Below are 121,896 nucleotides of genomic sequence, written 5' to 3' on the forward strand. Positions count from 1 at the left end.
AAAATGAAGGGCTTAGTATTATCTGGACTGATTAGAACTGGCTCAGAGATGAGGGTCTGTTTTAGGGTATGGAAGGTATTCAGGAGAGGACTGTTGTAACTCAACTCCTGCTCAGTTTTAGTGGCTTTCTTGAGTAGATCTGTTAAGGGGGCTGCTATCTGGGAGAAACGTGAAACGAAACATCTGTAGTAACCAAAGAGCCCTAAAAAGACACAAAGAACCTTTTTGTTTCTGGGCAAGGGTTCTCTAGAAATGGCTGCCATTGTCTCAGCTTGGGGTTGAATATGACCTTCCCCCAGAAGAAACCCTTAAGAATTTTACTTTTCTAGCTGCATAGTGGCTTTTGGCAGGATTGATCTTTAACCTGCTTGTATAACAGCTTATACGTGCTCTAAGTGTTTATCCCCTAAAAAGCTATATATGATGATGTCATCTATATAGACAGCAAAATATCGTTCATGGAGTTTGAGTATGACGTTTATCATGCGTTGGAATGTTGCAGGGGCCCCATGAAGCCAAAACTGCAATAAGGTAAAGTGATACAAGCCCCCCCACACCACCCCTAGGGTGGAAAAGGCCGTCTTCTCCTTGTCCTGTTCCCTAAGGGGTACTTGCCAGTACCCCTTACAGAGATCCAGGGTACTGATGTATTTAGCTTCTCCCAGTCTCTCTACCATTGCATCCACTTTAGGGAGCGGATATGCGTCAAATTGAGATATGGTATTCACTTCTCTGAAGTCAATACAAAAACGTACCGACCCATAAGGCTTTGACACCAGTACAAGTGGAGAATTCCATTCACTGATGGAAGGTTCAAAGACACCCATTTGTAACATTTGCTTCACTTCTTTATCAATGGTGTCTCTCCTTGCTTCGGGTATATTGTATGGCCTTAATTGAACCTCCTTCCCCAGGAAAGTATTTATGAGGTGTACTAAAAGGGTGTTTTACCCGGCAGAGGGGAGAACACCCCTTGAAGGGTTTGGAGTCGGCGGGTTAGCACTTGCTTCAAGGTCACCAGGAGATCGCGATCTATACTCTGCATGTATAGAGTTTTTCTCTTTAAACGACCCTAACATAACTAGTACATGGCCTTTCCATTTTTTCAGGAGGTTTATGTAATAGATTTAGGTCGTTTTTTGTTGGAATCTAATTTGATACGGTAGGTAACAGGAGTTACTTTTTCTGTGATTACATAGGGGCCCTGCCATTTTCCGAAAAGTTTATGGTCCGAAGAGGCAATCATTAACAGAATGAGGTCCTCTACATTGAAGGATCTTTCTTTTGCTTTCTTATCATACTGGTTCTTTTGGGAGAGTTGGAACTGTTCCACATAGATTTTGACTATATTCCAGATCTGCCCTAAATGAGTCTTGAGATTAGTTACGTACTCAAGAAGGGGTTTGATCCCGTCTTTCTCTTGTTCTCACCCTTTCTTGGTCATATCCAATAGGGAACATGGCTTGCAGCCAAAGAGAAGCTTGAATGGTGAAAACCCAGTGCTTTTCTGTACCTTACATCTAATGGCAAACAAAGCAAGAGGCAACATATCTTCCCATTTCCTTGTTTCGAGGTCCAGCAGTTTTTTTAGGGTATTTTTCAGTGTTGAGTTATATCATTCGACAAGCCCATCCGTTTGCGGGTGATAAGCCGCACTACAGATTTGTTTGACCCTCAACTGATGGCATACCGATTGCATGAGCCTATCTACAAAAGGAGTCCCTTGGTCCATTAAGATCTCCTTCGGGAACCCCACCCTCGAGAATATGATGATCATTGACTACATGTGTGGTGTTAGGTTGTCGTAATGCCACAGCCTCGGGGCAAACAAGTGGCGTAGTCCACTAGAACCAGGACATATCGGCAACCACTACGTGAGGGGAGAAGGGGTCATATAATGTCCATGCCTATTCTCATGAATGGTTCTTCTGTTACTGGCATGGGCATCAGGGGGACTTTACTGGGATGGCACCAGCTGTTTCTCTGATATATGGGGCACTCTCTACGGCACCTTTTCATATGTCGGTAGACCCCTGGCCAATAAAACTTATCTGGAATGGACTTTTCGGTATTCTCAGAACTGAAGTGCCCCCCCCCCCCTCATAGCAAATGGCTATGAGTTCGGAACAAAACTTTTTCACGAAAAGGAGCGGATACTGACAACTCTCTGAGGTTGGGATTTACCTCCCTTTCTATACAACAACCTCTCCATTAGAAAAAACTGACGACCTACATGATCAGAGTCTTCTTGCTTCAAAGCAACATTCCAGGCTTCCCGAAACGTGGGGTTTTCTTGTTGGGCAGCCTGGAAGTTACGATCTGTATCCCAAATGGAATCATCAGCATTTATTGGCAATAAGTTCGGGTTGCCTTCTTTGTCTTCTGCTCCTTCAGGTTTTTGATGAAGGACACTCATGGTCTTCTGCCTGGGAAAAGGTAGCAGTTTCCCAACATGCGTCTTCCTCCTTCCAGGTTTCCTGAACCTGGGTTTCTAGATGGGGATAATCGTTTCCCACAATTAAGGGTTCTGGCTATTTTGGTAGAAGTCCCACTCGTACAGGAACCACAGGGTCGGTCTGATGCTATATTTGAACCTCGGTCATAGGATATCTTTTATTATCCCCATGTACACATTGGATGTTCACGGTCCCTGTGGTATCGGTTATTCCTCCTGGGAGGACCTGAGGGCACATCACACTCTGAAGACACCCCATATTGATGAGGATGGTGACAGGCGACAGTGATAGGGAGGCCTAGATTCTGATGCTGTACAGTACATAGGTCTGACCAATGCTATATCCATGTGTTCTTCCTTCTGAGGACAGAAACGGGAAATGTGACCAAAACCCCCACACTGGAAACATTGAGGACCCTTAGAGTCAGGCCTGGGTATAGGCCCTGGTATCAAGGTCACAATCTCTGGTTTCTTGGCCAGAGGAAGTCTATGGGGTCTTAAAGCATCGGCTCCGGGATGCCTCTAATTCGTGTCCTCCCATCCCTTCTGAAGCTCCTGAGCATGACTAAAAGCACTCACTATCTCTACAGCTCTTTCTAGGGTCAATTAAGCATGCTGACGGCTCCTCTTCTGTATGGGGTGGGGGGTGAAGGGAGGTGAGATATTGTTCCAAATATATTTTCTGGAGAATATCATCCTTTGAGGTTGTGAGGGGTTTGAGCCAATGATCCGTCATGTCTTTGATACGATAATACAGGGCTTGAATGAGTTTCCTTGGGCCCTCTTTGATTTGACTCAGTTTGACCCGGTAAGTCTCCTTGCCCACACCCATACATTCAAGTATACTCCTCTTGATGTTTCCGTACGGAGTGGTTCCCTGAGGGTTAGCGGCCTGATAAGGAGCCTGGATGTCGCCGGGCAACAAAGGACCTAAGTAGTGTCCCCACCTATCTGCGGGCCATGATGCGCCCTGTGCCATGCACTCGAAATTATTGAAAAAGAAATCCTGATGCTCTCCTCCAACATACACATACACATACATGGGTATGACTTCTCAGGGCTTTATGTAGCGTCTATCTTCCGCTGCTATATTAAAAACAAATTCCATGACTTTCTCCAGTTTTTCTTAGCTGTTCGCCATTTTGTAGACCACAGCCTCCATATCGCCAAATCCCACTTCTGACACTACCTGTGGGAGGGCCTGGCAGATGTATAAACGCGGAAGCAAGGCAGACTTCCCAATGTTGATGTTTATTTAGGTTATAGCACAGTTTGAAAATGGCATCTGAGAGATAACAAGGTTATCGGTCCATTGGCTATACTGATGGGTTGCTGGTCTCTTTTTTTCTACAGGTGTCTTCCTTCAGGATGGCCCGCCATGAATCTAAAAAAAAAGAAAGCAGCGGTAAGTATTTGGTTGTAGTGTAAATCCCTGTTGGTCTCTGTAACCACACTTGTGATTTGTGGGTTCAAGGCCGGGTGGGAGGGGAGAAAAGAAGGTGCACCCCCTTTAAGAAAAAAAAGCCTGTATCCAATTCTCTGGGGTTATTTTACCCATGTAGTGCCCTTTCTTAATAGGCTTCTGGTTTTTTCCCCGCTTTTATAAGGCACAGTGCTCAGGATCAAGCCTGGTTGTCGTCACCTGGGTTAGAGGACTCATTTCCAATTGAACTGTCCTTCTCAGTGCTCAAAATGAGTATTTGGATGTGCCAGTTAAAAATAAATACTCCAAATCCTCTGAACAGGAGCCGGCTAAACACAGCTAGTGTGCACCAAATAATCTTTCACTGTGACTACTCCTCCCTTCCCTTAAAGCAATCTCACACCCTTCCCTCCGACACTCACCCGCTAAGCTGCAATTCTCTTAAGCTGTGGTGCCTCTTCAGTAGCCTCTGGGTGCGTCCACCAATCCTCGCTCCAAGCTTCAGGAATCTCGTCCAGGCCGGCAACGCCTTCCGATGCGTCTGCTTCGCTGGATGGTTTTTCCCTCGCTTGTTCTGCATCTCCTCCTTCATCAGACCTTCAGGTTTCTCTGTCTCTCTCCTTCCATCCTGCGGCAGCATCCTTCTCTCCTCCTCCTCGCCAGGGGGATTGGCTTTTGCCTGTTTTAGTTCTGGCTTTTCGCGGTCGGTGAGGTGGAATCAGGGACATTCTTGTGGTAAGTAGGGGTGCTCGGAGCCTGCTTTCTTACAAAGAGCCGATAGCAAAAATCTGTAAACAGGTATCACATATACACCCATTAGGACACTCTTGACTGATGTTTAGGGTGTGGTCAATGGGTTACTCAGTCACAACAGATATCCTGACCGCCTTGCCATAGTACATAATGCATTTCTATTAAAAGGGATGGGATAGCCATCACATTAGACAGAGTAACCTGTCCACTAAACTCTAAATAAGGCTCTATGTCTCCATTGTACGCAACTGCAAATCTAGCACCTCTGCAGCCCTAGGTACCATCACCACAAGAGAAGCACTTGTAAGAGAATTCAATTTCATCTTAGGTGAAGTGTCCAAGTCATTTGTGTTTTGTAGGTAAAGATATGTCAGTATCAGTGGGGTGGGGGGGGGACCAAATTCTTTCTCATCGCCACTATCAGGCCCCATTCGGAGAGCCACAAGACACAGTGGCTACCTGACTGTCAGCTGTGAATGATGGAATAGAGCAGCTTCCACACCTCTTAAAGTGTCAGGGTTAGTTATCGCTCTCTCTCAGCCTACGTATAGGAAAACTGTTCCATGTTTTCTTTTTTTTATTTATACCACATTGCTAGTCAATATTTTTAGTCTACTGCACTTCATTGTCAATATTCCTTTTTACTGGACTATTAAAAACAACATAATAGGTCACCTATTTGCAGGTTTTCTTTTTTCATTTGATTTTAAACATGTAGATTTAAAAATGTGTTCTAAAATTCGCACATGCTTTGAGATATTCTATTGCTCATCAATTCAGACAAAATGCCTATGATGGAGGCCTAGCATTACAAGGAAGTAACATTTTCTTTTTCACAGCGATCGGGAGTATATCATTAATAACATGTATTGTAGAGGTATGCATGGCTATGAAGGGCACAAAAAAGGTGTGGGGCTCTGGCCCAGTATAATATGATCAAAATTAAAGTAGTCCTTTCTCTGGTTGGCCATAATGCTTAAACTTGCTTTAAATGAAGAGATTTGTTATGTCCACCAAGGAGGAATTATTGCACCATGCTAACATGTTTTGTTAACTCTGTTTGGATGCAGCTAAAGGTGACACTCTTGAAACAACAACTCGTGTCTTTCAACATGGATAGGACCCATTCCACTGTATTTCATAATGGTTTAACAAGGTGTTGGTACACTTTTACAAAGGGAATTCTACAACTAATACACTTTTACTTTCTGGGTGGAAGGCTGCACTGTGGCCTTACTGAGAAGGCTGGATAAATTATAGGCCTTTATGTTTTGTACACCAAGACAAAAGGTAACATAAATGTTAAAATGAGAAAAGAATTAGAGCCAATGGGTCTCTAAGAATCATTCCATGGTGTCTTGAAGTGTTAAGGATGTATGTGTGCAATCTGTCCAAGGGCCAATTAGTGTTGCTGTAACCTGTACATAATGTGGAATGCATCTAATAAAATCTAAAACACATTGATAAGGAGGTGCTAAAAAGTGGTGTGCTCAAAGTAACAAAGACTCTGCAGGCCATATTATATTAATCGCTTAGAGATACAGTCACCAGATAACAGATGAAACCTTGAATAGTTTTCAGCCTTACTGAGTTGTCATACTAGAATATCAAATACTAGTCATTCCTAATAGTTACTCGTGTTCAGTTGCATGCAAGTTTTACAGCTACAGAACTCTGTTAATATTCTTTTGGCGTACAAAGATACAGTAAACAATAGATGGGAACATGGAGTGTCACAACAAGCCATTAGCTAAATGACCCTCAACAAAGCCCTACATTATACAGTAATAATTTTTAGTCAATGCATATACATGTACATCCACTGGGTTTCTGGAGCACTGCAGTCACAGGCGCGCAACGCCCATTGGGCTCAAAGGGCTTCAGCCCTCCCCCCGTCATGTGTGGCAGCCTGGGTTGGCACAGCTTACCGGGCACCAACACAGCCGCACCAGAGTACTTCACAGGTCTTTAAAAGACCATTTACTTGTTAATGAGGATTTGTTGCTTTTTCACCCCTTCTAGAGCCCCTGCATCTCCACTCTATTGCTGGTAGAATTAGCCCTCCCACCAGAAATTTTTTCTTAGCCCCCAAAAATTTGGCGCTAGTTGCGCCTCTGTGCAGTCATAAGGTCTGCAGGGTGGCAAATAGTTGGTTTCATGGACAACCAGAGTATTCTGGTAAGATCTTTTAAGGGTGAGCTGTGAAGGGACAACAATTAGAACTACTAGGCAAATTATGCTTTATATCTTGGGGTGCATGTCAGGATGGACGACAACCTCCTTCATTTGCCATCTTATCACCAAATTATGTAAGCTTAACTCTGGGGTGCCCAGGACCTTCATGAAATGCAGTGTTGTTACAGAATAAAACACAATATAATGTATGATCTTTCTCAGAAAACACAGAGGTCAGAGTATTTTGAGAAATTAGACCAGACATATGGCACATCTAGATATTGTATGAGTTCTCGTATCGATTTAGGAACTATCTTTATACCACAGAATTAGCAAACCTAGGCCCAGATTTACAAAGGCTTTACTTTTTTAAGAGAGGCCAGACGAAAATTCTACTGGTGGGATTTATAATCCAGCGCAATTCGGGATTTGTATTGGATTGTGTTACTTTGCGTCAAGGAGATGTTCCATGGGTGGTGCATGTGCGTTCCCATGCAACCACCAATGGGTTTTATGCAAATTCCTAACATTCCATGAGTTTTGATATAAATTCCTTTCTTCAGGTCTCACTGAAAACGTAACTGGGTGAGTTGCTTTCAGTTTTTTTCTCAATGTGGCTCTTTGCAAAAACATGGAGCTTGTATTTTTGATTTTCTATGTGAAGAACAACCAGATGTCCTTTGTATAACTGAAACCTGGCTCACTAGTTTAGCCCTCCCTGTGGATGAAATGGTAATTCCTGGGAGTATAAAATCAGACTGACATAGCAGGAGGGGAGGGTGTATTGCTATAGTGTATAAACAAGTTTTGAGTGGGACGACCGACAATCTGGCAGGAGCAGAGACATTTGGGTTTTCTCTCTCCTAATCAGTCACTAGCTGGTGTCTTAATATGCAGACCTCCTGGGCCAGCAAGAAACTTTCTAAATTCCCTGGGTTTCATCGGGTGCTGAGGGTTTCACATTTTATAGTGTTAGGTGATTTTAATATTGATGTGGACTGTCCGACAGTAAAGGAGGTGGTCAATTTGCTGGACATAATGTCATCATGTGCCGACAAACTCGCACCCCTCCGACACCCCGCCAAACAACGCCCGCTGAAGGCCGCCTGGTGCACCACTGAACTACAGGAAGCCAAACGCTCTTGCAGGTGCCTAGTGAAAACCTGGCAAATCCAGAAATCGACAGAAGCACGGAACAACCACAGGAGCGCCCTGAAGGAATACCACCGACGCATAAGAAACACCAAATGGACTTTCATAAGAGACAAAGTCCAGACCAACACGACAAACGCCAAGGAACTGTTCACCATCATACAGCAGGTCACAAAACCCCCCAGCGAAGCCACGGACATCACACCTTCCCAGCAACTCTGCGACAAGCTTAGCTCATAATTCCACCTGGACATCAAAGCCCTCTACGACAATTTCAATGAAGCGACGCCAGACAACACCCCCCCCCCCCCCCCCAACGCTGCCGATAAGCCAACCATCATGACCTGGAATTCTGCTACCGTCGAACACATCACCACTACCATGCAGAAAACCCACTCAGGAGCCCCTACCGACCCCTGCCCACCGCACATATTCCACAGGGCCACTGCCGCCATCGTACCCGAACTGGGACAAATCATCAACTCCTCCTTCATGTCCGGCATCTTCCTAGACGACTGGAAGCGGGCGGAGGTAAAAGCCCTCATCAAGAAACCCACGGCCGACCCAACTGACCTGAAAAACTACCAGCCCATCTCTCTCCTCCCTTTCGCGGCCAAAGTTACAGAGAGACTCGTGAACGCTCAGCTGACCACCTTCATTGAAGAGAACTCCATCCAAGACACCTCCCAGTCTGGATTCCGCAGATCCACAGCACCCAGACCCCTCTCCTTGCCGCCACTGACGACATCCACCTGCTACTCGACCAGGGACACACCACGGCCCTCATCCTTCTACACCTCTCCACAGCCTTCGACACCGTCTCTCATCGCACCCTTGCAGACAGACTTCACGACGCAGGAATACAAGGATCTGCCCTCGACTGGATCCGATCCTTTCTCTCCGGCAAAACCCAGAGGATCAGACTCCCTCCCTTCCTCTTTGAACCCACCGATATCAGCTGCGGAGTACCCCAAGGCTCATCACTCGGCCCCACGCTCTTCAACATCTACATAGCCCCCCCTCGCCGCTATCGTCAGACTGCATGGGCTCAGCATTGTATCTTACGCCGACGACACCCAGCTCATCCTCTCACTCACGAAGAATCCCGAAGACACCAGACTCTGCTTCCAGGAAGGAAAGAAGAACGGGGCAGCCTGGATGAGAGACAGCTGCTTGAAGTTCAACTCAGAAAAGACCCAGATCCTCATCCTCGGATCCTGCAGCTCCGCCTGGGACAACACCTAGTGGCCCTCCGCCCTCGGGAATCCACCCACTCCTACTGACCACGCACGCAACCTCGGCATCATCCTCGACTCTTCCCTCTCCTGAACCGCCAGATCAATGCCGTCGCCTCCACTAGCTTCAACTGCCTGCGCATCAACCGCAAGACCTTCAAGTGGATCCCCCCCCAACTGCAGAAACACCGTCACCCACGCACTCATAACCAGCAGACTGGACTACGGCACCACCCTATACGCCGGAATCAACAGAACTCTACTACACAGACTCCAGACCATCCAGAACGCCGCTGCCAGACTCGTCCTCGGAACTCCGCGTCACGAACACATGACCCAAGACCTACGAGACCTCCACTGGCTCCCTGTTAAGAAAAGGGTCACTTTCAAACTCCTCACCCATGCCTGCAAATCCCTCTACAACATCGGACCCAAATACCTCAACGAGAGAGAATCCTTCCACGTACCCAAGAGGAACCTCTGCCGACCTCGCCCTGGCAGAGGTCCCCCGCATCCGCAGAAACAGGTGGAAGAGCCTTCTCCTACATCGCAGCCAAGACCTGGAACGAGCTCCCCGTGAACATCAGACGCTCCCCAACCCTGTACACCTTCAGGAAGGACCTAAACACCTGGCTCTTCGACTGATCCAGAGCTACCGCCCCCCCCCCCAGAGCCATGAGACTCTCACGGGTGAGTAGTGTGCTACATAAACCCGATTGATTGATTGATCATGTAATCTGACCCAATTTGTTTCAAAGTCTATCCAGCTGGCAGGACACGAGTGGCTTGTTTGTTTTCCAATGTTGGGCTGCATATGTCAGACCCCCTATACCTACATTAGACTGATCATTTTTTATTAAGGTTTAGGTGGCCCGTTACGCCTCGCACAGGAATACAGACTAGGGCGGCCCCATCTCATTTAGGTTATATAGGAAACTTAAGCTCTGTGAGCTCCTAGGCTCTCTGACGGAGGCTGTTCCTATGCTCTCTGGAAATGTTGAGGTAGATAGCAACTCATTCAATAGTTGGCTTCGCACTGCAGTAAAGAAGATAGGTCCTATCACTGTTCACAAACTGTGTAGAAGCATGCCCTCTGCACTTTGGTCTTCAGAAACTCTTACAGCTGAAAAAACTCTGTAAAAAGGCAAAGATAAGTTGGTGCAAATACTATAAGGATGATATCTATAGGGCAGTCTTAAGGAAATAACATGTTTCGGTGAAGACAACCAAGAAAGCCTTCTTTGAAGACAGAATTGAAGCTGCAGGCTACAAGTCATGAGAAGTGTTTTAGGTGCTAAAACATTTATGGCATTCGTTGCCTGTGTCAGAAGTCTGCCATCCTCTTCAGAATGGTGTTAAAAAAAAGGGTCCTTTTATTTTCAAAATAAGATTCTTAAAATTCAATCTAATTTGGCTACAACTTCTTTGACTGACTTGAGCTTAGCCCCCCTCGTAAGATGTTATAGAGGTTGGGGAGTGCTCTTTCTCTTCCTTTAACCCTATTACTTTGGAAGACACCATTGCAGCTATCCTGAGACGTAAATCTGGCTTGCAGATAGACACCCTACCCCACCGATTTGTTAATTGTGGGGGTAAAAGTGATTAAGCCATTGCTGAACAAATTGCTTCACGGTTCCCACACCACTGGTGTGGTTTCTTCGGCTTGGAAGTAGGCAAATATTCTCCCCCTGCTGAAAGCTGAAAGAACCTTCAGCAGACCCAAATTTCGTTGGCCAATAATATGTTTATTTTTCTGCTTCCTGCAATGTCGAAGCTAATAGAAAAATGTGTTAACCAACAGCTTTCGGGAGTCTAATGACCACCTGCATCCCAATCAGTCGGATTTCAGACCTAACTTGAGCACTGAAACTGCTCTTCTTGAGGAATCTGAGAATATTAAATGCACTCTATATATAGGTGCAAGGCTGTGCTGATGCTGTTAGATCTATCTTTGATACTGTTCCACAATCCCTGCTTCTTCGTAGTCTTCAGACCATTGGACTGGAGGGTGTAGCATTTAGATGGATGAATTTGTTTCTAGGAAACAGAGATTAAGAGGTCTGGACCTCTCCTTTTTCTTCAAGTACTAAAGCATTGACACTAGGGGTTCCACGAGGCTCTGCTTTAAGCCCTACATTGTTTAACCTCTACCTTACCACTCTTGCGCACCTGGTTGAATCCTTCAGAGCTGAAATAATCTTGTAAGCGGATGATACACAGCTGTTCTACTCCTTCAATAAAGGGCAGATACTTATCTGGAGTTAATCTATCCTTTTATGGCTGCACTTTTCTCCTGGCTGTGCCAGAACCAGCTGATGTGCAATGTGGATAAGAGAGAAGTACTCTTCTTTGTTCTGGACTCATGCCCCGACTGCTCGACCTGTGGGCCAGCAGGAGCCCCCCCCTCTGCTTCCTCAAATTGAATTTAAGTGTCAAGTTCAATAATCCGCTCTCGTTGCAGCTTTAAGTCAGGGCTGTGGTAGGGACCTGATTCGGTCTCCTCCGCATCTCTAAACCATTTTTGCATTTCCTTTCTGAAACAGCCAGGAAAACAGTTATTCAGGCCATTATTGCTTCAAGGTTGGAATACATGAATGTTTTGTACTTTGGCCTGCCTGATTACTTAATCAAAAGGCTCCAAGTGGTTCAAAATGCAGCAGCAAGGCTGTTTCTCAGTCTTCCTTTGAGAACTGAGGTTTTGCCGTACTTCCAAACTTTACATTGGTTCCCAGTAAGGAAACGTATTTTGTTCTAGACCCTAAATCTTACTTTTAGAGCCTAACATCACGGTAGGTCCTAGATAACTTGACACCAGAATTAACTTCTGCCCTCCCGCCAGGAAGCTTCGGTCCTCTTATATGGCCTTAGCTATGGTACAAAGGATCTATTGCTCTAGGATACGTGGTCATTCTTTTTCTTATCTGAGTCCCTCTGCTTGTAATAAACTTCCCCTTAATTTCTGTCTTGCAAGATCTTAACAGATCTTTAAGACAAAGCTAAAAACATGACTCTTTGTTCGGATGTAAGTGCTTACCTTTGAGGACTAGCGTCAGGACATTCCTTGGAGCAGCTGTGCCCTTTGTAAATCTCTGTTGATGTTCTTCATCATCTTCAAAGAACTGTAGACTGGGATTTACGCCAAAATCCTGTGCCTACCTAACGCAAGCATAATGAGAAGAAATGTATGTTTTCTTTTATCCTCGTTTTTGGTTTTTATCTTTGCCTGCCAAGTGTAATTTACAGCACACATACAAAGAGGAAAAGTCCTTCCTGCACAAAAACTATGCTGACACAATGCATACACTCTTGTTCTATGGTGAAAGGGTGTTTGCATTATCGCATAGCTGTCAAACGTGCATCAGTGCAGGGAGAGAGCAGAACAGCCTCACATCTTAGTAGCTATGGCACTGTTCTGCTCTCTCTAATCCACGCAATGCAGCAACTTTACTTACTGCCCTCGTTTGCGTGACCTCTTCGTAAATCTGTGACCAAATGCCTATAAAATATTCCTATACCACAAAGCAAATGAGGCTTTAAGTTTGTACCAGTGGGAATCAAAGGTTTTTAGGTCTGTAAGAATGACATGCCTAAATTAAAATGTCTTTAGTGGAATTTCTATCCACAGCTATGGTGCATCTAGGTTAACCCTCCATAGATTTGGTGTAACATCCATTGCAATTTGAGTGTGTACTGTGACAGGCATGTCTGGATTCTCTTTGTGGTGGGGGCAGGGGGAGTCTTTGGAAGAAACTCTGGCACAGACCCATTTAGAATGGTAACATTTCTACCATCTACTGTGGACAAGAGAAGTATACCCCCTATATTTGGGTATATTGTCAGAGCCCACATGCCCCCAAACTTAATAGAAATTCTATTCCCGCTTGTTAGGGCCCTCATAGTCATCTTTTCCTAAGGTCTGCCACCCTTAGCATGATAGTCTGTCGGTCTATGCCAAACATTGTAGCGGATCTGCCAGTGACATGGTGAACCTCCACGTCTGGCATTGACTACTGCAAAGATATGGCTCCTGTAACATTTACAGTACAGCATTAGGTAGGCACACAGCATGGCTAGAATCTTTCTTGTCTGCGGTTTCCCTGGCATTGCGTTACCTGTACCACTACATGTGTCAACTCTAGATATCGTGGGGGAGCTAGTACCTTACATCATGTATGCTTCAACTCCCCTACAAAAGATCGTTATTTGTACACCGGATGCCCAAACGGACATTGATACTTAACTGAAGATGAAGGCTTCATACGTTGGTAGTTCACCTTCACCTAGTTTCATATCAACTGTCTCATTCCTAACCGATTGTTCAGCATAATGTTGGTCAACTGTAGGTTTGAACTCCTTGATAAAGCCCTCATTATAATCCAAAATATATTGGATTGGATCTAATAGATCGATTTTGACAAGGTGCTTCTATTAAAGAATATTATTGCAGGTGTAAGCTTGGCTTTATCAGAAGTGTGCACTGTGTGTGCCTGTCCTGTGCACGAAAGCACTGGATTACCTTGGTAGCTTCCACATGGCAAGGGTTGATGTTGAGAAACCAAACTTTTGGAAGAGCATGGATGTGAAACGTTCCTGGATAAAGAACTGCTTCCTGACTTGGGGATGATTGCTAACCTGCCGAGTCTATCATTCACAAAAATGAAAAATGCCAACCTCACAGCTGATGGCAATGGCTTGGGAAATATTGCAAAATATTGCTAGATTGTGTAAAGCCCCAGTGCTATATGCTGCTTAGGTGCCTCTCTGGACCTTACCTCACTTTGCGCAGGCAATGACTGACGTGCAATACTTCAAGGGACTGATCATAAGGATCTACTGGGCACTTCATGCTGATGTCCTAAACAAGATCTCGGAGTGAAATAAAAATAGGACACACTCAGCAACGAATACTACGGAACAATACTGAAAGAAATCCCTGACACATATATAAGAAAAAATAATCACAGAATACAGCAAGGTTCTACATTATAAAATGTAATATTGTTCAGCGCACTTCAAATTCAAATTCAAATTTATTTATTATGTTTTGGCTCTCAAGAGGGCCACATAAACATATACAATACACAGCAACAAATACAGAGAAAATACAAGAATTTAAAAACAAAATTCAATCCGCAATAGCTATACATCAAAAAATCAATCTAACAAGGCCGGACAGACAAAATATCACCAGGGATATTAATAAATAGCTAAAAATCCTTTAAAAAAGTTAAAAATATAAGAACAGAACATTTCGTTCGGAGGACAATAAAGTGCATGAAGGAAATCCTTTAAAGTGACAATGCTAAGGCGGATACAAATTACTTTTAGCCATCGATTGCGCAAATTACGTAACATAGGACAAATCAATAATACATGCATACAGTCCTGGGTGTTCAGTTTACATAAATTGCACAAAGCAGAAGTGCCATGCCATTTAGATAACAGTAGATTAAGTGGAATTAAATCATAGCGTAACAAAAACCAAAACCTACGTATCCCATGCGGTAGATTCCATAGGGCATAGGGTTGTGGCTGGGAAATATTGCAAAATATTGCTAGATTGTGTAAAGCCCCAGTGCTATATGCTGCTTAGGTGCCTCTCTGGACCTTACCTCACTTTGCGCAGGCAATGACTGACGTGCAATACTTCAAGGGACTGATCATAAGGATCTACTGGGCACTTCATGCTGATGTCCTAAACAAGATCTCGGAGTGAAATAAAAATAGGACACACTCAGCAACGAATACTACGGAACAATACTGAAAGAAATACCTGACACATATATAAGAAAAAATAATCACAGAATACAGCAAGGTTCTACATTATAAAATGTAATATTGTTCAGCGCACTTATGTAAACACAGCCTTGTTACACAGAATACACCCAAAGAAATCAGACGAGTGCCTCAAATGTAAATTTGGAGGGGCTACGTTTATACATATGAATTGATCATGCCTAGAAATCCAAAGGTATTAGGAGAGAGTAGCAGATAGGTATGAAACTGCTTCTGGGCAACAGAATGCGTTCAAACCAACTACGTGCTGGCCGTGAAGATCCACATTCACAGTTAAAGGAAACTAGCTGAACAGCTTTTGCCATTGTTGGCCAGTCAAAGCCCACTATAAATGGATAAACAAGGAACGCCCTACAATAGGTGAATGTGTTAAAGATGTAGGGCGGTGGGAGGTTGCAAAGGAGACCCATATTAAACTAACAGAGAAGACAAATAGACACTGGAGGGTATACATACAGAATCTAATGTACTCACCATGCACTCAGTCACCCTAGTTTGGTACAGAAGTACAAAAAGCAGCGCAGGTTGAAAAAAAGCATCCCCTGTGCACGGCTGTAGGTGAACCGTGCCCAGAACATGCATGATGCATACAGGGTCTTCTCAAATATGGCTCAAAAGAGTCACAAGCAGATAAGCAGTGTATAGGGTCGCCTCTGCAGAACTGTGCCCATTTATGTTTATAATGTGCTGACTGTAACAATTTTATATATGATAAAATCCATTGATTAAAATCTTAGAGGAAGAAAACGATTGGATTGGGATTAGAGGCTAACTGTTTAGATCGTAGGATGGAATGTCAAATATTTGATTCACCGAATGGTTTTTGTTGACAGCATGGAAGCAACATATGGAAATTAAAACAATTAGGACATCAAAAGAATGTATTCCAGTACAAATGTGTATCAGACACACACTTGTAAATTGCGCTTGGTGCTACCATGCTGGCCTCACCTGCCATTGGGGTCATGCTACATTGTGCCTGATCCAAAAACTTCAGCAGGACTAGATTTTGCTGCACCGGAATAACCCTATTTGCAGTTGGGAGATGCCAGAGGATGCTTGAAAAAAAAGAGTGCAATCAAACTGCATTCCCTCATTGATGGATATTTCAGGACGTTTTTTCAGGGCCTGTGGTTTGTTGGATCCCTCTGTTCTCGTTCAAAGCCTTCATGTGAGGCATTGACATTTTAGAACAACTCATAGGTGCTACATTCACAATATTTGACTCTAAAACAAAAACAGTAATGACTTAATTCTCTAATGTGACATTATCGCTTAAGTGATACACCTACAACCTATAGCTATATTGAATAGATGGGGATTAATCATGGACATGTGTTTAAAAGCACAGAATTGCATATAAAGAAAGTGTGTTTTCTGGTTAGGAGACCGTGCTACAGGATTTAAGAATAATTACAACACAAGAAAAGTACGGTTTTCACTGATACACCTCTTGTTTGGGAATCTCTGATAGCATCAGCTCGGTTAAATATATTTGACAATTTTACACAAACCATGGTGTATATAATTATTTATTGATATATTCCATATAATATAGTTTACGCAGCAGTTGAAATGTAATGACATCACGTTTATTAAAAGGAAAGGTACTGACATCAAGTGTATAAAGCCGTGATATGCTTCTGGTTAAAAATGGCATTTAAAAACAATGTTGAAAATACTATAAAAGCGAACTGCCACTTTGTATAAGACCCAAGGCTAAGCATCTACAAATATTTTTTTAAATAACCTCAGATGAAAAAATAACTTTATATTAGCACATGTATGAACATGTTAATTATAAATGTATTTTTACAAATACCAGTCATGAAGCACAATGTTATTAAATGGTTTCACGAGTTCATGCAATTTATAGTCATTCAAAACCTGGAACTATTACACCAGTTTATAAGTAATACAAGGCTGGAAGAAAAGCCTGCCCACTTCACTCTTCACGAAAGGCAACTAAAGACTTTAAACAAATATTGGAAATTTAATTTAGAAATGACTATGTTTTCAACAATTACTGACAAAAATAAGAGAGTAAAAATGCATTTGCATTTGTATCCAAGATAAACTGTGCGTGCCATAATATTAAGAGTCACAAAATAAATGCAACTAATGCGTATTAGCTATGGAAAGCGGTCAAAAGGATTAAAGAACGTTCAAATTCTATCCATAATCGCCTTAATATATACTATGAATGTACACCTTGTCAAGAGAGCAGATTTGGCATATTTAGCAAATTAAGTTACTTTAAATAAAAACAATACTAATCCTGGTTCGGCGAAGCCCTTGCTCAAACAAAAATATTTTGGACAGAAAACACCTCGCATAAAAGATACCAGCTGCAACTGCCCAAAAACGCTAACAAAATATTGTTGGGGTATTTTGTCCTGTAAAGAGTAGAAGTTGTTAAATACTCCCAAGTAAAGTTGACCCTGGACCCAGTCGATCCAGGTAACTATAGTTCAATTTCGCAACTTCCTTTTTTAGCGAAAATGGTAGAACTACATGTCCAGACTATTCTGACGGAGTTCATTGAACTAAATGCTATCCTTGACCCGTCGCAGAACGGTTTTAGAGCCCGGCATGGCACTGAGTCTGCCTTGTTGACAGTGACGGAGGAAATCCGAGGGATACTGGATGTAGGGGACTCGGCGGCCTTAGTTCTTCTCGACCTAAGTGCCGCTTTTGACACGGTCTCCCATGAAATCCTACTAAGGCGGCTATCTGATATTGGAGTGAGGGATCTGGCTCTCGACTGGTGCCGAGCCTTTCTAACTGGAAGATCTTTTCAGATATGGATGCCACCATTTCAATCCCGGAGGTATGCCTTACAACGAGGAGTGCCTCAGGGGTCTATCCTGAGCCCCCTCTTTGTTTAATATCTACATGCAACCGCTGGCCCAGGTGGCTCGGAAGAGGGGTCTGTCAATAGTGTCATACGCTGACGACACCCAACTAGTGATTGCCTACTCCAAAAAGAACACCGCAAATCTAAGTAGATTCAGGGAAGATCTTGCTGAGGTGGCAGACTGGTTGGCCAGTAATTATCTCCAACTTAACGCCAGTAAATCTGAGGTGTTAGTATTTGGAAAAGATCGGGACCTATGGTCTGATCATTGTTGGCCTGACAACCTTAAGCCAGCCCCGGTGCCCAAAGAAGCGGTCAAAAACTTGGGTTTCTGGATCGATAGCGGTCTGACTTTTGACTTACAAGCCAAGGCCGTGGCTGGGTCGTGTTTTGGCCTACTGCGTAGTTTGAAGCCAGTACTGGGCTTTTTTCCCCCTAGAGATCGTCAGACCATCATCCAGGCGACTATACTATCGAGACTGGACTATGGGAATGGATTGTATCTTGGGGCGAATAAATCCTGTATCATGCGTTTACAGAGAGCTCAGAATGCCGCAGCACGTATGCTAGTGGCACTCCCGAGATCTGCATCGGTTGCACACATCCTTCCCAAGCTGCATTGGTTGCCTGTGGAGAAAAGAATTCAATTTAAAACCCTATGTGTTGCTCATAGAATTCTCTCTCAACAGGCTCCATTGGGTCTATCTAAGCTACTTCAACCGTATACACCTCAACGATCTCTTAGATCATCCAACCAGCTGCTGGCTATCGTACCCCGGACGGTGAGAGCAAAAGCTGGGGGGCGGTCTTTCCGCTGTCTTGCAGCGTTACTGTGGAATCGACTCCCTCTTTCCATCAGACAGATACAGACTCATATCTCCTTCCGCAAGGCGATCAAGACCTGGCTCTTCCCTGCCGTTGTATAATCGCCTTCTTGTCCCGCCACTCTCTCGTTTCTCTGATCGCGCTGGGACGCCCCATTGCTGGGGCAGCTATGCGCGCTATAAATCTGAAAAATAAAAAATAAAAAATGTACATACCCTGAAATTTGTTTGAAAAATCTGCTGTCATCACTTTTAGGGGCAAAGTAATAATGTAGAAAGCCAATAAACCAGTGTTAAAAAATGGTCGTCAGATACTAGTCTAAATAAGCCAGGATCCTGTTGGGCATCATCGTGGCTTATGTTCTAATGTAGCACAGGCATGTCTTGCAATTTATTCATTTCATTTTTTATTATACGATGTCCAAAGTTAAATGAAACTTATGTTTTGCTTGCCAACCTCCAAATGAAACACATTTAATGAAACACAGCAAGTACCTGTAAATATAGGCCTTCATTGTTTTGATGTTTATTACATGCTCTGCTTTCTGATAAAGGCGCGGGTGAGCTTCTTTGCCATGGCCACAGAATCTTCTTTTTTCTGACGACCTTACAGAATTTACAAACCTTTAAAAGTAATGTTCCAGAGAGGAAAAAGGCATCACTCTAGTTTCCGGTCAACACTTCCGCCCTGGAGCGCTACTACATTACCCGTTACTACCTGGAGTAATACCCTGAGGAGTCACAGTAATAATATGCACATTCAGCGAGTTACCTGAAAAGTCTTTGGCAGCCTTTTGCTGAGAGAGACCTTTTCTAATGAGCAACCGACGCAGTTTCTCGTTTTTTTATTTTCAAAATTACATGCACCCAATAAAATGCATATCTGCCAATAACATTAATACATGTGTAGCCTTTTCCTTAATGTTTTCCAGACATCTATACCAAAGCCCTAGCCAAGTCGCCTATTTTGTACATCGCCCTGACACTTTAGAAAATATTCAAAGGAACCAGTCACTGGCATGTAAGGCACACTTTAACGCAACAAACAACGTTCCCTTTCAAGGAGACAATGCTTGATAGTTTACATCTCGGTGGCAGGTTTTTCTTCTTCAAGGAGAAACATAACACAGGGATGATGACACCTGTCCCAACAGAGCAAGGGTGAGGTTGAACTGGTAAAGCTTGGTCCGTTTTCTATGTCCATTCTAGCTGAGTATTCCCATTGTCTCACAGAACCACACCGATGACAAATGCTGCTTGCCTGAGGTTAAACAACTACTTGGAAACTACACTTGGATACTGTAGACTTACCAGGACAGTTTTGTCTGCAACAGCTTGAGTAACCACTGCTAAGTAAATACCACCCTTGCAGAGCTGCATAGAATAATGAGATTAGACCTGCTGTAAATCCACTTATCGAATAGCCTTAAAAGACTTTTGTGTAAAAATAACACACCCGTATGAATGCTCCCTGTAGGCACATTAAATCTGCAATTCGAGCTTCGCCTTCCAACCAGTTTCACAAATACATTAGATAGAACACTACGATTCTTACGAAAATAAGTGCAAAATAATTCCCGAAGCCTCTTGCATTTCACACTAACGAACAGGTTTCTGATATTCAGTGCGCTTGCCCTCTTTTGGTACATCATATTTGCTCCTAAATTACGCAATATCGAAAATAACAAAATTTAGAATCATCAAGCTCTGGAAAGTGTGTCAATAAGTTACCCTGAAATATCGCAACGGGCAAGCGCCACATTAACGCTGTTTTAGACCCTCATTTTTTGGTGGCAGCGCAAGCATATATTGCTCATCGTTCTCGAATCCATTTTTTCTCAATTATGGGACAGATCTTCTGGTTTCCACAACCATGTTAACTCATTGAACAGCGCCACTTCATAAGGATTACCAGTACTGCCTCTTTTGATTAATGTAAAACAGGGTTTCATTTCCTGACACTCACTGTGGAACTACAGTAGCAAACTAACGTTTCCACTAGCAACGTGTACATTTCCAGGTGACAGCATAGACAAAACAGAGTCGGCATTTAAGAGACTGTTGTCCTAGAATTTGTTAAATGGAGCACAATGCTCGAGATTGATTTTATGGCACACGTAGACATCTTGTGACACACCCCAGCTTTGGCAATATAATTAGAGGCTATTCCACAAAGCCTTTCAGACCCAAATGTGCTGAAATGTCCAGGAAGAACTTTCTCCACCAGCTCCTTGTCCACCAATTCCTTGAGGCGCTCCAAGCTTCCAATATACTCATTTATCTGGCTGTATGGTAACCAGTCAATCAGCTGCCCGTCGTACACGGTATCGCCCGAGAATAGCATCTTTCGATCCCGGTCATGCAAGCAGATGCTACCTCTTGAATGACCTGGCATGTGCAGGACCATGAGCTGTCGATCTCCGAGGTTAATCATGTCACCTGTAAAACAAAACACACTTTCAGCACTCGTATTAGATATGTTATCGATTTTCTATGGCTGAATTATGCACTCACTGTGCAAACACACAGGTTTAAATACTAGGCTTGGTGTTCAAATACATCACAGGCTGTCTACAGCCTAAGTCATGCTAATGCCATTTCTGCACAAGACAGCAGTTCATAACCAACATTTAAGCAATAGAAACCATAAAAATTAGTAATGGACAACAGTATATTTTTTCTATTCTCGTTGAACAAGTTACTTACCTTCAGTACCGATATATCTGTAGGAAACATTAGTTAGTTATAGATTCCTTACCTTAGAATTACCCCCAGGCATCAGACTGAATCTGGAAAGTTTTTCGTCAGCAGTACCTCTACGCGTCGGAAGGTGGTGCCGGTAGGCTCTGCGTCCGTCGTTGGCGTCGTGTCGCCGGGATGACGTCGCACTGACATCAGTTCTGTACACGACTTTCAGCGCCAGATACGCAGAGCCAGGCAAGGCACTGACCACTGGTGCACAAAACTAGAGCCCTGAAAGGATATCTTAACCCTAAAAATCAGTTTGCAGAACGGGGAGGATGGGTGGGGCGGTAAGGAATCTTTAACTAACTAATGTTTCTTACAGAAGGAAAGTAACTTGTTCATCTGAAAGAAACACGTTAGTTATAGATTCCTTACCTTAGACTACAGCAATACCAACCCCGGAGGTGGGTCTGCGAACCAATATTACACCAGAAAGTCCTGGAGAACAGAATGGCCAAAGAAGCCGTCTCTCCGGACTGGACTGTCCAGGCAGTAGTGTTTCGTAAAGGTGTGCAACGATGCCCACGTAGCTGCCTGACAGATGTCATTCAGAGAAACTCCTCACCCTAAAGCAGTAGTGGCTGCCGTCGCCTGGGTGGAATGGGCACACAGCCCCACTGGAGGCTCCTTTTTCGTCAGAGAATAACAGGACTTGATACACAAAACGACCCACAGAGAGATAGTTCGTTTGTGTACCGCCCAACCTTTTTTGGCACCCACGTAGCCAACAAAGAGCTGGTCATCCACCAGAACTATTTTGTGCGGTCCAGATAAAAAGACAGCGCACCTTTTGGGCCAAGACGGTGGAGCCGCTCTTCCTCTTTGGAAGGATGCGGAGGCAGAAAGAAGATGGGCAAAATGATGGTCTGCCCAATGTGAAAGGCAGTGACAACCTTTGGCAGAAAGGATGGACGGGTTCGGAGGACAACTTTGTCCAGATGCACAGAGAGAAAAGGAGGCTTTGAAGAAAGAGCCTGGAGCTCACTCACTTGCCTGGCAGAGGTGATGGCCACCAGGAATGCAGTTTTGAGAGTTAAGAGCCTCAAAGGACAGTTGTGAAGCAGCTCAAAGGGAGGGCACATCAAATAAAGTTAAAACCAGATTCAAGTCCCACTGAGGTATAACAAACGGAATCAGAGGAAAGAGATGTTATGCCTTATAAGAATCGATTAACAACCGGGGACTTGAAAAGAGAAGGCTGATCTGGAAGCCGAAGGAAGGCAGAAATGGCCGAGAGATCGCCCTTGATAGTGCCCAGAGCAGAGCCCTGCTGGGCCAAAGAAAGGAGGAACAAGAGAACCTCAGAAAGAGGGGCAGAGAGAGGATCCACAAATTTGTTCCACCGACAGGCGTATACCGTTTTAGTGGAGGGATGCCTGGCTGCCAAGATTACATCGCAGACTTCAGAAGGCAGGTCAAACGACATCAACTGCCGCCCCTCAATCGCCACGAAAAGAGGCGGAGGCTAGACAGGTAGATCCTCTCAAAAAGGCAGTCTGGTCGGAGGATCGATGGCCATGTTGAGCAGCTCGGGATACCAGACTCTTCGTGCCCAATCCGGAGCCACAAGAATGACTTGGGCCCGGTCGCGCCTGATCTTCTTCAGCACTCTGGGCAGAAGTGGTATAGGCGGAAAAGCGTACAACAGACCGCAACTCCACTCTCGACGAAAAGCGTCATCTAGCGACTGCCGCCTTGGAAATTCCAATGTGCAGAATTGCTAACATTGCACGTTCCCTTCGGTGGCGAATAGATCTAACCAAGGCTCTCCCCACTGTCCAAAGAGACCTTGCACCACCTGCAAGTGAAGACGCCATTCGTGGTACATCATGCACCTGCGGGTGAGTTCGTCCGCCCTGTCGTTCAGGGTACCTGCCAGGTGTTGAACCACCAGGGAACTGCCCTTATGTTACAGCCATGTCCAGAGGCACAGAACATCCTGACATGGGGTCCACGACCCCACCCCGCCCTGTTTGTTGCAGTACCACATGGCGGTGGTGTTGTCCGTGAACACTTGCACTACTCTTCCCCAGACAGAAGGAAGACTCTGATCTCCGCCTCTCCCATGTGGCGGCCCCATCCCAGAAGGGACGCATCCGCCACCACTGTGTGGTCTGGTTGGGGAAGGGAGAAGGATCTGCCTTTGACCCAATCCTAGTTCGTGAGCCACCACTGCAATTGTCGTGCAGTGCCCTCCGAGATTTGGACGCAATCGGACAGATTCCCCTGATCATGCACCCACTGGAACTTCAGGTCCCACTGCAGATCCTGCATATGCCACCTGGCATGATCGACCAGCAGGATGCAGGAGGCAACGAGGCCCAGCAGCCTCAGGGTCATTTTGACCGAAACCCGGGATAGAGGCGGAAAGATCGGAATCATAGCCTGAATATCCCAAACTTGCTGTTCGGGAGGATAGTCCCAAAACCGCGTCGTGTCCAGAACCGCTTTGATGAAGAGGAGCTTTTGAGAAAGAATCAGGTGTGACATCGGCACGTTGATGGAAAATCCCAAAGAATACAGGTGGTCGGCCGTAGTCTGGAGGTGGGAGATGACTGCCTGGGGCTAGCCCGCCTTCAACAGCCAGTCGTCGAGATAGGGGAAGATTGACACCCCTTATCTGCGCAGATAAGCTGCGACCCCCGCCATCACTTTCGTAAACACCCAAGGGGTGTTGGTAAGGCCAAAGGGGAGCACAGTAAACTGAAAATGCTCGTGGCCTACCGTGAACCGCAGGTAACGCCGGTGGGCCGGCAGGACGGGGATGTGAAAATAAGCGTCCTGCCAGTCCAACGCTACCATCCAGTCTTCCGGGTCGAGGGCAGACAAGACCTGAGCAAGCGTCAATGTCAGGATGTGTCAGCAGCGCCAAAACAAGTAATGCCACTAACCTTTAGTACCACCAGTGGGGACGACGGAGTGTAGAGAAGTCCTCCTACTTCCCTGAGCACAACCACACACAGAGTAGATATACACTACTATGTAAGGAAGCACCCCGGGGAATAGGGAAAAGGGATAAAATAATAAACTCTGCTGCTGTGCTGGAGTCTTCTTACACCTTAAGTCTGGTCTATGGCTCGGTATAACTTCAGAAGTCACCCCACAAACATAAGCTGCAGATGAAAGAACAGAGGGATATGAGAAATAACTCAGGGATTCATTCATATCAAACAACAGGATGCTCCTATAGTCAGATACTCACAATATAACAAGCAGCAATACTCTTAGAGACGGTTCTGAGACTATCCAATCCCAGTGAGACCATACACTGAGAGACGATGAACTGGAATGCCAGGGAGTTTGAGCTCACTGAACCCAAGGATGATTTCAATCAACAAACAAAGTCACGGTAAATGGTGCCTTAAGAGGACTATGAATAGCACCATAAACAAGCATAAGAACTCTGTTAATAGCACAGCATAAGAGCGAAGGAATAAAGTTGTGCACGCAGTAGTCACAAGCTCAAGTTCAATACCACTGAGCAATTAGGCGCCAAACCACTGTTTGCAAGCACAGTGTAGATTGTAAGCACAGGCTCCAAAAGAGAAGACCAGCGTGGAAATAATTACAAAATTAAACTGTTTCAAAAAGCAGAAGGAGCACTCCAGCACTTCCTTTCCGAGTGAGGCTAAATACCTTGTGTTTAAGCGTTGGTAAAAAACAGAATCCTCTGACCTTGAAAGCAACCCTTCAAACACTTCGGAATGAAGAAATGTCAGCAACGGTGGTTAATGTGAACCAGCTGGAACACTCCTCAGAGAAAGCCCGGGCCTCCGAAAGCAATTGCCTTGCTTGATGAAAGTTTCATGTGAACCAACTGGAAAACTCCTCATAGCAAGTCCGGGCCTCGGAAAGCAATTGCCTTGCTTGTCGAAAGAGCTTCAGCAGGAAACAACAAATCCAAACCAGAAATCCAGTGGGGAATACCATCCACTTTCTCGAACTCAAAAACAGGTGAGATTGTCAATCCCCGACCCCAGGAAGGGAAGGGGCTTTATAGGAGCAGAAATCCAGGCACCTCCTTATCCAGCTACCAGCATTCCGTCCCAAGGGATTCTGGGACATGTAGTCCGCTGTGCGCCATTTGGCAATAGACCTGGTAACATGCATACAGGGGAAAAGAGCCTTGACTGTAGGTGCAGGGAAACCATTCTTTCCTGACCTACGCTGAAGAATCGCGACAGTCAACATCTTGAACTTCCCCTTCCGGAGGAAGTGATTGATGTCCCTGAGATCCAAGATAGGACGTAGGCCCTTGTCCTTCCTTGTGGACCAGAATGTAGTGGAAATAACAACCACGGCCTACTTCTGGGACAGGAACCTGCTCGATGGCTCCCTTGGCCAAGAGAGCCGTAACTTCCTGCTGGAAAAGGTCCAGATGATCCTCCGACAAGCAGTGGTTATCGCGGTGGCATGGCTGGAGGGGTAGTCTCTAAGGGGAGGGAGTAGCCCCTTCGGACTATTTGCAAAACCCACCTGTCCAACGTGATGGTGCGCCAGTGGGGGAAGTGATGGAGGATCCTGCCGCATACTGGCGTTTGATGGGCTGGAAAGGTCGGACAAGGAGGGTTTGGAGGCTGCGGCAGAGGGGGGATGGGTGGACTGGCCCGCCCGTTGGCCCCTGGAACCACAGCGGCTGTTCCCACGTCCCCGCCCACGCGAAGGTTGGGTAACTTGCTGGCCTGCGGCTCTGGGCGGAACTTAGCAGGGCACCCCTTCCGTAGCCACGAAAGGGGCGAAAAGCAGACTGCACAGGGTGGTTGGAGAGGGCCAAAGACTTGGCCGTAGCCAGTGAGTCCTTGAAACGCTCCAGAGCGTTGTCCGATTTGTCGCCAAAAAGGCGACGGCCATCAAGGTGTTCTGGACATACCCTGAAAGCCAGACGATCTCATCCAGGCGTAGCGAAGCAGCGCTACGGACGTTGAAATGGTCCTGCCCAGAGAGTCGGCAGTGTCCAGCCCACAACGGATGATAAACTTCGCCGCATCCCTCCCGGTGACGACAGCCTGGGAGAGCACTGCCCGGGCCTCCTCCGGACACTGAGGCAGCACCTGCGCAACCGTATACCACACAGAGTGGGAATAGTGGCCCAAGAGACATGCAGTGTTTACCGACCGCAGTCCTAAGCTGGAGGAAGAGAAAATCTTCTTACCAAGATGGTCCAGCTTCTTGGATTCTGTTGTAATCTCACTTTCTGTTATACTATTGGTATGTTCCGCACACCCCTCTGCCATTTCCATGTTGGTATGGTCCCCCGAGAGGTGACAGTAGAATGTTGACATGAGAAGATTCCAGTGTCAGGAGAGCGGATGACAGGGAATAAAGGATATCTTCTTACCTCGTCATAGTGCTTCAAGAATTCTTCTTTATATTACAACACTGGCGACGTCTCTGCGCAGGGGGCAGCCTGTCATCTCCCCTCTCGTTATTGTCTCTCCTGGTTAAGCTGTTGCTTACGTGTAGAAGCAGCATGACAGTTGGTTCTGTGCACTGACGCTTTCAGCCGTTTGGTGGTTCTCGCACAAGGAACTCTCAACAGCCTGCATCGTTCGCATAGTTCACGTGAACTCTTGTAACGGAGTGCTTGATGTGTCGTGGGGCGGAGAACCTTTGTGCAGAGCAGCGGATCAAGATCAGTCAGCTGGCAGTCCTGTCAGTTTTCGAAGGAATCGGGGGTGACCGTACCTCTGTACGTACTGTCTGGTCCGCGAGTCCCCACAGAACTTCGAATGTCATGGTCTGAGGAAGTTCCACTTCATAAAGATTGCTGTCTTCAAGCAGTTCTGAAAGAAATAAGGGAAGTGTGCGAACCCCTGTCGCTTGTCCCAGTCAGCAGGCAGGCTCCGTCAAATCAGCGGCGGAGTGTTTGACACGCCTCTTGCCAATTTCACCGGCGCACCAGTCTTCGAGAGCCGGCTAAACGTCAGGTCCGGCGAAGCTTCCCTGCCTCCGTTGTTGGTTTCAAAGGCACCGGTATGCTATCTGTTCCTGCGCAGCTATCTGTCAGCAACATCAGAAGTTGTCGTCCTGGCACAAGTAAGACTTTTCCATTTCCTTCGTTTGTGCTGCGCCACTGTGATAGGCACACATTCTACGTGCCTTCTTTAAGGATACCCCTGTGAGGCGCATCGTCCTGGCACAAGTAAGACTTTTCCATTTCCTTCGTTTGTGCTGCGCTACTGTGATAGGCACACATTCTACGTGCCTTCTTTAAGGATACCCCTGTGAGGCGCACACATTGTGCGTGCTGTTATTTCTGCCTCTGCTGTAGTGCGTTTCTTCTGTGATGCGCACACACTGTGCGTGACACCATTAATATTCCCCATAGTGTAGCTCAAGCAGGGACCCCCGCTGGGTTCGGGTATGTAATGTCAGTCAGCAAGGTGACGTATTTCTTTTGAACTCTGGCCTCAAGAGGTTGCTCTCTCCATATTTTTCCGTCACAGTGATATACCCTTTGTGCAAGCTTCTCTTTCGTATGTAAGCCCCTGTTGGAGTGGGTTCCCGCTCAGCTTTTGGTGGTTTTGCAGAGTAGTGCACCCTACTGCTTTCTCTGCCCTTCAAGGTCTATTGGTGTATTCTCACACTAAAGCAGGTCAGCTACACCAGCCTAGGTAATTCTCCTTCTTAGGCAAGATGGGTACGCCTGGAATGAGCCAACCGCCATCATTTTTAAATGACTGTGGTGATCCAGATATTCATTGGAAGGATTGGACAAAGTTGTTCGACTCGTATTTGATTGCGATGGGCGGAGAAAGGTTCTCTCTGTTGCGTAAACAGCATATACTATTGCATAATTTGGGCGTGCATGGTCGTAAAGTTTATGAAACTCTACCGGAGCCAGAATTGGAGGAAGAGGATGACGCAGATGTGTACGACATAACACTGATGAAATTGGAGATTCATTTTGGTGACAAAGTCAATGTGGTGCTTGAACGCCACAAATTCTTTAGCAGGGTGCAAGGGAAGAGCGAATCTATTAATAATTACATAGCGGCTCTTAGAGGACTTACGCAATTGTGTGATTTTGGCGAGCTTAATGATTCGTTAATAAGAGGCCAACTGGTAAGGTGTACTAACAGTGGGAAGGTGCAGGAAAAATTACTCGCTAAAAATCCGTCCTTGAAGGATGCTATTTCTATTGCCCAATCTATTGAGCACACAGCCAAGTGTGTAAGAGAGATGAAAGTAAAAGAAGAAGTGGTCGCTCCCATTCAGTGTGAAGGGTTTGAAGGGGAAGTGTTAAAAGTGCATAATAGGGAAGGCGTAAGGAATCTGCCCACCAACAAGGAAGGTCAAAATTTGAAATGTTACAGGTGTGGAAGCAGTAACCACTTGGCTAACAGTCCGCAGTGTTTTGTGTAAAAAATGCAATAGAAGAGGACATTTGGCCAGAGTATGCAGGGAGGGGTTAAGTAACACTTCTAGGGTCAGCAATCCCGTTGGAGAAACACTAGCAAGATTCATTTTCCAAGTCAAGGACAGCGACGAAACAACTAAGCCCAACTATCCTAAATGTGTTATACACATAGACAACAAAGCCATTGAATTGTTTGCTGACTCGTGTTCCCCGTATACGCTAATAAATGCAAAGGACTTTGAGGAAATTCTAGGTTGCAGTAAAAGCATGCTACATTCTCCCGACATTTCTTCTGAGGGGTACACCAGAGACCCCATTCCCCTGGTGGGGATGTTGAGTAGCCACATAGAGTTTAAAGGTAGATCCATGGTGGGTAAGGTGTATGTGGTCGAAAAGGGCGCGAACCTGTTAGGATGGCAGCACCAAAAAGTACTGGGCATTATCCTAGATCCTAATAACAAGGAACAAGTCATCTTGGTAGACACTCCCAAAAACAACGAATGCTGTCTTCTACAAAATGCTTTTTCTGACCTATTTACCGAAAAGTTAGGGAAATTAAAAGATTTCCAGCACAAAATCAGAGTGAAGAAAGGTGCTAAACCAGTGGTTCATAGGGCGCGCCCTGTGCCGTTGCGCCTGAGAGAAGTTCTAAAAGACGAACTGGACAAACTGTGTGACATGGGGGTTATACAACCCATAGACGCATCTGAATGGTTGGCCCCCCTGGTTCTAGCGTCAAAGGCCAATGGCAAGGGTATCCGTGTCTGTGTTGACTTACGCAGCCTAAATGACAACATCTGGGTGGAGAGGTTTCCTCTGCCCAATATAAATGAAATGATGAGCACGATGGGTAAAGGGTGTTTTTTCTCAGTCATCGATTTGTCCATGGCCTACCACCAGGTCGAGTTACACCCTGAGTCGAGACCACATACGGCGTTCTCCTCGCCGTTTGGGGCTTACATGTTTGTTAGGATGCCGTTTGGTCTAGCCTCGGCGGCATCTATTTTCCAGAAAGTGATGCAACAAGTGTTGGAGGGTATCAAAAACACCTTATGTTTCCAAGACGATATTTTGATGTATGGGGCTACGGAAGAAGAACATGATGCCATTTTTAACACGGTGTGTCAAAGGTTAACCAGGGTAGGATTAACCGTGAAACTGGAGAAATGTAAAATCAAGGTGGACTCAGTTGACTACTTGGGTCACACTATATCTAAAGATGGTTTCAAACCAAAATACAGTTTGATTCAAGCGGTTAAGGACGCCCATAACCCTACTAACAAAGAAGAACTTAAATCATTCCTAGGACTAGCTGAGTACATGTCTAAGTATGTACGGAATTTTGCAGATATGTGTGATGAGTTGCGTGAACTGTTAAAAAAGGAAAAGGAATTCGTGTGGGAGGAAAAACACAGCAGGGCGGTAAAGGCAATAAAGGTGAGCATCCTAGAGTCACCTGCGCTAGGTGCATTCGACCCACGCAAGAAAACTGTCCTGACCACGGATGCTTCCAACAAAGGGTTGGGAGCAATGCTTTCTCAACAAGACCAGGGGCAAGTTACCATTATTGCGTTTGCATCACGGTCACTCAACTCTGCGGAGAAGAACTATTCCGACATTGAGAGGGAGGCATTGGCGTGTTTCTGGGCAGTGAACCATTTTAAATTTTTCCTGTGGGGGATACAATTTGTAAGACACACTGACCACAAGCCTTTGACCTTCATGTTCTCACCAAAAAATGCACACAATAATTCCCCACGTATATCGAAATGGGTCCTGGGACTACAAAACTATTGTTTCAAAGTAGAGTATCTGCCAGGTCCAAAGAATGTAATCGCTGATTATTTGTCAAGGTCACCACTCTTGGAGTATGCCGGAGAGGAACATTTGGATGCCCCCATTTTTTCCTTGCACCTCTCTTCTTTGTCAAAGGAAGAATGGGATGCAGGAGTTAAGGGAGACAAGGGGATGAGCATCCTCAGACAGTTCATTCTCAATGGTTGGCCTGAAAACCGTTCTCAGGTTCCGGAAGAGGTAAAAGATTTTTGGGAAGTGAGATATGAACTGTCGTTAATGTCAGATATGATACATCGGGGAAACAGAGCTGTTCCTCCCTGCAACTTGAGAGACAAGATAATTGACCTGGCCCATGAGGGTCATTTGGGGAGGAGCCTCACCAAAAACAAAGTCAGGAACTATTTCTGGTTTCCAAGGATGGACTCCATGATCGAACTCAAAGTAAAGGAATGCGATAGCTGTGCTATTAGCGACAAAAGTAAAGTTACACGTACCACTTTTCTGGAAGATTTAAACATAAAACACGAGAAAACTGCACTCTATTGTCCGAGAGCTAATGGGTTGGTAGAAAGGACAAACAGGTTCATTAAAGAGCACATTCAGTTGGCCATCTCTAGTGGGTTCAATGTGGAAGATTCCTTGAGAGAGTGCATTTGGGCGTACCACACTACCCCCAATCTTGTCACAGGAGTGTCTCCCTTTGTTAACTTAAGAGGAAGGGAACCGTGTACCAAACTGGTCCCACACTGGCTGAGGGGTGGAAACAAGGTGGACCTAGACCATGGGGTGAGTAAGGAGCTGAGATCCCAACACCAATGGAAGTACAAAGGGTGGTATGACCAGAGTCATGGGGTCAAAACACAAGAGTACAAGAGGGGTTCCACAGTGGTTGTTAAGAAGCCCACACATGTACAACCAGGGTTGAGCAAGTATCAGGCACACCAAAGGGTGGAAAAGGATGGCAAGAATGTGGTTCGCCTAGATAATGGTCAGACGTGGAGTAAGGGCAGAATAGCTGCATCATCTCAACCTTAAGGTACTGTGTTTTGGGCATTGTGAATTACATGAGTTGATGAATGTCTTGTTTTCCCTATATAGGGAGATGTGTTGTAATCTCACTTTCTGTTATACTATTGGTATGTTCCGCACACCCCTCTGCCATTTCCATGTTGGTATGGTCCCCCGAGAGGTGACAGTAGAATGTTGACATGAGAGGATTCCAGTGTCAGGAGAGCGGATGACAGGGAATAAAGGATATCTTCTTACCTCGTCATAGTGCTTCAAGAATTCTTCTTTATATTACAACAGATTCCCTTTCCGGTGGAGCGATAGGGAAAGCGCTTTTGGAAGTGGAGGCTTGGACCACCAAGCTCTCTGGGGTGGGGTGTTGGGAAAGGAAAGTGGGGTCACGCAGAGACAGGCGGTGGCGTCGGGCAATCATTCTGTTAACTGGAGCCCCCGAGTTGGGCCTGGACCTCGAGCCCAAAAGGACGTCGGGGAGGACCTCATTAAACGGCAGCAGGGGCTCCGAAGAGCTTGCAGCCGGTTGAAGCACCTGTCAGGAGGTTAGTCCTGACCACCACCCTAGGAGGCTCAAGGTTGAGAGCCTCAGTCACCCTACGCAACACCACTGCATACGACGCTCCCTCATCCATAGCCACGGTAGGAGGAGACAAAATGCCAAGGTCAGGAGAGGTGTCAAGACCACTGGCATCACCCAGTTCCTCTCTCCAGTCCTGCTCTGATCCCATCTGATCAGTTAACGGGTCACCTGACCGCTCCCAGTTCTCCTCCTCTTCCTCAGGTTGCCAATCTAGGCAAAAAGGGACCCCAGGAGTGAACAGGGGCACAAAACCCCTCCCGATGCCGGACCCGTCATCGGGCGACGCCAGTGCGGCTCCACATCGGGATGGAGGCTGGGGTCGACGCCGGCAGGGGACAAGACCGGCGTTGGTGGCGGTTGAGGTGCAGGAGGAAGCGGCACTGGTGGAGGCGTAATCAGGTCAACTGGCGCCGATCCGGATCCAGGCCTGGATCCATGGGGGCCTGGCGGTGCCGGGGACGGAGCCGACAGCGGAGAAAGCCTAGGACTCCCAACCGAGTCCGCAGGGATTGAACGCGCGCCGGCGGGTTCGGGTCACCCAGAGATGTCATGCATCGCTTCGTAGAACATACGAAGTTGGGCGGGAGTCGCTCCGGGTCCCGGGAAGGGGGGGAACCCAGAGCCGACTCTTCGGCTCTGGGCGCGGAGCTGCAGGAGGGGCACCGCCCGTATCCCTCGTCGCATCAGCCGACCGACGGGGAGAAGTCAAAGAGCGACGATGCTTCTTTGACTTCTTTTTGTCCTTCGTCTTACCCGACCCCGAGTGCGAAGACTTCGATGACTTGGACGATTTGTGATCCATCGCGACCGGGACCTCAAACGGCGTGGAGCAGATTGCTGGTGCTCAAGCAACTTTTGGGACCACTCCCGCAAAGCTTTCGGCACCATCGACCGGCAGTCGGAGCACGACTTGGGGTCGTGGTCGCGCTCCAGGCAAAAGAGACACAGGCGGTGCGGATCCGTAACCAACATCAGTCGGGTAGAGGAACCGCAGGCCTTGAAACCGGGCATCATTCGTGCACCAGGAGTCAGTAGACTCAAAAAAGAAGTCGACAAAGGTCGAGAAAAAAGTCAGTCAAAAAGTGACGGGAGGAACCGCTCTCTCCGGATCTGCGCTGGCTGGTGCGGAAAAACAAAGAACTGACGTCAGTGCGCGAGGGCAGCGTCTAAGTAGCTACCGCGACATCATACCGTCGATAAGACACCAACGACTGATGTGGAGCCGACCAATGCCACCTTCTGACATGCAGAAGAACTGCTGACAAAAAACTTTTTGGATCTAGTCTGACGCCTGGGGGTAATTCTAAGGTAAGGAATCTATAACTAATGTGTTTCTTTCAGATTGTCAAATTTAGTACTGAAACACATTTCAGCGAGTCAATTAAACAATGAAACCCGCTGCCTAGGCTTCAGCTTGCCGTCTCATGCCCTCGAGGGTTGGGCACTTCTGTGCCTTACCGAGCTCCTCCCTGGAGGGTCCACCTTTTGCTTGCCTCCCAGCAGACTCAGGCAGGTCACCCGGGGAGACAATGTCGTCCCCGGTAGGCTCGGAGGAGGCCTCCTCTTGCACCCCATCCACCTGTCCTATGGGACATTCAGGAGTTGGTGTCCCATAACCCTTGCCCTTCCCTCTCTTTTCAGCTGTCTGGCAATTTTTACAGGCTCTAGACCTCCTTGACTCCCCTCCTGGGCAGCGATGGACCTGGTGGTCACACAGACCCACTTAGGCAACCCCAACATTTCCAGGTGCAACCTGAACTCTACTTCCTTCCAAGCAATGTTCTCCAGATCATTCCTTGACAGACAGGCCAAAGGTATGACAGGGCTCACAGAAACTTTCAGAAAATATGGGAATCCCCCACCCCCATTCAAACGGAATCAGAGCCATAGGGCAGTGACTCTCCCAGAAGTCTACTACAACTTGGTGACATGTATTGGGAATCACTTGCTCTGAGGACACCAGATGACACCTGACAGTAGGTATACTGGCTCCTATATCCCTCAGATCCTCCACCCTTCGCCCACTGATGGTGATCCATTGCCTATACATGGAAGTGTTAGAAGGCATGTGGGCTTTGAGCACCATCTCCTTGTCACCCAGGGGCACTAGGCTAACCTCACTGGTCTCCCCCAGATTGACTGGGACCATCGTCTCCCCAAGCACTACGCTACCCTTGGTGTGCTCATACTCATAACACTCATAGCACCTGGGTACAAACTTGCAAGTATTCTTATCCAGGAAGCCTATTTTCTGATGGCCAGATTGGATTTGGGACCCTTTCCCCAGACAACTGTTTTGGGGACCTTGAGAGAACTTTCTTTTTATCTGACCTTCTGGTGGGAATCCTGACCACCATTTTGGGAGTCCACCCCAGATGCCTTCTTGGACACTCTGTTGCTGACCCAGAGGCCCGCCTCCTCAGCAAGCTTCCTGGGGTCAGTGAGCTTGTTGCCTACCAAGTGTTAATATACCAAACAGTGATGGATGGAATACTTTAATCTCAGCCACTGGTAAACACTCTGTACCGCATTCCAATCCAGTTATTTTGCACACCATGCCCCCTCAGCTTAGACACAACTATATAAAAAATAGTTTTGACCCTGCTCCAATAGGAATATTCCAGCCTGAACTGACAAGCCAGGTCCTCCCTGAACCAGAACACAAGAAACTCAGGAATGGTTTTGCCCTAGTTAATGGGCTCATAAACCAGATACAGCTTGGATCTAGTGACAGTGTACACAGGACCCACGTCTGGTCATAGCCGCCCCACTTAGGGTGACATAAAACGTAAAAAAAACAGTGATGGATGGAATGTTGAATTAATCTCAGCCCCTGGTAATCACTGTAGGCTACATCCCAGTCCATTATTATTCTGCACATCATGCCACCTTAAGTATTCCATCCACCAATTTTTGTATACTTAAGTGTGCCACCTTAAGTGAGACCGATATGCCCAGACGTGGGTCCCGCGCACACGGTCACTGAAACAAAGCTGTATCCGGCTGATGAGCCTATAACTAAGGCTAAATCAGTCTTGAGTTGCTCGTGTTCCAATTCAAGAAGGACCTGGTTTGGCAGTTCGAGGTGGACTGTTCTGACTGGAGCAGGGTCAGGACTAATTTGCATATAGTGGGTCCAACCTGAGATGACATGGTGTGCAAAATAACGATGGATTGGAATGCGACCCCAAGTAACTACCAGAGGTTGAAATTAATTCAAGCATTCCATCCATCACTTTTTTGTATACTTCAGGATGTCGTCCTAAGTGGGAAGGGTATGTCCAGGCGTGGATTTCCATGCACACTGTGTCACTGGAACCAAGCAGTACCTGGCTAATGAGCCCATTCCTAGGGCAAAACTGGTCCTGGGCTGCTTGTGTTCCGGCTCAGGGATGACCTGGCTTGGCAGTTCGGGCTTGACTATTCAGATTGGAGCAGGGTGATGAATGATTTGCATTTAGCTAAGTCCAGCCATCACTTTTTTTTTTTTTTATAAAACATTTTATTGACAATTCAATACACATCGAGTAGAGCAGTTCACAGGCATGACCGTATTCAGTTAGTAACCCAAATGCTGCAACACACAGTAAGCTCGCACACAATAAAAGGACATGTAAATACAGGTGTTCCATCCCCATCTCCATATAATTACCAAGTTTCTTTGATGCACATTTGACATTTTCTCATAGCATATCCATATTCTGAAAATCAGTCACTCATGCCAGAATCTGAGTCGTCGGGAGGGGGGGTACATATGTTTCCCTGAAAGCTGATCCATTTCCCCCACACTCGTGTCCATTTTCGGGGGCATCCCCTATTAATAAAGACTGCCTTTTCTGCCACCATGGCGCTGTCAAGATCTCAACACCACTGCTGATGGGAAGGTGCAATTTGGGCTCCCCAGTGTCTTGCAATGTTCCTTTTAGCTAGGGTGATGCTGTGTGTGGCCCAGTTCTGCGCCGCACGGTTTAGATCAGTGGGTTCCCACACATTAAGTAAGCACATTCGGGGTTCGAGAGGGACCTCGAACCCACATACCTGGGTGATCGTCATCATAACGGCTCTCCAGTATTGTGTGATGTGGGGGCAGTCCCATATCGTGTGGTGGAAAGACCCAGTGAGCCCGCAACCCCTCAAGCAAAGTGGCGTGTCAGCCCTCCCTATTTTATGCATTACCGACCGCGTATAATAGGTTCTGTGTAATATTTTGAGTTGCACAAGTTTAACCTGGAAGGGGTCGCCACCTCCCGAGGGGATGCCAGCGGCTCCTGCCACTCCTGTTCACCCAATTCCCCCACCTCTGCCAGCCATCTCTCTTTTAGTATCTGTTTGGGATCTTTCTGATTATTTATCAGCTTTCGATAAGTGAGAGAGATTGCCTTTTTGGATAGTGCGTCTGTGAGTAGACGGTCCTCAAGCGGGGAGGACTCAGGCAGATCTGCTCCTGGGGGTATGGTCTTTGTAAGGGCATGTCTTATTATGGTATAGCGATATTGTTCCCTTCCCGCTATCTGATACGTCGCCTGTAGCTGTGCAAAGGAAACCACCTCACCTTTGTTCCATAAGTCGCCAACTTTAGAAATGCCTATGAGGTCCCACCTTGTGAAACCTTTGCTAGTGCGCAATTTGCCGAATCTTGGGGAGTCCCACAATGGTGTATGCTGAGTTATCACTCCCTCCCATCCCAGTGCTCGCTGCGCTGTGTACCAGATTTGCACAGTGTGGGCCGTGGGTCCTATTAGCGTGTTTTTCTTGTGCTTGTCATACAATGCACCCAGGGGACCATTCACACCTAACATGAGCCTGTCCATGCGCAGAGCTGGTTCATCCTGTGGGGCGTGCAGCCACTTATTGATCACTATAAGCTGGGATGCCCAGTAATATAGCTGTATGTTGGGCAGGGCGATACCGCCGTCGTACCAGCTGCGAGTTAGTTTACTCAAAGCTATTCGGTGAGGTTTTCCCTCCCACAGGAGATGGCCCACCTCCGCCTCGATGGCTTTAAAATACGAGTTAGGAACCGGTGTGGGGGAATTTTGTAATACATATAGGAACCTAGGGAGGGCCATCATCTTGAACAATGCCGCTCTCCCCAGCAATGTCAATGGGAGTGATTGCCAGTTTTTTACATCATTCTTCAGCCTCCGCAGCGGTGGGAGCAGATTACGTTCCATAAATTGTTCGTGGTGGGGCGTGATATTTATACCCAGGTATTTGAAACCGGTCCGTGTTATCTGTATCTCCGCTCCCCGGGGTAGGATTGGGGGAGGGCCCTGAAGTGTATATAACATAGATTTGGCCCAGTTGATGGTATAACCGGAGACCCTTCCGTAGGACGCACAAATGTCAAGTAAGCAGTTAATGGACCGTCTGGGGTGTGTCAGGTATAATAAAATGTCATCGGCGTAGAGGGAGATACGGTCCTCCCATCCCTCCGCCCACCTCAGTCTCTGAATCACTGGGTCTCTTCGTATCCACGCCGCCAGCGACTCCAATACCAGGGCGAACAGCAGCGGGGAGAGGGGACAGCCCTGTCTGGTTCCCCGCCCCAACAGAAAGTCCTCTGACAGGCGCCCAGTGACCGTCACCTGCGCCAGTGGCTGTGCATAAAGCAGCTCTATCCAGGCACAAAATTTGGGTCCAAAGCCCAAGTGCCACAACACCGCAAACAAGAAGGGCCACTCAACCCTGTCAAAGGCCATACTGACATCTAGGGAGAGTATCACTGCTTCCTCTAGCCAAAACCCCATGTAGCCGTCGAAGGTTCATCGCAGTTTTTCTGCCAGGCATAAAACCGGATTGGTGTTGGTGTATGAGTGTCGCGAGATGGGGCTGCAGCCTAGTCGCTTAGTGCCTTAGCTAGTATTTTCGAAATTGGTCGATAGGAGTTGCACTCCTGGGGGGGTTTACCGGGCTTAAGTATTGCAATAATCGTCGCCACCCTTTGATCATGAGGAAGAGAGCCCGCCGCTAGGCTGGCCTGGTACATTCTTAGCAGGTGTGGCACAAGAGTGTCCGCCTCCCTTTTGAACAACTCCACTGGGACGCCGTTATGCCCCAGTGCTTTCCCCGATTGTAGCCCCTTGATAGCAGCCGCGATTTCTTCTCTTGTGAGGTCCGCCTCAAACAATTGTACATCCTGCGGTGCAAGTTTAGGGAGAAGTATGTCTCTTTGAAAATCTAAGTTTTCCTCTACTGTTGTAGTGGCCACAGGGGTGTATGCGGCTTCGTAGTGGCGTGCAAACGCCTTAACGATGTCATTAGGGTCTGTTATCGTTTCCCCACTAACTGATTGGAGTTGTGCAACCCACCGGCTGGCCCTTTCTTTTTTATCTAACCACGCCAGTAATTTGCCAGCCTTGTCCCCCACTTCATATATCTTGTGCTGCGTCTTCGTGATGCGTGCCTTGGCTTCCTCCCACACATGATCCCTGTAGGCTTGCTTAGCGAGACTAAGAGTGTGGGCAGTGTCCTCGTTGGGATCTGCAGTGTGGGCGCCCTCCACAAGGTCCACCGCCTGTTCTAATGCCAATACCTGCTGAGTCATGTCATGTTTGTGGGCAGTGATCGCAGAGATGGCCTGGCCGCGCATGACCGTCTTGTACGCCTCCCAGAGTGTGACTGGGGAGGCCACTGAGTATTCATTCTCCTGAAAGTATTGGTTTGTGGTCTTATGCGTATTCTTACGTATGATTGGCACCTTAAGGTACCCGGGGTGAATGGGGAAAATACGTCTCCGTCCCGTAAGGTGTGATGTATACGATAGTAGTATCAGGGAGTGATTCGAGATTCCCCTAGGGAGGTGTGTGATGTCTCGTATAGCTCCCAGGCCGGTCGGTGTTGTGAGGAATAGGTCTATCCGGGAGAGACTGTTATGTGCGCCTGAGTGGTACGTATACTGATGGTCTGTTGGGTATCGCATGCGCCAGACATCCACCAAGCCCAACGCCTCAGTGAAGTCTTGTAAGATCGATGTGCATTTTTCCCTCCCCCTCGGTGGGAGTCTGTCCGTTACATCATCCATTGTGGCGTTCAAATCTCCCCCTATTACAAGTTCCCCAGGGGGCAGGTCTAGCAGGAATTTAGCAGGGCTGGGAAAGCAAGTGTGTGAAGTGCCGGAGGTATGTACACTGAAACAAGATTATACACCTTCCCCTCCCACTGACATGAGGCCGCCGCAAAGCGCCCCTGGTCATCCGTCCATGACCTAGTCACTATTACAGGGCAGCTCTTTCTAATCAGGATCCCGACCCCTCAGGAACCAGACGTAAACTCTGAATGAGTCACCATCTTAAACCCCCATCTATCCAGTGCTTTGACAGCAGTGCCCACCAGGTGGGTTTCTTGTAAAAGGCAGACTGACGGGCCATGCCTCCTGAGATATTGCAACACTAGACCTCGTTTGATCTTGTTTCTGAGCCCATTCACATTCCAAGATATTATGGTCAATGGCGTGCCCTGCGCATGTGCGTGATCTAATTGTGAGCTTGTGATCCCAGATGGCATAGTCTAGGGAATTGTGTTGTCACTGCATGACAGTGGGTTTTAACCTGCAGATTATTAAGCGCATGGAGTAACGGTCGTGTGGCTAACTCCATCTGTTGTACTTGCGCTCGTGTGTATATAGCGAGAGAAACATCCATGAACAAAAAACAACAAAAACAAAAAACCCCGCCCACCAACCCACTCCCTGCTCCCCTGCCAGACGGAACCACCAACTACCCGCCACCCCAACATTGCAGAGTGCTTTATTCCCATTAAACAGTACTTGCGTGCGAGGGGGGGGAAGTCCGGGAGGTGCCTCTGTTGTTCCCCTGCTTGAAGACAAAAAATAAACTACACATTTTGGCTCATCGGAGCAGTTGTAGAGCCATGGTGCGCTGTCTCAGGTTGGCGTCCTGGACGACTATTTCGTCTGGGTCTTTCGACTCCCTCTAAGTAAACTTTCCCCAGCGTGGCGTCAGCTCGCCAATGCCGTCTCAACAGTGCGATGTTGCTTAGGTTTTACATTCCAGCCCCTGTCTGTGAGGAAGCCCCTTCTTCACCCTCTCGTCTGTGGTCCCGATCGTCGTCTTCTTCTCCGGGCCGCTGTTGAGATCTCTCTGTCCTGCGTGAACCCCCCATGCGTCTCCAGCCCTCGAGCCAATCCTGGGCCTTATCCGGAGTGTCAAAAAACCACGTTTTCCCGTCTGCCACCACACGTAGTTTAGCTGGAAACAGCATGGAGTATGGCAACTCCCTGCTTCTGAGTTCTTTTTTAATCTCGAGGAAGCTGCGCCGTCGCTTTGTGACTGCTGCTGTGTAATCCGGAAAGAATGAGACCACCGAGTTCTGTATGCGTATCGGGGGGGGGGGGCACCCGCGCCATCTGTAGTATAGCGTCTCTATCCTGGAAATTAAAGATGCGGGCCAGACTGGCCGGGGGGGGGCCGGGCTTAGGTCTGCCTCTGGGCACTCTATGCGCTCTTTCCACCGAGAAAAGTGTTGAAAGCCCCCTGGGTTGAAGCCTAGTTTTTATGAGGTCTTCAATGTAGAGATCCATTGCCGGGCCACCCTCGCTCTCCGGAACACAAGTAATTCTCACGTTATTGCGCCGGGAGCACCCCTCCTGATCGTCGAGTTTGGCCGCCATAAGCTTATTCTCGGCCTCCAATTGACTGACCTTCTTTAGCAGGGTGCTAGTATCTTTAGTGACGGATGTCGTTACTTTCTCAATCTCTGTAACCCTGGCGGTCATTTTTTGAAAGTCTGCCCTAGGAAGGAAACGTCAGATGAAATAGACCCCACCGTTGTTTGGACCTTGTTAAGGGCAGACATATCCTCCAGTGTAATCTTGGCCGGACCCTCTGGCAGCGAGGTTTTGTCAGATGGGGCTTGTCGTTCTGGTGGGGCAGGGAAGTCCTTTGTGTATGCATATTTGTCGAGCTTGACCTGGGGGGTCGTAGGTGGACCTCTGCCCCCCATTTGTAGCCAATGATCAGGTCGCTAGCCGGTACTCACCGCCGCCTGCCACATGTCTTCGTGCCACGTGCGGCCTGTCGGTTTTCCCACCGTGTCATGTTCGTGATGGGTGGCAGGAAAGGAGGCGAGCCGCATCAGGCGCAGGTCGCCCAGCTGCAGGGAGATGTGGGTGCCGCTGATATCTTCCCCCGATATCGTTTGTGAGTCTACGGGATTTCCGTCTCCTCACTCCCCTGCTCGTAAGCGTCTGAATGTACCGCAGCCGCAGGCACCTTGGATGGGCTCACAGGACAAACATAGCACCGCACTTCATCGGCCCCCAACAGGTGAGTTATTTTGTCAACGTTACTGCAGCTGCTGCCCAGCCCGACCGACACCAGTGTTTCTCCAATACCTTAGACCTTCATGGGGGCCCCCCCGATGTTGCCCTGCTCAACAACCACTCCTTATTATTTGCTGGGGTTATCTGTTCGTGGCGATCTGCGCCTGTTCACCATTTCATGCTCCCAGCCTTACCGCCTCATCATAGCCGAGTGCCTCACAGTCTCGTCAGGCCTCCTCATTAATCGAGGCCCCGGCTTCAGTAGTCCGTCTAGGCCCCAAGGGCGACGAGTCTCAGGAGGGTGATGCAGTGTCGGCACCAGGAGCAGGGGCCGCCTCTCGCGTTCCGATGCAGGTCCAGGGCCTCCAAGCACCACCTGCGGGACCCTCGCCGCCGGGCCATTCCCTTCTTAATTCGGCCTTCACATCAAGCAATGCCCCGGCTTCAGTCACCCGTCCAGGCCGCCACCGTCACCGCAGCCCTGGAGGCACGGGGAGAGTTATTCAGGGCTGAAATCGGGATCGGAGGGAGCCTCGCTCTCTCCGATGCCTGGATACGTCTTCAAGCGAGGATAATTGGGCGGATTAATTAGCGGATTAGCGGGGGAAATCGCGCCTTCTCTGGAGCTCCTCTAAGCCGCGCCCATTGAGATCGGCTGCAAGCCACACCCCCCCCATCCATCACTTTGTTGCCCACTGGGCACGTACCTCCACATGCTACCCCCAGTACTAGTCTCGGACCTTGTATACCTCAGAGATACCTCATATGCCAAGAACCATTTATCAATATCATCTCCCACCACATAATTGGGCAACAGGTCCTTGGGTATGCAGACCCTCACCACTCCAGTGGGCGCTGCTGGCACGCTGCCACCAATATGGCTGGATTCCATTTCTTTTTCTCTTTGGTCCAGCTCCCTGAGACTGAGTTCACCCTCCTCTCCTCCATGGCCATTACCTTTTCCATTAAGGCGCTCCCATTCTTCTCCTTTTCTAGTTTTATTAGGCCAGCTCCAGGTTGGGATTCCAAATCTTTTTTCTTTTCTCACACCCCTTACCCTGTGAGGTCAGGTCCCTGGCAGACAAACTGCTCTGTGCTCCATCCTGGGCATCCATGTCATCTGGAGTTGGGCTCTCCTGGCAGTTCAGGACCGTGGCCTCGGTCCTCGCTCTCCTCATCATTTGTGCTTTCTCCTCCTCACAGTAATCACATCATCCTCTCCTGATGTGGACTTCCACCTCAGCACCTCCTCAAATGGCCTGAGAGCTACCTGGGGGTTTAGCTTGATAGCTCTGTTGTCTGCTTTCAGCCCCCTCTGCTTGCAGAGCGTCAGTAACTCAACCCTGCTGAGGGTGTCCAAATCGCACAGTTCCATTTGCTTCGTGCAAAAAGGAAGGTAGGGCACTTGTATTTAGAAAAGGGAGAAAATAGCAAATGGAAAACTTAAAATTTAAAAAGGGGTCACTCTGATGTCAAAATATTTATCTGGGATTTTTGAGTAGCATAAATCACTGTATAGTACTGCACAAGTTCTAATCCACAACGCTGAACACCACTGTGAGAAACTGGGTTGGTGGTTGACTGGGGAGTGAGCCCTGGTCAAGCAACAGTCACAATCCCTTACAGGGTGAACCACAAAAAGTCACTAAATTAACCTGTGTTTAACCCTGGGTAGCTTGGCACAAAAAAGCAGCCTGGCTTAACTTAAAGGCAATGTGTAAAGTATTTATGCTGCACACAAAAAGTAATAAAAAGAAAACACAAAACTCCCAAAAAATCCCAAACCAATTTTAAAAAATAGAGTACATTTTTAGGAATTATTTGACAGCATAATAACAAGAATCCAATCTGTAAAACCAGAGCTATAGATTTTAAAGCTTTCAGTGAAAAGGAATGCCTAAGAGATAAAAGCGCCAACGAGGACATCTAGTTGTGTGAGACCGGGTCTAAGTCGAAAAATATGTCCGACTGCTATAGAGCACAGTTCTGATACAAGAGGTAGATTGGGCTTGGTCAGCACTTACCTTCGAAGTTAGAAGACATTTTGAGAAAAAGGGCCTGAGAGGGTAAAATTCAGCAGGGCAAGGCTGCAGGTGTGTCCGAGGAGGGAGCGTGGTCATCGGTTGGCTTTGGGTCGAAGCTGTGGTAAAGATTTCTATGTTCCGACTTGGTCACCGAAATGGAAGTCAAAAATCTCCAGTGGGACGAGTCAGAGGGCTGTAGCCTATTGCATAGTGGGGAGAGGATGTGGCGCAGCAGCCAGTACTTCCAACTCGGGAGCTGGGGATCCAGGTTTGAGACTCGGCGTCGGCACAAAATCCTGTGATTCTGGGCTAATCACTTAATCTCCCCATGTCCATGGATAGCGCCTTAATACCCTCACAGGTGATAAGTTGCGCTACATATATCTACCAATGTACTCACTATATTTGGGCATCAAACTTGTATTAGTTAGGTGAAACCTAGGTCCAGACAGTGTTACCAAATGTAAAAATGGCAAAATAACTACCACAAAATGTGGTGCATTATGCAGCATAATTTGCCTTATCTTGCCACATAATTTAGTTAACCATGCCACATGATTTGGCCCTCCGTGCCACATAGGTCCAGTGACCCTGGGTTTAATAGGTCCTTTATACCGGTCAGTCCTGTTAAATTGGTTAATTACCAAACATAAAGTCTGCTTAGTAGCTAGTATATGCTTTAAGAATTGGAGGGACTTGGAGCTCCACCGTTACAAAGATTTATTCTTCTTGAGAAGGTAATACAAGGTTGTTACCAGTTGGGTTCTGGAGTGTGTTCTTTTAATGGGCATTTATATAAATGCATGCATATAGGTATAGTCTGATTACATATCACTCATATACAAGTATTACCTACTGGCGGTTGCCAGTAGGTATAGTTAGGACCAAAGTTTCCATAGGAAAAGCGTTTTTTGTTTTGCCAATAACTTTAGAGTGACTGACAAATCTTCACAACATTTTCAAAAAACGTCCCCTTTTCAGTTCAGCTACTGTGTTGAAAGTTTCAGGGTGATCTATCAAGCGGGGTCCGAGAAAAAATGGGGGTCCCAAAACATGTTTCCCCCATATTATGTCTATGGTGATTTTTTATTTTTCGAACAAGACTATAGCCCTAACCACTGAAGGAAATTTCACCAAATTTGGCAAAAAGCTAGATGTTGGTTTAGAAAGTGTGCTTTTTCGGATTTGATGTATATCCGTTCAGTAGTTGGAGATATTTAAGTTAAAAAAATATAGATATCTGGGAACCCAAAATCCTACTGAAACTTGATTGGCTGCCAACACTTCAACCAGGAAGTATTGGCAGCCATCTTGGGACTCGGTTCAAGTGCCACAAAAATTGTTTAAAAAAAAAAAAAAAAAAAGGATGAACAGGGGGGTAGAAACACCCTGACCCCCTAGCCTCAGGGGAGGGGAGGGTAAAAACTTTTTTAAAAGATAAGCGCAGGCCCCCCTCCTGGAGCTTATTATGCCCCCGGGGACCACCACCTCCCAGGGGCTTTATTGCTAATATGCTAATAAATGCGAGGGGCCACGCCTCCTGGTGCGATGCTGGTTGGGGGATGACGTCCCCTTGCCTCCCGAGGGCCTCAGGACTAAAGTGGACTTCTTCCCGCAACCAGCAGTGCGCCAGGAAGTGTGTTTGCGGAATGGTGGAGAAAGGTGGCCTGGTCTTGTGTGGGACTTACTGGAGGTAACATGAGAGGTAGTTGGCCCCCAAGGACCCTTAGAAGTAAAGTGGGCTTCATCTCCCAACCAGTAGAGTGCCCCAGGAGGTACATTTGCAGAGTGGTGGAGAAAGGGAGCGTGGCTTCCAAAGACCTCTAAGCAATCCAAGAGAGGTCTTCAAAGGCCATGCCCCCTTTCTCCCCGACTGTGCGAATACACATCCTGGTGCACTACTAGTTGGGTGATGAAGTTCCCTTGGCTGCTGAGGGTGCTTGGGGGCGAACAACCTCTCCGGTTACCTCCAGTAAGTCCCACACAGAGGGATTGCTAAGAAGTCTTCGTAGGCCCAGCCCCCTTTCTCCACCACTTTGCAAATGCATTGCCTGGCGCACTACTGGCTGGGGAATTAAGCCATCTTGGATGCTAAGGGACCTTGGAGGCCAAGAAGCCCTCCTGGTTCTTTCATTAAGTCCTACACAGCAGGATTCCTGAGAGCTGGTGAAAGGCCCAACCCCTTTCTCCACTACTCTGCAAACACCATTACTACTTTAAAAAACCATAGAAATTCACTGAAAAAAGCAAAGGTTACAGGGACGTTATAGTTAGGAAATGGAATAAAAAAACCTTAGCAACTCACAAAAAAAAACAAAGGTTACAGGGATGTTATAGTTAGGCTCAGGTGTCACTCGGAAAACAACTGTGAAATTCAGGTCGTTCCCCCGCAATGCACTGCTTATGACATCACTCATGAAATGGTCAGTGACATCACTCATGACATCACTGATAACATCCCAAATGATATAACTGATGATATCCACAAAATCACTAATGCACCCACTCACACCCCATAGAACTTTCATACACTAACTCCCACACAACCATTCACAGACCCATACAAGCACTTACACATTCATTCACTGATTCATAGAACTACACACACATCTACTCACTCACCCATACAGCCACTCACACACTGAGTCAGTCATCAATATCATCAATCATACAGCCACTTACCCATACAGTTACACACAGACACTTACTTACTCATACATATACTAACACATGCTCACCTATACTGTCAGACACAAGCACACACTCACCCATACAGCCACTTTCACATTCACTTACCCATACAGTCACTCATATACCCCATCACTCACCTGTAATGCCTTTCACATACCCAGTTACTCACCCAAATACCACTGATAAAACCACTCCCACATAGCCATACACACACTCACCTATACAGTACCTCACACACACACACTCACTAATCCATACAGCTACTGACTCACCCACTAACTCATCCATACAAGGTCACTTACCCCCTCACCCACCCACACAGACACCCATACAGGTACTCAGACAACCAATCGATCACCCATATAGCCACTCACATACCCACTCACACACCCATACAGTCACTTAGACACCAACTGACAAACTGATACAAACATTCACACAAACAGTTACTCACCCATACATTTACTGTGACACCTACTCACTTACTTATACAGTGAGTCGACAACCCACTGAATCATCCGTACAGGCACTCATATACCCACTGATTCACCAATACACCTTGGTGTATATATATTTAACTCAAACTTTTAAAAAACACTAACAGTCACTGGATGATATTATCAGTGGTGTCATCAGTGATGTCATTTGAGATCTCATCAGTGATGTCACTGACCATGTCATGAGTGATGTAATATATGAGGTCATAAGCAGTGTATGCGGGATCAGGTTATAGTTAGATCAGGAAACTATAACCGCTGAATTTCACTGGTTTTGTACGAGTAAAACCTGAGCCTAACTAGAGCATCCCTGTAACCTTTGGTTGTTTCAGTGAAAAAAGAAAAAAAAAAATATATATATATATATTCACTTAAAAAACCATAGGTTTCACACATGTTATAGTTAGGTGGATATTTCCCCCATTATAGTTAGTTCAGATAACTATAACTCGCGCCACCGACACTCTATCACAAGGATGATGTCATCAGTGATGTCATGACTGATGTCACTGACCATGTCAGGAGTGATGTAATATGTGACGTCATCAGCAGTGGATTGCGGGCGCGCGAGTTATAGTTATCTAAACTAACTATAACGGGGGAATTTCATTGGTTTTTTACGAGTGAAATATCCACCTAACTATAACATGTGTGAAACCTATGGTTTTTTAAAGTGAATTTGCAAGGTTTTTTAAATGCTAATTCCTAACTATAACGTGTATGAAACCTATGGTTTTTTCAGTGAATTTGTATGGTTTTTTAAATGCTAAGTTATGTATGTATTATTATTTTTTTTATATATTTATTTTACAATAAACTACGTATGAAATTTTTTTTAATATGTCATCAGTGATGTCATGAGTGATGTCACTGACCATGTCATGAGTGATGTAATATGTGACGTCATCAGCAGTGCATTGCGGGCGCGCGAGTTATAGTTAGCTGAACTAACTATAACGGGGGAATTTCAATGGTTTTGTACGAGTGAAAAGTCCAGCTAACTATAACGCCCCTGAAACCTATGGTTTTTTCAGTAAATTTCTAAGGTTTTTTAAATGCTGATTCCTAACTAAAACGTGCCTAAAACCTATGGTTTTTTCAGTGAATTTCAAAGTATTTTTAAATGTTAATTTCTAACTATGCCTACAGAGATAGGATATGTGAAGAAAGAAGAAAAAACGCACAGAAAGAAAAAAAAAAAGGAAATGCAGAAAGAAGCAACAGAAGTCCTCAAAGACGAAGAAAAGTGCAGGAAGAAAGATAACGTGCATAAAGAACAAACAGAAGAGCAGAAAGAAGCCTTGTTGCAAAATCATCCTGTACCCTCAACTTTTTCAGACGGATACTGGTGGTAACTGAGTCTGACTAACCAGTCCTAGAGCCAGTGCTATGTTAAAAGACACTCAGAATATAGTGAAAACACCTACATACACTAGGGAACACTATCCGTTGGGGCCCCCCTGTGATCAGCATGACCTCCTCTGTAAGCCCCTAGTATATAATAGGGCAGGGGATTAAAACTACCTCTTAAAACGCGCCACAGGACGTGTTTCCACACGTCACCTCAGGCCCTGTCCCTTCACTTCCCCACTGTGTAAACACGCCCTGTGGCCGTTTTAAGTTGGGAGATTAAGTCCCCTTGAATCCTGAGGGTCCCTAGGGTCCAACTAGACCACTAGGTACCTCCAGTAAGCGCCACAGAGCTACGTTGCAGAGAGATGTAAAAAGGGGCACGCCCTAGACCACCTTTCTGCAACGCAGCGCAGTGGCGCTTACTGGAAGCACCTGGTGGGCTAGTTGGCCCCCAGGGTCCCTCAGGATTGAAGGGGAATTATTTCCCCAACTTAAAACGCGCCACAGGGCTTGTTTGCACACGTTAACTCAGGCCCCGTCCCCTCCCTTCCCCACTGTGTAAACACGCCCTGTGGCCGTTTTTTAAGTTGGGAGATTAAGTCCCCTTGAATCCTGAGGATCCCTAGGGGCAAAATAGCCCACTAGGTACGTCCAGTAAGCGCCATTGCAGAGAGGTGTAAAAAGGGGCACGGCCTGCACCACCTCTCTGCAACGCAGAGCAGTGGCGCTTACTGGAAGCACCTGGTGGGCTAGTTGGCCCCCAGGGTCCCTCAGGATTGAAAGGGAATTATTTCCCCAACTTAAAACGTGCCACAGGGCGTGTTTGCACACGTCACCTCAGGCCCCGTCCCCTCCCTTCACCACTGTGTAAACGTGCCCTGTGGCCGTTCTAAGTTGAGAGATTAAGTCCCCTTGAATCCTAAGGGTCCCTAGGGTCAAACTAGCCCATTAGGTAACTCCAGTAAGCGCCACAGAGCTGTGTTGCATAGAGGTGAAAAAGGGGCATGGCCTCAGAACACCTGTCTGCAACGCAGCTCCCTGGCGCATACTGGAGATACCTGTTGGGCTAGTTGGCCCTCAGGGACCCTCAGTATTGAAGGGGAATTAATTCCCCAACTTACAACTGGCAAGGGGGCGCATTTGCAGAGTGCTGCAAGAAGGGTATGTGGCCTTCGGCACGATGCCGGTCTTTCATTTATTTCATGTTTTTTAAGAAGGAGGGCTGTGTGGGCCCCCCTTCTTTTTCTAATTTATTGGCACTGCGGACCCAATCCCCCAGGGCCTGCACCCTAATTTTTTTTGTTGAAAAAAAATAATTTGGCCCTCCCAACCCCCGGGTCATGGCCTTTTTTGTTTTTTTAATTCTTTAGGAGGGGGGCTGTGTTGCCCCCCTCCTCAGGCCACTTATGGCCCCGGGGACCCCGTCCCCCGGGGCCGGCCTTTGTTTTTTATTATTTAAAAAAAATATATATTTATAGAAACACCTAGGACATGCTGGACAAACCGTATGTACCTATCACCATGACGATTTGCGTGATAGTCATTAAAAGGCGACTATGCATACAATGAATCCACGTGGAATGTATTTACACCGCTAGTGAAGATCTGACGTGTCTGACGCCCTACCGTGCCTAATCCCAGCGCCCCCGCCGGTGGGTACTCTCCAAGTAGACACCCTTGTCGTTTATTTATACAAACATGGGTAGCTATTGACGGGCACATTTAATACACACACATACCAAGCCATTCAAAGGGGATTCAACAAAAATTCCACCAAACTATGCAAGAAACCCCCCTCACGGTTAATAAAACACACATTCACCGCCGGATGTGTAATACTTTTTATTTTACTCTCTGGAAAGGAGACGAACATCACTTGAGAGTCACAGCGTGCTCCGGTCTGAGCCCAATGCTGTGTTACTTCCACCAGTGCCCGCCGAGTGCCACACACCTCTGTGTTGTATTCCACCAGCTAGTGCGTATGCTATGACACTCTCTAGCACCATGTGCACTGTAACACCCCCCCGTGAATATGTCATGCCACACTTGCCTTCGCACGGGTTATATTGCCCCATCTAACATGCCTTCCTCGATGCGCATGTTATAACGCACAGCGCTATGCCATACATATTACAATCTGGGATCCATATCTTTGTCACAGTGCATATGCAACGTTACACTCCCCAGCACATATTTTATATTACAACTTTAGAGACTAGTTAGGTTACACAACACTGCCCTGTGCATATTACACTCCAAGGCGCATATCGCATAGCACGCCCTAGTGTTTGTGCTATCTCGCGCTCTCCAATGAATCTGTCATTGCGCACAATGTATTGCATATTATATTTCACGCCCCGGTTCATCTTATATCACACTTTTTGGTGCATAGTTTATACCATACACTATATCTAGTTTTAATTTTCAATCGTGCTCTCAGGACTATGTTCTATATAACACTGCATCCACCTACCCTTTTCACGGGCATTACATTTTGCGATGGGGGTGGAGGGTCAGGGGGTGTTTCTGCCAAGTGAGCCCGGAGTCACAGTCACAAACGTCCTCTTCTTCCTGAATAAAAGTGAGATTATGCTGCATACTTGTTCACATTTTAAGTAGTTCGCACAGACACACGTTTTAAAAACAATAAAGTTCCTAATACCCACCTTCTCTGAAAAGTTAGATTGCTGCCCCATCCACCTCCTCCCTATCCTCTGTTGTCTGAATCCATGGACTAGCCTCCTCCCTCCTGCCATGCATGGTTTGATGTGCTGCCATTGCCCTCCATTTAGCATGATGTACCAGTCCACTCCTCCTGCCCTCCATTGCCCAATTCTATGGCCCATCATTGACCTCCTGCTTAGCCTCTGTGCTTAGCTTGCTGCCCCTATTCTCCTTCCCCCTGCCCTCCGATGTCTTTGTGCATGCCCCTGCTCCATCCTTTTTGCCCACCATGTTCCATGGACCTGCCACTCCTATCTACTCTGAGTGTTCTGTTGAGCTGCCACTCCCCCTCCCACCTGCCTAGCATTGTCAGATGACTGTAACCTGTCCCTGCCACCTCCACCCTGCCTGTCCACATGCCATGCCCCTATCCCCTTCCTCCTGTCCTCCATGGTCCATTTTACTGCCACACCCTTCTGCCCTCCCTGGTCTGTTCTGCTGCAACTGCTCCTCCTGCCTGCCCCGCGCGGTCTGTTGTGAGGCCCCTTCCCCTGAACTCTCTTGTCTGTGCCCAGGTCCTGACCCTCCCTTCTATCCTCCATGGTCCTTTGTGCATGCCCCTGCACCCTCCTTCTTGCCCATCATAGCCATTGTGCTGCCACTAACCCTCCCGCTTGCCATGCATGGTCTTCTGTGCTGCCATGGCCCCTCCCACCTTCCCTGTGTGGTCAGCTAACTGCCCCTGACCCCCTCCCACCTTCCCTCCATGGTCTGTGTGTATGCCATCACAGTCTCACTGTTGCTCTTAATGGTGTGTCTTGCTTCTAGTGCCCATCCTGCCTGACCTCCATGGCTATCTTGCTTCTCCTGCCCTGCCCCCTTGCCCCCAGCCCTCTGTTTACATGTGCAGACCCCTACTCCCTCCCTCCTGGCTTGTCTGTTCCATTGTAATGCCCGTGATCTGTCCCTCCTGCCCTTTATGGCCTGTTATGCTGCAGCTTTCTCTCCTGTCTGTCCATTATGGTCAGCTAGCTACCATTGCCTCTTTCGCCTCTGTTCTCTGTTGTCCATGTGCATGGTCCTGTCCCCTCCCTATTGCTTTTTATGGATTGCTGTGCTGCACTCCCGTCCCGCATGGGCTGTGTGGTGTATTGTGCTGCTGCAAACCCTGATGCCTGCCCTGTAGGGTCAGTTTGGTGCACCTCTCCATGTCCCTCCTGTCCTCTGTTATACGAGTCCATGTCCCTACCCCAATTCCTCCTGCCTACCATGATCCAATGTACCATACTTGCGAACATTTTGAACTTGGTAAGAGGGACATTTTGAAAAAAAACTGGGGTATTGATTTTCCCCTTTGAGTTACATTGAAAAAGAGGAGATTGTAGACAGGAGACAGATCAAATAAAGCACATTTGAGCTTAAAAACATTGGACGTTTCCTGGCTGAATCGGGTCTGTTGGCATGTATGGTTGTACTACCATTGCCTCTTCCTTCTGCCCACAATGGTCTATTACATTGCCACAGCCTCTCTTGCAAGTCCTGTATTGTTGGTTTGTTGCCCCTGCCCCCCTTTCCACTGCCCTCCATAGTCTGTTGTGCTGCCACAGCCCTTCCTACCTGCTCAGTTTGGTTAAATTGTTGCCTTTGCACCCTCCTACCTGCCTTCCATTTTCAGAGTCAGTGCCCCTGGCTTCTGCCTCTCAACAGTATCCTAATGAACAACTAAATTGCTAACATTCTAGATTTATTACAAAAGTGTGGAACGCCTGACGTCATCTTGATGTAATTAAAACTGTAATACCTAGAACATTTCCTTTAGAAATTACATATATGAGAGGGTCTTATTGGCATCAAAATTATGGTTAGTGCTCTAAAAGACTAAAATAAGGACATATTTTCTGAGTTTTTAAATAGCGACAAAGCACTTTTAAATTATTTGTTAGCTTTATGTTTTTTTATCCAGTTGACCTCTTGATTAAATGTTGCACTTAGGGGAGAGGATGTGGTGTTACTTCCAGAACTGCAGACTTTGCAACTGGGGAACCAGGTTGGAGTTTCTGCTTCAGCTCGACATTCTGTGATTCTGGTCAAATCACTTAGTCTCCCCATGTCTACAACCAAAATGAATTTGTTCTTGTGTGATGTAACCAATGCTCATGTAAAGCACTCCAATACCTGACAAGTCTGCACTATATAACACTGCAAAAACACAAAATAATAAGTGTTTTGCACACTTCTGTCATTGGGCTATATTTGGGCTACATCTGGGTGATTTTGGGCTACATTTGGGCTCTTTTGTCTCCGGTGGCCATCTTGGGAGATTTATTTGTTATGAAGTTTCCTTATTTCCTCATGTACTGCAGTCTCCTCAGTAGGAAATGCTTTCAGTTTTTTACTTCGATTCCATCATGAAGGTATTCAGATGTCACACATTTGCCATAAATTCTGAATGTTAGCACTCTAGTTGCTCATTAGATCACTGTAGTAAAACCACTGTTCACCATGGAAGTCTGCTCCTGGTATTAAAAGTGCATGTTTCAGTCTACATGTCAGAATTTTTTAATGAAATAGAAGAGGATTTGAGAAGTCACTCAAAATGTGCCCTCATTTTCTTTCTTCAGCATTAATCATAATTTCTATGGCAAAATGAACCCCCTCATTGTGTTCCTTTTTAAATTAAATGTTTTAAGTGTTACCAGTTTATTCCAATCAAGATGGCTTCAGGTGTGCCATACTTTTGTCATAATGAAGACAGTAAGCGCTCTAGTTGTTTTTAAGAACACTCTGGGACATTCTGTCATTGGGCTACATCTGGGTGATATTTGGGCTACATTTGGGCTCTTTTGTCTCTGGTGGCCATCTTGGGAGACTTATTTGTTATGAAGTTTCCAAATTTCCTCATTTACTGCAGTCTCCTCAGTAGGAAATACTTTCAGTTTTTTACTTTGATTCCATCAAGAAGGCATTCTGATGTGTCACACATTTGCCATAAATTCAGAATGTTAGCACTCTTTTTGCTCATTAGATCACTGTAGTAAAGATACTGCTCACCAGGGAAAACTGCTGCTGGTATTGAAAGTGCATGTTTCAGTCTGCATATCAGAATTTTTTAATGAAATAGAAGAGGATTTGAGAAGTCACTCAAAATGTGCCCTAATTTTTCTTTCTGCAGCACTAATCATACTTTTTATGGAAAAATGAACCCCCTCATTTTGTTCCTTTTTAAATTAAATGTTTTAAGAGTTACCACTTTAATCCAAGCAAGATGGCTTCAGGTGTGCCATACGTTTATAATAAGTAGGACTGTTAGCACTCTAGTTGTTCTTTGGAACACTCTGGGAAGTTGCAGTAGAACACAAAGGAATCAACTGACAGTCTCTGCCCTTGTTGGATGTACATGTTTTACTGAGAATGTAAGACTTCATTCTCACATGACTGAGAAAGATAATGTGAATTTACAGAAAATAAGCTCTCAGTTTAGCTTATAGATCACCTTCCAAACCTCTGTGGGAAAAGCATGAGAAAATATTTTTCTCTCAATCATGATATCCCAGCAGAAGGCTTTTTCACATGGTGAAATCACCTTAGAACATACCACAAGTCCTAAAATGAGTATGGTACCATCAACAAATGATTTATAATGTAACTAAAGTCTTAAAACCTTCTATTAACTGCAATGCTTTTTAATGAGGTGCTATCATGTATATTGGTCCCAAGATGGCTGCCAACACTTCTTGGATGAAGTGCTGACAGCCAATCAGATCTCAGAATGAGATCTGTGGTTAGGCTCCGCCCACATATATATATGATTTTACTTTTGATTTTCTCAGGAACTACTGAACAGATTGACACCAGACCTGCAAAAGGCTCATCCCTGAGCTGAGGACTACCTCTCTGCCAAATTTCAAGTAATTCTGTTCAGCCGTTCGGGCTGTACCTTGGACTAAAGATCCCTATGGAAAATTGCATGGGGAAAACGCGTTTTGAGACCCCCCTTTTTTCTCAGCCCCCACTTGACGAATCCACCCGAGACTTTCAGGGTAGGAGCGGAGCGCCCCACCTATTTTGAAAATTTCGGGAGGATTCGTCAACCGGCGCCAAAGTTATTCCAAATAGAATGTTGCGGATTTCCTATGGAAACAGGGTCCTAACTATAACTACCTACTGGCGACCGCCAGTAGATTATATATATATATATATATATATATATATATATATATATATTACCTACTGGCGGTCGCCAGTAGGTAGTTATAGTTAGGACCCCTTTTCCATAGGAAATCCGCAACATTCTATTTTGAATAACTTTGGCGCCGGTCGACGAATCCTCGCGAATTTCTCAAAATAGGTGGGGCGCTACGCTCCGCTCCTACCCTGAAAGTCTCGGGGGGATTCGTCAAGCGGGGGCTGAGATAAAAGGGGGGTCCCAAAACGCGTTTTTCCCATGCATTTTTCCATAGGACCTTTAGACAGGGCTACAGCCCGAACGGCTGAACAGAATTACTAGAAATTTGGCAGAGAGGTAGTCCTCAGGTCAAGGAAGTGCCTTTTGTAGGTTTGGTGTAAATCTGTTCAGTAGATTCTGAGAAAATAGCCTTTAAATCAATATATATATCTGAGCCAGCTTACGGTACGCTTACCGTAAGCTTACCGTACGCGTACGGTGGCGTGCGCGAGCGCGAGCGCGATTCTGATTGGCTCTTAGATCTTAGTAAACATTCGAAACAGCGGAAACCAGGAAGCGGCGGCCGCCATTTTCTCTCTCGCACTGAGAGCTAGGTTGTTAAATAAAACCAATAAACATGTAAAGGGGCTGTTTAGACAGCTCCCACACACATAGCCATGTTGAGGGAGTCCCCAAAGACCCCCCAAGGCCAAAAATGCAATTTTTATTTTTTTGCTAATTTCGCCGATTACGCTTACCGTACGCGTACGGTAAAAAATGTAAAAAAAAAAAACACTATCCACACTCTCCCCACCCCCTGTGCTTTTGGTGGTCGAAGGCCACCAAATGTGCAGGGCTCATTATAATTGTGAAAAACCACAATTTTTTAAACAAAAATAATAAAAGAAAAAATTAACAACACTTTCTCCACCCCGTGTGCAAATGGTGCCCGAAGGGCACCATTTGTGCATGGCTTCTAAAAATTACGAAAAATTAAAATATTACCTTTCAAAACGAAGTGCATCATATGTCCTCCATGTGCGCACGGTGCGCGAAGCGCATCGTGCGTACATGGCCCATCCTGCGTAAAGTGGGCGCGCGGTGCGCGAAGCGCACCGTGCGCGCACGGAACGAACTGCGTTAAGTGGGCGCGCACGCCACGAATGGCGTAAAGTAACTTAGCATTTAAAAAACCTTGCAAATTCACTGAAAAAACCATAGGTTTCACACACGTTATAGTTAGGAATTAGCATTTAAAAAACCTTGCAAATTCACTGAAAAAACCATAGGTTTCACACATGTTATAGTTAGCGGAAATTTTACTGATAAAAAACCAGTGAAATTCCCCCGTTATAGTTAGTGCAGGCAACTATAACTCACGCGACCGCAATCTTCTGCTGATGACATATGTGTCTTTATGAAAAAAAAATATTTGAAATATATGTATAGCTAAAAATGTATGGAAGAAGACATGGGCAAATAAGTGTCTAAATACAGTATTAGCATCAGCAGAGGATTGCGGTCGCGTGAGTTATAGTTGCCTGCACTAACTATAACGGGGGAATTCACTGGTTTTTTATCAGTAAAATTTCCGCTAACTATAACATGTGTGAAACCTATGGTTTTTTCAGTGAATTTATATATATATATATATATATATATATATATATATATATACATATTACCTACTGGCAGTCGCCAGTAGGTAGTTATAGTTAGGACCCTGTTTCCATAAGAAAACCGCAACATTCTATTTGGAATAACTTTGGCGCCGGTCGACGAATCCTCGCGAAATTTTCAAAACTAATGGGGCGCTACGCTCCGCTCCTACCCTGAAAGTCTCGGGGGGATTCGTCAAGCGGGGGCTGAGATAAAAGGGGGGTCCCAAAACGCGTTTTTCCCATGCATTTTTCCATAGGACCTTTAGACACAGCTACAGCCCGAACGGCTGAACAGAGTTCCTTGAAATTTGGCAGAGAGGTAGTCTACAGGTCAAGGAAGTGCCTTTTGTAGGTTTGGTGTAAATCTGTTCAGTAGATTCTGAGAAAATAGCCTTTAAATCAATATATATATCTGAGCCAGCTTACGGTGCGCTTACGGTGCGCTTACCGTATGCGCACGCCGCCGTGCGCGAGCGCGATTCTGATTGGCTGTTAGATCTTAGTAAACATTCGAATCGGTCGAAACCAGGAAGCGGCGGCCGCCATTTTCTCGCTCGCAGTCTGAGAGGGGGTTAAAAAACAAAGCCCAAAAACATGTAAAGGGGCTGTTTAGACAGCTCCTAAGCACCTAGCCATGTTGAGGGAGTCCTCAAAGATCCCCCAAGGCCAAAAACGGAATTTTAATTTTTTCGATAATTTCGCCGATTACGCTTACAGTATGCGTACGGTAAAAATTAATTAAAAAAAAAAATAATTATCCATACTATCCCCACCCCATGTGCAAATGGTGCCCGAAGCTCACCATTTGTGCATGGCATATAACTATTTGAAAAAATTAAAATATTACCTTTCACAACGAAGCGCATCATATGTCCTCCATGTGCGCACGGTGCGCGAAGCGCATCGTGCGTACATGGCCCATCTAGCGTAACGAACTGCGTTAAGTGGGCGCGCACGCCACGAATGGCGTAAAGTAACTTAGCATTTAAAAAACCGTACAAATTCACTGAAAAAACCATAGGTTTCACACACGTTATAGTTAGGAATTAGCATTTAAAAAACCTTGCAAATTCAGTGAAAAAACCATAGGTTTCACACATGTTATAGTTAGCTGGAAATTTTACTGATAAAAAACCAATGAAATTCCCCCGTTAAAGTTAGTGCAGGCAACTATAACTCACGCGACCGCAATCTTCTGCTGATGCTAATACTGTATTTAGACACTTATCTGCCCATGTCTTCTTCCATTAAATTTTAGCTATACATATATTACAAATATTTTTTTTTCATAAAGACACATATGTCATCAGCAGAGGATTGCGGTCGCGTGAGTTATAGTTGCCTGCACTAACTATAACGAGGGAATTTCATTGGTTTTTTATCAGTAACATTTCCAGCTAACTATAACATGTGTGAAACCTATGGTTTTTTCACTGAATATATATATACATACATATATATATATATATACATATATATATAATGATTTACATATGCAGAGTGCTTTTTACCACAGGCTGAGACCTCGCATTACTCTAAATAGGCAAGTAATTATTCCCAAGATACCATATCTACCCTACCAGGAGCAATAAACAGCCTACGTACCATGCCTAACCTACCGCCACCTCTGCAGTGAGTATATCTTACACCTGCCCTGAGGTGGCGGTTTTGTGAAAAGGGGTCAAGTTATACCTATGGTATCTCTAGTAAGAACTTAAGGTGATATGGTCTTCTACCAAAAGCCCTTCAATCCAACTAAAGTAAAGGCGCAAATGATTGCAGCCTCCATCAGGAAAGTGCGGATTGCAATTTTTACCAGCATGAAAAGATAAATGCTACTGATTCCTTAACCTCTTGACCAAATGCCCTTAAATCCAACTAAAGTAAAGGCCCAAATTACTGCAGCCTCCATCAGGAAAGTGCTGATTGCAATTTTTACCAGCATGTAAATGTGAATGCTACGGATTCCTTAACCGCTTGACTGCAGTGTTCCTTGCCCATTGCTAAGCACTTTTTTTTAATGTTCGGGGTACTTCAACTTAAACATTCATAACTATTTTTTCCACAAAAGGGTATCCATGCCAAATTTGCGTTTTTTGGTTTTTCCCCAACATCCTGGGTATTCGAAAGGAAATCAGGATTTGTAGATTTGTCTGAAAGGAACCAAGAAAAGAGTCAGAATATAGCTACATTTTGGCCTTTTGAGGAAATTGCTGCAGAAGGAGAACTATTTTTGTCTAAAACAGTATCAACGAAGTTTCCAGTGCTAGGACCACCATCTTCCTAGCTTTCAGGAACAAGCATTGTTGTATACATTTTTTTACCACCTGTTTTGCATTACTCTAAGAGGTAGTCCATTTTACAAAATTTTTGTGGTTTTAGCCTACTTCTTTCAAGTGGAAAACAGGTTAAACCCATGGGTGATCCCAGAAAGCTATAAATGTCTGAACAGTTTACAGAATTCTGAATTCAGCAAGGGGTCATTTGTGTAGATCCTTCAAGGTTACCCAGAGGAAACTAATAGATTAAATAAGAAAATGTACACAAGTAGGGATTTTGTTTTAACAGCATTTCCATCTGTAATTTTTTGACACAATGTCCAATTTACAAAAGTGATATACTGTTCTGGAAAATAGACTTTTCTGGGTGTGGGGATATATTGGGTTTGTAGGTTCTACAAAAACACCCAGAGCCAACAACTGAACTGCACCTTGAAATAATTTTTCATTGTATACAGACTATATAGCAATTCATATGGTAAAATGTAATGAATAGAAAAATGGTAAGAGGAAACCTATGTATTTCTCAAATGTTGATAAAATGCAGAGCTTATGAATCGTGGTTATTTGTATGCATCTGAATTTATGGTTAACAAAACTACCATGTGATTCAGAGGTCATTTTGCAAAACGTTTTCTTGTAAACTGGCTTACATGTGTGCCAGAAATGCAGATGGGGGAAGCAGTATGTTGCACCCTCTGGGGCTGAGATGTCCCCATGCCTGGTCGCGCCACCATCACTCTCGAACCTACCTCCATCCCTTTGTTTTGTTAATGATTTCCCTAGCGTTTAGTGAGCAAGCCCCAAAGATGCCTCTCTGAAGGGGCAGAAAGACTGCATTGTTGTCTTTTGGACTGGGGGCATGCCCCTCAGACTTAGGCCATGGTGGCTCACCCTCTCCACTTTGTTTTGTTTTAGTAAGTATATCTGTGGGATTTAGCAGGCTTTCTAGTCCCACTTGGGTAGAAAGCCTGTAATGCCCCCTTTTGGGGTAGAGGTATCAATCAATCAATCACTCCATTTGTAGAGCGCACTACTCACCCGTGAGGGTCTCAAGGCGTTGGGTGGGGGTGGGGGTGGGGGGTGGGCAGGGGGGCAGTGCTGCTACTGCTCGAACAGCCAGGTCTTGAGAAGTCTCCTGAAGGTCAGCAGGTCCTGGGTCTGTCGCAGGCTGATGGGGAGAGTGTTCCAAGTCTTGGCGGCGAGGTGGGAGAATGATCTACCGCCGGCAGTCGTTCGTCGGATGCGGGGGACGGTGGCGAGGGCAAGGGGAGCGGAGCGAAGCTGGCGGTTCGGGATGTAGAAGGTGAGTTGTTTGTTGAGATACGCTGGTCCGGTGTTGTGGAGTGCTTTGTGAGCATGGGTGAGGAGCTTGAAGGTGATCCTCTTGTTGACGGGGAGCCAGTGCAGGTCTTTCAGGTGGGCTGCGATGTGGCTGTGGCGGGGGATGTCGAGGATGAGGCATGCAGAGGCGTTCTGTATGCGTTGTAGTAGTTTCTGGAGTTTGGCTGAGGTTCCCGCTTAGAGGGCGTTGCCGTAGTCCAGCCTGCTGCTGACAAGGGCCTGGGTGACCGTCCTTCTGGTTCTGGTGAGGATCCATCTGTAGATCTTGCGGAGCATGCGGAGTGTGTTGAAGCAGGAGGAGGAGACGGCATTGACTTGCTGGGTCATAGACAGCGATGAGTTCAGGATGACCCTCAGGTTGCGTGCGTGGTCAGTGGGCGTCGGTGCAGCTTCCAGCCGTCCGGCCACCATGAATTGTCCCAGGCGAAGGGGGTGGATCCGATGATGAGGACCTCTGTCTTGTCCGAGTTCAGTTTCAGTCGGCTGTTCTTCATCCATTCAGCGATAGCCTTCATTCCTTTGTGGAGGTTGGTTTTGGCGGTGGTGGGGGCCTTGGTGAAGGAGAGGATCAGCTGGGTGTCGTTAGCGTATAAGATGATGTTGAGGTTGTGCGATCGGACGATGTTGGCGAGCGGTGCCATGTAGATGTTGAAGAGTGTCGGACTGAGGGACGATCCTTGGGGTACGCCACAGGTGATCTTGGTGTCTTTAGATCGGAATGGAGGGAGGCGGACACTCTGGGTTCTGCCGGTAAGGAAGGAGGTGGTCCAGTCCAGGTATTTGCTGCGGATCCCTACGTTGTGGAGGCGTGTGCGTAGGGTGTGCTGGCAGACAGTGTCGAAGGCGGCCGAAAGGTCCAGGAGGATGAGGGCCGCGGTTTCTCCATTGTCCAGCAGGGCCTTGATGTCATCTGTTGAGGCGATGAGGGCTGTTTCGGTGCTATGATTGCTGCGGATTCCGGATTGGGACGGGTCCAGGATGTTGTTCTCTTCGAGGAAGGAGGTCAGTTGCCTGTTGACAATCTTCTCAATGACTTTCGCCGGGAACGGGAGCAGGGAGATGGGCCGGAAGTTCTTGAGCTCCTTGGGGTCCGCCTTGGGTTTCTTGAGTTAGGAGTTGATCTCAACGGGCTTCCAGCTCTCCAGGAAGGTGGCAGTTTCTAAGAAGTTGTTCATGATGATCTTGCGGAGATGGGGTGCGATGGTGGAGCTTGCTTTGTTGAAGATATGGTGCGGGCAGGGGTCTGATGGTGAGCCGGAGTGGATGGTGTTCATGATTTTGATGGTGTCGTCGTTGACGTGGGTGCAGGAAAGCAGGGGGTTGGTGTGGCTGGGGGCGGTGCGTCTGAGGTGTCGGTGGCTGTTGGGGGGGCCTGGTTGTTGAAGCTGTCGTGGATGTCTGCAATCTTGCGGTGGAAGAAGGTGGCTAGGGAGTAGCAGAGGTCTTGCAATGGCAGGATCTTGTTGGAGTTGGAGCTGGGGCTGGGGTTGGAGAGTTCCTCCACGATGTTGAAGAGTTCTTTGCTGATGTGTGTGCTGTTGTCGATGCACTCTTGGAAGGAGGTCCTTTTGGCGGTACGGATGAGTTGGTGGTGTTTGCGGATGGTGCTCTTGTAGGCTGCATTGCTGTCCGGTGTCTGTTCGTGGTGCCACTTCTTCTCGAGTCTACGGCAGGCCTGCTTGGATGGCTGGAGGTTGGCGGTGAATCAGGCGGCTTTTCTGTCAGTGCGTCTGTTAGAGGGTTTCTTGATCGGGGCAAGAGTGTTGGCGCAGTCGTCGATCCATTGCCTGAGGTTGCGGGCGGCGGTGACAGTGTTGGTGGTGTCAGTTGGTGGGTTTTGGGCGAGGGTGGTGATTAGCTGGTCTTTGGTGACTTTGCTCCAGTTGCGGCGGGGGGGCCCGTTGTGTGTGGAGGTGCGCGGTGGGCTTCTTGAAGGTGAAGTGGATGCAGCCATGGTCAGTCCAGTGGAGTTCGGTGGTGTGGCTGAAGGTGACGTGGTTGCGGGCGGAGAAGATGAGGTCGAGCGTGTTTCCGGCGGAGTGGGTGGGAGACGTGACGAGCTGTTTGAGTCCAAGGTTGACGAGGTTGTCAAGCAGGGTGGTGGAGTTGCTGCCGTTGGTGTTCTCGAGGTGGAAGTTCAGGTCTCCGAGGAGGATGTAGTCCATGGATGTGAGGGCGTGTGTGCTGACGAAGTCGGCGATGGAGTCGCTGAACTGTGGCCGGGGGGGGTCGGGGGGGGGGTCTGTAGGTCAGAGTTCCTCTGAGGGTGGTGTTGGGGTCACTGTGGTCTGGAAGTGCAGGTGTTCGGCAGCGCTGAGGAGGTCGTCGGTGCTGGTTGAGATTCTGAGGGTATTTCTGTGGACGACGGCGATTCCTCCTCCTGCTCCGTTGGTGCAGTCCCTGCGGGTGATCTTGTAGCCGTCCGGGATGGCTATGGCGATGTCAGGTGCCGAGGAGGGGTTCATCCAGGTCTCCGTCAGGAAGGCGACGTCCGGGGAGGAGGAGACGAGTAGGTCCCAGAGTTCGATGGCGTGCCTGCGGGCGGAGCGTGTGTTGAGAAGTATGCATCTGAGGTGGTTGCATCTTGTCTCAGTGGGTGATTTAGCGGCTCGGAGGCTGGTGAAGCTGCAGCTCCGGCAGGAGAAGGGTCCTGGGGTGTGCTTTGGAGTGGCCAGGAAGCAGGTGTGCGATCGGCCGGCGTTGAGTGCGTGGAGGGTGCAGGCGTCGTAGTGGTGTCGGTTGTCATGGCGTTTGCGGGCCATTGGGTCTGGCGCTGGGCGCGGTCCAGGCGCAGACGGGCTTGCCTTTGGCGTGCCGTCGGCTCGCCCGCTGCGCGCAGCCGCCATAAGAAAGGGAGGAGCAGCTGGGAGGCGGGAGCGGGACGAATGGGCAAGCGGGGGGCTGGGCCACAGGGGACGCAGCGGCGGGAAGGGGAGAGCAAGACGGGTGGGAATACAACATACAAGGGAACAAAACGGGCGGAAATACAGAATATAAAAGGGCACAGAGTACAGTACAAAAAGGAAAACGGTACACAAAGGAATAAAAAACAGCTGACAGAAGTAAAATAGACAGATGGAAAAAAGGGACAGAGCGAGCAGACCGATACTCACGGCTCACCACTGGGCCACCAGGGATGAGGCGCAGGTGGCAGCCTGCCCTGGGCCCTAGGCATGACGGGCAGCCCTCAGCCCTTTGGTTTGTTTCTTTCCAATACCTTTCCTGTGGTATAGTGGGTTTTCTCCCCTTCCCACTCCAATGGGGAAGATTAGGGTTAAACACGCCCATGTGTTCCCCATACTGGTGGGGTGTGGGAGCACAGGCCCCTGCTCAAGGGACTGACCCCCCTATAAAATAATTCCCTGCGGTCTAGTGGACGCATCAGATAATCACTGTTCTATCCTCACGTGCACCTCGTGCGTGGACATTCCATGCCCTGTTGCCTCGCACTGTACTTTGGTGCGTTATTATTCTAATGTTTTTACAGTTGGTAAAAGAGAGTTGGTGAAGCCGGCGCCGTGCTTGCATGCATGGCGGAGGACTGTCTGTGGGATCTTGATGTAACGACTTAATAAATACCACTACAATTCTTACTGGTATCCTGTTGTCAGTACATCTTCCGTGGTCTTTCACCAACTCTAAATACATTCGAATAATAACGCACCAACGGACAGCGCGAGGCAACAGGGCATGGAACGTCCACACACGAGGACAAAACACTACACACATCTCACTGTGATCACCGGGTGCTTTTAAGGTATTACTGGAAAGCCGAGTTTTAGGCCTTCTAGTGATACCTCCCTATTGCATAATTCCCTGCCAGTGCAGAGAACTAAACTATTTTAGCCAGCTCCATGCTCCCAGGGAAACCAGGATGCCAGTCCTGCAAATGACACCATTGTAACAAGAAATAAAAATAGGCTCTGGTGTACAAGACAAAGTATGCTAAATTTCTTTAATTGTATGTAGTGAGCCAGTATACTGAAACTTCAGTACAACTAAAGTAGGGAGCACAGACACTTCTAGCAAGATGTCAAGTTTAACATGAGCGTATTGGGAATTTTAAGGCCTGTGTCCAGAACAATAATGGACCAGCTCAAGTTCTCCAAAATAAAGCCGACACCTTTTTGATAAAAAGACACGCTTTGAGATACTTGTGGCAGGTTTCTCACTGTCACTATTTAAAGGGCAAGGTAAAATTTTTACATACAGTCGTTGTTTGCTCAACTCAAAAGAATGTATATAAAAGTGGGTCCCGACTATGATATAGAAACCACAAACTGCAAATTCAGTTTATAGAACAGCTGCTGGTTCAAATTTTAGTGCAGACTGCCTTGGATGGAGGGGTCTGGGTTTAATCGATTATGTGAAGGTGACTGGATTGAAGAAAGGAACAGAAGGTACATTTACATACACTTTCCAGATCTGGTTAACTATGGTGTGGGAAGGCAATTAACTTGGGACCAGATGTACGACCATTTTTTGTGGTTGCAAACAGGAGATCGGCTGGTTTGCGACAGCAAAAAGGAGTGTACAAACACAATTTTGCGAGTCACTGACTCGCAAAATAGTGTATACAACTCTCGCTATTAGGTAGGGGCGTCCCTTCCTAACAGCGAGTCTAAATGCAATTTACTATTGTTTTGCAACCTCATTTGCGGCTGCAAAACACTCACAGTTTACCACCTACTTCAAGTAGGATGTAAACCACTCGCAAATGGGAAGGGGTCCCGGGGAATCCCTTCCACTTTGTGAGTGTTTGCGAATATGTTTTTTAAGAGCAGATAGTGGCTCCAGGGACCACTGCCAGCCCTTAAAATGAAACCGAAAAGTTTCATTTTTCTTTTTTAAATGCAGCCCGTTTTCCTTTAAGGAAAGCGGGCTGCATTTATAAAAAAAACTGCTTTATTTAAAAAGCAGTCACAGACATGGTGGTCTTCTGACCCCAGCAGGCCACCATCCCTGGGAGTGCTAGCCATTCCCGATGGGGTCAGAAATTGTGCTTGCCTCATGAATATTAATGAGGCATACAATTTGCAACCACATTGGGAAACGCAAACAGTGTCTGAGACCGTTGTACATTCACTTTTGTGAGTCGCAATTCGACGTAATTTGTGCCTCGCAAAAGTGAATGGTTGTATATCTAGCCTTAGGTGCAAAGATGCAGGAATTGAGATTGAAGTGATAGAATACCTTGGGAGGTGAGCAACAGTCAAAAGTAAAACAAGCAGATTATCTGGAGGGGACCTGGCCTAGTAGGGTGGGTTGAACTATTCTTCCAGTATCTGGACCAATGCTTATTTGCATATTGTTGGTTTCGTACAGTGGGTGAAAACTGATCGGCTGGAGAATGGCCAGTGTGATCACCAGATACTGAGTTTAATTCAAGCATTCCTTCCATCACTTAGTTCTTTACCTCACTAGAGAAATACACAAAGTTGGTTATAGATACACATTTTGAAGTTTCAATCCATTACCATAGCAAACGGAAGAGGTTTTAAACTGGAGAGTATAGATGGTTCCTGCAACACAGCTAGATAAGCAGACAGTTATGTAGTGTTTGGGAGAGTTCTAGGGCATAGGCAGTTGTGCCCGGTTAACATACACCTCCCAAACATTTCAGAGGCAGTCTTCCAAGGTAACCTGAGTGGGTGCTGGCCAAAATTATTTTTTTGTAACTTTCAATAATTTTCAGCAGAAGACAGCAATACATATTAGAACATTGGAATGTTGAGCGCTCCAATGAAAATAATGGAGTGCTCGTGTCTTCTAATGGCCGGTAGAAGCCTAGAGCATCAACATTCCTATGTTTAACAAAGGCCTCAGGAAGCCAGAGGATATTTCAACCCGCTCGGGTTCCATGAGGACTTTGCTTTACCAATTCGAACATACTACCCTCTAGAGGGGGAAGTTCTAATAGCCTCAGAGCCCTCCGTAGCAGGCTCTACTGGCCATTAAAGGCCCGCTTCCTTGTTAAAGACCCTAGCCGCATTTCAATATTCTAATACACAGCCTCTGCCTTTCTCTTTTCCCTGCCTCTCGAAAATATATATTTATTAGGCAGAGGAAAGCGAAAGGCAGAGGCTGTGCAGGAGGGCACATGCAGCCTTCACTCTTCCCTCCTCCTGTAACTTAGTGTAACTACAGCTTCAGAAGGAGAGATGGAGGGGTGAATGCTGCTCAGCTCCTGCTTCTCCCTGGCCTGGCTGAACTACAAATGGCAGTTTATCACAGCTGGGAAGCACCAGAGGCTGACTTCAGCCCCTTTTCATAGCTCTGGCTGTGAATATTCAATAGCTCACAGCCGTGGCCCTGTGCGCAGATGTTAACTCTGAACAAAGGCTTTGGAGCCAAGGGGAAATTTCAACTCCCTTGGGCTCCAAGAGGCCTTTGTTTTTCTAGTTAGAACATTCCGCCCTCAAGGGGTGGAACATTCGAATAGCTTTATAGCCAGCTACAGCTGGGCTATACCAGCTCTCTTTGGGCTCGGCCCTTTAACACTGGAGCAGGACTTTATTGGCCAGTATAGCCCGCTTCAGCACGCTATAAAGCTATATTAGCACTAGGCAATGTTGAGAGCTGCAATGAAGACAATGGAGAACAGCAGCAGACTATCAACACTGGTAATGGCCCACTGCTATCAACTTTCTAATGTCCTAATCCACAACCTCCGACCGTCACACTGGGTGACTCTCGATATGGGATGTGGATTGCACAAGGGAATGGGAAAAACCAGAGGCTGTAGAAAACGGTACACAGCAAGCTTTACTCCAGTCTGGTTCTCTGATGCTCTCAGTGCTCACTGGAGCCTCAAAAGAAGAGAGAAAGGAATTTGGTTCAGCTTCAGTCTCCCTCAGCTTGGCCAAACAAAGAAAACAGTTTGACAGAGGCCAAAGAGAATAAGAGGCTGGGGTCTAGCCACTTCCATAGCTTCTGCTAAGCAACTGTTAGTGTGACACACACACACACGCACAAACGCACGCACACACACCCTCTGTTGTTTTTCCAATTAGGACATTTTGCCTTTATATGGCAGAATGTTGTAATAGCCTTATAGCCAACTGTAGTGGACTACATTAGCCTATAAAGGCCCTCTCCCTTGTTTTAGACTGGAGTGGGACTTTAATGGCCGGTATAGCCTGCTACGGTTCACAATAAGGTTATAGTATGTTTACTTCCCATTATCTTTAATAACTGATGAGTTGCACTGCGTGCTAAAATTGCTGGATTCAAATGAACTGACTCACAAGAACTTCAGAGAAAAAAAGACAAGCTGAAGTCTAAGTCATTTGAAAATGATGTCTAGTTTGTTAAGTTTGAGATTTTCACACCACTTACATCTTTTTACCTTAATACCTTTCGTCCAGTTTTGAACATCCCTGCCCTGGGTCTCCACATGGGAGTCCCTACCACCAAACAAGCAATGGTTTTGCGCCTCTCGGTCAACATCAAGGAGAAACAAACAGATTTTCTCTTCATGGTTTTTACCAATCAGTCTGCGCAGGCATACAATTGAATTGTCCAATTACTTCTGATCAATTATATCAACAATGCTATGTGTTATTCGACGTTCATGCCAGAATTTATGTGCATAATTGTACTGCCTTTACCATGAATTTAAAAAAAGAACCTCTACAAAACTGAACTATCCTCTCCATGCTTACAGTTAATTTCCCAAATAGCTATAAAACTGAACGAGTCTAAAGCTAGCATTGAGTGACACATTATATATGTACACATTAACCCAGTCAGCATTAGTGATCTTCTCCACACAATCAGTTGTTCTTCTCTTTCTTGCCTTAAAGCGGGCTAACTCTTTGTCCTGAATGCCATATTTAATGTTGTAATAGTCTCTAGTGCGAGAAAGGCCAACACTGGAAATAACTCCAGAGGAATCTGTAGAAACCCACCCCACGAGTCACTAGCCAATTTTCACAGCTAATGAAATGTTATGATTTTCCGCACTAAAAACAAGTGTTCCTGAGCTTCCAACAGTCATGAACTTGCCATTATTATGGAGATCGGCCACCTCTGTACACGATCGGCTTTCCACTAGGCCTGGGCGGTAAATTCTGTTCCGCTTGCGGAATTTGGGTAATTTCGCGTTCTGCAGAGAACGCGAAATTGCCCAAAATTCCGCTTTCCGCGACTTCGCGAAATTTTGGCTTGTTCGCGTTCTCAAAATGCGTGTTCGCGAGATATTTCTCCCCGAGCACGCAAACAGCGATTGTGAACAGGTAAAAAGCATCGCGAACAAGCAATTCCGCGTGTTCGCGGAATTTCGGCGTGTTCGCGGAGATTTTTTACCGTTTCGCGGAGATTTGCGTAACGCGATTACCTAAATTCCGCCCACCCCTACTTTCCACCTAGATAAGTACACGTTTGAAGCTGCTTTAACACAGACTACAAATCCCTAAACTGGTGATTACATTGCGCATTGTGTTCTACCAATATTCTTCTCCATTTCATGGCCCATTTGCTACAATTAACAGCTGTGGAATTGATCCCTGATTCAAACGTTTTTGTAGCTGAAACATTTACTTAGCACACCCATTTCCGTTATATATGTATTCACAAATCATTTGGCAAAGAAATGAAGTTGAGTTGCTAGATATTATCATTCCAGGCGTGGCAACGACAACTCTTACCTACCTCATGCAAATAGTAGTTTAAACATTCTACCACTAAAAACACTATGGAAATGGCCCCATATCCACTTACTGAGTAACCCATCTAGTCCTCAATGAATCGTTAGCAATGTGCATATAACTCCCAGAGACGTGTATGAGCACCTAAAAAGCTTCAACATCTCGGCCAAAGCCACCCAGCCCATCACTGACAGCAAACCTTAACTTAACTGATTAAATTAGTCCCAAGTACCCCCATCACACTGCTCTTTATGAAAACTGTTGGACCTGGCCCTTTTTGCAGGATTATCCCCAACCTTTTTGCCTTCTCCCTCCTATTTTTATGACCTTCTTTTGTTGGGTTTAGGACTCTGGGCACTTTACCGCTGCTAAAGTTATGTCAATAGATTTATAGAGCGTGCGAATACCGAATGGTGTCTTGTTGCTAGTGTCAGATACAAGTCTCACGTGAGGCAGAGCAAGTATGATTAGACCGCGGAGCAGAAAAGCCACGTTTTAGCAATTTCCTAATGATTAAGTTGGTTTTGGATATGGTCGGGCATGGAGTTCCACCATTAAAATGTAACATGGGAGAAACTTCTTCCACCCCAACGCGCTTTTTTGAGTCTATGAGTTCTTATTTGTCTGGCTACAGTAGACCACAGGATGTGTGAAGGTACCACCTGAATGTTTCTTGAAAGAAGAGAGGACCAACCTGGTGCAGGACTTTGTGAGCCCAGCATAGTGCTTAAACTTAATTTGTGCCCTGATTGGTAGCCGGTGTAGGTCTCTTTAAGTTTGGGAAACAGAACAAAATTAAGGAAGATTCAGAAGCACCCGAGCTGCTGCATTCTGTAGAGTTTGCAGTTTATTTAGTAGGGTTTTTGCGAGCCTACATCTAAGGCATTACAATATTCTATTTTAGAGACTACTAGGGCTTTGACAACAGTTTTTCTTTAGTTCATTCGGAGGAAGGGAATCATTTTTTTCAGTATCCTCAAAGTGAGGAAAAAGTAAAAAGTAACCTGGTTTGCATGGTCGATGAAGGGTAGCTTGGCGTCAAGAACCACCCCCAAGTCTCTTGCTCTCTGGACCGACAGTGGAAGAGGCACAAGATTAGCGGGCCACCAGGTCGTATTCCAAAAGGAGGCATCGTGGCCAAACAGCAACACCTCTGTTTTTCCAAAGTTTAACTTTAAACAGTTCATTTGCAAACAGCCAGCAATACTGTCCATACAGCTACTAAACTGAAATGCTACTTTTCTGGGATCGGTTGAGTGTTGTCGGCATACGAAAATACAGAGAAGCCGTATGAATGAATACGTTTAATCAAAAAAGCGATTTAAATATTAAAGAGGGTAAGACTTAGTGAGGATCCCCGCAGGAAAGCGTGAAAAGGTAAGAGGTGAAATCATCAAAGGGGACCACTTGTTTCCTATCAGACAGGAAGGAACTGATCAGTTTTAGAGCAGTGCCCTTGATGCCAATACTTTCAAGTTGGTTGATGAGAATGGAGTGGACAACCGAGTCGAAAGTAGCCAAGAGGTCCAGCAAGATCAGGGCTGCCTTACCACCTCAATCTACAATGGCTATAATTTCCTCTGTGGCTGCTACAAGAACGGATTCTGTACAGTGATTGCATCTAAAATCCATGCTGTGATGGATCAAGGAGGTTGGCAGTTTCAAGCGAGGTCATGACCTCCCGGTTCATGGCCTATTCAAGAATCTTCACTAATAGAGGTAGGTGTGACATTGGTCTATAGTTCTTGACTTTAAGAGGGTCAAGTGAGGTTTCTTCAAAAGGGGTAGGATAGATTACTTTTTCCAGTTGACAGGAAACTGGCCAGAAACAACAATCCTGTTTAGAAGTGCCTATGCTTTCTCCCTAAAATGTAATGGTATTTTGGTTCTCCACGATTGGCATATTTGGCTTACTAGTAAGTCCCGAGTACATTGCACTGTGTGTGCCCAGGGCCTGTAAATCAAATGCTACTAATAGGCGTGCAGCACAGATTGTGCCACCCACATGAGTAGCCTTGCAAACATGTCTCAGACCTGTCACTGCAGTATCTGTATGTGCAGTTTTAAACTGTCAATTCGACCTGGCAAAACCTTTCCTTTTATTACTTGTAACGTACCCCTATGTTAGGCCCATAGGCAGGGTGCCGTGTAGTCAAAAGGTAGAAAATGTACTGTTGTGTTTCACATGTCCTGGTAGTGAAGTAATGCTAATTTAGTTTTTCACTTCAGCAAGGCCGATCTCTGCCAAAGGTTAGCATTGGAGCTGCCTTGTAACATCTTACAAGTGTATCTTCTAATTGGGAGCTGATAGAAAATTGGAATTTGTTGTCTCTGGACTCACAATATAAAAACACACCTTTTATTTTAGTAAAGTTGTTTTTTAAATTGCAGGTCTGTAAATGACACCTTTAGAAAGTGGGCATTTTCTTACTTTAGCCATTTTATGCCTCCGCCTGTCTGAATACACATCTGGGTCAGGATAACAGTTGGGTTGTTTGCGCATTCACTCTAGACAGTCACACAAATGGAGCGGACGTGTAACCTGCATATCCTGATTGCCCATCACCAGGCTGATGGGCCTTCCTGAGCTAAAGTGGTGGGAGGAGTTGACACTGACACCTGAATAGGACGGTGCCTGTCTTCACACAAAGAACTCTCCACCCCCTGTTGTGTGTCTGGGGCCAGGGAGAGGAAGGGCACGGTCTTGTGCACTACAACAAACTTTCTTTGAAGTCTGCCTATTTCAAAGGCTGAAATGGGTTGAAGTACTGGACCTGTGACACCATATACTCAGATCACTTCTTGGTTGAGGCCATTCTGCCAAGAAGAAGAGCTGGATTGCTGTCATGAGGGACTGCCACTTTGCTGTCTGCTTTGCTGTGTTGGCCTGTTACTTGCTGCCCTGGGAGTAAAAGGACTGAAACTTCCTTTCTACACCCTGCTACAAAGGTTCTCCAAGGGCTCGTTTTGAGCTTGCCTCCTGGTCAGAGCCATCCAAGACTTCACCTGCAATCACCTGGACTGCTATGGGTCCTACTCTGCCAAGTGGTGAGAAATCCAGTTCCTGGGCCCTGGGAGGTGAGTTCTGGTGAAACAAAGAAGAAAATCCATGCATCGACTCGAAGCCCCATTCAGAACCGGCGTAGTTCCGCCAAAACTCACCACATCGCCGCTGCATGCAACGGGTGTGGTCCCCGCTTGACAACGACTGCGGCTTACAACGTAGGCCCCACCTTTTCATCGTAGCCACTGTGAGTCTCGAGCACTGCATCATTGAAGTCTACGACGCAGCGCCACGACTGACGCAGCGCCTGCTTCAACGATGAATTGAAGCAGGGCGACTTGACTTTTGGCGCATCGTCCCTGGGCGCTGACTTCTCCATCGACACTGCAGCAAAGAACTGCAGTATTGTGCCCGCAAACAACGCATCACCTCCCCTGCCTAGCAATAAGTAACCAATACATCACCTGCTATTTCAATGCTTCACCCCCCCTGTGACTCATATAGTTTGATTTTTGACGCATCTACGGTACTTTGTCCTGATCAAGAGCATCACTTGATTTTTAAGAACTACAACTTTATTTGATCTTTGAAAATTCATATCTGGACTTGTGTATGTTGGAGTTTTGTCATTTTGGTCTGGTTTTATTCAGATAAATACTGGATATTTTTCTGAACTGGTGTGGAGTCCATTGGTAGTGTTTTCATCCTGTTAGTGTGCGTGTGTACAAATACTTTACACGTTGCATCTGAGATAATCCTGACTGCTCTGTATCAAACTATCAAGGGGGTGAGAAGGGGTTATCTTGGGTGTGTAACTTACCCCGACTAGAGTGAGGGTCCCTCCCTGGACAGCGTGCAAACCACTGTCAACTAGAGACGCCATTTCTGACCAAAGCAATTGTAGGACAACTTGTAATCCCTTAATAGGAAAATGATTCCATCTTCTATAGTTTCTGCTAAAGCATCACACATACAGGTATAGGGTAGAATTTCTAGTTTATTTTCAGAACTCAACTGGACACTAATCCCCTCTAGCATCACTGAATAATCCACAGTGGTCTTTCAAATAGACAAGCAAGTAATTTGTATAAAACAGGATCATGTGTGTCAGACCCCGTTCAGAAGGCCATGGGGCAATCAGGGGCTACTAGGCCAAAACCATGGGGTTTGAGGTCTTTTATCACTCCTTTACCGGGCCTGTCCTACTGTGGATCCGCGCAATGGGCTAAATATGACCTTTTCCACACTTGACTCAGTCGTAGCGAGATCAAACAGTCACAGGATTCTCAGGGAGGTCCTTGGGGCAGTGTTTCAGTTCAATAATCAACACCACCCCTCACGGCCCCCTGTCAGGGCATAGAGATCATTGCCCGGCCCAGTGCTTCTCTTTGTAAAAAAGACAAGTCCTTTATTACACAGAATTCTATTACACATACAATATAAGAGTACCTGTTTCACAGGTGTGAGGCTTAGTGCGTCCAGGGATGAATGAGTATATATCAGCTACCTGTCCCTTATAGGCCACCCCTCTCCCCTCTGTGTAGTTCCCTGCTGCGAGGGAACTACACATCTACTTCTGACAACTGGGGAGCAGTGCCCTCTTAAGTACCCACATCGGCTGTTGGATCCCAACTGGCAGTGCAGCGAGAGCTTGGAACGAAGTATTATGTCTGGAGACTGGATTTCCTTGTGCGGAGCCCAAAAAGTACTGCCTGCATCATGAGTGTGGCCCCTGCATCGTGGGGGCCTCGACACGCATAAGCGTCTTGGTGGTGAGCGGTTTCACCGGTTATGGGATCCAGCCTGGGCCACTTTGTCTATCGTGCCACATCTCTTTTGTGAGACACGCTGACTGCATGCTCATTGCGCGCAGTGTCCAATTCACAGGTTGCGACCCTCAGAGGGAGGGCGTACCCGTAGTAGTGCCTAATCCTATCTCATGCGGCAATGCTAAACTTGCGCCTATGTGTGTGACCGGAATTTTTGGTGTGCCCCGTATCGATACGCACAAGGTGTTGTGCCTCATTTCCAGGAAGGTACAGAATTTGCAACTTTTCCCTTGTGCGTGCCTGGAACCGTCTGATGCAACTCAGATCAACATGCACCAGACGTTGTACCTCATTTCCAAGGTGATGCTAAGGGGCGGATTCTTGTTCCAGGGTGCCCAGATTGCCCGAGTGCTACTTTGATCGACGTGTGTCTGATGGGATGTCTCTTTCATTCCCCATTCATCAATTGTTGCTTTTGTGCCCTCTATGCGGCAGACCAACTGCCCTCTACTCACCTGGCCCCGACCACTTTGTGTTGCCATGTAGTATTACCCAGATAGGGCATGGGTGGTGCGAGTAATTGACTGGATTGAGGAACGCTTCCGCGAGCGACTGGAAACTTATCAAGAGACTGCGTGACCCCTCCTGCGCTTTGCAGAACTGGGCTGGTGCCTGAGGCACATTGTAGAATCTTTTAATTGAATGACTATTGCCCTTAGCCCGCTTCTGCTCCCCATCCAGAGTGTTGGCCAAACCCCCATTTGTCAACTGTCTCCTAATTAGCCCTGCTACCTACCCCCATCTTCTTCCCTGGGATCCGGACTAAGTGTGACTGGAGTTCGCCTAGTATCAGCGGGAGTGTGGATATCTCCAACCATGGGCATAGTGTAGGAGAGTTGAGCTGAAAGGTGGAAGAGGGCTTGTGATTGGGCCACGGGTATGCATTTGCATAACTGACTGACCTCCTGGATATCAGGGGCATTGCACTACGGTGCTGTGTGTGTGGGGGTGCGAATGTGCTCCATACGGACTAGCCTGATATTTGTGGCACTGCGTATCGGTGTTTAGTTAGAGTGTGGGAGTGACTGCATGAGGACCACCTGTTATTCATTACATTGCCCAGCGGTGTTGTTTTACAGGTTGATTCCTTGCCAGAAGAATACTTTTGACATTGGTTTTGACCCATGCGGCCTTGGCCCACAGTGCTGTTGCAATTATCTGTATGAATAATTTTTTTTTATATCATTGTAATCTGGGGTGTACCCCCTTATAACGGTGTGGTATTGAATTATAATAACTGCCAGGTTTGGCCTAGTTCTGACAATTGTTGTCATGGCATACAGGTTGTGGGTGGTAAAGTAGGATCTTTCCCAAGTGTGCAAACGACTGATGTCATTTTAACAGGGCTGGGACCAGTACCACTGATAATATTTCCAAATGTGATTTATGTCCAGAAATACATGATGTTTATGTTGTGTTAATTAACCTTTGTTGACTGCAAACTTTATTTACATACAACACGTGTGAAGTCTTTTTTGTGTGCTCAGTGTGTTTTTTGTGAGTGCTGCGCCAAAGCTTTACACATTACCTCTGTGATAAGCCAGAATGCTCAGTGCCAAGTTACCCAAGGGTCAGCGCAGGTTATACAGTGAGTGTAATCACCACCCCTGACGGGAGTGGTAGGTTCTCCCTGGCTAGGGCACCACAGTCAACCATAAAGGGCCAGTTCAGTCTCTATCACTCAGCACCTTTCTGTGATGTTTTCTTCCGCTATGACCCTTTTGGTCCATGGTAAGCCACTCAATATACCCTTTTGACCACCTGCAAGGTCCCTTGGCTCCCAGGACCTACTTCCACTCCCACTTTGGTAGTATGGCTCACCTAATGCTGATTCAGCTCACTGTTCATTGCACATTAATGTGTAGTGGGCAGCAGACTGACAGTTGAACTATTGCCAGTGTCTCTGTCCAGGGGAAGAGGCACCATGATGTCATCCTTCTTCACTGAGAGCAGAACGGAGCTTTGCTTTCAGAAAGCTCAATTATCAAGATTGTGACAACAAAGATCACTGTGCATATGAAGCCTCTAGATAGAAAGTCCTAACATAAGGCACTATATCTAACACTCCTGACTCTGTTCCCTTACACACTGGAAATACATTTTGAAAAACGTTTGTCAAGAGACAAGAAAAAAAAAAGTAGGAGCTGGCTGCGGATCTGCGTATCATGATGCAGAATGAAAACAACTGACATCGGTGTGCTTAGGTGACCCCTATATGCAGTTCCAGACGGCATTTCCAGGACAGAGCGGAGTGGACCGCCATGCAGGATCTAGGCTAAAAAAAATCTTCAGGATACAGTTTGGCGCTTGGGGATATTCTAAAGGTGAGGAAGCTGCAGTTAGAAGTATACATCAAAAACACATCGTACCTGGTGGGCTGATTAATCTTTCATAAGAATTTACTAACTTAAAACTTTGGTGTTCCATTTGTACTCTTATTGAAACATATAATTACTTCCCTATAGTATGGGTTTTAAATCTACATTAAGGCACATTTAGTTGCTCTCAGATAATTCCATTTTTTATAAACTGGTTTCAGGAGTGTTGCAAAGTTTTAGTTCATGTGCCATGTAGGACTGGATAAAGTCTAATTATTAGACTCAGAGTTCTTGTTTATCCATTTGCACACTTTTCGAGCCTCTAGTTTTCCAGTAGATCGCATCTTAAAGCACTTTGGATATGTCAATACAAATACATATGTTTCTACACAGAAGTTTCTCATGTTGTAGTTTAGCACCCCTATTAAAATTACAAAAGAGTCAAGCAATGAAGACACTCTTAATTAGGACACAGATTATTTAACATGCTCTTTTATCTCGACCGTGATGTACAGTAACCTTGTGGCGCAAACATATTCAAATTCATCAGAAGTCATCTGGTCAGTTTACAGGAAGCAGTAGCAAAGTTAACATGTCTGCATGTAATGTATTAATACATGCAGCAGCAAGTGTGCAAGACCATATTTGCATGCATTAGGTCACTAATGACAATTAATATATCTAATGTTTTTTTGCGAGCAGGTATGCTTTTGAAGTATAGCAAGAAACCTACAAGAGAGTTGTACAGTCTTCTGCAAGGCAGGTAGGTTTTGCTGAAGGCTGTAGTAGGGTGATGTAGATAAGATTACCAATGAGATCATGGATGTTTAGTTCTATATGGCTTGCTGGGAGGCCGGGAGGTTTTTCAGTTGGCCGAAAATATTCCATCAGTATTACAACAAAGACAAGATTTATCCCAAAAATGAACGAGTAGGAAATATTTGTGCATTCTAAAGAGATGTCCTTTGCATGCATCACTGTACCGTGCAGTCTCTTTAGTGCTGTAATAATGGCGAAAGTCTTACCTGCACCTTAAACCAACATGCATACTCCCTCGACTATCCCACAACACCTTCATAAACTTATTTTCCACCACAGGTGAAATCATTCTTTTATTTCTGACAAAGTCGTGGCCAATTGTTCCTTACGTTTACCTCTTAAATCCCTCACAGCTGGTTTAGAATTCACATTTTCGTTTCAAAAGAGAAGTGTGCTGGATACCCGTCCAAATGTAGATGTGTGAGTATATCAGAGGTCAAAAGAGCAATAAAAAAATGCCTCTTTTTTGCTTTTCCAAAGTTTGCCACAGGGGATTTTAGCAGGTTTGCATTTGTGGTGAGGAGCAACGCTTCAAGATATGTTTATTTGCAAGCCATGTTTTTGGTCAAGGGAGTTTAGTGGCTGGTACAGATAAGAGCAAAGGTAATGGTGACAGCTCAGAGTATAAGAAGTGGGGCATAGCTGTATTGTATAGGTTGCAAAGAGGTTACGAGGTATTCTGGATGTCCTAACAAAATGGTATTGCTCTAGAGAGGATGGCAAGTTTATGGCGATCTGAAAAACATAGATAGTGGTGAAGATCTGAAATTTTAAAGCTGAAATTGCAATTAGTGTTTTGTTGGAGGTGTTTTGCATGATTCTGGGACATGGAGCCATTGTGGGAGTCAGAGACACTTTATATCACGCCAACTTCCAGATCAGGCTTCTCCAACGAGTAGCTCGTGAGCTTCTGGTAGTTCTCCAAGAACCCACAAGTTGCTCTCCTGTGTAAATCCCAACTTAACAAATTAGAAGCTTTGGCTTGGTTTAATAAATACATGCATGTCAAAATTGAAAAGTGCGTATTTGAAACAAAATTGTGTATATTTTCAGAACTCAAGAACTGATGCATGGGGAGACTTACTAATATCAACTTGGTGTCAGAGGCATTGCAGCTTGGGTTGTTATGTATTACACAAATAGAGGCATTCCCCATTGACAAATAATATTTTACATTCATGCTGGGATGCTTTGGGGTGATCACTGCTGGCAACCTTGCATATGGTGGGCACTAATGTAATCTTTCCTGAGGCTGTCAGTATTTAAACTGTAAAATTATTAGTAGCTCGGGATGATTTACACCAAACATGAGTAGCTCTTCCTACAGAAAAGGTATGAGACACCTGTTCCAGATGTTTCCCATCAAAGTGGAGATCTAAATTGTGAAGAGAGTGAAAGCGTTGGTTTTAGAGCCTGAATGCACAAGGCAGAAGTCATTCATTTTGTATTTTAGTAATGTTGTTCCAAGTTTTCCAACTGTACTGTGTAGGTAGGTAGGCAGGTGCAGCAGTAGTAGTGAATGTCCTGATATGTAATTATAGCAGCTCCATATAAGTGACAAAAAATGTGGGTAAACCAGCCAACACTCAGAGAACTCCAAACGCTGTTGTTTTGAGATGCAGCTTCCTTGCAGGAGGACGATGTATGGTGCGTGCTTTGAAATAAAAGCGATGATAATCATAGACAGCAGAAAAACGAATCCCTGAATGAAAGATCTAATAAATGTAGTCTAGGTTACAGAGGAAAAGGCAGCATCGAAATTTTTTTGTACTGAGTCCACATACTATAAATATTCTTCATAATTGTTTGATCACCGAGATCAAGCAATAACAGCATTTGTCCAAAGGTATGCACTAATTTAGAAGGCTGTCTATCAAGCGTGAGTCTAGACCACTGAGAACAGTCGCTGGGAGTAAAACAATCTTTCCCATTACACAATCTTCAATGTGTTAAGAGGTATTTGTTGTGTGGAGGATGAGATAAACAAAATGATTGACAAAATCATCCAGGCCCCTAAGCTTGTCAGAAGGTATTCAAATGTTTTTAAAGTGTCTCAAGATGCAGAAGAAGCACATGAACAGATCCAAATGAAAGAGCCTTAGCTATGCACATATTTACACCTCATTGGAACACTGCTACAACGTATTGAGAAGACAACTGTAGGTGTCAGGTCAGGAGGTATGATGTAAAGGTAATTTGGGGCTGTGCCATGTAAAGACTTGAGAACCAGGCAGAGTGGAGAGGCGTCAATACATGGATGATTCAATCAATCAATCAGGGATTCTTTAAGCGCGCTACTCACCCGTGAAGTTCTCAAGGCGGTGGGGGGGGAGGAGCAGCAACGGTCAGTCGAAGAGCCAGGTCTTGAGGGTCTTCCAGAAGATGTGTAGGGTGGGGGCGCGTCTGATGTCGATTGGGAGCTCGTTCCAGGTCTTGGCCGTGATGTGAGAGAAGGTTCAGCTGCCCGTTCTTGCTCTGCTGATGCACGTGGGTTCGGTGAGGGCAGCTGATCTGAGGTTCCTCTTGGGGGTGTGGAAGGAGATTCTATTGTTGAGATATTGGGGTCCGGTGTTGTGGAGGCATTTGCAGGCGTGAGTATCTTGAAAGTTACTCTCTTCTCAGCGGGGAGCCAATGGAGGTTGCGCAGGTGTTGGGTGATGTGTTTGTGTCGAGGGATGCAGAGAAGAGTCTGAATGCGGTGTTCTGTATGGTCTGGAGTTTGCGGAGCAGAGACTTGTTGATCCCGGCATAGAGAGCGTTTCTGTAGTCCAGTCTGCTGGTTATGAGTGCGTGGGTGACGGTCTTCCTTGATTCGGGGGGGATCAATTTGAAGGTCTTTCGGAGGGTGTTGACCTGTCGGGTCATGCAGAAGGAGGAGTCGAGTACGATGCCGAGGTTTCGGGCGTGGTCCGTGGGGGTAGGGAGGTTGCAGAGGGCGGTGGGCCACCAGGCGTTGTCCCATGACGAGGGGGAGGGTCTGAGGACGAGGACCTCTGTCTTCTCCGATTTGAGCTTCAGGCAACTGCTGCTTATCCAGGATGCACCGTATTTCATTTCTTCCTGGAAGTTGAGTCTGGTGGTGATGGGGTCTTTAGTGAGGGAGAGGATGAGCTGGGTGTCGTCGGCGTAGGATACAATGCGGAGTATGTGCTGTCTGACGATGGCGGCGAGGGGGGCCATGTAGTTGTTGAAGAGAGTGGGGCTGAGCGATTATCTTTGGGGTACACCGCAGTTGATTTCTGTGGGTTCGGAGAGGAAGGGTGGCAGTCTGATGTTTTGGGTTCTGCTGGTGAGGAAGGAGATTTGCCAGTCGAGGGCGGTTCCCTGTATGCCGGCATCATGGAGTCTGGCGGTGAGTGTGCGGTGGGAGATGATGTCGAAGGCTGCAGAGAAGTCGAGTAGGATCAGGGATGCGGTGTGTCCTTGGTCGAGGAGGGTGCGATGTAGTCTATGGCAGCGAGCAGATCAGTCTCGGTGCTGTGGTTGCTGCGGAATTCAGATTGGGAGGGGTCGAGGATGGAGTTTTCTTCAATGAATTTGGTTACTTGGACGTTGGAGGGAGATGGGTGGGTAGTTCTTGAGGTCTGTGGGATCTGCTGAGGGCTCTGACTTCTGCGTGTTTCCAGTCGTCGAGGAAGGTGCCAGTTTCGAAGGTGGCTTTGATTATTTATCGTAGTTCCATCTCTCTCTCGAACCCCAATCAATCAATCATATTACTCGCCCGAAAACATCTCAAGGCTTTGGGGGTGGGGGGAGGAAACAGCTGGTCCAACAGAGGTGCTGTGGTTCAGTGGAGGAGCCAGGTCTAAAGGTCCTTCCTGAATTGAGGGAGTGACGGTGATTGCCTAAAGTGAAGAGGCAAAGTGTTCCAGGTCTTTACTGTGAGGCAGGAGAAGGATCTTTCTCGCCCATGGTCTTGTGGATATGTGTTTTATGGAGGCCAGGGCCAGTTGGGCGGAGCGGAGGTCTCTGGTGGATGCGTGGAATGCGAGGTGGTGGTTAAGGTACGCATGTCCCGCATCATGTAGAGCTTTGTAGGTGTGCATGAGGAGCTTGAAGGTGATTCATTGGTTGACTGGGAGCCAGTGGAGGTCGCTCAGGTGGCCGGTGATGTCGCTGCAGCGGGGGTTGTTGAGTATAAGTCAGGCGGAGGAGTTCTGAATGTTCTGCAGTTTCTTGAGGAGTTTCTGGGTGATGCCGGCGTAGAGTGTATTGCCGTAGTCGATTCTGCTGCTGATAAGTGCATGGGTGACCATCTTTCTGGACTTTCTGGGGATCCACTTGAAGATCTTTCCAAGCAGGCGTAGCGTGTGGAAGCAGGATGATGAGACTGAGTTGATTTGGCGGTTCATGGAGAGCAAGGACTCCAGGAGGATGCCTAGGTTTCGTGCGTGGTCTGTGAGTGTGGGAGGGGGGGTTCCAAGTGCTGCGGGCCACCAGGAGTCGTCCCAGGTGGAGGAGGTGGAGCACATGATGAGGACTTCAGTCTTCTCTGAGTTGAGCTTAAGGCAGCTGTTCTTCATCCAGGTGACGACAAACTTCATTGTGTCATAAAAGTTGGTCGTGGTGACTGTGGGTTCGTTGTTGAGCAAGAGAATCAGCTGGGTGTTGTCTGCATAGGAGACTATGTTGAGTCTGTGGTTCCTGACTATGGCTGCGAGCGGGCCATGTAGATGTTGGAGAGAGTGGGGCTCAGTGAGGAGCCCTGAGGCACACCGTAGCTGATCTCTGTGGGTTCGTAGAGGAATGGTGGTAGTCTTACTCTCTGTGTTCGGCCGGTGAGGAAAGAGCAGATCCAATCCAGGGCTTTTTTGAGAATGCCGGCGTTGTGGAGTCTTGCGCATAGGTTGCGGTGAAAGACGGTACTGAAGGTGGCAGAGACGCCCAGGAGGACGAGGGCTGCAGTTTAGCCGGAGTCGAGGAGGTTGCGGATATCGTCTGTGGAGGTGAGGAAGGCAGTGTCGGTGCTGTGGTTGCTTCAGAAGCCGGATTGAGAGAGGTCCAGGATGCGATTTGCTTTGATGAATTTGGAGAGTTGAGCATTAATGGCCTTCTCGATGACCTTGGCTGGCAAAGATAGAAGAGAGATGGGTCTGAAGTTCTTGAGGTCTGTCGGGTCGGCATTGGGTTTCTTCAACAAGGTGTTGATCTCTGCATGCTTCCAGTCTTCCAGGAAGGTGGCGGAGTTGATGCAGTAGTTGAACCCCATGGTGCTCTCACAAGGTGTGCCACAAAGATCTATCCGGACCCTGCCCCCACAACCTTTTTTAATCTATGTACGGTAATATGTACATTCTCACTCACTCAAACATAGCATACCACTTCTCTCCCAAAGAGGTTGACAAAGCAGCCAGTGTTCTTATGGACATTTAGGGACGACACACAACTTACAACTCAACACACATAGAACAGTGTCTTTTAGATCAAACATAAATTCTGCTCTGTTCCAATCAAAGCTTGGCTCAGTGCAGGCTCAATGCTAAACTACCAGTCCGTCACTGAGGAATGCACATTTCATTAAACCTCATCCTGGATAAGAATATGAACATACAATCACACATCAATTCTTTGGCTAAGAGGACTGTAGTATCTGATCATCACATGAAGAACCACACCAACAGGTAGGTAAATATGTATATTTTAGTTACAGAGCAAAGAGCTCATCTGGAGCAGAGTAGGATCAGAGCTTAACTGACGCAACAATAGAATATTTTTCATACACCTCAAAGGCCTTGACTGACAGGGCCAGGCGTAAGGGTACTTGCTCTCAAACAGTCTTAATGTGGTTCACATAGAAACCAAAACACTTTCATACACATTTTCCAGACGAGCATCCACTGACTCAACCTTCAGAAGTGGTTTGTGTCAGTTTTCTTTCTAAGGTCATTTTCAGACTGCTATTCGGACACAGCCTTTGTGCAAAGTGATGGTTCTCACAGCACGCAGCAATGGGCAGACTCAAAGCAGGAGTATTCAAAATGTGAGCTCAATGAAGTGCGAGTTCTATGCACCTCCGGGTTATCAGACAAAGGGGCAGGCCCTGTCTAGAAATGTCACCTTTAACCTCAGAAATTGTGGTCCAACCCCGCACCCCTACCTCTACCAAATGGCAGTGCTAGGGAGAAGTACTCAGCAGTCCTTTGCTAACAAGACCCTCACAGAATTTTCTTCAGTATCTGGTAGGAATGCAGGCAATATACTTACATTGTCTGGGGTGGGGTCCTCATCTTCCACTTGTTGCCATGTTAAACCAGGGACATCCAAAATTGATCCCACTGGCCACACTGCTTATATTCCCATAACAAAGGGCTCTACTACCAGACATGTGCCACACACACTCACTACTGATAAACGCACTAGATATACTGACAGGATATCAGCACTAGGTACTGGGTTTCAAACAAGAGTGGAATTTTCCAAAAGAGGGCTAGCAAACTTGCCTCTCCTAGACATACAGAAAAAGGTCTGGTCACACCACTGATATATAATACATGGTACACTGAGACCACCACTTTATGTGACACACCCAGCTAATGGAAACTGGTCCACTGTTTACTATGGCTGCATGCACTGTGCACCTCTCCAGATCACAGATGGGGTCACAATGGACAGGCCTAGGTTTCTGCGCGCACACTCAATTAGGGTGATACCAGGGTCAAAATATAAATCAAGACACCAGTTTCATATAAAATAGGCAATAGGGGCCATGTAGGGGAGATTTCCATCCTAACAAGTTATCCCAGTCACTAAAAAGGCCCTATCTTGGACATGGTTTTCACTACTACACTATACTGTGTATATAAGCACCTCAGATTACGGTGTCTTGGACCAATAATTTTGCCATTCCTTTTAGTCAAAAGGGCAGCACATCCCAATGCTCAATCCAAAGTGGTCTCTAACTACCAAATGTTAGTTGATATCCAAATTACTTTAGCTAAGCAAACATGGGACTCAAAACTGCTGATCAGTAAATTTACCTTTCTGAATAACAGCACATTTTTGTAAGGTATGACTGAGGAAGTATTCCCAGCAAAGCCCAGTGGTAGGGGACATAAAGCTGATAATAAACCTTTCTATAAAGTGGAGCTTCAAAATATCACCTTATGCACATTAAAGGGAGTTGGCAGAACAAAATTTAACCCCAAACTATTAAGGCAAGAGTCTAATGATAATTACAAAGCTGCATTCTTGAAAGTGAACTATGTATTACACCAATGGGATTTTTCAACTTGTCAACAGCAATATTTGCAGTCAGCACTGGGATGATCAAAATTCTTCCTTCTGGTCAACCTGATAGTATATCTGATACAAGGTAGAACCAGCTTGAAGACAATTTCCAAGACAGAATTGCCAACTATAAGAAATTGGATTATAAATTGGGGAAGGCGATTACCCACCTCAATGAATAATCATAACCCTCATCAGGGTGAACCCTTTAAGTCAATAAATTAACCTGAGCTCAGCCCTCTGGTAGCTATAACACAGAGCAGACAGGCATAACTTAGGAAAAAGTTTAAAGTGTGTAATGCAGTTGTCCCACTGAAATCGAGTAACACCGGGTTCAAAATGAAAAATTTTTAACTTCTTACACCATTTTTTTCAGACCCCCTTGAATTTATCTTGAATTTGCCCAGAGATTGTCAGAGTGTAGAGTTGATTTTCTAAACACGACATAGGGCTGTGCGACCAACTGCAAGTGCAAATTGTGATTAGTAAACTATTTTATATTGTGAACCTGCCTATTCAAATGTCAATCAAGCATTGTCTTAATGTTGTATCTAAGCCTAAGAGATCAATGATCATATATAAATTTGCACTGCTGGGGCTGGTGTTGCAAAATATTATAGTGTCATTCAATGACAGAAGCCGCGCAGCCAGGCCATGACCTCCTGGGAGAAGGACCTCCTAGAAAGGAACAATTGCAGAGGAAATCAGGATGAAAACGGTACCGACAGATGATAAATGATATGAAGGTTTGGAAGCCCATCCGCAATGCTTCACACACTGGTGTTGGGTGCTGAAGAGGGGAGTTGAGGGAACAGAGATGTCGCAACTGAATGATTTGGATTGTGAAATTAGGTTGATAAATATGTACGTGTCATAATGGTCCATGCTTTATATTGTCTCTTTTAATAGCTTGCTATTATACCCATTTAAGATCAAAGTATAAATAAGGCCTTTAAAAATTCTATATTATATATATATATATATACACACACATATATACACACACACAGACACACCCACACTAGTACCAAAAGAGTACTAAAGTCAAAATGCAAAACAATAAAAATGCCAAACCGAATTAGAAAAATAGATTGATGTTTAATAAACACAATGACACAAAAATTACAAAAATCCAATAAGGGTAACCAGAGATATGAATGTTTAATGATTTAAGTCAAGAAGCATGAAGTGCTAATGAAAGTCAATGGTTGCCTTAGACAGGACCTATGTGCAATTTGAGATTGACCGTGATGGAGCCCACCTCAGATTTGTCCTAGTCAAAGTTTTTACCTTCTCATTTAGGTCCCGATTTAGAGTACGGGAAATGGATTACACTAGCACAAATGTGATGAATGTCCTGACAACCGGATTACTTGTACCATTGGATAGAATGCATTTGCAATACAATGGATAGGATATCCGTCACGTTTGTGACAGAGTAACATGTTGGACGCACTCAAAATCAGGCCCTTAGCCCTAATCCAGCACAGGAATACCCTACTGAAGCCTCCCAGGACCTCTGGGGAGGCACGTAGAGAATCACTGGGTGTCAGTCACAGATCAACAGCAGGGTCCAGTCCAGGTCCAGTTGCCACTGTTCAGCTGGGCAGTTTCAGGAAAAAGGTCTCTTAGTTGCTTGTAAGTAAGTAGCATATTTGTAAAGCGCACGAATGCCGAAGCATCTTGGTGCTGAGAGGGACGTGTCGCATTTTGTCCAGGCAAGTAACACAATTATTGGGGGGGGGGGGGGGGGGGGGGGGGGGAGGAGGAGTGCCAGGTCTTGACCATTTTCCTAAACTGAAGCATATTAGGCTGTAGCCTAATGGCAATCGGCAGCCTGTTCCAGAGTTTGGCTGGACTCACCCAGACTCTCAGGGGCCAGGGCACCTCCCTAGCCCATGTCATTCCTAGTCCATACAATACACAACAGGCAGGCACAAAGACACATCGCACACAGAAATGTCTACTTCTAAAAGTGGCATTTCTAAAATAGTGATAATAAACCTGTGAACACTAGTATGCAGCCTTTATCACCACTATTCCAAACATACCAAACTTGATCACGGTACTCCTCTCATGTCAGGAATTGCCACTGATGCACATATTAGGGAACCCCCAATGCATTCCTATGAGAGGGCAGCCTCAAAGCAGTGAGAAAACAAATAGGCTGTTTGTCACTACCAGGACTTGCCACGCAGTTAAGGCACATGTCCTACCTTTTACCTACACCGCACCCTGGCTATAGGGCAAGCCAGGGCCTACCTTAGGGGTGACTGATATGTAGAAAAAAGGGAGTCACGGACGTGGCAACCACTTGATGTGCCACGTCGCAGCGGCAGTAAAATGTGCACGCAGGCCCTGCAATGGCAGAGGCCAGAGACAGGTTTGAAAGGCTACTTTGGTGGGTGGCGCAAGCAGCGCTGCAAGCCCACCAGTAGCATTTAATTTACTGGCCCAGGGTATATGAGATACCACTGTACAAGGGACGGATAGGTAAATTAAATACGACAAACAGGTGTAGACCAATTTTACCAAGTTTACCATAGAGAGCACATGCACTTTAACACTGAACAGCAATGATAAAGTGCCCAGAGTTATAAAACCACCCCCAACAGGTCAGAAAAAATACCGGAGGAAGGCAAAAAGTTCTGGGATGACCCTGCAAAAAGGACCAAGTCCAACAGATATTATTTCATTCTGTGTATTGTAATGGAGTAGAAATGTGAAGTATCAAATCAAAAATGCACAGAAGAAGCAAAGCATCACTCTAGTCTCTGCATAATTAGCCGTACATGTGGTTTGCCTACGGAAATATCATAAGCAGAGGGCTCAATGACCTTTCTACAGTAGCCCAGGGTAACGGAATGCATAACCAGAATTTAACAGACACTAGGAGCTCATAGTCAGCATTGCAGCTGTTAGGGTTCTCTTAAGCAGTCTTTGCACCTATAAAGTGATCACTGCCATTAGTGTGGCCCCCAAAGCACCCTTACTTTCTCAGCATGGTGTGTGCATGTGTTGATGGGTTATATCGGTTTCTGAGGCCTTCAAGTTATAAACCAAGGAAGAGCATAGAGGCATCTCATGGTTTAACAGCCTGGCTCCTGGCGTCACTGACAAACCACATCCTGACAATGACAGAATGACTTCAGCGCAATAGCACTTGTGCTCTTCCTTGCTGTGCCTGGGAAGCGATGGCTAGAACAGGAGTAGCAAATGTGCTGAAAAGGTTGCCTGGAATGAAGCAGGCAGGGCTAAGTGAGATTACACCGCACTTTGCATCAGTGCCCCCACTCTCATATACTGCGTGGTTGCCAAACATTTCCATTTACGAGCAATAGTAATTAATGTAACAGTTTAGTCAAATGTATTTTGTTGGTCATCACTGGGACTACAACTACCAGACTGCATCTGGTTGCTAAAGGAAACCCAGGGCAGGAGCACTGCCTCCTTAGTGATATGGGCTAATGTAGTATATTTAAGCCACTCTGCAAACCTATAACGAAATTGACAAAACCAATAGCTTCCGACAAAGCTCTCTCGGGAGCCAATGGTATTGTTAGGGCCAATCGAATCATGCGGCAGGAGAGGGCAAAATTATGCGGCAGGGTTGAGTTAAAAAGGCAGTGTGAAAAGGCAAATTATGCGGCATAAACGTGGCACTTTTGCAATGGTATTGCTTCATTATTTCGTCATTTTTAGGTCTCGCCTACGCAGCGCGCATGCGCTGCAAGGAGAGAGACCTAATGTCATCGGAACAGCTTTGGGGGCAAAAACGTGCACGCGTTGCATTGCTTGCAAAGGGAACTCGTGCATGTCTGGCGATTTCCTTGCGGGAGCGCGCGGCACCATATGGTCGCACGCTCCCGCAAGGGAATCTCGCAGGCCCCCTCCCCTGCGCAAAACTAAACAAGCATTGGCATAGCCAATAGGTCTCACTTTTGGGACCTTATAAGTATGTTTACTTTCGCTATAATCGTGGCACGTAAAGCGCAGGTGCCGCGATTATAGCAAAAGTAAAGAAATAGATGTTTTTTTCTATTTCTTTACTTTTGCTATAATCGCGGCACCCGCGCTTTACGTGCCGCGATTATAGCAAAAGTAAATATACTTATAAGGTCCCAAAAGCGAGACCTATTGGCTATGCCAATGCTTGTTAAACTTGATAACACTGTGTGGGTAATGGTTGCACTTCATTACTTCATAGTTTCAACAACTCGCATGCTGAATTCTACTTTAGCACCATGAACATGATATAACAATAATTCCCTGACTTTTGTTTTGAAGCACATGATAAATGCTGCTTTACTTTAATGGCCGTAATGTTAGTCAAAAGACAAAAGTTTAGATGTTTTAAGCAATAATTAATTCACTTTTGATTATGTGCTTAACAAGGTTGTAATAATTGTGTTTTATGATACTTTTAAAATATATTTTGGATAGGGCCATTACAAGAGACTGCTTTTCGGGGCTAGATCACCTCTTCTTAAAATCTTCACACTCTCGAGCTGTGCAATTGACCAAAAGAGTCCTTCCAACCTACGTTATCTTTTTCATACTTCTACAAGAATCATCCCAACATCAGAGACGATTAATCTTGGGTTTCAGAGTAGCGCCCTACCCGCCATATTTATCAGAGGTAGTAAGCGCTATGTAAATGCAATTACAATACTTTGCATGCCCCTAACCACATTAGATCAAATCATCGGAACTGAGTTGTACATTGCGAGCATGTAATCTTTCTTAAGCATCCTAGAAAAAGAGGTGGAATCGATCATGTTGTCATTATGTGCCAGATTCATTGAAATAATCACAGTATGACAAACATTAAAGACATATACCAGAAAATGTGCACATCGTAGAAGGGAGGGAACCCTGCACAAAAGATAAGAACAGTGGTCCTCTTGGTGGGACAAATATAGGAAACATGTTCGGGTTGCAATTCAGAGCGAATCTCAAAAGTATAGCACAAGAAATGGGGGATCGTTTGTATCACAACCATTAATCTAATGTCTCGTTGTTAGGATTCATTGTCTTCCGCGGATTGTGGCTAATGCAGAGGAGGAAGAAGTGCCACGGATATTAGAATCACCATTCACACAGAGAAGTGTCAGTTATTGTACAGTACATTTTTCGAAAGGGCGTGTACTTTGTGAAACAGTGTGCAAGCAGCTAAATGTGAATGAAAACACGCTCTCTTAAAAGACACAGCTAGTCTTTGTAGCGTACTTGAGCTACGAGGAAACGCGCTCACCTGCATTAAAAGGAATACATGGAACATGTTGAAGATTAACATTGCATCAAAATATTGTATATTATACAATTTGCCAGGGTACTCCTTTTTAATTACGACTGGTCCAAATATTAAATCGAGGAGGAGAGGAGTAACAACGTCTAAAGATATCATTCACCAGCGTGTAGTCACGTGCCAGGTACAACCAAGCACGGATTTGACACGATCGACGACACAGGTTCCCATTTCTGTTTAAGGTTTATAGCAGACGAACGCTTCACAAACACGTCAGTAAAAACAAGTTTGAATTTTTTACCAACAAATAGTACTTACAATTACGACTCTCAAGCACTCCCTAAAAGCAATGAAACAGCTGCAACGTAAAAAAATAAATCCAATTGTGCTACTTACAGCCTAAGCGATGGTTCAGCCATGAAAAACAAAAGAAAAACATCCTGGCAAATAAGGTGACGAGCGGACTTGAACCCTAGAGACTCTTGGTACAGCACAGAAACAAAGGAACTACAAAGAAACTACAAGAGAAACCAAGAGATCCTACAAGCTACTACATCTAGAAAGAAAGTATTTCCAGGCAAGCCAGCGCCAGCCCCACCAGTGTCCTCAACAACGGACAGCCCCACAGAGCAGTGTCTTCACCAAAGGACACTACAGCCTGAGAATACTACAGCTAACATAAAGGCTTGCAGTGAGTTGGAGGAGTAGTTCAACTACAACCGCTTTTGGTGTTCCAGCCACAAAAGGATTGCAGTGAGTTGGAGGAGTAGTTCAACTACAACCGCTTTTGGTGTTCCAGCCACAAAAGGATTACAGTGTGTTGGAGGAGTAGTCACTACAGCCACATCTGGTGTTCCAGCCACGTGGTTACCTACAAAAGGGTTTGGTGAGTTGGATGCGTAGCTTCTCTACAAACAGGGGTTGGTGTTCCAGCCACATCGCGCTGCAGAGTTTACAATGTCTTTAAGAAAAAGACAATCTGCATTTCCAGGATGGTGAAACTAACTACTTGCAGTTGCTGCACAGAAGGAGATTGCAGCAGAAAATGGTTTAAAGAAACATTAGATCTGTCCTTGGTTTGTTTACCCCTGGATGTCTGCTATAGAGGCCAGGTGCCAGTTCATAGTCTTCGGGCACTCAGTGGCGTCTACTCATTAGTTACTGCCTACAGTGGAACAGAGATCCCCACGCTAGTACAGGGGTAGCTGTTTGCATTTTCGAGAATTAAGCTCTTATTATATACGAGCTTGAGTGGAGGCAAAAGGTGAGGTCACGTTCCCCGGTCATTTTTCTTCAAGTTGAAGTAAGTTAATTTTATTTTGTCTCCCAGCCCCCTCGACGTTTTGGAGTTCAACTGCCTTCTGGTGATTTAAAATCTTGGCGCGCGCTGTTCCTAGCCCGCGCGCAGTTTCTAGCACGCGCGCAGTTTCTAGCACGCGCTCAGTCTTACCTGCACCCATGATGTCGATGAGGATCTTTGTGACGCTGGGAGAAATCGACTGGGTTCTGCTGTTTGCTTCTATGCCGTGTATGCACAGACGTGCTGAGAGCCATCCGGCAGCACGTCAGGTAACATGCCGCCATCTTGTGGTTGTCGGTCTTCTTCGCATCTTGCCAACCACGCTGTTGTTTTTTTTGCCGCAATAAAGTTTTGCACTCAATGGAGTCCGGGGACCACACAGTATTTTCATCTTTGGAAGCAGTTGAGAAATTGTCATCTCATGAGAGGTTCCTTTTGGAGGTCCAGTGCGGCATGCTGCAGCTCAGGTCTGTCAGCTTACATCATCTTTGGTGGCGTTTTTTCTTTTCAGCACTTTGAAGATAAAGCTGTTTGTTTGAAGTTTTTACTATGAAAGATAAAGGTACATTCAGCTGTCGCGGTACGCTTGGTGTTTGGACATGACTGTATAACGACGTCTGAACATCCTCTGAGTGGAATCCTCCGTTTCATGTATGTCAGAGTTGTTTCTCTGGAGGTAATGACTGATGTGTGAACTCTTAAGACCTCCCATCTCGTCTGAACCACGAGTAATCTTTTCGATTGGGTCCATTTGGGTTAAGTTACATGTTGGCTCACAATTTTATTTTGGATCCATTAAGATATGGGCTATGAGGTGTTCCGTTACCCTTATCTGCCACGGATTGAACATGTAGTGCTGTCAGGAACTGATGTTCTAGATTTGTGATGTGTTTTTTTTTCCTTATGTACTGGTCTTGATTACAGGTGGCGTACGTTGTTCATGTCCCCACAGTGCAGTGCTGATTTGTGTGACTCCGCATACTAGTGTTTGTGTTTTTCTTTATTTCCCTATGTAGGGAAAGTACAGACCTCTCACAACTCGGGTGAGATATCGCTCACCGGCGTGGGGCACAGTGCACTAGTGCTCTACAGTTAACGAAATGGTTTTAATTTTAGTTTTGTAACAGGAAAAAAAGTCGTGATGCCACAGGTTTACAGTTTGAGGATGGGTCTTCTATTTTTCCTGTGGGTGGTCATCACATTGTTCTCATACACGAGGGAAGGTTGTGGCTAACAGCCCTTTTGCTCAGTTATGTTTGTTACTCCTACATGGGGGTAGGTAACCTCCACAAGGGGGTTAGGAGCTCTTTTCGCATTTATGTTTTGTTACTCCTACATGGGGGTATGTAACCTCTACAAGGGGGTTGGACCATGGGTTAGTTCCCATATTTTAACTGCACCTAGGTTAACCCTTACACTGGGTTGGGATATGGCTTAGTCCATTAACAGTTGCGCGCAGTACTATTGTACATCCCTTCACGGGCGTTTTTTATGGGCGACGACCCATATACATGTTTGTTTCCCTTTCTCTTGGGATTGTAGTTGCAGGGTATTTTACCTTTAGCGCTACTCTAGGTTATGCTTTTGGGCATTGGTGTTGTGGGGTCTTTTACCCTTTGCGTTATAGATCATTACGTAACAGTGTATGCTACAAAATGCTACGAAATGTATTTCTTGTAATGTTATGCTTTTGATTACGCTTCTAAATGTTTTAAAATCTCTTTTTAGGAGGGGATGGGAGATATTGCTGTTCAATTGTATGTGTCTTTACCATCCTTTCTTTGCTTTAATGGTTCTTTCTTCTGCGATGTTTTGTATTTACTGCTGCATCCGAGACACTTGTACCATTATTCATTTTTCTTGTTCATAGTTCTTGCTTGATGTTATAATACTTTCATTTGTGTTTTCTTTGAAGAAAAAGGGATAATGTTATACCCTACTTAATTGTATAACATGTACTCCAGCCCTGCTGCCTCTAGCTGCTCAGCCAGAGCGTGAGATGGTCATGGAATGTTGGTGTGCCTGTGATGCGTGGAATGCCTGGGTGTCTGAGTGGATGAGTGTTGGCAGTTAGAGATGGGCTGAGCAGCTGCTCCTGGTGGGGCTGGTACCACACTAGGCTGGCTGGAGTCAAGACAGATGTATCTTGGACAGAGAGAGAATAAAGAAGACTTAATAATACCTCCTGGCTCCAGGTGTCTTTCTTCATAGAACACAACAGTTGTGTATTATAAAAGCATTTAACGAGCAGGAAGAATGGCCACTGCACTTCCGAAATCTAAGTGCATCACTTTAGGACGTCTTCTTTGGCTAGTAAATAGATTAGAGCCATGTGGCTAGAAGATGACAATAGAGAAGGCGCGCCACAGAGCAAAACCCGGGGTGCCAATTACAGAAACGGTCCACATATTGAATGTAATTTCTCGATGTTTTGATTAGGATACTGTCAGGTAACATGTAAAATAGCCGTTTTCAGAGCGGGCTGTTTTATCGACACCCCAATATCAAGTTTACGAGTCAGGAGGGCGGCGGGAAGCCTACGGAGCCTACCAACCCGACTCGGTAGCAGACAGCGATTGTTCGCATGTTTTTGCCCACGGAGGGAAAGGTTGCGGGTGGATTGCCGTTGTGTACGTTTTTGGCACAATAGACGTTCAGAATAAGCTTCCCCGCCCACTCCAGTTCTCAGCACGCGATTTCCCTTGAAATAAGATAGCAAATAAAAGTAAAAACTTAACCGAAAGTGGAAGGAGGGTGGGAATGCAGATGGGTACTCGCTCATAAATAAAAACAATCATTTGCAATGCAATATGTCTCGCATTTATGTGAATTTAAGCTATTGGCTTTGTAAATGATAATGGCTTTTAGTTATGTTTTAAAAATCAAGACCTAAATAAAAGGCATTGTCATTTACAATGCCAACAGCTCAAAGTCGCGTAAATGCGAGACCTAGTGCATTGCAAATGCTTGTTCTTTACTGCGGCTACCTATGGCAGAAGTCAGCAACTGGTGACATCAGTGCTTGATAGAGACAGCTGTACCCTGGTAAAATGGCACTGTAGTCAGACTGGTCTTTGTCTATTTTCTTATATTTTCATAAATTAGCGTAGGACGCATGTAACACCCAACATGTTAGGTCGTGTGCGCCGGAAACAATGATGTACCCAGCTACATTCCCAATCACTCCACTGTTTCTAGGTTGCCCAGGTTATTCTGAAATTGGCAACACAGGCACAGCTGAACTTTTGATAAACTGTCACTCACAGTGTCACACATAAGGCCATTCAATTTTACATATAAGCACATTTCAACCATTGAAATGTAACACAAGCAAACTGGAATCTAGGCACCTATGGAAGAAAGAGTTTAGACAGGTGGAGGAAGGAGCGTCGGAGCGGGGATGAAGACGATAGCGAAGAGAAGGAAGGAAGAGGGGAGATAGGTGGAGGGCATAAGATTGAAGTGGAGACTGTAAATGGGTGACAAACATGGGGGAGGAGGCAAGCGAGAGGAAAGGAAAAGCAGACAAAGTGACAATGGGAGAGTTGAGATATGCAGATGGCATGGAAAGGGAAAACATTTTGCAAAGAGAGGAATTTGAAAGAGCGTCAGAAGCAAAAAAATAAACCAGTGCATTTTATCTTGGTGACAGCCAAGGAGGATGGCCATAAACGGTATTCATTATAACAGAGAATAGATACGGCACAGGGCTAATCGTCACTATAAAAACACGCTTCGTTGTTTATATAATTAGAGCACGCTCATCTGGGTGTGCAGAGATGCTGTCCACAGTGTCGATATGTGAAATAGCACCTGGCTGGCTTTCGGTGATCCCTAACCTTCATTCATCACCCAAATTCCCACCTTACTTTTCCAATGCTTTAGATTTCAGAGAGAATCTATTATGAGCCAACCGCTGTCTTCTTTTTCAACAGACACTGCTGTTTCTGGTGCACCTTGCACGACTTGCTGCACAGCTCACTAACGATATCTAATATCCTGCCAACTTGTGGTTATACGGCAGACCTAAAAAAGATGTTGCTGCTGCCCAGCTCAGCGGTACTCATTTCAATCTTCTGGAAAGAATGAAAGCTTAAGTTGTACTGGTTTATGGAAGAACACCGCTCTCTGCAACATTTATACATCCCACTGAGCTACTGTGTGAGAAGTGCTCTTCATCTTAATAACGTCTGATAACATCTGACAGGCGCAGAGATGGCTGGCAACTGACAGGCGCAGAGACCGCTGGCATCGGACAGGCGCAGACAGCGCATACCACAATTGCAGAGAAAGATGGCATTTCCCAAGTACAGGGAAATCAGGCCCTCACTAGCACGGGAACCGCTGCATTTCATATGTGAAGGGAAAGCATTCCCTGGCTAGTGCAAAGACAAGCAACAGTACAAGGGCATGTCGCCAGCGAGTCACTAGCCCTCATAACCACAGCGACAGGGGATGCAACAGCACGTCCCACGACACATGCCGAACCATCACATCCAATACCGCACATTTTCCTACTTGGTTTCCTACGGTGGACGCGGCGTTTCCCACAGAATTATACATTTGCCAGACTTGCTTCATAACCATCATCTCCTGCAGAATTTTCCTTTTCTTCTCGCATAATGTAGTCAACCCTGCCAATTTCATCCCATCTCCTATATGTTAGGAGAACCTGTGGCTGCACAGGGAGAAAGAACATGACTGAAAACGTTGTGATGTTACACCTATATTAACTGTGCCAGATAACACAGCTTACATGATCACCTGCCACCTGTGTTCATTCTAGTATGCGAGATTGGTTCGCAGCTCTATTTCAATTCAACTTACACAACCTGCGGCGCTGCGTTCTCCTCTAGATCATAGCCTCGATGCGGTGTATACCAGTTGTTAGCTCTCCATGGCGCATGTCCCTTTGCGTCTAACTCCAGAACTGCCTCTTCTTCAAAACACAGATTGCACACAAAACTGACTTCCGGACATCTGCTAGCCCTGCTTTAGGAAGTGAAGGCGACATTCATAATAGCCGTGCAAGCAGTAGTTCGGACTCATCTCAACGGAGACCATGCCCTGCTCCAAAACATCCCTGGCACCCATCATCCATGCTGTAGAACACCTCATGAAAGTTCTCAGTTCAATAGAAAGGAGCTTCACTGTCTACTGCACTACTGCCCCAATCCTCTTGAAAACAAAAAAAGCATGGTCAATGAGGCCTCTCCTTAATCTGTGGCGTCCAAATTCAAGAAATAAAGAGGTCACTGCAGAACCGGCAAGAACTTCGTCAGCAAACTCGAGACCAGCAATTGCAGGAGAAACCAGAAGGCAACCAGTAGTGCGCGTGCACCACAGAGGAGCAGACGCGGGAATCGAAACCAGTGGTGCGCGTGCACCACAGAGGAGCGGGGGGAGGGAGCGCGGCAGCGAGAACGCGCGCTGCTGCACGTGCTAGCCACCGGTGGGAATGGGCGCAGCAAAGGCGGGACATGCAAACGACTTTGCCCAATTGCGTGCATTATTTTTTATTAAAAAAACACGCTAAACCCAATGGCAGCCGGCGAAAGCCTGATCACATGCACAAGCGTGTGAGCAGCTTTCAGAACCCCATACAAAAGGGCTCTCGCTGCGCGAGCAGTGCTCTGCACTGCAACGCAGGCACGAGCCTTAAAAAGTAATAGATAAATAAAAATAAAAAGAGCTGACAGAAGAAATTTAACCCCCAGAAGTTCTACGCAGGCCGTCAAACACGTGCAAATATTTAGATACACCTGACAAATTACAATACGAGTACAATAAGATTGTCAATAAAACAAGCATTCAATGCAATAGGTCAAGCATTTACGAAACTCTCGAAAATGCGAAACCTATTGTATTGCAAATGGTTGTTTACAAAAGCGCCCATATCGCACTTTCAGTTTAATGGCGGCCGCGCCCCATTCTTTAGACACAGCTCTGTCTAAAGAAAGGGGCACGGCCACCATTAACGTGAAAGCGCAGCATGGGGCAATTTACAAACAAGTTAAATATATATATTTTTTTAAAAGACATGCGGCCAGTAAGGCGTTGCAAAGCAGTCACAAATAAACCAAAGGCACGACCACCACTGTGGCGTGCCGTGATATGAGAAAAAAAAAAATTACGATAGTGTGGTGAAAAGCATTCAACAAAATAGTGCCTGGAGGCTGTAATTAAAGCCTACCAGCGCCAGCACACGAAACAGGGGGTGACCTCATGGGAGGTTTTAAATGAAGACACGGTACTAAGGAACGACTAACAAGCCTGTTAACGAATTAGAGGCCAGCATTCACCAAGATCAATGACACAAGCCAATGAAAAATGTGGGCGAAGCTTCAAGTTCATACCTCAATACAGCATGCCTCGCAGAGCAGCACATGTGCTGCCCAGCCTCGACCTAAAAATCCAACCTATAAGTCCAAGCACAGAAAACAAAAAAGCTATTTCACCTAAATAGAGCAGACAAACTGCTGAGCTCCTACCTTAAACTCAGGGAAAAAAATACTAGTCACCAATATCAAACATATAGTAAGTAAGTAATAAACAGATTATTTTTAGTTGCTTAAAACCATAACAATTTAGCATATTAAAACAGCATAAAATATTCAACAGGGCACATGCATCATTCATAGAAAAACATAATTACAACTTTTCCTTTAAAACCAACTTATTCCAACATTATATTCCAATATCAGTGTGCAAAATAGTCCCATAGTTGGACATTTATGAATATATCAATTGCATAGAACTGACCCGGACTGTCTCATCATACATTTATTTGATAAGCCATTGTCAGAAGAATGTATGTCCCTCTCTTTGTTAAATAAACTTTGAATGCTAAAAGGTTTAGCCGGACAGTTCGGCGAGCTAACGCTAACCAGGGATTTACCATTTAACCTGGGCGCCGCCCCATCATGGCTGTCCTGTTTTTCAATATTCTCTATTAGACTTGCTTTGGAATGGACTATTCCTTTACATTCTTGGACCAATTAAGACATAATTCTCGGAAGAGCAGATATCCTCTTTAATAAGAGTGACCAGTAATGTGGAACAGTGAACTTGTCAGTGGACTGCTAAACATTAATAATTAGGGCATTTAAGTTGTCTGGCCAGGTGTCAATATTTCTGACATGTGTAGCCAGTGACTGCAGGATATTTATTAGTATCTATAATTTATCTGCATGCATTAACGATTCTTGGCTAATGGTCACAAGGACTAATATACACTGCATCCCACAATACGAGGCATTTTTTACCATGATCTTGACCGTTGTTGATCTGACTGCATGCAGTCCTGAATCAGTAAATTAACAGGGTCCATTATAAGGAGGATCTCCTCGTACTCAATATATTGATCTTCCGTATTCCCATTATACTAATCAGTTTCATTGTTGATCTCATTCAATTCACTGGGTGTCAGTCTCCCCTTGTTTGTTGTATTTCTCTTCAAGGGGGAAGATGACACACTATTGTTGATAATTTCAGCATCCCACGCTGTTTGTATTGTCAGTGCTTTTACCTTTTTAATAGCGTAGGCTTATTTGGAGACTACCATTCCCAAATTGTAATTAGAACTCTCTGACATGGAGTCCATAAATGTTTGAGTATTTTCACGACTTTTAAATCGGCACTATTTTGATTTCCAGAGGGGCTATGGTCGTTTCACTAAATGTCCCTTGGTTCTCTTAGTGTGACTTTTGTGACTTTTGTTCATTTTGTGTAGGAGTGCAGCTCCAGTTTCCTTTCTCAAGCTTCCTACATGCGTCAATTCTCTCTGTTTTATTTCTCCTGCTATAGGGCCAATCGTCGATTAAGGGACCCCTTCCTACTGGCCTTCTTGTGAGTCATGTATGATGCCATACTTCGGAGGAGGTAGTCCTGCCAGCCTTTTCTTGGATTTTGTTTTTGTCGTGTGCCTGTAGACGCAAAGAACTTCTTGTGCACATTCTGAAACAGTGCAACTTTTTTTTTTATAGTTTGTGTTATTATTTCAGATCACCTCGATTTGATTTTGTAAAAGCTTTACCAGATGTTGACTGACAACATCAACTTAATCCTCAATGGGAGAGAGGAAAGGATACACCTTAGGCGCAGAAAATGGCAATAAAGTCAACTTACGCCCTTGCCCTATCTTTATCAATGAATTACCAGGAGCATTTGGAAGCAATTGGGTGCATTAATTTGTTATCTGTGAATTCTGTAGATCCTTAATTTTGCCTTATTTATCTAAACTCCTTTTCTATGTGACACCTTGGCTCCTTTGCCTCTCTTTTTCTTTGAGAAGGAGGGTCCAGCTGCTTTAAAGGCAAACACTGTCCCACACCAGTAAGCCACACAGACCTACAGCTTTCGCCTGCAGGGTGGCATAGTGCCAGTGCCTAACACTTGCTGGGCTGATCTGCCATCGGTTTTACCAATTTTTGCTGCCTCACTGCTATGGACACTGTGCAGCACACAAGGTCTTACACTCTGCTTCTTGATGCTCTATTCTGCTGCTGGAAGGGACAGCTGGCTCAATAACACTGCTCACTGGGGCCGGCAGGCGATAAGTGGGAGGCCAGGACTGCAGGACTGATGCAGGAATAGTGGAGTGTGGGTCTATCCAAGGCTAGCCAAGGTGGCACAGGACAGACAGGAGAGCTTGCAGCGTGCTTACTGGGCCTTTATATCTCTAATAGCACTTCTGCCTCTCGCTTCTGGGGGCCCATGGCCTGCAGACACTGGTGCAGAGGCCCGGACCCCGCACCAGAGAAGCACCGTTCAACTCCTCATGCCCATACGGGTGGTGTGGTCGTAGTTTCAGTTCACCACCACCTGGCCATGCCTTCTCGCTCCCTGCTCCTTGCTCTGTCATTCGCTCCTCGCCTCGCTTCCCCCTTTAACGCAGAAACTGAACTTGCAAACTTATTATATACTTATATGTGTATGTACTTTGTGGGCTCTGGAGATCAGCCATAGGGCTTGTTTGTTTCCGCTTGGGGCCTTTTTTTCTGTTCAACTGCCTCTATTTAACTGTCTTGATAAAAAACGACCAGCTGAGGTCAGTAAAATACCAGAATCACTTCAGCATTCTCTAGTTCAGTCCATAGAAATTGTCTTCCACGAGCACCCATAGACAATAATATTTTTTTTAAATCTTGTATTTTCAGTGATATGACCACTGAAGGCCCATATTTGATATTAAAAACAGAGCTCTGGACTATACCATTTCCCGCTGAAAGGCAATATTTCTCCCTGTGTGTACCAATACTTGGAGGGAAAGCAATCACCAAACTGCGTGACACGCCATGTCAAAGAACAGCAGATGTTTCAGGGCGCAGGCGAATGTGCTGCATAGCTAAGTACATATAAGGTCCCAAAGGCGAGAGCGATTGCATTGCAAATGCTTGTTTAATGTAGGGTCCACTAGGCCACCAGGGAGTTATTTGTGGAGAGTGACACCTTGGGCAAGGGTCACTCTCCTTTGGGGTCAATATTTGTGGCTGTGTCTGCCCCACAGGGGGCCAGATTGCCATGTTTTTTTTTTTTTTAATTGGTCCCACTAGACCACCAGGGATTTTTTGTGGGACGTGGCCCCTTGGGCATGGGTTGCTCCCATTTGGTGAGAATTAATTTGGCCGTTTCTGCCACCCTGAGGGGCAGATCGGCTGATTTGTTTTTTTGTAGGGCCTCGAGGCCACTCAGGTTTTTTTTTTATTATGTTGGGGAGCGGCCCCTTGGACAAGGGTCGCTCCCCTTTATGGGAGGATGATTGTGGTCATTTCTGCCCTCTTTGGGTGGCAGAATAGCAGTATGTTTTTAGATCCATCTGCCCTCTAGGGGGGCAGAAGCCACTAGACACCTGTTTTTAAAAAAATAATTGTGTTTGGGAGTGGCCTCAAGGGCAAGGGTTGCTCCCCTTTTACGGGGGTGAATATTTTATTTATACTCTTAGGCGCACCTACCCCTTAGCTTGGCTGGTGGATAGTGTGTGGACTGGTGCATTATTTGCATGTGTGATTGTAATGCTTTATTCTTCTTTTTATTCTAGTGTAAAGCTTTTGATTCCGGTTTGCGATTTCGACAGTGGGGTTCAGCAGTTTTGCGCAGTTGCATTTTTTTGGTAAGAAAAACATTTTTGTTGCATTTTCTCCAAATGAGTATTTTTGTCATGTATGAATGAATTTTTTTGTAAGTGGTATCATAATGGCAGCTTATTTAGTTCGTGTTTTGTGCACGGAATTCTTTGCGATGTGTTTTGCATTGTCTTATGTGTAATTTTCTTTTCCATTTCTTTTTTAGTGGGATATTGTTGATCCATACTGTGTCTGTGTGGAGTAGGTGGTGGTGAATTTAGCTGCTTCTGGCAAGTGAGTGGTATAGTTTTGGAGTATATAGGTATTTTTGATAAAGGTGCATTTTGTTTATGAAAAGGCGAGTAGGCCCTACAAATAGCTCATCCTCTCAGGTGAGAGGCGATATTTAAAAAAGTAATAGAGAGGCCTTATCTGTTAATACGTGGACTAATACATACAAAAGCACTCTAAAATACAAACTTATCCCTACCTTTTACCAAAGCATCAGCTTTTCCTTGAACCAAGTCCTTCAGAACCCCAGCCAAAATGGTAAAACTTGGCCTTACTGATTCAGATCTCTGTAGGTAGTGCAAAGAGGTCACCAAGGACTTGGAGCATATTCTTTATCTGCAAATTCATTAAACTGTTCTGGGCAAAAGTATCTCACCATTGTAAATTCATCTTTCATGTCCAAGTTGAACTAGACTTTGCTATGGTCAGCCTAGGCCCACTAGCAGCCTCCAACATGATCCCTCTCTCAAATCAAACAAGAGACTTATGAACCTACTACTCCAAATAGCAATATAATTAATCTAGGTGGATGCAAGTCATCCAACCAAATATCCACTCATATGTGGCGTACTTGGGTCTCTTACATCGGGGTGCTCTCAACTTACTCCACAATTCTCAAGACAACTCGACATACTTTTCCAGAATAGGGAACTCTCTGTGAACAGATTCTTACAGAAACTCGATGCCCTATAAGCTACTCCCTCTCAGCCTCACACCTTCATAATAATGCATTTCCCACTACCACTTATCTCTTGACTAAATTCTAAATATATGCTCTGCACTGCGATCATCTACATCTCCTGTTAATTCCATACTCCCCTGCCCTTCTTGTTATCCCCATCTCTCACATCTTTCACCCCTACCGGTTTGCTACTGGATATTTCTTTTTTTTCAACATAGAATGTTCATGAAACATTTTCAACCCGTTACCAAAGTTCGTTCTGCTCTGAAATACCAACACTAAGTAACTTAACTGAAATGCATTCTAACTGCACCGGTTACCGCCCATGAAAAAAATCTATGTGTCACTCTGTCCCTTTTCTCGCATCTGATATTTACTTATACCAAATAAACTCAATAAAAATAGTAGTTTAATACCACTTGGACTATGACTGCTCATATTAATGTGGTGTAAGTCAAAAAGCTAATTAAAAGATTTAAAAATGTACTTAACATCATTTTTCATTTGCCAACAGTAGGTTTTTAATAGTGTGCTCGACAACCCAATGTACACAAATTTCTCCTTGTAAACCAGAAAAATAGTGTGAGTTTATTTTCAAATGATGGTCCTGTTCTCTGTATCTTTTTTGCAGCTAACAAGATGTAACTTTTCAAGGCTAAAACTCTATGGCCAGGTTAGCAGGAGCGATAGCTTTCCATTGTCTATTTGAGGCCTCCATATTCTTTGCAGGAAGGAATGATGGGGAAAGACATGAATTTATACAGTTAATTTTGCTGACATTGTACTTCTGGTGAACAGATTATATTAATATTGAATATTGGCATAGTATCAAGCACATGCAACTAGAGAGAAAGCAAAAGTAATTTGTTTAATTTTAAGTAACAATTCTAATTTCGTAAATCCGTCGGTAACTGAAATTATGCATTTCAAAATGGTAACTAAAGTTATGTACTTTAAAATGTCACAATATATTTATGTATAGTGTGCATTGTTGGATTCGTTATAAAAAGGCTTGATTTTCATCAGGAATTCTCGTTTTGCGCCTTACTCTTTTTTTCACAAATCTCTGCTGGTGTGCACGGCTATTTTTAATTTAGAGATATTTTTGCTAGAAGCATTTTATTTGTGCATTTTTTTTATATATTTGCACAGTGGCCTATTATTACTTTAGAGTTTATACTTGCCACACATGCTCTTCCTTTGAGCACACAATGCAATTTACTCATGTAGGATTTGTTACTTATTTAACCAGATCACGATCTGTTTTCTTTTGACAGTTTATGAGACAAAAGCATACAAATGATTTTCAATAATGTATTAACTTTATTTCTAATCACTCAATAAATCTAATAACAAAAAGACAAGCAAAGACTTTCCGGTAAATTATTTTTAGCTCGGGTTTTTGAATTCACTTTGATTTTCCTGGACCAAACCCTTTCTCGACACGAAGCGTTGAGTCAGTTCTTGCTTTTATCGCCTTCAAATATTAACAAGCATTTCCAATGCAATAGGTCTCGCATTTGCGAGAGTTTAAGCTATTGGAACTGTAAATGACAATACCTATTATTTATGTGTTTAAGTGCGTATTTACGCACTGCTTGCAGGTTTTCAAAGCACATAAATAGAAGGCATTGTCCTTTACAATGCCAATAGCTCAAACTCTTGTAAATGCGAGACCTGATGCATTGCAAATGTTTGGTGCTCTCCTGGCAGCAAGGGCTTCAAGGGACTTCAGCGGTCTGTGCTGCCTGGCCGCGGAGGGTGATTTCTTGGCAGCACTGGTTCAATTAGTTGCAGCGGCCTGTGTTCTCTGCTTCACGCAGGTGCACGGCCTTGAAGAAGCGGTGTAGCCTGGGCCCTGAAGTCAGCATGAGCTTCAGCGAGCTGGGCGGCCTGTGATCTCTAGGAAGCATGATCTTCAAAGAGACACAGCACCCTAAGATCTTTCTGCAGCATCGGTTTTAAGAAGCTGTGCGGTTTGCGCTCTCTAGGAAGCAAGAGCTTCCAGGAGCTTCAGCGGTTTGTGCTCCTTGTTTGGAGCAAGGTTTAAGGGGCCTGTGCTCTCTAGCCCCCAAGAACTTCAAGGAACTGCAGCGGTGTATGATTTATGGGCAGCAAGGGCTTCAATGAGCTGTCCAAGGCTTCTGCTCCTTGCTTAAAGCAGTTTCAAGGAACTGCAGCGGCCTGTGCCCCCTGCTTAGCACAAGCTTCAAAGTGCTAAAAAGGCCTGTGTTCACCAGACATTAAAGGTTTGCCTGTGCCCTCTGGGCATCACGCGCTCTAGGGAACTAGCTACTGCGTTGTGTGCTTCGGACCCCAGAACCTCAGGAAGCTGCAGCGGCCAGTGCTTCCCGAACTGCTGCTTCTTCTGTTTGCGCTCTCACGGTCTTCAAGGTGCTGCACAGTCCCACTACCAGAGAAACGGGGAGCAGTGTGGCCAGGGAAGAAACAGAGAGGCCGACACCAAGCGAAAGAGGGAGGAGTGAGGGGAGAACAAGACCTCGAGAAACACTCTCCCGCCAGGCACTAAGAGACAGAGTGAGGGTAGACACTGAGAGACAGGAGGAAACATTGTCCCACTCGGTACCAAGAGACAGTGTGAGAGTAGACGGGGATAGACCCTGGAAAACACTTCCACCTGGCCGGCACCCTGAGACTACGAGAGAAGTGGCCAAGGGGGAGACCCGGTGAAAACACTCAATAATACAAATAAATAAATAAATAGATTGACAGAAGAGTCACTTACCTCAATGGCAGTGTCCTGTGAATGCTGTGGGTTTGGCAGCTGCCACTGTTAAGTAACAAGCTGTCGCCGTGAGAGTTGGTGACCACTGAGAAGCGCGCGTTGTGCCTCACACACTGACACAATGCCCGAAACGCCGAGAGCAAAAGAGACGCCGTGTGGGTGCACATCTCCTGTCCGGGCAGGCACGGCTAACAGGAGACAGGGAGCGAACAAACATGCCTCCCTTGCAATCAAATGGAAGGATTTTCCATGCGTGCCAATAAATAGCATGGGTGGAGCTTCCACCCCGCTTCCGAAGCAAAATCCACGACAATAGTCTCGAAAGTAAGCAGCGCATAGGCAAGACCTAAAAAAAAACCTAAATCTGTTTTCCTCCCTGTACAAATTGAAGGATTTCACATCATTCAGCCTGGACTATTGTAATGCAATACTTGATGTTTCCCTAGTCACCTTTCCACCCATTTGGATTGTTCAGAATGCTGGTGCAGAAATGATCCCGACGTTATCCACCAACAACTACATTCCTCCTGCACAGATCAGTCTTCACTGGCTACCAGTGAAGCACCACATTCTGCTCAAGGCTATATATGCCCAATTCACAAAACCATTCACAGCTCCAGACTTACTCCTCTGTCCACTCGGATCAAGCGTTACTGCTATTATTGCAGCCTACATTCTGACTATCACACCCTTTTAGTAGTTTGATAGTTTAAACATGCAAAAGTGTATGTTACAGCTTATCAATTGGCAGCTACCACCAATTGAAATCTTGTTCCTCTGGCTATACACCAGTAGTCCAATTTCCTCACGCTAAGGAAAGCACTGAAAATCTGGTTTGCTGATTCTCACTATTCACAACATTAATCATGCAATATATAGGTCTATTCTTACACAGCATTGAATGTAGTGTCAACAATAGGGGGACTACAGTCAACACTAAAGGGAGAGCAAATGGTGGACTGAATGCTCCATGATGCAAGGACGCAAAATTTTCCGGGATATGATGTAGTGTCCGGCCACACCCTTTCCCTGCCGAAACTGATTTTCATTACCTCCTCTACCATTTATCACACGTTCCTAATGTTCCTTTTTTGTAAAAATTTAATTACGGCCCATTGAATACACCTCTTCCGGCCCGAGCCAGTGAGAGTACGGCCCAAGCCAGAGAGTACGGCCCATGCCGGAGATTCCGACCCGACTGCGGACGTAAAGATACGACTCATAAATGACCTCTGTGAATACCAAAAGTCGTAAAGTTTGACTTTCGTCTCAGATTGCTTTTGTAAATCGGGCCCAGTTTTGTAAATCGGGCCCAGTTGCCAATTTATTAGTGTACTTCAATATCAACCTTGACAGTTCAAGACAGAGAACTGACTTTGCATTATTTGTTTTCATCTAATGGTAAAAAGCATGCAACCGGGGGCGAGGCTTGGAAAGCCATCATGGCAGAAGCCATCTAGCCAAGCTCCGTCTCACCAAGCCCAAGATCCACCTTAACTCTTCTTCCAGTATCAGACCAGCAGATAGGGTAGGATGTCCGTAAAAAGGGGGGGCGCAAGAACGACGGCGTTTCGGCCTGCAGAAGTCTAGGCCATCATCAGGACAGGTTACATTTGAATTAAAAGCAGTGTCCTGATGATGGCCTGGACTTCTGCAGGCCGAAACGCTGTCGACTTCAACAGCGTAACTTCTGGCGCCCCCCTTTTTACGGACATCCTACCCTATCTGCTTCTGCAATTTTTGTATCATTTATTGCTTGGATGTCTTGAAAATGTAAACTACTTGTTGTTTTACTTTGTCCTTCGTCGCGTCCATCCCCATCGCTGTATATACCACGTCACGTGTCACTTGCGCCGTCACAAACTTCACAAGCACTTGTGCACAGTATCCTGTTGGTTACATGACAATTAATGTAACACAGTGCTACCTTCCCATGTGCCTGTACATATGATGTTTAATATGTCCAACATATTTTAATTGATTCCAATACAAGCAAACTTTACATGAATATGTCTCCCAGTGTTTCTCCCCGTTTCAATTGAACCTTAACTCTTCATCCGGCAGACCAGGAGACAGCAGTCCTGGCAGTGGAACCCCGGTCGACGATCTGGTGCCGGGTGGGGGGCACATCTGGGCGCCCGAAGATCTGTCCCCAAAAGGAAGGAGGCCTGGCCCTGGTTGCCGGGTCTGCGTTGCGCCCCGTCGTCGTCCAGCTAGCGTTGAGGCTGCGGACCAGAGGCGTGGCCCGGCAGGATCCGGAGCCTTGAGGCAGTGTTGCAACAACCGGAGTGGTGCGGGTGATTTCCACAGCCTTGCTCATCGCAGCCTTGACGAGCTGCTCACAAGTGGCTGCCTCTCCCGCAGTAGTCTACGGAGCTGCTACCAGGCGGGCTACTCCACTGGCAGCCCCGTCTCAAGACCACAGCCAGATGCGTCACCCATCCCCTCCCGGCACCAGATCGTCGACCGGGGGTTCTGCAGCCAGGACTGCTGTCTCCTGGTCCTCCCGATGTAGAGTGAAGGCAGATCTTGTCTGCAGCCACTTCTGAGCAGACCATATCTCTAGCAATGCCGAACAGAAGCCTCCGCCCCTCAGGAACTCGGGCGGAGGCCTAATACCTCCATCCCATGAAGGCCTGGCCAGTACAAGGTAGCCTCGCAGTGCTGGATCTGCCCTTGCAACATCGGGGGTGGGGAAACAGAGTTTACAATTACTATCATTACATCGCACTACTATTACAATGCGGTTGTTACAACGACCACGTTGTTAGTACGCGATGCATTTACATCGCAAGTCATTACAACGACTTGCACTAGGGGGCGCTGAGGCATTGGAAATTTATTCCAACACCTTCCCTACTGTTGCACAAACTGGAGTAGGAATAGTAATTAATACTATTCCTAAGTCCAGTGTGCCCCCTAGTGTAAGTTGTTGTAATGACTTGCAATGTAAATGCATTGCGTACTAACAACGCAGTCGTTGTAACGACCGAGTTGTAAAAGCATGTGAGGTAATGCATCGCAATGTAATGCAACATATTCTCGGGGTGGGGCCCACTCCTCTTGGGGAGCGGTGGGGGCTCGGTCCGGGTCCCAGACAAAATCCGTGTCATGGGAACACCCAGTGTAGTTACACACTACCCCCCCCCCAAATACATCACAGAGAGGCCAGCAATCCCGGTGACTGCATTGGCCAATTGTAGCGCGGGTGGGGGCTGTGGGTCCGGCGAGTGCGGTCCTCCTATGGGGTCCACTTGGCGGTCCGTCCCCAGGTTACAGAGGAAGAGGAGCTAGGCCCAGTGTGGCTTGTGGCCTGGGGCGTTCTGTTTCCATGAGGCCCGGCCCGCGATGGCTCACCCAGACACATACCTCAGGGACACCCAGAGAGGCGAGCAGACCTACGGAGGGTTCGCCACTGTCAGGAGACAGAGGGATAGGTGACACACCTCTCCCGGCCATCATGACAACAGACAAACCCTCAGGCCACACCACAAAGCAGAGTACACTAGACCAATATACCACTGCCCCTGGAGGGGCAAGCAATGTTGATGGTGGGGGTCCTATCCCAGACAACACTGCCCTGCTCGCCGCGATAACCCAGGCCCGTGACACGTTGGATGCTAAGATAAGTGCTATCGGCTCAGAGGTCTCTTTCCTCAGACAGGACCTTAGAAAGACAGTCAACCGTATTACTGAGGCCGAAACTAGAGTATCGCCTGTTGAGGAAACGGTCGCACCGCTACAAAAAAAAGTCAACAAACTCAAAGTGGTGTCGCAGGAGTTGGCCTCTCATGTGGAAGATGCGGAGAGGCACTCCAGGCGAAGCAAATTGCTCTTTATTGGGTTTCCAGAGGGATGTGAAGGTACCTCTATAGAACGCTTCCTCACGAAGTGGCTGAAATGTCTCCTGCCAGAAGACCCCCTGTCCTCCTGCTTTGTCGTGGAGCAGGCCCACCGGGCGCTCATAAGGAAGCCCCCGCCCGGGAAAACGCTCCGACCTGTCATAGCCAAATTGTTGAACTATATGGACCGGAACACTCTTCTGCAATACGCCAGGGGTCATAGAGATAAACTAATACACCACTCTCATGCCATTATGATTGTCCCCAACTATACTCAACTTGTTCAGCAACAGCGTCATTCATTTGCTGCGGCTAAGCGCCGGCTAAGAGAACTAAACATTTAATATATGCTGCTCTACCCAGCACGAATGAGAGTCATCTACAAATCTAAATCAATATTCTTCAACACCCTGGAGGGACCTTCGCATGGACTGAGGAAGTTGTGCGCTTCAAACCACACACCCAGCCCCCACCAGAGTCTGACTCCTCACAATGTACTCACAGGAATAACAAAAAAAATTCCACCTCCAAAAGACGACACAGGCCAAGATCAAACTGTCGCTGCCAGACACAGGGCGATAAGTCATGACTGTAACGAGGACGTCGCCCTGCCGCAGGCTCCTGATATAGATGTTCGTTTACCCAGGTTCCGTAGTCTGTCCATGGAGCACTACCAGTCTTAGGGGACTCTAACAGGTGCTTCCTGCACGCCCGTGAGCAACCATGGTTAATGACATTGGGAAGTTGGGGAACCATTGGCAGGCGTATCCCGGGGTCCCTTGTTGGGCCGTGTGAGCCCCCTGGCCACGGTTGACACAGTTCAGGCACAGGCACAAAGGCTCAGTCATCTCTCCTCACACACTCCACATTTGGCAACCCCCCTGAAACACAGATGGCCACGAATACCACCAACACTCAGCCAGGATGGCTTAATGTTCTCATTAGGAATGTCCTTGGGGTCCTGGACAAAATCAAACAGGGTGCTGTCCTAAGGCAAGCTAAACGACTGAAGGTTGACATCCTCCTCCTGCAAGAAACACACATGATGAGCATCAAAGCACCATGCCTAGCCCGATATAGTTATGACCAGGTCTATCATTCGGGCTTCGTCAGTGGGTCACATGGTATAGCAATCCTTATACATCGTAGGCTCCCCTATAGCCCCTCCAAAGTTTGGTCAGACCCCAGGGGGCGATACACCATTGTAGCGGGCTCACTATATGGTGAATCACTGACGTTGGGAAGCTTCTATGCCCCCACTCCCCTGGGACAAAACTGCACCACCTAATCTCTACCCTGGGGTGATCGCATGGCGAGCGTACCATCCAGCCGAATCAGGCTATACCTTCTTCTCTGCAGTACACGGTGTCACTTTCTAAATTAGAGACTACCTCTTCCTCCCACTTCCACAGGGCCACGTCGCTCTCCATCCAACCTAGGGGTCTCTCGGACCATTCCCCCGTCACACTAAAGTTGCTTATGGGGCCTCACAAACCCCCTTTCAAATGACGAATGTCACTATTTTGAGCCCAATGTTGACGCCGCCCCCTCATGTACAATATTGTAGGAAGCAATTAAACCCACAATCTGATGTACAGACATCAGCTACCGCAGGGGAGAAAAACATTGCCACCTTGTGCAAGGGGTGGACCTGGAGACACCCAGCGTGCCTTGGAGGCCGAGGTGAGGGGGGACCAGGGTGCTGGAGCAAAGAGCCATCTCCTCCTTGCGCAACAGCAATTGCACCAGTTTCTCACTAACGAAGCCCAAGGCGCGTGGCAAGCTACCCAACCCAAAATGCCTCGATGGGGGAATAAATCGAGTAAGATGTTACATCGCCTCTGTCAGGCAGTGCAGTTGCCCAGTCCCAGATCTCGTACTGCGAAATACAGAGGGGATCCTATGTACAACCCCATGCTCTGTCGCCCAAGTGCTCTCATCCTACTACACGTCTCTAAACACCATGAGGGAAACCGTATCATCAGATCAAATCGGAGGATTCCGAAGTGTCATACCACTTAAATCGTTAGCCGACCATATTCGTGAACAGCTTGACGCACCAATCAATGTCGAGGAACTTGGTGCAGACAATAAGCAAAATAGAAATCATTTTACAGTAGCGTTTATGGGGATGAGCTGAAATTTATTGATTTGTGCCCCTGAAGAAAGAAACCATGTACTGAGTATTTATGAATTTGTAACATATTCTGCAATTGTGAATGCGCCCGTAAACATGCACGTACAGACACGCGATGTGCACATCTCCTGTCCCCCTTCCATCCTCGCAAGCCTCATGCAATTTTACTTTCTTTTTTTTAATGCGCACGCACGCTTCACATCTACAGCATGCCTCACCCCACTTACCGGCTCTTGTGGGGACTCTGCGCTGCTCCTCGGCTGGTCTCACGTCTTCAGCAGGGCATTCAAGAACGGCGAAGTTCGCACGCACCGCCACTGGGCACGAGCCGCAGGCAACGCGCCGCCAAGCTGACTCGATACGTTAAAATGCGGGCGAAAAGTTCTAGGTACGCCCATACGCGGGCAGCCCTCATGCCAGGCTGACTCGATACTTAGAATGCGGGTGAAAAGTTCCAGGTACCGCGCATGCGCAGGCAGCCCTCGCCCTCCCAGGTCTCCTCCCTGGCCCAGATGTGGAGCTGCTTTTAAAAGAGGTGCAGGACGCATGGGGCTTCGGCAGTGCTCGTCACCTCACAGCTCTCTCTGACAGCCCCACCGAGCCGCAGCCATGTCGGACCAGGCCCCCTTGGGTGGGTGTGGCTTGTTTCCCCTCTTGGGTGGGTGTGGCGTGTTTCCCCTCCTGGGTGGGTGTGGCATGTTTCTCCTGCTGGGTGGGTGTGGCGCGTGTCACCTTTTGGGTGTGTTTGGTATATTTCCCATCTTGGGTGGATCTGGCGTGTTCCCTCTCTTGGGTGGGTGGGCGTGTTTCTTCTCTCTGTGGCTTTTGGTAACTCTACCCATACGTCATTTCTTTCTTGAGATCGCTCTCTGCATGGAACAGGCGCTACTAGCATGGCGCTGGCCTCAGGAACCGAACGTAAAATGATGCCCCCAACAACCCCCCCACCTCACCCCCCACACACACACCTACAGAATATGACGACGACCACCCATAAGTATCTCAGATATTCATTCGTCTTGGGCAGAATTAGTGCCCGCTGAAGGGCTTGATGGCCCCTGAATGGCTGGGGCCCCCTTACGCCGCAGGTGCTGCAGGGGCCTGCATTACGCCCCCAGCAGCCCCCCTCCAGACGGCAGAGCTCCACAGACAGAGCAGCTGCCGTCTGCAGCATCTGGCTGCACCGGAGGGACTGACCCCCAGCGTGAGCCGGCACACTCCCGAGGCCCAGGCTGAGACGCCTACGTAACTTGAGCATCCAGGGACAGGGAAAGGCACGTTGTAGGAAATGAAGGCTGCACGTTGGTGGAGAGGGGGAGTGCGGTGTGTGCTTGGGTCTGCGGAGACGGTGGATTAGAAAGGGATGGTACAATGATGGCTCAGAAAGGCTGCACGTGTTGATTTGTCTACAGCGCTCTGTAATTAAAGCGATCCTTAAGTGTGTAAAGTGAAATATGTTAACTGTAAGCGAAGCACTCACTCCCCACTTACACTGATGCAATAACACAATGGACCAGAAGGTGATTATGTGAAATGCAAACTGCAGGCACCTCTGAACACACCAGCAAGGACGTCTATGCAGCATCTTCCAATGGGCCCTTCTGCTAGCTCAGGTGACGCCAACAGTGTCAATTCATCACAATCAAATAGTGGGAGGGATATCACACAGCCTGTGACGTCCCACTGATGAGATCACAGGAAGTGAGAACAAACGACCCATCACAGGAAGAGACAACACACAATCCTTCGAACCTATTAAAGGGCCCTGGTTCTAATTGGGACTTCTAAAACAGCCATTTATTTAATACTCAGCAGAAACAGGGCTACCCCTACTTGACAATACCTAACAATACCTCATATTCAATGAATCCTGGCTAGTGTGTGATCTGTCATGGAGTCACGGCTGGGAACGGAGCCTTTCTTGGTGAGGGCCGGACTGTCCTTTTCAGCTCCTTTGTCCACGGGAGAAAGATATTTAATCGATCTTTAAAAAGTCCTTGCTGTGTATTTTAGGTCGAGCCTGGGCAGCACATGCTCTGCTCTGTGAGGCATGCTGTAGTCAGGTAGGGACTTGAAGCTCCGCCCACTCTCCGCCCATATTTTTCATTGGCTTGTGTCATTGTCCACTGTAGACTGTGGCTGTTCTTTGCTCAATAGGCTTAGTAGTCCCTCCTTAGTACCATCTTGTCTCAATTTGTAACTTCCCAAGGCGACACCCCCTGTTACGAGTGTTGTTACTTGGTAGGCTTTGCTTTAATTACAGCCTCCGAGCACAGCAGGCAGGACATGTTCTCTCCTAATGCTTTTTAAAAAAATGTTATGGCATGGGCGCTGGCATTTGCAATGCAATCGGTCTCACATTTGCGAGAGTTTAAGCTATTGGCATTGTAAATGACAATGCCTTTTATTTATCTGTTTAAAAAACAAGACATAAATAAAAGGCATTGTCAATTACAATGCCAATAGCTCAAACTCTCGTAAATGCGAGACCTATTGCATTGCAAATGCTTGTTTAGTTAAAGCTTTGACACCCTTATTATAGACCTTTAACACTTTTCATCCAACCTAAATACCTGCCCCCTCCCTCTAACACACGCACAGTCAGAGATCCCCTCTCCACCACCTTCCAGGCATTTCTAATGTAACCACCCTACTACATACACTACATGTATACCAGAGGTCTTAAAACTGGGTTGCACGCCACTGGGAGTGTGTGCTGCGTTTGTCAAGGAGGCACAAATGAACCTGCAAGTACTTACAAACGAAAATGGCCTGGGAGCACTGCCCAGTTTATTTGGCACATTTAAGGATTGCCTTCACTTCCATGCAGAGGTTGAAGTGCATAAACAAGTGACAATCACGAGTACCCTGGGTCAGTGAGTGGGGTGGCTGGAAAACAGGATAAACTGTTTTAGTATTTTGTCAATTGTTTTCACCTTTAGGTAACTGCATATAAAAAGAAATGTGCACACCTTAAATAAAAAAAGAAACAAGTTAAATTCTTATGAAACCTCAGTTGCCTAATGCAATCAGTTAAGATGTTTGTGTGTGACCACAGTCAGAGAATTGAATCCTGGTTGGGGCAGAGGCGAATAGTCACTTACGTACGTACAGTGCTAGGAGGTCCAAGAAAGTATTGTGAATATGCAACTAAACAAATATTGGCAGCTAGGAAGCTCAGTCACCGCACCACCTAGTGTACATTAGTATTGCCCACCTCAAATGACCAGCTATCAAATGGTCTTAAATCTAACTTTTTTTGATCATGCATGGGCTTCTTCAGGGTAGTGTTATCAAGGCAGTAGTGATGAAAGCGAAAAATGACAATGTCCTATCGGAGTCCTCCGTCATATATTCAACTTCATCGAAATGAAAATAGAAGCTTGAGCAATCAGAAACGCTAGATTATTTTCAGAGTCATAGTTCCAAGTGAATAGGCTTTAGTTCAGGTATATTGATTCAGTAACGCGTGGATTTGGCGGTGACAGGACGGATACTTCTACTGAACACTATTTTACCCAACAGAATCATTATACCTGAACTAAAGAGTATTCATTTGGAACTGTGACTCTGAAAATGATGCTTGGGAGAAACACGTTGGCTGCGTATGTTTATTCTGTCCTCCAGATGAAAGAAAAGCAATAAAAGAACAATAATGCTAAAATAAACTTCTCTACTTCACAAAGAACTCTGAATTTGACTTTTTGTTTTTCATTTTGCCTCAAATTTTTGGTAATACTGTGAATATGCACTTCATTTTTTATATCTATATACTTTAGTAATAAGTGATCACATTACACCTAGAAAGATGTATATGTGTCCACTGAATGTATGCACTTCAGAACTCAACTGGTAACACCCTTTCATTACCGCTCAAGAAGACTAAACCTTTGCCCCTATGGAGCTCCAGGTAACTCAATCAGTTAAAGCATATACTATCTCCCTAGTAGCCTTTATATTTTGTAATTAACCAATTTCACAAATTCCACTTCTCCCAAGCAGCAGGCACATTTTCTCAGTTTCAGATCACAGGAGTCCCATCTTTCCCTTTCAAGGAAGGCATCTCAAAGTCAGCCTTTCAGGTATGGTTGCTTTTGCGAAAAGGTGAGTCCTAGGATGACACGGGGGGAAGGGACAGCAGGGTTGCATTCAGATACAGAGCCGGATTTTCTCAGTGGAGGGTCATTAAGGGGGGTCTTTCTTTAAAGCACCATCATACCAGTGCTGTGGCACTGGGGCCAGTGTTGCACCTGAATTATGGTTGTGTTACTACAAAAATGGGGAGTGGGCCCATTTGTTGGTATCAGGACCCAGGTCATACTTGCTTTGCACGGAACACGGCCTAAGTTAACAGGAAAGAGATGTGTTTTTTTTTTCTTTTTTATAACACAGGGACCAGCTAGCATGCTTTGTGCTTTAGGCCTAGGGGTGACGGTCAAAGAGGTAGGCAAAGTAGACAGCCTGCTTTGCAGAACATAAGGGATCATTGGTGTTGCATGTGCAGTGGCACCAGGGCACAGAAAAATGAGGGGCTAACTAAAACCCCCTCATGTTTTACTAATCCTTCCTTGAAGTAGGGTTCAATGCACACTTTCTATACCAATGTTGCTTTTTGGATTTTTCAGAAAGGGAAGAGCAAAGAACTTGTTAATATCTGTGAATACAATGTAATTGCACACCATGATATATGCAGGCCCAATAACAGCAATTCCAATAAATGCAATGTCTATGGATGCCATGAAATGTGCTTGCATAACAATGTTGATCCCAGTAGAAACAATGTCAATGTATGCTATAATCTATGCACACATAACAATGTTGATACCAGTAGAAACAATGCAAACGTATGCCATAATTGATGCACTCATAACAATGGCGATATCAGTAAAGACACTATTTATGTAAACTATGACAACTATACGCACAATACTGAGGATGTCGGAAAAAATATCAATGACTGCCATGTTAATTGTGCACGTTAATGAACTCATATCATTGCTGTTGGATTTACTCAAGGTGACCTCTCCATCGACCCTGAGTCAGAGATACGTGGTCAGACAGGCTCTGCGACCCAAACCCGAGCATATCAATACAGGTGGGGTTGCACTTAGTCCAAAGACAAACACGCAGCACCCACGGAAAACCCTGATCGATCCCCAAGGAAACAGGTCCGAGGAAATTGGCCCCAATAAAACACGCGCATTACCAGAATACCACAAAGATAGATGTCACATAAAGTTAGGAACACTCAGCGAATCAGGACTCACACCACATGCAGTGATCACATGCTCATCACGCCGGACATCTGGACACATACACACTGGCCCACACTAGCTCTCCCTGAGGTACAGAGTTACCTGTGTCCCCCTTATCAGATGGTTGTACTTGTTGTTTATGACTAGGCTAAGAACGCCAGATTGATTTATTGTACCTCACGAATAGTATAAATGGTCAGCCAAAGCTTCTGTACAATAAGACAACTTCAGACGCTGCACTGTCAATACTCTCCCAGCTGTTACGTTTAATTAAACCAGATTGTTCCTGTTGTGTCAAACACCTTTTGTCTTTTCATTTTTTAAGTTAAATTCATATCCGAGCAACAACCTATCGGTGAAAGGTGCCACCTTTGGAATTGGGGAACCAGACTCCAGCGCTGCATCAGCTCAACATCCTGTGATTCTGGAGAAATCACAATCTCACCATGCCAATAATTAAATAAAATGATGATTCTGACCTTGAGTGATGAAACGGGTGCTCATTAAGTGTTAGGATGCCCTTGGGACAAGTTCGGATTATATACTCCCCAATCCTCCAACAAAAAAACAGAGAGCAAGCTTCTAGATTGGATTAGTGATTGGGCATAGGAAAGGATGAAAGAATTGGAGTTAGCCTGCTAATCGGGGTCGCAGTTATCCATAGTCAAGCAAATGCAATTGCACTGGGACCCGGGTGTGCGAGGGTGTTAAAACACCCCAGTTAAGGGGATGGGAGTTTATTGGTCAATGCCTGTGTTTGATAAATTTTCTATTGTATAATTCTAGCATTTTTTGTGGATTAGGAGCTATAAAAATAGTACCCGAGCTCACCCCTCCCTTCAACCCTGCCCCTCACACTACCTCAATCCTTACTGTAAATTTTAGGAGGGGGTCCTGGGTTCAAAACATTTTGTTTTGGAGGGCTCACAGCAAAGAAGTTTTAATAACTTTAAGTATATACCGTCACCAACAGCAGGTGTAGCATACCCTCTAAACAAATATAAACCGCCAGCCCTCCCTCCTTTACCCTCTTGCAGCAGGTGCGTGGGCTGTACGGGCTGGACGCGGTACTGCCTGGCCCCCCAGCCCGGGCTGGGCTCACGCACCACCTCTCGGTCGGACAGCCAGGTGACAGTCTCGTAGTTGTCGCCTCGGGCCAGCGCCTCGGCCTCTGCGCGGTGAATGGCCACCTGTGGAAACTGGTGCAGCCCGCCCGAGTGGTCGAAATGAACGTGCGTTGCTAGAGCTAGAAGTGGGCGACGGCCCCGGGGGGATGCGCTACCCTGACCCGCGTCGTCTCCCAGCAGCCCAGAGGCACGTAAATACTCCGGCAGACTCCGCAACCCCAGTCCGGCGTCAATTAGCAGGTCCTGATGTGAGCCCCGCTGCAGCCAAATGTTGGCGCGATTGCCGGACTCGTAGTAGCGTTCCTGGATCCAATACAGTCCGTCACCCAAAGATTTGTGCGCGTACCAGTCCAAAGCAGCCATGGCAGCCAGTGGCTGGACTGACGGACGTGGGCAAAGTCCCCACCACACCACACGGAGCAACCGTCACCGACAGACTGTACTCCAGTCCCAGCTTAAAGGACTTCCCGTGCAGACAACGCCCAGCAGCTTTTCGTACAGCCAATCACGAACGTCGGCCGCGTTGAGCGACAGAAGAGTTGACCAATAAAAAGAAATGGAATGGGTTCCTCAGCTACTCGTTGGTCGTCTGAGAGGGAAATAATATTCCACTACACTCTCGGACCATTGCATTGATTCGTTAAAAACATGACTCCTGTTGCTTTTAATCATCCTTAAGTGCGATGTCGGAAGCAGGGAACATGGTGTTAGTAAGCAAGTACTGCCTTGCTGATGCCACTGTCGCCTTCTGCCTTTCTGTATTTTACTTCTGCATGTATTTATAGAGCGAGCAACGGGCTTACCTAAAACGTGCTAGAGCGCTTCACAATAGAAATGGATCTCAAATTAAATTCACTTTATGGCTGTCAATGTCATGCCTTGATAGTCTCACTTAGTGGCCCAAGCGGGCGTGGTTGGTGGGGCATGATGTGCCCATACATTTTTAAAGTGAAAAGATACGGTTAATTCCGAGAGCTGGAATGCTTTAGCGGTAGTGTAAGGCAGGGAGTCTCCTCTGCAATAAATCAGAAGGCTGGCAGACAGCTAAACATATTGCCAGGGTACCTGCTGCCTGAAAGGAATGTAAATGTGCGCAACTGGTCAATCTGAAAATGTAAAGGGAGCTCTGAAGCCGAGATTGACTTTAATTAATGGAATCACTTGACAGTACCTGATGACACAGATTTATAATTTTTGAATGGCATTGGAAAGGATTTACGAGCGGAGCTGTGAATTGCGTGCTTTTTGAAAAGGGGTAACACGGGCCACTGTGTTGCAGGGACCAGTGTTACGCCCCTAACTATTCTCCACTGCTCCAACCAGGTTACAGTTCTGTGGCTGTCTGGTTTCAAACACAGACCTCTGCAGTGCATTCACTAAAGGTTTCATATCCCACTGATTAACTTAACTTGCATTTATTTTACAATTAAGCTGTGTGTTATTTTATATGTGCATACATGAAGGTGTAAGACGGAAAAAAGTTACAGGTTTTTTTTTAGCCATGCCTTTGACCCTGCCCCCATGCTTACTCGCTCCTCCCTCATTGTGCACAGCCTCAAAGTTCCCTTATGTTTTTTTAATGCACTTCGACCGCTGGTCTCATTATTTCTCAGTCTCAGTTGTCTTTTTAATGTAAACAGTTAGCTAACAATGCTGTTTTTGTTACATCACTGTTCTGTGCTTTTTTGTGTGTGTTTTTTTATAGTGCAAACTCGACCATAAGGTATTGGAGCGCTTTACATGAGCACCAGTTTCATTATGCAAGGCCACATTCATTTTTTGTAGGCACAGGGAGATTAAGTGATTTTCCCAGAATCACAGGATGTTGAGCCGATGCACAGACTTGAAACGGTTTCCCCAGTTCCAAAGTCAGCAACTCAGACCATTACCCCACATCCTCTTGAGATAAGAGAAGCATTATCGAGTAGCTCGTGTAACCTAGGCTCTTCAGATGAAACAAACTACTTTTTGTACTCTGCGTTTGCTGTTGCCGTATCCTCCTCAGCTCTTGAACAGGTAAATGACCACGCCACACGGAGCTCTATAACACGTGTCTTATTCTTCAGCATGCAACCGTTAACTTAACACACTTCGTCATAAACTTTATAAATCACACCCAGATACCTCCCAACTGATTACTTAACTTTGAAGGAGTCTGCCGGGGACCATAAAGGTCCTACTGCACATGATCACACAACACTACATCCCACCCTTTGTTAAATAAAAAGTATGGATAACATATATATATAGAGTTCCCCCATGAGTCGTCAAGGTGCTCGCATCATTCTTCAAGATCGAGTCATATGAGGTGTAGGAGATGCAAAGTCATCGTAGATTTAGACAGGGCGGCTCCTCCACTGGGGCAGAGGAGCATCTCCCCGCTGCTTTCCCGCAGTGCGAGAAGCAGAAACATAAAATGGTAATAACTATCATTTTATGTTTCTGCTTCTCGCACTGCGAGCAAGCAGAACAGAAGGGTTTGGTTTCGGGTGGGTGGGACTGCTCTGTGAGTAGGGGAGGAGTGGTGTGCCCACTCCTGAGGGCGCAATGACTGTTTGGTCGGCCCTCTGGGGCCGCCCAAACCAGTCATGCGCACTCTGCCATTTCTCCATGCAGGCTGCAATGCAGCCTACATGGAGAAATTGGCCACCCCCTAAGCCCCTGGCTGGGTGGTGGCCCCACCAATCACAGCGCTGCCATTGCAGCATTGTGATTGGCTTAGGAGAGGGGAGGGAGGCTGCCTGCTTCCTGTTCCTGCTGGAGGCAGGAGAGCAGGCGCCAAGCAGGACTGGCGGTGAGAAAACGTGGGACCCGGCCGGCAGACAGGTACATTTTTTCTTTCTTATTATATTAATCCCCCCTCCTCCATGCGTGTCCCCCCACCCACGATTAATGCTGTGTGCGGCTGGATTTAGACTCAGATGCTTAACTTGGGCCCTCAGCTGGACTTGTCTCACTCGTGATGCCTGGTGGCGATGGACTTCGAGGCATATGATTGAAATGTGAATAGTCTCTTGTAATGTACGTTCCGGGATGTTGAATTGTCACCATTTGTCCTTTACTTGTCAGGGACCGTCAGTTTTGCACTTCTATTTTTGTTCGCTATGAATGACCCTTGACTTCGCAATGGCTTAGAAGCAGCCCATGTGTACACCTTTGTTTATCATGGCGTTAGAAGTGGTATCAGAGACAGTTCATTGTATTTTTCCGCCAGCATGATATTGATTGATTCACCACAGTCTATAATAAAAGTTGTAGGGCAGCCATTTACTTTACCTTGATCTTGGGACACTGTCCAAATGAGTTTCGGCACTTCACATGGCACACTCCTCTGGCTTGTGTTCTTCTTTGCAAACAGCCAATCCTACATGTGCACATCATCAATATCAACATTGTACATCCATCTTCTTCACTGTTGCTTGATGATGACATTGAAAAGCCTTTGGACGATGAATTTGATGACGATTGCCTTAGCTACTTGCTTCAACTGATGTTACTGTTTGGCTTTATAGGCGTAGCTAGAATGCTTCTGGAACTTCCTGGCATCCATTTACTCTTCTTATTGTTACACACTTAGTTTCTCTTTAGTTTTGCAGACCTTTATTTAAAAAAAAAATTGCAGATCTATATCTGTCCAAGGGCGGATCATTTACCTTTATGTGAAAGCAAGAATCCACATTGGAAACACTATTTATTTTTCTTCTGAAACATCATCTTATGGACCTCCACTTTGTGTTTCTACATACTTTTCATATTCAACACTGATTCTTTCTGGACTGTTACAGGATCCATGTCAGCAGCTTGTCGATCTGCACATTCCTCAGCTTTCTCAGCCATGAGTACCTTTTCTAGACTGGGTGTCTCTTCCAGCATGCGTCGTCTGAAAGAATAGGAGCGGCAACCATCGATGACTCTTAGATGCATGGCTTCTTCTTCATGGAATTCACTGAACTTGCATAGCTTGATGAAATTATCAAGTCTTTTGACAAACTCATCCATCGTTTCACCAGCTTACTGTCTTGCCTGGTTGAAAATGTACCCTTACTAGTCGACATTCTGTATTAGATTGAACTTGGATTCCAATTGTTTGACAATACGATACTTCATCAACTTGTGATATTTCCTTTATCACTTCTTTCACTTCATCACGTGCAAGGTTCATTAAGTATTTGATGATCTTTTTGTCACCTACTTCTAGAGTATCTATGAAGTAATCGAACGTTTCGATCCATGCAGTCCATCTTGTGCAAATATTCTGCTACTTGGCAGTATTGAAGGGAAGTGGTGGATTCAGGAACACAGCTGTACCATATTTAGTGCTACTTTCTACAGCCATTGCAGAACTACAATTTCTTGAAGACCTTTTGAGTCGTGCTGAATACCACCAGCTGCCTCTTTGGTTGTTTCTGCAAGGACCACCAGCTTCGTAAACACAACCCTCTGTGTTTTTTCTCTAGTCAACTCGCCAGATTTTGAGGTGGTAAGACTCTTTGTCTGTTTTCCGCCAGTGAGTAGACTTTTGTTTCTTGTACCTAATTGTCGCTGTCTTTACTGTTTGTTTTCACCTGGTCATCTCTGCCTTTAGCACTTTCTAGCACCCGGCTGTCGCTGCCTTTAGTGTTTTTTCTTTGTATAGACGATTTGCCTGTGTTATGCTGTTGTGCATTATCTCTTCTTTCGGCCTTACCAGTCGGCTTCTGGCGGGATTTCTGACTGTGCTTCTCTGTAAGGCCTTTACCTTCTTCAAATACCTTGCAAGAGCTAGAGTGGTGCTTTGACTCCATATACGCCAACAGTAGACTGCTTCTTGGGGCACATGTGGCATGCGTGAGCCATTTACTGGACCTCGGAAAACTCTCAGGGAGAGCAGTCTTCTCTCTGCAGGGCGCACTATCCCTGTGGTGCATTATCTCTTCTTTCAGCCTTACCAGTAGGCTTCTGGTGGGATTTCTGACTGTGCTTCTCCGTAGGGCCTTCACCTTCTTCAAAGGCCTTGTAAGAGCTAGAGTGGCGTATTGACTTCATATACGCCAACAGTAGACTGCTTCTTGGGGTACACGTGGCATGCATGAGCAGTTTACTGGACCTCGGAAAACTCTCAGGGAGAGCAGTCTTCTTTCTTCAGGGCACGCATCCCATCTTCATCGCCAGTTGTTGCATCCTCCCTAGCTCTGGCGCACACATAAGACCACATCACACATGGAGCTGTGAAACACACATCTT

The 121,896-nt window shown here is 46.1% G+C and overlaps 1 protein-coding gene across 1 annotated transcript; it reads right to left on the reverse strand.

Annotated features, from left to right (window-relative positions):
- Positions 1 to 16,559: 16,559 nt before the first annotated feature.
- MBLAC2 (metallo-beta-lactamase domain containing 2) lies at positions 16,560 to 117,153 on the reverse strand. Its single transcript, XM_085632456.1, has 2 exons — positions 116,574 to 117,153; positions 16,560 to 21,109 (listed from the first exon to the last, which is right to left on the reverse strand). The coding sequence occupies exons 1-2, from the start codon at positions 117,034 to 117,036 to the stop codon at positions 20,721 to 20,723; spliced, it is 852 nt and encodes a 283-aa protein (XP_085488582.1). The 5' UTR covers positions 117,037 to 117,153; the 3' UTR covers positions 16,560 to 20,720.
- Positions 117,154 to 121,896: the final 4,743 nt, after the last annotated feature.

Source organism: Triturus cristatus, chromosome 2_1 (genome assembly GCF_964204655.1).
Source record: "Triturus cristatus chromosome 2_1, aTriCri1.1, whole genome shotgun sequence".
NCBI classification, from domain to species: domain Eukaryota; kingdom Metazoa; phylum Chordata; class Amphibia; order Caudata; family Salamandridae; genus Triturus; species Triturus cristatus.

Excerpts from the sequence above, each read along its gene's own strand:
- MBLAC2 (XM_085632456.1), bottom strand. The coding sequence starts at position 117,036 with ATGGCTGCTTTGGACTGGTACGCGCACAAATCTTTGGGTGACGGACTG. Across the intron at positions 21,110-116,573 it reads CACGCACCTGCTGCAAGAGG|GTGACATGATTAACCTCGGA; the intron begins GTAAAGGAGGGA and ends TTTGTTTTACAG.